This window comes from Clinocottus analis, unplaced genomic scaffold (assembly GCF_023055335.1).
Source record: "Clinocottus analis isolate CAN_PGR_092001 unplaced genomic scaffold, fCliAna1.0.p SCAF_7, whole genome shotgun sequence".
Lineage (NCBI taxonomy): Eukaryota > Metazoa > Chordata > Actinopteri > Perciformes > Cottidae > Clinocottus > Clinocottus analis.
The window spans coordinates 9,912,609-10,054,284 of record NW_027176229.1 but is presented as its reverse complement, the minus strand read 5'-3'; the positions used below and the strand labels follow the sequence as shown (position 1 = coordinate 10,054,284).

The window sequence follows — 141,676 nt, the reverse complement described above, 5'->3', positions numbered from 1 at the left end:
AGATCATTTAAATTGTTTGAATATATATATCACCAAAAAGGCTACTCATCAATAATGTTAACTCGATATTACTAATCTTGTAGGCTCCCTTTAATGCCCTAGTACAATTTAGGTATGTGATACGCTGATGAATAAATACTTACTTTAAACTGTAGTTGTATTAAGGATGATGGGTAAGATATTAATATTCAAACACTAATCAAACTTGGGAGTGTTGTACGAAGGTCTCCTGTTTGTCCGATAACCTTTGAAGGCATCTTATGTCTCGTGTTGTTGTCTGACGCAGCTAGCAAACATTAGCCAGTTTGAATCGGCAAGCGTTAGCTGGCAAACGCCACGTTGTTCTTGAAATTGTAACAAAGCACTTATAACCAAAGCGTCTAAAGAATGAGAAGAGTTACCTTGTTTGTTAACGGGACATCTAAAGATGGCAAGGTTGGTAATAACTCTATAACTCTGTGGGACTGTTCACGTTGGTACTTGGGCCGCAGAATGACCTGCTTTTTCCACTGAACATACGTGTGTCCTCCCAGCTCGAGACTAACGCTAAAAGTACACTGAACATGATACCTATCAACACTATTCAAGTCAACGTTATTCTGCATGACGTTCTTTGATGAACGTAACTGTTCGCTCCTTATAACTGTGACTTATGTTGCTTTAGGCAGGAGTTAATCCCTAACAACCCACTGCTTTTTTTTTTTTTTTAGGTTGTAGCAGTGTACGGGACCTTGTCTGACTTACTATCCGTAGCAAGCAGTAAGTTAGGCATCAAAGCGGCCTCTGTATACAATGGAAAGGGTGGTCTCATAGATGACATTGCTCTTATAAGGTAAGGCCATCATGATCCTAATAACAATGTAGCGTGATTGCATTATTCACACACCAACTTAATCTGAGACTTCTGTGTTTCTGTAACAGAGATGATGACGTGCTGTATGTGTCAGAAGGAGATCCATTTGTTGGTGAGTGCTGTGACATGTCCACTGTCAAGTTGAATATGGCCTCACACACTAATTGTCTTCTTCTCGTTTGTCATATCACAGACCATCAAAATGAACCCAAGGTTACATCTGATCAGCATGGAGCCCACACTGACTGGCTGACCCTTAATATTGGTGGTCGTCCCTTCACCACCACCAGGTATCTTTGTCGTTAATGCTGTCTCTACTAGTAATAAACACAATATAAAATACTTCTGATTGCTATACCACAGTGTGTATTTATATTAGTTGTTTTTCTTTGTGACGATTACATTTTCTTTGTTGAATGTGTCTATCTTGTGTTCAGGAGCACTTTGGTCAGCAAGGAGCCAGAGAGTATGCTTGCTCATATGTTTCGAGAGAAAGGTAAGTAATGGCTAATCAGCCAATTGCCGAACAGAAAACATTTTCCTTTTTGTTTAATATAAAGCATCCTTTCAAACATGTTCTGTGAACCTCTGTGCAGATGTGTGGGGGAACACGCAAGACGAACATGGGGCTTACTTAATTGACCGCAGCCCAGAATACTTTGAACCTATTCTCAACTACTTGAGACACGGTCAGCTCATCATCAATGAAGGCATAAATATACGAGGTGAGCTTTCTGACGAGACCTATCGGAATCAGTCTGAGAAGGGTTACCGGTATTAAATTAAATTTCCTGATCAAATTCGTTCGAAATGTCTTCCAGGTGTCCTCGAGGAGGCTCGGTTCTTTGGAATCGAGCAGCTTGCTGAACAGCTGGAAGTAGCAATCAAGGTAATATGAAGTGTGGAAGGTAAATAGTTGAAATCTGGAAGAGCAAAAACTCCCTCAAATGCATTGTGACTTACAACAACATGCTTCCTTTCAAAACAGAACACACAGCCACCAGAGGACCACTCTCCTATTTCCCGCAAGGAGTTTGTTCGTTTTCTTCTGGCAACCCCCACAAAGTCAGAGCTTCGCTGTCAGGTACAGCTAATTGAAAATGTTTCCATTCACCCCATCATTTCACCGTATCAAGTCAATATTTTACACCATCACTCTCACTGTTTTTAGGGTCTTAATTTCAGTGGTGCGGATCTGTCCCGACTTGATTTGCGCTACATCAATTTTAAGATGGCTAATCTCAGCCGCTGCAACCTGACACATGCCAACCTGTGTTCTTCCAATCTGGAGCGAGCTGATCTTTCTGGAGCCAATCTGGATGTAAGCCTTAAAACTCTTTCCTTGTGGGCACTAAATGATCCTTGTACACATACAGTATCAGCAGACATATGCAAAGGACAGAATGATCTCAAAAACCTAAATGTGTGGAAGCGAACATTTTATTATTCTGTGGACGTTGTGTGTTATTTGTATTAGTTGGCCTTCCTGCTGGTAAACAAAAGTTTGAGTTTTTTTGGTTTTAGCCACTTCGCGCCTACTGCCCCCTCAGTTGTATGGAGGAAGGGCCCTTCTGTTCTTAAACACCTACTCTCACGTTTTAACCTCATTAAAAGAACAATAAGCAGACTGTTTTGTCCTCAGTCTGGTAACATAGTATGAACTTAAAATAACATTATGAATACTCGACCTGTCTTGTCTTTTGAAGGGTGCTAACTTACAAGGGGTGAAGATGCTCTGCTCCAATGCCGAGGGAGCTTCTCTCAGAGGATGCAATTTTGAAGATCCATCTGGACTGAAGGCCAACCTGGAAGGTAATCCATTGCAACTCTTAAGTATATATATATATATATATATATATATATACATATATATATATATATATATATATATATATATATATATATATATATATATATATATATATATATGATTACATGTTTTAATCATCAGGTGCTAACCTGAAAGGAGTTGACATGGAAGGAAGCCAAATGACCGGCGTCAACCTACGTGTTGCCACTCTGAAAAATGCAAAGCTGAAGAACTGCAACCTGCGGGGAGCTACTTTAGCGGGGACTGATCTCGAGGTGAGTTCGGCCATCAGACGGGATTATCTCTGAAAGCACTTATGTTGACCCAGCTGGTAATCTTATTTACAACAACTTTCTAGGGCCAAAAAGGAAAATATGCATCAGCTTCTTCATGTTTTAGCCTGATTTTGCAAGTACATTTACATGTTGGAGAAATTAGTTTGATTTGTAGAAGACTAGCTTTTTTAACCTGAAGTGTGCATGTGATACTTAATATATATATATATATATATATATATATATATATATATATATATATATATATATATATATATATATATATAAATATATATATATATAGTATATAGTATATATTAAATCAAAAGGTTTCACATATTTCCTGTGAAACAATATCCATATCACCATCACCCCAATGTGTAAAACATTTACAATATATATACACTTCTTCAGTTTTAATCCTCTTTTCTTTTTTTCTTTTTTTACTGTTTTGTGTCCCCTGCCTTTTGCAGAATTGTGACCTGTCCGGCTGCGATCTACAAGAAGCCAACCTGAGAGGGTCCAATGTAAAAGGAGCCATTTTTGAGGAGATGCTGACCCCTCTTCACATGTCACAAAGTGTCAGATAACTCAGCACACACACCCTTGTCCAGTGTGGGTCAACAGCTGTCTTCTTTATCGCTCTTTCCTCCAATCACTCTTCCAGTATATTTCCCTACTCTCACTCTTTACCTGTCTGCAGCACAGGTAGTTATATGCACATCCCTGACATTCCACCTATGTTTAGCTTTATATCTTGCACTAGAATTTATTCAGGGTCGTCTATACGTTTGTACGATAGGATGTTTATGTCAGCTGCATATATCACCAAAACAAAGTAATGTTACTTGTGTATGTAGATGTGTCTGGATGCAATCCAACGATTATTCTCCTTTATTGTTCTCCATAATTTATATTCACTTCATATCACTTGACCTGTTAATGTGGGTCAGACTTACATTATCTGTGTGCAGTCAAGTTCAGAGCACTGGGCTTCCCTGAATGCTGCTGTAGCAGAAATAGAAATGGTCACTTACCAATAACTGTGTCATAATATATTCCTGTATAAATATGTAACCTAATTTTGCTGGATTCGACGTATTACAAAGGAAGCAATGCAAGCCAAAGCCATAACGATAGCACAGTGTGAAAGACCGTGAACTATGCACCAGGCTAGTTTTACTCACAGCTTGGGTATGCAATACATTATTTACAGCTGTGAGGTTTCTTTTTCCTATTCTTAATTATTGTTTCTTGAAAAGCTTTCTCTTGTCTTGCGTTCTGTGAATCTACCTCCTTTTTTAATACTGGTGTGTGAGTGAATTGCATGCATTGGACTGCTTATTGTAATGTTTATGTAGGAAACTCGTTATTCTTCAGTTTCCCATTTGGAGAAAACTTGGTGCGCTTTAACAGAATGCCATTTTCACACGTTGATGTTGTCGAAGTAAATTTGCCTGTAAACATGCTCCATGTATACATTTATGTCACTTAATCATGCATTGAACTTATTTGCACAAGGATATGTTAACTTGTATACATGTTACACCAAAAATGTTTGGTGCTTGTAATCTTAATGTAAATCAAATCCAATGTTTCCAAAAGTTCCAAAAATTGCATTATTAGACTAGGTTGTCAAGGATGTCACGTTGCATGTGTGAAGAGCTCAACTTGGGTTTCAATAGGGAAGTTTCTCTAGCTTAGCTCAAAGCTGCTCTAATGCAATACTATTCACTCAGTTCAATAGTAGGTACCCAGCCTGTAAGAATGAAAGATGAAGGCAATCATGTTGTATATTTCACCTTTAGCGTGAAAATCAATGAAAGAGCTATGATTATTTATTTTAATACATCTCACTGAATGCAATATGGGGCAATGGTTGGTTTTGCGTTTCAGACGGGGAGTGGTATAGTTCTTCCTGTCTATGATTATTGCACTCGACCGTGGAAATATATTTCCAGAATGACTGTTATGAATAAATTGCTATGAAAAAGAAAAAACGTCATCTGATTTTTAATCATTTATTGCGTCTCGGTTTTTCAATGAGTTTGTGTTTTGTACGTTCCCAATGTGTCATAAAAGGGCTGAAAATGGTCGTCCCGTGTAGCTCCGGAAATTGCCAATAAGTGTTGCTTAATCCCACTTTGTGACCCCCTGTAGTGAAATTACAGGTTCGATGGAAGAGAAGCGGCATTGGCCTATATAAACCTGAGAAAAATGTGTGCAGCAGGTTTCTCAAAGGAAAGCTGTCAAGAACAATTCAGAGGAGCCTTTCTGCCTCAGGAACAGGCGGTAAGAAACTGACAGTGTTCGGGTGTTAAACTGAAAGTAAATGTTAAAAACATAATATGATTGTACAATTTGTGCAGTCTTTCCTCCATCAGAATGGCTACCAAAACCTTGGCATTGTGTCTGCTGCTGGCGGGGGCGATATTGCCACTGGGCTGCTGTCAGCACTGGTCATATGGACTGAACCCAGGAGGGAAGAGGGATCTGGACGGCGTTTCAGACACACTGGGCAATGTAAGGGTTTTCTAATGATGTGTCACTCTCATGGCTACTCACATATTTCCTCGTCAATGGTTGGCCCTTGTTTGTTTTCGTCCTTTTGCGCATATTCATTGTGATGTTTGCTTTCTTCAACAGCTGATTGATGTGTTTCCACACGTGGACTCACCCTGCACGGTTTTGGGTTGTGGAGAGGAATCACCTCTGGCCAGATTTTACAGATCAAAAGGATTTGTTGTAAGTTTTGCTCATTTGTGATTCAGTTTATTTTTTCTGTTGACAACTATAGTGTCATTATTATCTATTACCTTATGGTTTTGATTAAGTTTTTATTTATTCTCACAAGATTAATCTCTTGTTCTCTTTTAGGGCAGTGTCACCGAGAGGGAAAATGGACACATCGCATACTAAAGATTATGAAATAAATATTATACAAGCATATCATTATTGTTGTGCGTGTTGCTCAACATGATATATTTCCAAATGACAAATGCAAGCTACAGTCCCTTACTTTAAGGTTTCCACTCTCCCTCTAAATGTCTCAATAACTTACTTAAAATAATACTCCCCGATGTCTTGGAGGATTTAAATTCCTTAAATGATTTTTATTTATTTCTCAGCAGTTTTAAACTTCATGAAGAATGATTTACAAAATATACATGCTCCAGTATCTCAAGATGTTGTACGACCTTATGCACAGCGTGTTTTTTGTCAATATAAGCAGGAAAACAAGAATGCATTTAGCATTTAAAGATACTTTATGTTGACAGCATTGGTTTTGCGTTTCAGGGAAGGACATAGTCTTTTGTCAGCTTTCTCAAATGATGACATTGTTATACAGGTGATACATTTTGTTTATATCACAAAACAGTTAGAGAATTGGGCTGCTGGACCTTTGCTTTTAAAGAAGTTAAGATGACGCACAACAGTTAACAACTTTAGGGGTTTTGAAGGCATAATGAGAGAAATAATGTAAGACTTGGCTTCTACATGAATCGCTCACAGCCCTGACTGAGAAACACTCGTCTTCAGTGGAAATTCACAACCAACAAACTGCCGCCATCTGGTTCTTCACACTATAATATCTGTGTTCGGCTGGCGTGGAGAGAACACACACAAGAAGAGACCATGCCAATAACGAGGTAAAGACAGTTAGTGCAAACATGTTATTTACAAAAAATGACCAACTATTGTTTATTTATATTTTCTCTGATGTTTTAACAAATAATTAGTATTTTTCAAACAGTGGTCAACAAGTAAAATTTAAGATAATATAAGTTATAGATATGTTGTTTTTTATTCATCGGTCAATGTCAGTACCTGCTCACAACTCAATAATAGTTGCGTAACTGAGAAATTAGTTAATTGATCAACATACAATAACTTAACAAGCTTTTTCTTCTCTTCTTTATCCTCCTACCTTTAATCCTCCATCTTTCCCTTTTACATCCGTCCTTCATCACCTTCCTCCATCCCTTTCTTATCTATGCTTCCTCAGCTTTATCTTCCTTTCTTTACCTTTCCACCATTTCCATCTTTCTTCTCCCTCCCTTTTCTATCCATGTGCGTCCTTTACTTCGCTATCGGGCATTTCTTTTATTCGTGAAAAGAGAGCGAGGAAGATGAAAGAGAGGAAGCGGAAGATGGGAGTCCCATCCACCTTTCATCTTTCTTTGCATTCCATTTTTTTTTACCTCTCATCCCATCTTTTCTGTCATCTTCTCTGTCATGTACCTCTCCTCCTTTCTCCTTCTTGCACATGCAATTCACTCCTGGATTGCCGCTTGGAGGCTTTTTCCTCCCTTTTGTATTCCTCGGCTTTCTCTCATTTATCCACTTCCTCCCCCTTCAACAATTCACCTCTTCATTTACTTTCTTTTTCTGTACATCTCCACCCTGTTTATCCTTTATCTGCCTCCCTTTATTTCCTCACCCTTTGCATACTTCATCTTACTCCCTCTGCCATCCATTCCACCCGTCCTATCCCTTATTTATTCTTTTGCTTTCCCTATTTTTACCTTCCTCTCCCTCCCTCTTCCACCCACCTTTCCTTCCCATCCATTTTCCTCTTCCTTTCCATAACCATGTGCTCTTCCTCCACATTTCCCTTCCTCAGCTCCACGTAATCTCTCGTCCAGTGTCTTCTCCTTCATCTTACTCTTTTTTTTTTCAATCCACCCAACATCTCCCTCATTCTTCTTCCTGTAAGTGTCCACCCTCTCCATAGTTCAACCTTCACCTATCACGTATCTCTGCCCCTCTTTTTTCATCAGCTTGTCTTTGATCTGTCTCTCTTATCTTCCATCTTCCTCTATTTTACTCTCTCTCTAACCTGCATCCAATCGACTTCATCCTCCTCTTCTTCCCCTCTGCCCTTCCTCTCCTCGACTTTCCTTTCTGTCTTCTTGGACCTTTACTCCATTCTCTGCCCTGTCTTTCTTTTCCTCTCCGACCTTCATATCCTCCATTTTCCTTCCATTTACCACCCACACTTCTTATCCTCCTAATTGCTTTTTTAAAATCTTCCTCCATTACCTTCAGCTATCCATCTAGAAAGGGTTTTGTCTCACCACACTTCCTCTCCATCTTCTTTGTTTTCACTTTCAAAGTTCGACTTCCTCTCCCCACCCTTTCTATCCTTCATGAATGGGATATTTAGGCTCATCTCAATTCCTTCTTCATCCTTAGTATACTTGATCCACTGTTACTCTCCTTCTCTTTTTATTTCCATCGACCTTTCCTCTATGTCATCTTCCTCTCTCTTGTTCATATTTTTGCTCTTTCCCCTCTCAACCCTTCTCATCTTTCATCTTCTCATGCGTCTCCTCTTTTCTCTCTTGCACTTTCTTCTTCTACCTCTCCACCATCTCTAAGTTAAGTCCTTGTTATTCGTCATCTTTCTCCTTTCCTCACCACTTTTCTTTTCCTACATGGATGGCATGGAGATTATTTTTTGCCATCCTTTGCTCAAAACTAATGTCCTTCTTTTCCCTCCCTTTCCTTTCCAGCCTTCCTTGACTTACATTTTCTCTTTCCTTCAATCTTCTTTTCCACTTTCTTTCTCTCATTTCTCCTCACCACCTTTTCAATATGGCCATTTCCCAACCTCTTTGTCTTTATATTCCCACTTCTCCCCCCTTCCTTTATAATTTATATCCACCTTTCCCATGTCAAACTTTCCTTCCCGACATCTTATCTCCCCTCCCCTCTTTTCCATCTTTTATCGCACGTCTTTCTCTCCATCTTACATCCTGTGTTCTCGAACAATCACTCTTCATCTTTTTCCTTTACTTCTCTATCTTTGCTCTCCATCTCTCACCGTCTTCCATCCACAACCATCATCTTTATTTTCATCCTACACTTCCTCTCTCTTCCCTTCCCCTTCATCCTTCAAGGATGGGAGGTTTAGGTCCTATGTTCTCCTGTCTTTTATCTTTTCTAAAAAAGAGAATTGTTATTTAATTTAAAATAATTAATAATTGTGTAACAATCGTGAACACTTAAGTAAAGTAACAAAACTTTACTTTACTCAATTGCGTTAATCTGACTTTTTAACTACGTAACCATATCCATAAAATATCAGACACTCCTTTATATTGCATCCTTATACTTCTTTGGTTTCCTATCTGCTCTTTCCTTCTTTATCTTTTATCATTTACCCATTCACTATTCCTCTTTACCTTCATCCATCTGTGCTTCTTGTGCCTCGACTGTTACAGTTTACACCCTTCTTTGATTTCAATTGTTTACCTCCCATTGCCTTTTCTTCACATTCCTTCCTTTACACATCCACTCTCCCACCCTTAGTCTTCCTCTCTTCATCGTCCTTCCTTTACTTTAGCTTTGTGTTCAGCAACGTGGCCTCCCAGGAAGAAGGCGCTGATCTCTTCTCTGTTTCAAATAAACAACCTAAAATTATAACTTTGAAATGTCTCTGTGTTTCTGACTATGCATCAACATGATTTATACTACAGCCTTCGTTATGATGATTTGATTAATATCTAAAGTAAACATTAGGCAGACATTTGGTACATTATTTCTGTTTTGTAAAGAAAAAACACTATTCAAATTATTTTTATTTTTCAATGTTTTACAAAAGTTCTAAAAGTGGCCATAGTCATGGTTTTCTTAGGCAGCTGTAGCAGGAGCCTCTTGTCTTAATTGTTCACTGTTTGATGTGAAAATGGTCAAAACATGCTGTGTGGCCACAGCTCATACAGTACTGGACCGGACTATAGTACAATTTTATATAGTTGGTCTTGTATTGTAAGTTTATGCTACTTTATACTTTTACTCCACATCATTTAAAATGGGAAAATATTGTACTTTTTACGATACTATATTTATTTGACAGCTATGATAACTAGTTACCTTCAGAATAAGGTTGTCAACGAACAAGTAATAAGCTTGGAAAATATAATGCATTGTTATAGATTAAGCCAACGGTTTTTGGCTTTTGACTCCAATAGAAAATCCTTAGTTTTACAACAATACTTTATTATGTTGAATATTTGGACAATATAATATTTGCTGAGCAGTCGGTTCAATTCTATGGACTGTGATGTATATGAAACAATATCACATAACACAAAAGCTACTAAAATATAATATTTTGAGAGGGCTTGACCCTCGGGTTAGAACCACTGGACTAAACTAATCAGTGTCACCTCGACAAACTACAACATTCAAATTCAGCTAACACATTGATGGCCAATTTTCTGCAGAATGAGTACTTTTTCTTTGATACTTCACGTTATTTTAGCTAATAATATTTCTGTACTTTACTTACCTAGATAAGATGTTGTAAGTGAAGGATCAGAATACTTCTGTGCAACACCAACAAATGTGAATGTGTTTACTTACAGATTTAGGAGAGGCAGAGGAAAAAACATTCATGTGGAAACAGATGACATTTTTCACAGCAGACATTTTGACTTGCAGAAAAAGCACCCGGGGAAACCAATTTAGTTAATGATGGCTCATCATCATGGCTCATTGCTGTCTCAGCAAGCCATGCCAGTGAGCCAGCATGCACAGTACCAGCCCCCAGGGACTAGCTCAACTAAATGGACTGGACAAGTTATTCATACTGATATGTCAAAAAAAGTCTGCTGTGAAAAAAAAGTATTTTGTCAAATTGACCAGACAAATATGCTAAAAGTTCATAATTATTTTTTCTTTATCCAAACATTTCCAACTGGGTAATTTTGACACCAAACAACACATAGGTGAACTGATCAGACTCAATGTTCAGCCACCAGATGGCACCAGAAAACAACACGAGATTTGAAGTTTCTACTTGTTTAGTGTTTTTTTGCCTGTATGATTCATAAAATAATGTACCATAAAATCTAAATTTGCACAACCTCTATGTCCACAGCTGAGATTTCATCTACTTTATTTCCCCAAAGGCTGGATCAGATCCTGCCAATACTTATTGTAATTTATTGCACTTTACTGTGTTTGTTCACCATGATATCATGTGTCTGAAGCCAATTTATTGTATTGTAACAGCCCATCCCTTGCTTGGTTTGTTTCATGCACACTCCACAATCTCCTTTGGATTATAAAACTGCTTATTCACAGTTGGATAAGCAACATGAAAAACACGTGTGTGTTTTTGTGTTTGCCAATAGCGTATGGAATTTAAACAAACTGAAAAAGAAATCGAAGTTCATTCATCATGGAGATTTGAAGGTGAAACAACAGCCTGTAATATCCTGCTGACAAGTGTATAGCGAGGTCTCACTCTTATCTCCAATGGAAAGCTTTTTTCCAAAGTTGTTTAATCTGTTTGTCACTCTGCTGTTACTCAGCGCACACACACACACCCACACACACACACACCCACACACACACACACACACACACACACACACACACACACACACACACACACACAAACACTCTCTCTCTCACACACACACACACACACATAACAGAAAATTACTTCCTTGGGTTTCAGCTACTTTTGTTGGACATGCACCAGACACCATATGGGTAAAGTATTGTTCTTTATTGAAAATGTTTTGATAAGGAATTAATAAACGAAAGTCAATATCAGAGCAGGACACAGCATATTTACTTATGATTAACTGATTTTAATGGTCTTGATTGGTACTGGTATCATCGTGGACAATAACTCTCAGTGCTCGTCTACCTGCCATGTTTAAATCAAACACCATAATAATCTCAGTGCCAAGAGTTAGCTGACTAGATATAGCTACTTTATGTCTAAATATGAGGCTATCAACAGCAGTTAGTTAGCTTGGTTTAGCATGAACACTGGAAATGAAAAGAAATGAACAGCTAGCCTCCCTCTGTACTAAATGATAACAATCATCGGCCTTTATGTTAAGCTGAGAGCGAGTGTGATAGGCCTATAAATCATCTCTTACCTTTAATACTTTATAGTCTGCATGATAGTTATGAAGCCCAGCTAGCTTGATTTTGCGTATAGAGTGTAAGCTGGCAGAAAACATCAACAGAATTTTCCAATTTTACACCCACGTTTCTGTATCTTAAACAAATGAGATAGAGGCTGCTGTGTTGGTTAATGAGTGAACTTTGGAGGTGCTGGTAGGGGGATCTCCAGACAGCTGTCTACTGTTTCCAGTGTTTATGATTACCAATGGCACCTAAAGGTGCTTTTCCTGCATGTAGCAAACTCATAGTAACTGTGCATAATAACCAACTGTGCATGTAATAACCAGCACATAATGTAAGAAAACCAATGTAAGAGTGCATGACATAATACATGGTAAATGGGCCAGTACCTGTATCGTGCTTTTCTAGTCTTCCGACCACTCAAAGCGCATTAACACCACTTGTCTTCACTCACCCATTCACAGCCATTAATACACTGATGGCAGTAAATAAGGTACCACTGATTGAAGGACCACTGCTCACCACTGAACCACAGTCGCCCACAATAACAGTGGATTATTGCATGATGTAAAAAGTTATACAATTATGATTAAATCATTAATTGTCAATTACCAAAAAAATGTTGAATAATGTTATAAATTCAGCACAAGGTGTGTTAATTTGAGAAAAAAAAGTACTCCCTTGTATTCTTGAAGTATATAAGCCTTTTAGTTTTATGACTAAAGTCATAGTTTAAAGCAACTGGACTAGAGGACATTTTCATCAATCAATTTGCCTCTTAGATGTATGACAAAATTCAGAATAACTGCACATTGTGCACAGGGCCCAAACCATGGACTGTAACTTCCAGGTCTGTCATGTTGGTTCCAAAAATACTTTTTTTTTGTAGACTAACATTTGGAAAAAACTAGGAAAATTACTGGATATTTTAGTTTTGTTCTTTTTAGGTAATGTTAAAAAACAACTTCCTATGAAGGACATTTAAATGGCCATTTAAATGTCCTACAAGTTTTACAAAGCACTTATGTCCAAATATAGACTTATTTTTCTTTCCTCACTCATGTGAATGAGCTCGAGACCAAGCGTCTGGGACACAGGGTTAAAATAATTGCCCAGTTCTATGCTCTATTTATTAACCGGCAGTCAAGTCATTTTGGCTTCATGCGCCACTGAGCAACTTATGAATAAGTGGGGCCTCGCCTCCAATGTGCTCACTTCTCTTCATGAATCCATGAAATGTGTACACATAGCAGAAATGCTAGTCCTGAATCTTGTCACACATTCAAGAGGTTCAGTTACTTCAAATTAAGGACATAAACTGTTTTATGCTTTATTAAGACGAGGAGAGCACTAATTATTTAATCAGTACACTAAACATTGAAGGTATTCCCCTATTCAACTATTAATTTGCTTAGTTTATATTATAATCATTGTTCATAATGCATTAACTTAATATATCATGCAGGCACTGTTAAGTTAAGCGCTCATGTTTTTTTAACAGTGTCTTAATTGTTACGTTACATTAGCTTTTACTACATTCAAATGATCACTTGATAGATATTACCTAATGACTTGCTACATGGTAAGTCACGATGACTGCATGTATATTAAAACACTATTACTTTACTGTGACTGCCTTTATAAGCCACTTCAAGTCAAACAGACAGGTATGTGGCATCTGTTGTAAAAAAAAATGTTGTCTTCCTTTTTTTGTCCTCCTTCTTTTCAAGAGAGAGAAATATCAAACTCAGCTGATTCCACTAGAACTGCCTCAGTCTGTCGGTGTTTAATAAAGTGCCCTTAATAGCTCGTTGCCGTGTGTCAGCTTGGAGGATACCCATTGAAACCCCTCAGGAAGCTGTAACCAGGCAACTAAACCAAGCCGTGGTCTACCTCTTTTCTTCTGATCAAAGAAAATGGAGGTCAGATGTAGAGGCCAGGTTCTAAATTGTCAGGGCAAGATTATGGACATGAAACAATGTCTTTGTTTGTCTGTTGTAAAAATCTATCTACCTATGCCCACCTTTCTATACGCTTATTTTATCGTCATATTTTAATTTTGTCGAGTCTGCGCATGCATGCAACCCCAAACCAATTATCAGGAAAAAACTGGCTGACACCAATTAGGGGTTTTCTATTCCTGGCTGTCAAGTCTGCCTGTGTTATGCAAGACACATTTGTGTGAGTGTTGGTGTGTGTGCTCCTAATACAGACGAAACAGACACAATTGAGGCTCAGAAATATCTTCGAGTGTATAATTGAGATTTCTAAAATGTATTCCAAAAGTACAGACCCGCAGGACTGTTTTACCTTGAATTAATCTCGGAGGATAACATGCGTACACCTCAGGTCTGACTCAAGAATGAGCTGACATAATAGTACTGTTATGACAACAAAAACTACATGAATAAACAGGTATAAATAGGAAAGGCTCCCTGATATAAACTCTCCTGTATCTGATGAATGGCAATGTGCCTGATCTAAGCCATGAGGGTAATTCGTTACAAGAGAACAAAGAAGTATTGCCTGAGCTGATCTAAATGTTTGACCCTCAGACGAGCTACCGGTCAGTTTCACTGCGCCCTACAGATGTTAGCATGGATATAACACCATGATTATGATTCCCGAGGCAGCAGCCAACTCCCTTTGACCTTTTCATCTGCCGGAACAAAAAGATGAGTTCCTTCTCACAAGGGGATCCAAAGTGCAACAAGCAGTGACTTTGTCTGACATCGCAGACAAGATTTTTAATGGAAAACATTGTGACGCATTATATACCATATCATAATTCCTTAGCTCAGCATGGAGCAGTATGCATTATACTGTCGATCGTGTGAATACTCTACACCTCGTAACATTCTCATCTTCAGTGTTGGCTGAAAAAGACACACATCAGGGAACAATTGTTTTCGATGAAGCAAACAAGGAAATTGCAACTATTAAAATGGGAACAAGGCAGACCAGGATAAATAATACCCTCTTATTACAGTAGCAAGGCAGGCAAGAACAAGTTTGACAGAATAAATTGAAAAGCTCAAAACAACAGCTTGAGGAAATCTCTCACCAGCTATGTAGTTCATGTTGTTCTTGTGATCTGGAGAGATTGCTTATGAGAATCTCTCTGAATGCAAACGCAGAGAGCCAAGATGCTAATCTTTCTGGAACTGCTCCACTGACAAAGAGAGTCTGGCCACGTGGACTCATCAAGAGTCTTCAACTGAGCTTCATTTTATAACGCCGTAACATGCTCATAGCCCTTTGGCAGTTATTGAGGTAACAATGTAAAACGGCATCTTTTATGTTTCACCCATTTTCAAGTGGAGTACGTCAGCATCTTGGGTCCTTCCATCCAAACTAAATGAACACTTCATTCGGTGGGATTTACAAAGGAAAAACAGGTGAGAGGAAGGAAATGCAAGAAAGGAGAGTGGATTGACAGTCTGTAAAGGTCAGCTCAAGCAAAGGCAGCAGAGGAAGCACACTGTCAATTATGCCGAGAAAGACCTCTGAGAGCTCTCTTATGGGCCACGATGCTCTTGTATAACAGTTTAGGAGGTTGTGTGAAACACTGTCAGTCAAAAACAGGTTTGGCTTTCTGTAAGTCAAAATAACCTGTTCCACCTGACCTGCTGACGTTACCACGAAAGCTAAAAGGCAGCAACAATATTTCCCTCTCCTTTCCTCTCAGTTGATATTCTTCTTTGAAAAAAATTAAAGTACAACTGTTAACAAGCATTTCTCACAGCATGAATAGACAATTTCCACTGATCTCTCCCGCAGTTTTTTACCCTCACCATGCCGTTTAAAATTGAAGGCACCAAAGACAACACTGATTTATTCAACACTACAAGCACATCTAAAATGTGTTGTGAACTCACGAGTCTCCCTGAATAATGCACACAGAGGCAGCACACTGAATTTGACCTTGAAGAGAAACACAAATGTTGCAATATTGTCTGTAAAGAAAATATATTTACCCCTTTGCGCCACATACCACAGCATCGACTCACTTGTATGCACGCTAACGCTATGATCTCTCCACACTGTTACCTAAAGTGGAAATGCCCGGTCTCAGTGAACCATTTCACTGATCTTTTATTTAGTAAAAAGCTGAGAAAGATGTGAATGAACCGACCTCCAAGGTGACAGTGAAAAATCTATTTAGTGTTTAACAGGCACTCAGAAGGCAAGGCAGACATGGCATTCATTGCAACAACAAAAAATGAACAGTCAAATATTGACTCATCAAAAAGATGTTTTAATTCAGTTCAATACCACAAACTTACAACAGGTTTCCCATGAGATATCTGCTATGCTACACAGTGCTCTTTATTCCCCACCACACCATAAACTATAACTGTCACATTGTTTATAGGCCATACATGTATTTAGCAATGTTATATACAGCGGAAGAACCCCACTCTGACAAGGTCCTTTACTGCCTCTTTTATTTAGTTTTATGGCACTTGATATATGGTCGTTGGATGACACATTAGATGAGAAAAAACATCCCAGGCTCACAATACACTGGCGTGCCGACCTTGGCGGACAGTGTGTTTATGTGTTTAGCCAAGGTTCTCCGGAAAAGATCATTTCATCGTTTGTGGTGACTTTAGGTAATAATAAATGCATTAAGATGGTGCTATAGTAAATTGTCTCAGTAAACACCTTGAGACACATTTAATGCACTAATGTTCTCTCCTTCTGTTATGTCATAAGCTACTCAGGCAATAATCATCAACACACCACATTTTACTAAATATCTTCATCAATACTGGCAATATAAAACAGCAAGATTTAAAAGAACATTTGCAGCGCCCCAATTCACTGTCCTTTAAAATGTCTTGGAATTGTCCTTCCATTGCTTACATTTAAAGCAGGTAAAAGTGTGAAAAGCAAACCCTAAACAGCTAATATTCATTAAAACGTAACAATCTGAGTAGATATCAGTGATTAAGAAATAAAAACTTGACAGATGTATACCAAATTATATGCTGTTTCTTCAATCGTATTGGTGCCCACAGCGCGTGGAGCATGAACTATAGTCTACAGAGCTCATCTAAAGTGCCTTCAGTCCAACAACAATACTTAAACTGGTCCAACCTTTGCTCCATTAGTTTGTTATCTACTTCCTCTTACATGTGAGCTCGTACTGATTCGAGGGCATCGTGCCATGCTGGCTAAGTCTCTTAAGTCATCTTTTTATGGACTGCTGTTGTAAGGTTTATAACTTTGTAAACATCAATCCTGCTTTTGGACACAACGAAGCAAGAAAAGCTCCAAAGGATGACACAATGAGGGCTGAAGAGGCCCGAGGAGTCTCTTTGTCTTTCCCTATAACATCTTGGATCTAGGTATTGATGCTGATAGATCCATTGCTTAAGATTGACCCCTTGGTGACCTCTGTGCTGACAGTGGAGAGCGGGACACTCTCATACCGCTCTGTCACCCCCCAGCAGCGACAGCGCAACAGGGTGGACTTGAGCTGTTTCTGGAAGTTGCTGTTAAGGAAACCATAGATGATGGGGTTGACGCAGGTGGAGGCCATGGCCGTGAGGTGGCAGAATGAGAAGATGGCGTCGTGGCCACAGGACGGGATGGCCTCGTGGTTCCAGTCAAACACCGTGTTGAAGACATTGATAGGGAGCCAAGAGAGTGCGAATGCCACCACTATGGAAAATAACATGGCGTTGATCCTCGTGGCGCCTTTGTTTTTCTTCTGAGTGGTGTTCCTGCCACGCTCCACCATGTCCTTCCTCCTTCTGAGGCGCAGGTAGATATGCAGGTAGCAGAGCAAGATGAGGGCGAGAGGAAGAAAGTACTGAAAGATGAGCAGGAAGGTGGTGTAAACTCGTCGTTCTTGAACCGATGGCCACCGCTCCATACAAAAGAGGTGGTCATTGAGTGGGAAGGGCATGCTGACGTTCTGGAAAGGCAAGGCGAGTACGCTGTATGAGAGGAAAGGCACCGAGATTAGGCAGGCCACGATCCAGGTGACAACCACGGCCAAGTAAGACTGCCCCACCATGGGCTTCCATCCAGTCGGGTGGACAATGAGCTGGTAGCGCTCCATGGCGATGAGGACGAGGGAGAAGATGGAGACACTGACTGATATACACTGGATGAAGGGCGTGAGCTTACAGAGGACTTCTCCTAGGATCCAATGGTCCATCAGTGTGTAGATAATAGTGACCGGCAGGCATACGATGCACATGAGGATGTCAGAACAAGACAGGTTGGTGATGAAGATGTTGGTGACGTTGTGCATTTCCTTGTGCCGTGTGATGACAAACACCAGGCAAGAGTTCCCGATGAGACCAACTGCCATAACCGTACTGTACGCGATGATGAGAAACGTGGTGCCACTGACGGAGAGCGAGCAGTCCTCTGTGAAATCCCACGGTATCTCTCTCCACAGGGCTTGGTTGTGATTGGTGTTGTGCTGCTGCTCCATTGTTGTTTCCCTGGGCTCGCTTCAAATGCCAGGTACTAATTATACTAATTTGATGTGTCACACCTGCTACAATTACTTCATGAATAATATTTGCATTTTCTTACAGCTCTGCTTCATCCTTAATATTTGCCGATCTTTATGACAGTCTTCATTCGCTACCTGAAAAATAAAGAGAAAATTAAATGAGTAAGAAAAAGTTTATTTTTAAAGATATGAACTCTTGATATATTGAATCTTTGATATGAACACGTATATGCACGCAGTGCTTACACATGTCTTTTTGGTGTGTTTAGTGGTGCAGTTGAACCTTACAATGGATTCAGTATAACAGAAATATAGCTGTATTAAGGGAATAATTAACATTGGTATGGAGATTTCATGAGGCTGATTTCCGATCTCCTCAAGGACTGCCTATAAGAAGAAATGATGTGCTGATGGTGTACAATCATAAAACAGCACGGATCTAGACTCTGTGGCATCGCTATATGATGGCATACTGATTCAAATTTCCATAAGAATAACATGATGATGACTGCTCCTTCAGAGACAATCACTCCCTCTCTCTGATTTCTCTCCTTTTGACCACGAGAATGTAATCTGTTTCTGTCCATAAAAGCACAGACACCTCTCATTGGCACTGAACATTCACACTAAAGCACATGTGACCCTCACAATCCTCTACAAATTAATGTACTGGAAACGGAAAAGAAATACAATTTTGTTACACCAAGACCAAGCACATCTGATTAGTGTGTGTGGATGTGTATGTACGTGCATATATTTATGTGTGTGTGTGTGTGTGTGTGTGTGTGTGTGTGTGTGTGTGTGTGTGTGTACACGCAATGCAGGGTAAACCAGTACCAATTAACCAATATGTTTTGCCCATTGCTTGATTCCTTAAAAAATGAGTTTTGCAATACAGCTATGCAAACAGAATGAAATCTACAGGATTCAAAGGATTTATCATTTTTAATTGAGCACTCCTTAATGATGACAAATGATGACAGGTAGGGCTTTATTTGTTTGTGGCTGTCTCTATGATGAGTAAAAATGTCCTATGATAATGTGCTGCTGCATCTGTGGTGACTCCAAACAAAGCCAGAGTATTCATAACAAAAGTACAGCAATACTACCGTAATTTGCCAAGATATCATATCCGTGCTGCAGCCTTGATGCTGGTTATTTATGGCAGAATTTAGACACTTACAGTGATGCATTGCTTTATGTTGTGTCTGCAAGAAAAGGATAGTCCAAGGTAAGAACATTTACGACGTACAATAATAATAATAATATTTCAGATGAATATGAATTCATATAATATGAATTATACCGATTATTTGCCGGTTACACAACAAAAATATGAACTGCAATTTTTTTTTTTTTTAAATAAACACATTTTAGCCATGCGATTTGCCTCAAAATGGAGAGTTTTTAAATTGTAAACAAGATATCCAATCTGTCCTTCACATCATCCGGTCACCTCACTAAACCACTTGGACATGATGCACAAGTCTGGATTGTTCATGCACAAACGATCAGAGACTTCACGCACCAGCGGAGGAGAAACGCATGAAGAGATGTAAAGTGAGAGAGATGTACTGTATGTGCGCCCTACCCTCGTCTCTGCAGCTGTCCTGCATCCACTGTCAGCCTGCAGCTGCGTGTCTGCTGTGTCGCGGAGGCTCTCGGCTCCGGACAGGTGGAGGAGACTCCTCTTTGTCCTCCAGTGCACCACCTTGCGCGCTCACTGTCCAGTCCGGTGGTGGTAGGGGGAGAGGAACAGACTTATCACTCATGTCCACACCTAAACGTCCACAAAACCTCCTAAAGGAGAGCAGTCTGGCCAGTAAGTAAAAAGAAAACTAAAGGTACCATCTGAATGGCTACTATATTACAGCACAGGGAATTCCAAAAAGCACCGCGCGTGGTAAGGCTTGAAACTCATTATACCACACCTTCAAGAACCTTCAAAGAAACATGAGACTGAAACACCAGAGCTTTTTTTGTCGTAAAAAAAAACCGAGGCTATATGGGAAAATATCCTTTTTACTTTATCTCTCACACTAAAAGAGTTTTGTCGGCTAGCACCGAATTCCAATTAGCTGTCAAATTAGCCATTGTTTCTTACCGAGATGTTTCTTGCTCCTCGGACTCCCAGCGTTGCTTTGCATCAGGTGAGACACAACAAGAGTTTTTGGTCGAGGAAAAGGTAGGAGGTGTCCTGTCGGGTCCTGATAGGAGTCGAGATATCTCTTAAAGCGACCTTATGCCTCCGACTCTCAGGCAGGGAGAGATGTGATTGGGAACATGTTACATAATACAATCTCCGCGGCTCGCACGCACGTACGCACGCAGGCATGTACACGCGCGATCAGGCACGCGCCCTCACAGGGGCCAATGGGGAAATTGAGTTATTTGATATTTGTACTCATGGTGTGTTTCACCCAAATGTATTAGTAGGCGACATTAGATGATTCATTTAGTCTGTTGTAAAAGAGCATCAGACTCAGCCTCTCATATTGAGGCATATAGCCATATATCCAAAATGAGAAATAGCTGTAATATGTCTGGGATGTGATATTATCTTTGTGCAATGTTTAACATTCCTATAGGCGTTTACTGTGATTGCTATACAATGTCTATATACAGTATCATGACTGGAAAATATATGATTATGTCTTCGTCTTTCCACATGCGGGACCATTTTCAAATCAAGACTGTACAGATTATAATGGGGATGTAGTTAGCTGTGAAAACAAAAACAAAATGCTCTTCAGAGAAATTTACCAATATTTGGTTATGGTTTTAATCCATAAGAAGGTCTGTAGGTAAAAAGCTCTTCTGAATATTATGTGTTTGTTTTATGGATGTCAATTATAGACGACGCATCATATTGTGTTCCCATTTCAAATGAGTTTATTTTGACACCCAAAACACTATGACGCATACGCGACATCTAAAAATAATTCCAAGCCAGAATTTTAAAAACCACACAAGAAACTATTGTAAGAAACGTTTTGTGTTGATTTTGCCAGTCCCTGCGAGTCCCCTTAGAGTTTAAAAGACCTCTGGTTATATTGCAGCAGGTTCTGACAGTCTTCCTTCGTCTGTTCTCCAGTGCCTCCCTTCTGACCAGTGGGCCCAGCTTGGGTCTCCAGCAGTGTGGTGTTTGTTCCCAGAGGGGACCGGTGCAGCAGCCACAGGAGGAGACAGGCTTTTACGCTTACAGACACAGAGCTCTCCTACGGAGCCCCGGCTGCAGGTCGATGGTGGCAGCAACGCCGGATCTGGGTCTGTCCATGCTGGGCCAGTTGCTGCATGACGTCCTGTTGGAGTCTTAGCTGAAGGACTGGCTGGTGAACCTGCATGTGTGGAATCTAACTCACTAACCAATGACCAGCATTAAGAATAATTACACAGAAATCATCTCACTGATGCTTTTTACTTATGCACGTCCTATTTAGGCAACAGTAATACATTTGTGACTGTTTCATAACGATTTAAAAGCTACTCACAGTAACTTTGAACTGAATATTGATAGATACTGACTGCTCTGTCTGTCATTAACCTTGCTGATGTGTACAGTATGGACACTCAAAACTAACCACACAGGTTCTGTGCATCTGCCGTAAGCACCTTTTCATATTTTTTTGACGTCCATACAAACTAAAACATCATCACGATTAGTATCTCTGTCCTGGTCCCTTCGCAGATAACACCTCTAGCTATTTTAGACCTATTCTTTGCACCTCTCTTGCTTGTGCAACAGATTGTTAACGGCTCCTTCACACTTTCCCCACACACTCCTGTTCTGAGTGGAGGCTGCATGAGAGAACAGTAATAGCTGTTTGTCTGAGAGGCAGAACGGTGAAATGACTTGCCACCAACAACAACAGCTCTGTGGGTGTTTACTTGACACAGAGACATGGGTGTCAAGTCACTCAAGACCGTTAATCTATGCACATATCTACAAAGTAGGAATGCTGAAAAAGAACTGGATGAACATTACTGCAGGGCTGGATGTTTGGCCTCAAATGAGCCACTATTCAACGTATTGAGCAAAGAATGTTGTACTCTTCCCTTGTGTAATCTCTTCTACTGTCAATCACATTTAGATTTTTTTTTTCAGCTGGTGTTTTGAGGAAAGAGAGAGAGAGAGAGGAAAACATTTCACAGAATATGTCTAAAATGTCTATCGACAATTGAGCCCTGTGGTGAAATGAAATTGTTTTTTTCTCTTTTGAAAGTGTGTCCACCAGTTTATCTGCGATTGACAAGTGACAAGTTGACGGGCTCGAGGGAGTTCAGCACCAACAAGTGACCTTTGTGCTGTCTGGACAGGAAAGACAACTCTAATAGAAAAAGGGAACATGGTTTCTAAAATGAACATTTCTTTCACAGAGCACACATGCATAAACAAACAAAAAGCAGATGAATTTTGTTCTGTCTTTTGTGATAAGGTAGAAGAAGAACAGATAACATATTCCAAACATTTTAGAAACATTATCTCACTGTCACATTACATATTTGATGGCTCTTTGATCACTTCCCTTTTTTTGGTACACTGTATCAACTGTTTGGACTCCTATCCTGTCCATTTACACAATTCATAATCTAACTCGGTTCAGGGACATGTCCATATTTGGATTCACAGAGAGACCAATCTTACACAAGACATTTGGGAGTGGTTAATTTGGGAACATTTCCAACAGTTTTATATGTCACTGCTCGTGTAAATCAATATGTACCATGCCCTATTGAGAAGGATTGTTCCCATCTCAAGTTTAATAGTATTTGGGGAGCAGTTGTTTCCTCTGTATTTTTAAGCCCATTGCCGTTTTCAGGGTAATTTATTTTGTTGACAAAAAACTTTCACTTTAACACACTTTTAATATCCTCTGCTGTGTGCAGTGAGGCTTCAAAATGAATTTCAACAGCAGCCAGCCAAAACAAAAACCAATAAACGGTGGCTCTCTGTAACTTCCAATTTTGTTCATTTGGGAAAGGAGGTGAAGAAAGAAGGAAGAAACTGTTCCAATACAACAGTATGTTCTGCCTATGACACTTTTGTGAAATCTTTTGTGATGGAAAGAGGGCTCTGAATAATGCTAAAGTAATTCACACATTTAAACCTGGTTCAGGAAACATTACATACTGCGGTGAGTTAAGTCATAAGTCCTTGTTTGAGTTTAGGAAGTATGAAGAAGTTATTCTTTAATTTTGTGCATAAAACATGATGCTCTTCTTTCTCAAATTTGTTGATTTGGGGCAATACAAATTAATTTAACTGAATTGAATTATAGATGCTATGCTGTTTTATGTGAACTGAGGGCTGATAGTTTCTGTTCTAAAAGATAAAGAAATGTGTTTCTGTAATAGTATTGCTATAACATCAGCATGTAAGGTCATTACAGTTGTATCAATAAGGATAAAACACTACCAGAGTTCTTACAGTGAGCAATACACTCAAACATTTCCCAGATTAAGTCATGGATTACAGAGATAAATAGTCATAAATAATGAAGATAAATAATTTAAAAATGTATATCTCACCTATGATGTATGAGGAGATGAGCATGAAAAGATTTACAGTCACTAACTCCATGGGAATGTTATTCCGGGCCAACACTATACAATATAGTGCCAGTCATACGTTATATAAATATAAACATGTCATACAGTGATAAGGATCATAATGCAAACATATTGCTAAACATACAAACTAGTTTCAACAGGACACTTTCTATTTGGTCCTTTGGAGAAGGAGAGATACTGACTGACTGAGTTTTTTATCTCAATATTTTATTGTGATATATGTGAATGTATTATTGATTTATATTTGTATGTGTTGTGCATCGCATAAAATATGCATTCTGTTTGATGTCAATTATATTGTGTATTAGAAAGAAAGAAAAAATCAAACATAAAAATAAAAATATACATGTACAAGTCAATAACTTTAATGTAACTTTTGGCATTCCCCCTGTTTAGGAGCAACATTATTCCAGGATTTTAATGGTGTGAAAAGCCAACAGCGAACCATACTCAATGGCTGTGGTTTAACTTACAAACAATGAAACACAGAAACTGTATTGATCATGTCACTTAATTTTCCCTTCAAACCCTCGGTCAGTGAAACCCTAAATCCATAGCATTGTGTGCATGGAGCTATTGGCTGAGCGGGAGACATTTCCTCCTGCAGTATTGGAGCCCATTACGAGAACCAAGTTGAAGTGATCCTTGACACCATCACTGCAATAGAGTCCTATAAATCCCCCGAGGCTTTAAGTAACCCCAGAAAAGAACAAATGTCACAATGCCATCGGTACTCGTGGACGACGAACAAGCCTCATCGGTTGCACAGATGATATCTGACACAGAAGCTCACCCTCATGCTCCTCTATTTAACTGCGACTTTTGAGAAGGAGTTAGTATCACTGGTGAGTTTTTAAAACAAATTTCATTGGTATACTACATTTAGGAGGTTGATAGTGACAAACCCACGGAATTATCACCCAACTCTGCAGTCCCCCTCAACTCTACAGTGCTTTACCATGTTTATGTATTTCCAAACAGAACAGTTGTTGCATGGATTGAACACCACATTTATCTACATTAATATGTGTCCAAGTCACTACCAAAATGATAATTAGTGTTCTAGTTGTACATTAAAAAGTCTGAAAGGATGAAATGAAGCAAAGTAAATTAAACTGATTTAAATTTTGGCATGTGCTCTTTAATAAATTATGCTTAGTATGATGGAATACACTGATTTAGGGAAAGAAGAAAAGAGCAATAGAGGGAGATAGAGAACTGGTGAGAAGCCTGAGATTGGTGTTTATTAAAACACAATTGCATTAACCGAAAGGTCAAAATAAATCCTGTGTGCATTAGACCTGCTGACCCGCCTCCATTAGTTTATATCAATGTTCTGCATGTCCGTCCTGTTTTCTCAAGCCACATACGTATTCTACTCCAGTCCCATCTGTGCAGCACAGTAAACTCTTTTTTTTTCGCCACACTTTTCCACTGTTCCTCTGTGTCGGCATATGATTCAGGATTTACACTAACGTTGTCACAGCGAATAAGACGGTGGAAGTCACACCCCAAAATAGCCCTCACCCCAATATCAAGAGGTAAGAACAGGATTCAGAGGCAGCATGGACAGCAGGTTGCTATTGATCCAGGGAAGCTTTGCAAAATATGAGTCCAGATCGATTTCACTGACACATGGCAGATATGACCAACCACCCACTCAGGTTATTGGCCACAGTTCAGCTTTATCCCAATGAAAAAAGTCCCATTTTTTTGGCTTCGTTGCAAGTGTTGCAGAAGATGGCAGTTACCAGGGTTACTGTACATGGCTATGTTTCTGAGACACTTATGAAATCTCACAGAAGGTGCACACTGATCACTCTTTGATGAGCATAAAAAATACATATGTAATAATAATAATAGTAAAGTCTAGTTTCATGTCAGGGTAAAACTATAGAGACTTATTATCCAATATTCCATTAGCAGTGTAGGCGACCTGTTTGTGATGCAGACCAAACCTCTCCCTTGAGAACAGCTGTCAAAGCAATCCAGCTGAGCTTTTCGGTGATATCAAGTCTCTGCTTGCAGTCTTGTATAATACTCTCAATGGGAAAGGTTTCCTGTCACGTGTGGGCAATGCAAAAAAAAAAAGTGACGATCCAGCCTGTGTCTTTCTCTACAGGAAGCCATAGAGTTGTGGTCCGAGCACAACTGAACGAAACTGCTTTTTATTTGGCTCTATGTTTTCTTTTTTCTTCTTTATATTAATATGAACTGACATCCTGCCATCCTGTAGAGAAGCACATGCTTACATATTTCAGTAACATTGGTTTGTTTTCTCTGAAGTCCCCTGTGAGGCAGTGAAATCAGCCTCTTGCAAGATCAACGACTCTGTGACCTCAGAGAGAGACAAACCCAAAGAAGAAAAGAAAAACACACATTGCTTGAGCTGACTTGGAAAATGCCATTTTGGTTAAACAATTAATGTCCATATCTTTAAGTTAAATCGTCCAGATTCCTTATTGAATACAGAGTCAAAATTGCATTTCTTTTTCAAACAATCCCATGGTGGCGTGCCTTTGTAATTTTGCACAAAATGATTCATATTTACAACAAAATACATCCAAATCCTGTGGCAGTGTAAATGACCCCCTCCCCATTCACCCCCATCTACCTTTCATCACTTCAGGAGAATTACATGTATGGATCACCCAGTGGCTGCCATACTCGGTTGGCAAGCTTCATCAAACAGCAGTGCTGGAAGATGTTGCGTTGCAGGATTTTGGTGCAGAGGAAAATGAATTGCTCGCCTCACAATCACGGAGCAGCCTCAACAAAATTGCACCTGCCAGGGCTGCACCTCAGTCACTTTACAGCTCTCCATTCAACATATGAATCACAGAGCAGGGACGACTGCTCCATTTTTTAATTTTGACGGGTTGCCTTGCTTACTGGTGACTCTACAGTAGAACTTACAAACTGATTGAAGAAACTATTGTACGTATAGAGGCTGCTCCTTAACACTGCAGCTCTTACATGCAAAGCAGTCTGGATTCAAGTCAAGTGTGCAACAATGATGATACATTTTTTTCTTCTATTTTGTGGCATACTTTGACCTGCCAAATCTCATGTGCCACACTAAAGGAGGTAGTTGGCAACCATCTTATATGGGAAGCTGGTAGAATGAATGGCACCGCTGGAGCTGTACTGTCCCAAAGTAATTAGTTGTATTGTCCTCTGTATTTCTTCTCTTGGCATCCAGTGCAGTATAAGGGAGACATGCTGCAGAGGATGTTTGCTTTTTTTCAGCAACCTGCTGCTCTGGATGATTGTTAAAGCCAATTATACTAACTCCCCTCATCATAGGATGGCTAAAAATTGCACCAAAAGATAATGTCCTTCAGTAAATATTTTCATGAAGGTTGAACATCTTAACAGTGAAGGATTTGTTTAACAGGGATGCTGATTACAGCTCAGGTCAGCTTCAAGTCTTAGGAACTGCTTAAGCTAACGTCCCTTTTTAAAATCTGTTTGTACAGATTGACAGTTAATTCTGTAAATGCCGCCCACTTTGTTTTCATTTCTTTGTCATTTCTTCCTCCTGCGAGAGCCTGTGAGCTCCTCCAGTCTCCTTCCCTGATGAGAGGAGGCGGCCCACTGGTAATATACTGGAATGCTCTACTCAATATGGACAAAACCAGACTCTCTTTGACCTCCAAGAAGGTCCAAAAGAAATTATAGGGGGATTATGTCTCCCTAATTAGCAAGTGAAAATAATTCCTAAATTATGTTTGGCAATTAAAAAGTGAAGTGTGCATGTGTGTTTGTGATATCAACGGTTAAGAAGGTTTGACACTAGAGAACAAAAGTACATAATATTATAATTACAAAATGCCACAATAACAGTAATTAATGAAGATGTATCTTTCTGGTAAACCAGTAAACCATGTGGGTACTATTGGCAAATAAAAATCAAACAATGGACAAATGAAAAGGTAGTATCACTGTCAACATTAGCTTAATTGTCTATGACTGATGGCTGATATATTTTTTTCTATTACTTTCAAAAATAGGTTGTAACTAGGGCTGCGACTAACTATTTTATTGATCAATTCTTAATAAACCTTTTTCTCTAATACCAAGTAAATCATTTGGCCTTTAAATGGCAAAGAATTGCGAAATCGTATTTCACTTGTTTTCAAACGAATACATTTTGTCAAACTAACTTTCCGAAACCTATAGATATTGTCTTTACTGTGGCACATGGAAAACATTAGTAGGAGTTTTAGACTTTCAAAAATTACTTTAACAATTAATTGATAATTTAAATAGTTATTTTCTTATCGGATTACTAATTAAGAAACCAACTTTGGTGTAGTATGAGTATGTAGTATTTAGGTGTGAATGCAGTAAATCAGTGGAAGGAGGTTCTGCAGATTCCATTAGTGGTAAAAAAAAAAGTGGTTTTGGCATTTCTTCAGCCACATGACAAATGTGTCAAGCAAAAAAGTTATGATTTGCTATTTGAAAAGGACATTTCTGTACCCTCGACAAAAAGCCAGGGAGCATTCCCCCTGTGCACTCCCCTGCAATGTATGTAAGACTGAAAAATAAATCAAGTGATGGATTATTTCAACAGTGTTATTGCGAGTGGAAAAATCTCTACTCTCCGTGTCAGGAAATGATATATGCAAATTGAAACTTTAGCGGAAGATGAATGAGATTGTAAAACCTAATATGGAAGCCTCAATTTTTATAAAAGATCATCATGACTGGCTGCCTAAGAAAATCTATCTGGCTACTCATGCAGTTATCAAACAGTGGAAAATCTATCTGGAAAGCGTTTGATCGGATGGAGACCAAATATTGGAGAGGCAAAATAATAAAATCAACAAAAAGTTGCCAAGAACAATAAAGAGTTATGTTTGTCTGGCACAGTTTCAAAGTTCTTCCTATTATTTGATTTTGTTTTTGCATTTAAATACAAAGACATATTGAATATTTGTTTAAATAAACTTGTGATAGAAGTGTTTCCACTGTAACTTTGTATTTGAAAGGTAAACTGTGCCAACAAATGGAGGAAGAAAAATAGGAACATATTGAACTCCATGAAAGTTATAATAATGAAAACATACATCAGTATTCTCTATCATCTATATTGAGGTATCTAAAATAAATGTAAAAATGACAAAGGCCCCTTTCAGATGTTTAATTGTTTATGTGACAATGCGTATGGATTATGTGTCTGGTTCAGGTGGTCCTTAGCCTTACAACTGTTGTGTTGTTGATTGGTCTGTGCAGTGATTAGTAACTGAAGTCAATAAAAAAATGCTAAATTATTCAAATAAAAGATTTTAAAAAAGATTTACCCCAGAAATGTATGAGGTGGTGTTTAAAAAAAAATAGCCCACTAAGATCAGTTAAGTTGGTTAAGATCCAGTGCCACAAAACTGTATCTCTAAATTAAAGAGTAGATGTAATTGGTACTACTTTGGACCTCTGGTTCTGGTGTATTTGTAAGACAGCAGAACTGGTTAAACGTGGCCTTTGAGACATTTGAGCAGGAAACAGCATCCTCTTGTGGACAGAAAGAGTCACAGTATCTAAACACTAAACTAACTACTTATTAAATCCATATGAATGATCAGAAACTAAAATAGAGATGAAACGAATATGATGGCTACTTCTACACACTGTACACACTTAATCATGTTAAAATACTAATTGAAAATGTCACAATACTGCCTTGCAGTGTGGCAGACGTTTCTGATTGGCTCTTTCATTGAAACTGGGCGGGACAAAACAACAGCAACGACCAATACACTGCGAGCTCACCGTCTGACGCCAAAAAGTAAACAGACTTGTTTTGATCTGTCAAAAAATCAGGCGACAGTGCCTATCCTTTAAAAAAAAAAGTAGTCGCTGTCATTGCGAGCAAATTGTCATAGTAAATCGGTTTAACGACGAACACAAAGGTATCTATTTGCAGTCGTTTTGTTCCCGTTACGCGTCTTATCCAGCTGTTTTATAGCGCGTTAAGTTAGCTAGCAGGCTAGCCAGCTGATAGCTGACTAGCATGTTATTCACCGTGTAAACTAAGTCAACATTAGTTGACGGCGTCGTGGCCGCCAGCAGTCGGTCGACGGAAGAGCGTATGCATGTACGATGCACTTTCATGTCCCTTTAATCGCTCCGTGGATTAAACTACGCTTTAAATCGCGTGTTTAACGCGTTACAGATCAGGAACGTCACGCTGACGAGCGGTGACATCTCGAGCCACCCTCACTAACAGACACGGGAAGCACCGATTTAAAGCCGCTGACCTCGCTATCGTTTCTCCTCACGACGTGAGCAGTTGTGGCTTAAATATACAAAAGTTATGTTATTACATAGTTAGAATTGTGGCGCGAGACAGACGATGAAGCCTGAACACCAGCTCTCCTGCATGGCTGAGGAAGGAAAGAGTCCAATGGGAGGCCGCTCCAGCCGCCAGACCTACAAAAGTTCAGCCCATTTCCGCAGCCTGCTGGACGGCCTGCTGGCCCTCAGACAAAGTGGCATCCTGTTTGATGTGGTGCTACTGGTGGAGGGTCGACCAATCCAAGCCCACCGCATCCTTTTGGCAGCCTCTTGCGATTATTTTAGGTAATGCCCACAGCTGATTGCTTTACTTGCTTCCTATTTCTTGCTTCCTTGTCTAGATTTGTGTGTCCTAGTACAAGCAAGAAAGATGCATCCCTTGCTTGTGTTTCCCTTGCTTGTGTTTCCACCCGTGCTGACACCATCCCTTTACTTAGAGGCTTTCACTAGATGTGCTTTGTGCCAGCAGTTAAAGGGAATTACACCTGAGCCTCAGTATAATCACCAAAGATTTGGTTGAAAGCATATGAAGGTTTTGGGACGGGTACAGGCATATTTTTTCAGGAGATTTCTTGGCTCAACATATGCCTTTTCTTTTTGTAGTAATAATAAATAAAGTGGAAACGTGTAAGAGAAAGATAGGTGGACTTTACGCAGCAAAAGTACCTGGCGGAATTGAAACTGCCATTGTGTCCGTGTAATATACATGTAATCATCACTGGGCCACCAGCCATTTAACAATATGTCACTGTTGTCCACTAGGGGGATGTTTGCTGGAGGCCTTCGCGAGACACAACAAAAGGAGATCCCGATTCATGGAGTGTCTTACATGGCCATGAAAAAAATCCTTGACTACATTTACACGTCAGAGATTGAGTTAGACCTGGAGTGTGTGCAGGAAGTTCTGATAGCTGCCACACTAGTCCAGGTAAACTCTTTGTTGTTCAGTTGCTAGACCACATTGTTCATTATTGTGTTTTCTTCAGCTAATCTGTGTCCTTTTGTCATTTTAAAGCTTGAGATTGTCATCAGCTTTTGCTGTGATTTCCTTTTCTCCTGGCTGGACGAGAGCAACATCTTAGAGGTCCATAATCTAGCTGATCTCTACGGACTGCAGCAACTCCATGCCAGGATCTACTCTTACATCCTCAAGAACATCCAGACTTTGTCTCGCACTGATGTGTACCGACAACTGCCCCAGGAAGAAGTATTCAGAGCACTGTGCAGTGAAGAGCTCCAAGTGAACAGTGAGAACGAGGTGTACGAGGCCGCTCTGCACTACCACTTCAGCCCTGAGCAGGTGGAAACTGACCAGGTGTACTTGCAGGTCAGTCCCAAGGTGTGTTTGCATTTTGTTCTCATCTCTTCATCTACATCAGATATACATATGCACTGTATTGTATTGTTAACTTCATTGTTTTACTTTATTTTTACTCACACTTTACTTTGTCAAAGCTTTATCAGCCTGAATTGCAATCAACTCATTTTTAAAAATCTTTTTGACTCAAAGGACAACCTCAAGATGCTTGATGCTGTGCGTTTCTGCCTGATTGAGAAACAAGTGTTGCAGAGACTGTACGGCAGACTGAACCAGTGTCCACTGAAGGACTCGGTGTCAGCTGCTCTGCGGTACCATGAGCAGGAGATCTGGCAGCCCGTCCTGCAAAGTCCTCTCACTCAGCCACGGTCCACCTTCCACTGCATATTGGGCTTTGGGGGGATGTTTACCTCCGGATCCCTCACAGACAACGAGCATTTGTTTCAGGTGTTCCACCCGAGCTGGGGAGAGTGGAGGACTCTCACTGCAGCTAACACCCCCCGGATGTCCAATCAGGGCATCGCTGTGCTCAACAACTTTGTTTATCTAATTGGAGGAGACAAGAACACCAGTGGGTTTCGTGCAGAGACGCGCTGCTGGAGGTGACATCCCATTCTTTAATTTAAGTCATTATTCATTAATCTGTTGACTTATTTTTTTCTCAATTCATTGTTTATTAGAGCTGGAATGATCAGTCAAATAAGTGATGAGTTGATTGATTAATCCACAACTATTTTGATAATCGGATAATAAGGCTTTGTTTCTTGAAGAAGAGAATGTGACCAAAATAAATACTGAGCAGAATGTTTAACAGTTGAAAAATGTGCCAGTGGTTTCTGGTTGACACACTGTAATGACTCCAGTGTGTCTTTGGCATTTATGAACTTCTGTCACATGTTACATATCGTCTGACAGATTTGTAGATACTGGTGTATTTGCCATAAACTAACATTGGCTAACATGCAATATGCCCACCTGATTTGTTGAATTGACTTGACTCTATAGAATGTCTGACAATAGTTTATAATGTTCTCAGAGTGCTTGCTTTGATTCGATTAAATCTGTGATTAAATCCAAAGAAAGTCCGTTTACACAAATGTAAAACAAAGAAAAGAAGCAAATCCTCACATGTTATGAACTGGAACAAGTGAAAGTAAGGCATTTTAGCTTGATAAAGGATTTAATCGATAAGAAAACATGAACAACTCCACTTTGATGGTTTCTCAGATCCAATAAATGTAGTGGTACAACAAAAAGCATGCTCATACTCTTGTTGGTTTATAGATAATTTGATTTGATCTGTACTGTGAGCATAGACTTTCTTTCCCTAACTGTTTTGATACTTGTCCATTTTCCTCCAGGTATGACCCTCGTCACAACAGTTGGTGCTCCATTCAGCCACTGCAGCAGCAGCACGCTGACCATTGTGTTTGTGTGATGGGCGGCTATATTTATGCCATCGGAGGGCGGGACTACAGCAATGAACTGGAGTCAGTGGAGCGCTATAACCCGCACACCAACATGTGGGAGTTTGTATCACCCCTGAAGAGAGAGGTAGGAGAATATTTGAAAGATGAAAACAATTAATGTAATACTGCGACCATCCACATGATGGTGCTACATACCCAGCTAGTATTGTTACTGATGTTTTCCTGTTATATACCAGGTAATTTACCTTACCGAGACCTTCCTTTAATACTGGTCTAACTTTCCTTCCAGGTTTACGCCCACGCTGGAGCAGTGTTGGATGGGAAAATGTATATAACATGCGGGCGCCGAGGAAATGCGTACCTCAGAGAGACCTATTGTTTTGACCCTGTTGCCAATCATTGGGCAGCTTGTGCCGAGGGGCCAGTAGAGCGAGCGTGGCATGGCATGGCGGCTGTTAATGGCCGTGTTTATGTTATTGGTGGAAGCAATGATGAGCGTGGATATCGTCGTGACGTCCTGAAGGTACAATGCTACATGTTATCAGTGTTTATTGTTGCACAATGAAGGCAGTGTCTACACTGGTAAACAATAGTCTCATAGTCTGTCATTCAGTTTAAAATGGTGTTTATGTTTTTCACGTGGACACATAGAGGTGTTCTTGCAGCTTTGGACAGCACTTTCATAAGACAGAGAATAAGTTGTTTCCTTCTTTTTCCCAGGTAGCATGCTTCGACCCTAAAGCCAACTCTTGGTCTTTGCTGACCCCCCTTCATGCGGGACATGGAGAACCCGGCATTACTGTGCTGGACAGTCGCATCTACGTCCTTGGAGGACGCTCTCACGACAAAGGCAACAGGATGAAATACGTTCATGTGTACAACACCGAGGCCGACGAGTGGGAGAATGAGACAGAGTTTAAGGAGCGTGTCTCTGGCCTGGCGGCCTGCGTGGCGCTCATGTCCCCCGCTGTGATCGCCCAGGCCAGGAGCTGGGAGCAGCGCACTAAGGCCTCATGGGAGGAGGTGGAGATGGACAACTCGGAGGACTCCGGTGAGGATTAGAGCTGCTGTGTTGAGCTTAAAGTCTGAACTGAATGTTGGTCTGATCACTGGAGACTGTCATGCACTTTTAATACACAGCATGTTAAAGACACCTGGAGGATATTTTTGGGCAGCATCGTGTCCTCCTTGCACGTTGATTACTTTGAGTGCCTCTGTTGTGGTTCAAGACTGTTGCACACTTTTTAGTTGCTTTTCAAATATCTTAGATAATCACAACCCTGCACATGAATCCCTGCTGAAATACTACTGATCCCTAATTCTTACTTGCAAATTGAATTGTTTATCATAGAGAGAACCTCGACATCTTTAAGTGACATGAAGCAGCAAAGACTACTGGCTATGCAATAGCACAACCGAAGTTCGACAGAGCATCTTCTAAAATCTGGTTAAGACTTCAGAGATACACAAGCCGTAGTTACCTTTCAGATTAGTCGTTAATGTATGGAAATTAAAGACCATTGTTGACTTTTTCAATATAATTTAGCTTTGTTAACATTGTGCCTTGTTTTTGTGGTTTCATCCTAACGTGTGCTGTGAAGTGTATAGTTTCGTGTTATGTATGTTTTAATTCTGTGGATGGATATGAGCCTTTTATTATTATGCCTCTGACGTTACAATTACTTTTTTTAAAACATTGAAATGATTCGTGGTTGTACTTCAGGTTGTAGAGCTCACCAGCTCACAATAAGTTGTCATGTCTGGTTCTGATTTATGAATGTCAAGTCTTGATTTTTTTTGTGATGAAAACCAAATCATTATTGTCAAATTTGTTGGGTCCTCTCATTGATCTTCCATACAGTAGAACTTATTTCATTACTGAATTAAAGAACACACTGAGGAGTGTTTCTACTGTCGTTCTCTCCGCTGAGTGGAGCTTTGCTCTTTGCTTCTGCTTGATGCCTCAGTTCACAGGTATGCTGTTTATTCTAAACATCTGAAAAGGCTTAACGACACACTCCACTGTGAATCCTTTACAGAAAGTCTGTTTTAAAATGTGATGTTTCTATTTCTATAATGAGAGTTAGGAAAAATGAAAATGCAATGTATGAGAACACACGGTCACATAAGAGACATGCAAACATAGTATAATATTCATGGCTTACATTTTGGGAACTAATAAAGAGAGTAATATGTTGTTTTTGTTGTGGGTGCACGTTAGTTTAGCAGATATTTGAAAATTCGTTGACTACTTTTAGTTCAACAAAAAAATGTGTTTTTCTTCTCTAAATTGAGTAACCACTTAAAAAATCATTTAAATTAGTTTCACAAGAGTACATCATTGATAAAGGTTGAGAACCAATGCTCTACAGTCTGTGCAAACAACTGATTATCAAACATAGTAACTGTTAAGAATTAACCAGAAAAGAGACAAATATCAGACACTTAAACAATTAATTATTGGCAATAAATAAAATGAGCTATGGACGCAACGGCATCTGAAACCTACTTTTGATAGTAGAATAAAACATCACCGAATATATATATGTGTGTGTGTGTATATATATATGTATGTATGTTTTTTACTGAGAGTCATGGTTTTTTCTCACTCGGCCTCTCTGGTCCTCGCTGCGAACCTCATATTCAAAGCATTTTGAGCTGAAGGATGCTCCACCGTCCCATCAGTCTTACACACATCCTAAAGGGTCAAAGTTGAAAGGTACGATAGGGGAGAACGGGGTTAGTCGGCACACTTTTCACTCTGCTGTATTTCTCTGACAGAATTTAATAATTTCTTATAATATTATAACCAGCAGCTAAAAAAGGTGATGAGCTCAGCGATACATGTTTTTTTATGTTTACTAAATAGTGTGATACTTAAGTCAAAATAAAATTACCGTTACCGCTGGAGTTAATGTAATGTGTTACTTTCACCGTGCAACAGCACAAGGTAGATTTAGAACGTCCATGTTGCTGTAATAGAAAGTCTCCACTGACGGCTGCCTTTCTTGTTTGAACTGGTTGCTGCCTCATGCCCTTTATTCCGCCCAGTCTCTCCTAGTTCCTCTCCATTTGGCCCTCCACTCCATCAGCTTTATGAAGGCTGACTGCTTCTTTCCTCTCCGAGGCTGTTTCATCTACATCTGTTACCCCCCGCCAGGCCTAAGTGAGTGACCCCCCTCTCTGTTTCACACTGTTGTGCCAGCCCCCACCACGCTGTCTGTTGGGATGTGCTGACACCAGCACTGGACAACCAGGATCAACAATCTGCTGTGTTTATGCGCCTTTTCATTCTGAAGCTACAGTAGCACCTGGGGAATACTTACGACATAATGTCATGCTCTTAACCACGTCAGCGGCCTTTTCTGAGTGCAGGTCGATCTTGTGCTCTTTGCAGGACCATTATCAGACCAATTAAAAGAACCAAATGACCCATTGATGTGGAACTATGCAGATTAAACCCAGTGGAGTTGTTGATGTATGTGTCAAGGGAATCGTACAAAGTGCTTGCTTTGACTCTTCATTCTCCTGCTGTGCAGGGTAGGAGGTCCTCAGCTAGCTTGTCTGACAAAAACAATTGAGAACAAAGAACGGCACCTGAAGAAAAAAAAGGTTTCTTTTCTATTCCTGGACTTTTATTAAGCAGTCACACTTTGTCTTTACCCTACAACACATTTTAGGCTTTGACAGAAGCCCCTGACCAACATGACGTGTAGTGAATGCAACCAGTTTGGCATCAATAAAACACATCACATACAGAATACAGAACATTTTACTGTGATGTGAACGATCAAATAGCATCTGCATAACAAGATCTGGAGGTAGCATTTTGAATAGGACCGGGTGTCCACCAATCTACCCATGTTTTCTGTATTCTTCTATCCAGACAACACAGCTTTCCTGACACATTTAGCCTGATAAGGAAACCAAATTGCCGTTTTGTTTTACTTCTGTCCTTCATATTCACTTATTTTTAAATAGGATTAAAGCAAGTCTGAGCTCTGGAGCAAGGCAGCAGTGACAAACGCTACCTGAAATAATGAGATTGACAAAGTTTTACATCTTTAAATCACAGCTCGGACTACCTTCAATGCCAATAGACACACAATATTAGTATAATATATTACAAACACAATCTAAAAAACACAATGCACATTAATAAAACAATTAAGAATCATGGTCAGGTAGGACAAAAACAGTCAGCATTGATATATTTTTTGTGTTTAAGAAACATATAAAATGTCTAGCTTATGTTTAAGGAGCTAACTAAATGGACTTTCCTCACTTCATTTGTTAAGAAGTATCGAATGAGCAAGATCCAAACTTTTCAGAGATTTGTTTTCAGCTGCCCCACTTGGACATTGCATTAGGTAAAGTGACAACATGATCTAATCTATTGGACTTTAGTTTTGCTTGTTTGTCTATAAACAGAGTATACCCATACAGGATGTTGGGACCAATCCTTCTTGTGTATTATTATGTATGACGACCTTCTCCTCCAGCAGTGCAGGTTACTGTATATATCTATCTAACTGTCAATCTCTCTTTTGTTATCCTCATTAAAATGAGGAAATGAAAGTTGTGCATACTTAAAGCTGGACAAGTCTGCGGTTGGACTAACTGTTCAAGAAGCCTCCAATACAATGAACTGCACTGAGTAAAATCCACACCACACCAGAGATGTTCCCAAAGAATGACACCCCCCCCTTCTCCAGACTTTACAACAGTCATTAGCAGCTCACATCCACCCAGGGCGGATGCGATGGGCCCAGCTTGTCTCTTTTTCAGCTGTGAAAAGGAGCCAAACAACCCCATTTTCATGCTTTTTAAGGCTCATTGAGATGGAGAACGAGAGTCGCGCAATGCTTTATGATGCCGGTGGGTAAACCTCAGCAGGTGAGCTGGAGTCACGGTAATACAATGTCTTTAATGCATGCTGGGCCTGTTGAAACTACAGAGTGGCCCTCGTTAGATCAACAAAGAGAAAATACAAACAAATGCCACCAGAACATGTGATGCTTGTCAGAGCTGACCAGGTATATAGATGTGCACCCGCAAACAAAGACACCTTTACTGTACATTAACTCATGCAGGACATGGATTAGATGAGAATCAAAATTACAGACGGGATCTTTGAAAATTAATGGCTGATACAACCGGTGAAAGTTATCAAACATAAACTAGGTGTCTTCTAAAAAGGATTTTCTATTTTTGTTTAGATAGTAGATGGAACAAATTCACATAAACGAGACATCGAATCACTTTAATTTTTTATTTTCAGATCACATCACAATGTAAAGACGGACACACATTGCACACTTGTTTTTAATCTTCATTTTTTTACAAAAATAATATTTAAACTTGGAGATGAGATGACATACAAAATAAATAGACAATTTTACAATAAATCAATAATACAGCATGGCGTAGCACACTTTGGCTTCAGTCAGCATAACTGGAGTCTGAGTCCTGGCAGTCTGACCAGAAGGCAGCGACGGGCGTCTCCTTCACTTCCTCTCATCTTTCAGTTCATCTCTTGTTGCCGCTGAGCTGCGTCTCGGCATGCAACCTCATAGCTGTGAGCACTGGATCAGCATTCTGGCGGGACGGCGTAGCAGCAGCAGCATCATCGGTTAAAGTCACTCTCAGTCCATTGTCATTGAAGATCCCTTCACCAGCAGGAGTACGAGAACAGCGGGTACTGGCTCCACTCAGCCACGTTGCCATGGTGATAGCCATGGTGCACCGCTTGTGCGGTGTAGTCAGCGGTCAGGTGATGAGGAGGGGGATACTGGGCAGGACCGGGGCCGCTCCACTGTCCAAGGGGCTGCTCGGCGCTGTATGGGCTGTAGATGTGGTGGCTGATCACCCCTGGCTTGCCGGCCTGGGCCATGCTCATGTTGAGGACCCCGGGATAGTCCTGGGGGGCAGCGAGGGGCTGCGGGGCACAAGGCGAGGGGCCAACTTCATGCGTGCGGGGCTTTGAAGGGTCATGATCGGGGACGGTGGCGATATCGGGTACCCTGGACTCGAAGCTGCTGCGTCCTGATCCACTGTTGCTGCTGCCGACGCTGGAGGAGGGAGAAGGAGACTTTCCACACTCGTGGAACCTGAAGAGCAAAAAGAGGGTGGTCGTTGTCTGGTCACCACGTCAACATTGTGCTCCTAATTGTTGCATAACTTGTATTCACCTGTACGGCTGGTAGGAAGCTGGAGCAGGAACAAGCTGCTCTGTGTTGTACATGTCCCTGGGGTCGGCCCCAGTGGGAGATTCAGTCCTGACACGGAGCTCCCTGTCAGCAGCCCACGGGGTGTACCGCTCCTCTTTGACGCCCTCAGCCTCTTTCCTTTTGGGCGGGTCTCCTTCCTCGCCGTCGTAACCCTCATACGGCGACTGGCAGAAATCTGAGAAGACCCAAATTGTTCGGTCAGTCTTGGAGTACAGGACATACAGTGCAAACATCCACAGCAGGACGAGAGTCTGAACTGTACCTGGTGGACTGTCCTCCTCGGAGTCTCTGTTCAAATGGTTTGACATCTTGGATCGTTTCTCCAGGCAGATTGGGTTCTTGTTTGAACGTCTGCAGAGTAACATCAGGTTTATTAAAACGATGCATTACGATCAGTACAATCTACTGCAAATTAAAACTGTAGACGAGCCACACAGGAACTGTTGTAGGGCTCCTCGAGCTTAACATCAGTACCTCCAAGTGACACCCACCTTTTCTTATTAGTGCCTTCATCCCGGAAACCTTTTGCAAATGGGTTGTGATCAATCTTCAGCTTTGTAATCTGTAGATGTAGAAAGTCAAATCAGAAAAAAATTAATAAAAGTAATAATGTGTGAGAGCCTGTCGGTGAATTGAAGGGAGAGAAACTGACCTTGGTGTTCTGGTACGCTGTGACCGCCGTGAAGGAAGTCTCAGGGAAGGTGAAGGTCTGGAAAACACTCCAGCGGACACTGAACAGGTCGTCCGCCTGGACAATGTGGAAGCGTGGGTGGTAGCGATGCATGGAGTGCAAAATGACCTGGAGTGAGGAAGAGGGTGATTCATTCCGACCACTTTTATTGTGCTTTAAACTCCATTTTACGAGTATCTACTTTGCCGGTGCCAAAGCATCCCGACCGTAAGTGTTTACTAGTCCACCAAGTACTTAAATTATCCCAAATCCTGCAAGAACGCAGTGTGCATATCATATGGAAATACATACAGAGTTCTTGTTAAGGCCCGGATTTCAAGTGCTCTCGCTTACATGGCCGTGCTGGTCGAGTGTATTGTTGGTGAGCTTGAGCTTTAGGAAGGAGATGGACTGCTTCATCCAGTGGCTCCCTGGGGCCGGAGATTCCGGGTGGAGGTAAGTCCTGCAGGGAGGCTGGGGCTCCGCTTTTCCTGCCACCTCCCATTTCTCTTTATTCCACTGTAGGACGGAGACAGATAGTCAGTCAGTCTGTCAGAGAGAAAGGTGATTTACAGAAGGAGCTTCATCTGCTGTCTTCCCACAGTGTGAGAGGAGGACAAGTATGAGAGCAGAGGGACTGCTGGCCAGTACCACCCACAGAGATAGGGGTAGTACAGTGGGTTCCCAGCAGGGGATAGAAAAACAGGAAGAGATAGCACCCTTTGATGTACAATGTTAGGACAGGGGGAGGGGTGACGGTTGATAAACTGGGGATGTCTTGTCTGAAGATACTAGTAACCACTGAGGGGCATCTCCAGCCAAAGCCATGGCTGTGCTAAGTCAAGGCTGCTTTTTAATGTTGGAAAGAAAAAGGCCTTTTCTCAACCGAAAATGGCAGACTCATTCACAAGTGAAGGAAAAGTAACGATTGTCTTACTTTGTATCTGAAACCATCTTCAGGGACCATGTCAACCAGTAAGATGTACTTGGCACATGGAATAAGGCTCGACAGATTAATTTTACAGTGTGGAAACATCCTCCTGGAAAACATAGCGTATTAGGAAAAAATGAGCACACGCAGCAACAGAAAACCCTACTTTTCAAACATTTTGCATTCAATGTTATTCTGCTGTCCTCTTACCTGCCCGGTTTGGTGATAATCATCTCTGTTCCTATTTCAGAAAAGGTCTTCCAGAGTTCATGGTCCTCCAGAGTCATCCTAATGTTGCCCTGCAGATAGGCATCGGGGCCAGCACCCATGGAGGAGGGAGAAGGGACGCTGAAGTTTGGTTTTGAATCTAAAAGGGAATAAAAATCGAGCCAGATGCTTCAGAAAATGTGATAGAAGTCAGGTGAAAAAAGGAAGACAAGACAAAAGACAAGACAAGACAGACAACACAGGGAAGACAAAACAACTGAAGACAGCACTGGCTGGGAAAAGGGAGTTTACTAATTGAGAAACCCGGTTTTCGTCCGACGAACATCGGTCAACACTCACCTCTGAGGGACTGCATTGTTTAGATTTAGCAAGAGCACAGCAAGAGCCTGAAAGAGCTTCATGCACTGAGGGCCGGTAAGCAATCCAAGTATCCGTGATATCTTAGTGATTCTTCAGCTCTGCTCTCACTCCTTGATCTCCTTCCTCGCGTGAAAAAAGAGAAATCCAGGCGCTCAGGGAGTCAGAAGGTTAGTCAGTCTTGTTGCAGCAGTTATTTCAGAGATCATGAGTCTTGCTGGGAGTGGTGACCATGACTTTTAAGGAGAGCCTGGGAGTGGGTTGGGTCAAGAGAGCCATTCCCAGGCTTTGAAGTGGCACAATGATGAGTCAGAGCCCTGCTGTGATTGGAGGCTGCTGGAAATCAAAGAGACTTAACAGAGCCTTGATACCGTCCCCACAGGAAGAGGGACGAAGGAATTGCATCTTTATTAACTGCTAAGAGACTTTAAAACCAATATGGACAGACTTCCCTGCTACAGATCGGAGCTCGCAGCGGCACCAGAATCTGTGTAAATATCATTCACACAGACATAACTACACACCAAGATGACATTTAGAGTGTTTGTGCAATGTTGTAAATAACCCAAATATTAGATTCACCAAACCTCATGAAACTGCAAGATAATGGAAGGTGTATTTCATTTGGTTTTGTGTGTACACTAAAGTCTCTATGTTGTTTTTAAAGTTTAACCATTACTCTAACACTAGTTATTGCATACATCATTTTTATTGAAACCAAAATTAGATACAAATAAACAAAACACTTTCTGACATCTTATATACTTTATATTCTTAGCTTTCTCCATAATAGAAAATTACGCTGAGGGTGTAAACCCATAATGGCATAATGATAACATGCAGGCTTTCTGTAGGTAACTTTTACCTGGGGGCGTCCTCTGAAGCCTCTGCAGGCAGAGGTGGTGGTAGGTTGTGTATTGGGTGTCTAGACAAGCCGTGAGCTGATAGATAATCTCATTAGACTAGTTTCCCATGCTAGTTTCTGCATGTGGAGAAAGCCTTGTGTATGGGCAGGCGATTAACAACCAGTTAGCACCACAAGCCCAAGTCAGCCTTGAATGGGTCCGATAATAAAGACTTGCCATAACATTTCATCCTCCCACCACCAACATCCAGGCAAAATCCACACGTGTAATTCTTAGGCCTGTCCCGTGCCATGTTACTGCAGGCAAAACAAATGCTAAACTGCAGGCGTTAGCATGGAGGAACAAAATTAGACCACAATCCCCCCTCTCGTTTCCACTGACATGAAAATTTGAATTGAGGTGACTTTCACATCTCATTCAACCTCTCTTTCTAGCATAGGCCCACCACTTCCACTAACATTTCTTATTGTATTCTCATGTCTGCATGGTGCATACAATGCCTTCTGTAAGCTCAGCTCCCTCACACCTATTCACAAAGGATTTCTGTAACTGTATGGATAACAGTTTAAACAATAAAACCAAATGTAACATACAATCAGGAGTTTGTAAAGCAACGTGTGCAGCATGCAATTGTCCCAGCGTAGCACAGCACTCTGTATTATCAGCAGTTAAGTGAGCACAAAGAGATATTAACTACTAGAAGGTCTTTCCTGTGAAAATATTGATGAGTCTCTTTAAGGCTTCTGTGCATGGTCGATGCAGAATAAAAAGGATAACAACGTTAAGCTTGTAACGATGCACTTAAAGATGCAAAGATCTTTGTATGATCACTTACTCGTGTTATATGTGTTGATGCAGGACCCTCCTAGCCCCCCCCCCCCCACCACTTGAAGAAGTGTGATGTGTTTTTATCCTCTTTATGTGAAACCAGCTGTTGTCAAGGAGTTAGCCAGCTCTTCTCTGGGTCCTGCATGGGGACCCCTTCGACTGTTTCACACAAGAGGAAGACGCTGTGAAAATGAAAGAGATTTTGGCAAAAGGTTCTCTGCACTGCAGCTCCAGCAGCAAAGTGTGTCTGAGCTGAGGTGTACGTTTCAGCAGCGGCAGTGTCGATCCCATTACGTACTGGGTCTGGCGGTGACAGGTGTGACTGGTAAATACCTCGCTGCACTGCCTGGGGATAAAACCAGGGACAGAGAGGCATGACAGGGAGCTCTTTCTTTTGTAACAGCAAGCCTCGGGGCAATTTGGACTGGATGACACATCACGGAGGTCACCTGGGGAGCACTGGAAAAAAATAACCACAAACATTGTGGTATTTGTTTGAGGCCCTAAATATACTGTATGAATGTATACATGTAGCTACTTTATATGATTCTAGAACATATCATGAGGGGTGAGAGGAGGAAACGCTGATCATAGATGTCTTCTGTGATGATAAACAGCGGTTCAAGTGAAGGACCATATTTCATAAATGATTCCACTGAGGCTTTCCTTCCTGCGTCTACTCCTGGATCACCTTTGGCAGCGATGTTCTTCCTTCCAGGTGTCAGTCTTTGACCATTTGCTTTAACTGCACAGATCCCCTTGTGCTCGATAGTTAACAGCTGCCAATATACAGCCAGGGCCCGGGGATCAGACGGCTCTCCAGCAGCCCAATAAAGAGCCCCCGGAGTGGACTGACGAGAAATCTCACACCTTTCACTCACATTAGCCATGCAGCATGCTCTTTTGATGCTTAATTGGCCACTTTGAGGGGTTTGTAGAGATAGCAGCCCCATGGCTGGAGACAACATGATGTCACAGGAGGCCGAACAATTTCACATGGCGAGAGAAATGCAGATTATGATTTAACTTTATCTGCTAAGAGATGCCGTGTTGTGATTAGAAAGGGAGTGTCCTATAATGTTTAGTTTGTGGCACTGCAGAGAACTTTAATCTATACGTATGCATCCAAATAACACCAAAGCAAAACCGATGAGACTAAGGTTCATCAATTTGCCTTGTTTGCAAAGAATATACAAAAAAACACACGCAGGCTTACTGTGAACATGATCGGTTACAATATCATCTCTGGCACCCCTGACTTAACTCCAGAGGGGCCGTGGTCTCACAAGCACCAACGAGGGGCAGGGCAAGCTCACAAGCTCACATTTGGTCCACTACATAAGAAAACAAACCTCAAATCTAGCTTGCCTGGCAAAGGGGGCAAATGACAACTTCACAGCACTTCATAAGAAACTCCTGGAAGTTGCTAATGAAGACTAATGACTTCCCTCGTGTCGGAGACTTCACACCAGAGTGTACAAGCCCTTTGACCACAAAGTCAGTGTGGTCAGCAGGGTGGTCCGCCAGCCACAAGAGTCAGAGAGCCCACAGCTCCACTGGAAGAGGACGGCTTTTCATATTGATTTTAGATTTACAAATGATTTAAAAGCAAGACGTCTTTTACAAATACCTTTCCTTTATTTTACCTCTCCCGTTTAAGGGTTTATTGGGGAGTTTCTCTCCACCTAAATCAAGGACTGGTCATGTTGTACGCTGCACAGATTACAGAGTCCGACGAGGGAAATTTTAGATTTTGGGCTAAAGAAATAAAATTGACTATCCTGCAATAACACATTTTTCAGGTGGTTTCCTAATTATATTATGTTAGCCTGTAGGGTTGTATAGTTGGCAGTTTTAGAAGAAAATTGATCAGCTGCAACGAGCTCAGTCGCACCTGGATGGAACAGGTGTCTCTGTGAGAGTCACTTTCTTTGACTTCTCCAGTGCATTTACACCATCCAACCACTGCTACTGAGTGAGAAGCTGCGGGGAGTGGTGGAAGAGGTGCGGGGGGCGGGGGGGGCGGGGGGGGGTAAACTCGTCCACCATCTCCTGGATCACTGACTACCTCACAGGCAGACCACAGTTTGTCAGAATGGGCCGTGTGCTGTCTGAAACGGTGGTCAGTGATGTTGGAGCCCCACAGGGAACTGTTCTGTCTCCCTTCCTGTTCAGCCCGTACACATATGACTTCCAGTACAACGGGGTCATGCCATCTGCAGAAGTACTCTGGTGACTCTGCAGTGGTCGGGTGTATTAAGGATGGACGGGAGGAGGAGTACAGAGCAGTGGTGAGTGTCTTTGTGGAGTGGGCCGGCGAGAATCACCTGCTTCTGAACGTGAGCAAGACCAGAGAGATGGTGGTCGACTCTAGGAGGAAGACGACAGCTCCGAGACCTCTGAGCGTCCTGGGAGAGGACGTGGACATGGTGGAGGAGTACAAGTACAAGGGTGTCTCCATCGACAGCCGACTGAACTGGAAGCCCAACATCAACGCTGTCTACAAGAAGGGGATGAGTCGACTCTTTTTCCTGAGGAAGCTTCAATCCTTCAACGTGTGCAGCAAGATGCTGGAGATGTTCTATCAGTCGGTTGTGGCCGGTGTCTTATACTTTGCCATTGTCTGCTGGGGGAGCAGCATTGGAGCCGGCGACATCGACAGACTTAACAAACTGGTTAAGAAAGCCGGCTCCATCGTCGGCTGCAAGCAGGAGCATCTGGAACAGCTGGTAGAGAGGAGGACACTGAAGAAACTATTGTCCATATTGGACAACCCGGACCACCCGCTCCACCAGCTCCTGCAGGGTCAGCGGAGTATAAATAATATTATATTATTTATTTTGTGTGTTTAGTTTAGTTTATTTCATTTGATGTCTATGTGGGATGCTGCTACTACGACAAAAAAAAATTCTCCTTGAGGATTAATAAAGTACTTTTCATTCATTTCATTATATTTATGTTTCATTATCAGCCAAAGGAAATCAGGATTGAGCACTTACTGATTCACTTTTAATAACTTCTTTTCAGTCGTTTAGGCCATACGTGCAGTCTGAAAATAAATAGACTGAAGAAATGAGCTGTCACAGTAACTGTCACAATGTTGTGTGTGTGTGTGTGTGTGTGTGTGTGTGTGTGTGTTTCAGTGACCATCACTTTCCACTTTACGGAGTACAGGATGAACATCTTTGGACATCTTCAGTCCCATCACAAGCGTTGTCCCAGCTCGGCTAACACTCACCTGAAGATTTCTTATAAATTAATAAAAAACTAAAAGTTAAAACCAAAGCACATCAAAAGGGTTTTTGGCCTCGTCATTTGTCAATTAAAGGGAAGAAAATTCTTGCCCTTTAACTATTCTATATTTCTTAACTTGTTTGTAGTGTGACGGTTGTCCTTACCGCCTTATGTAATTCTATGTTGCCCTCTTAGCTTAGCTTGGATTTAAATGATCAAATATAATAAAATTAAATCTATTTAGGATGTATGCTTGATGTAGATAGTGGTATTGTCACTCCAGAGCTTTACAGCAGTGAACCAAAGTGGAAGTCCTACAGTCAAATTATAAGTAAACATGTTTCATATGAATTATCAATCTAAATCAAGCTGTTTGGGTAATGTCTTCATTGTTTCATTGCTTCGTTATGTTAGTACAGTATAAGCTGGTAGGAACACTATCATATTCATAATGCATTATAACAATATGTAGTGTCTATGCATTCTGTCCAAATAAAATACATGTAACAACTTTGTGTTCACATGCCATCATGTTTCATTAGTAACTGGTGATATCTGTCAGAAATGAATTTAAACCTCCATTTATATTGGGCACCTATGTTCGAAACTACAAAGTATTACGAATGCTAGCAGTATATGCAAATATCTTTTAGGATGCTGCTCTACTGTACTCACTCGAGGAAGTGATACGTTGAATAACAAGAACAGGAAGAAAGATATGAAATATTAGGAACTGTAACAGTACTTAGACATGTTATACGATAACTTTACTTTCATTCGTCTTATATGTTGAGAGAATTGTTGTTAGTGTTCATTTCAAGCATCAGTAAGCATCGGGTACTCATTGGTTTTATAATCAACTGGAGTTATGGCAGTCACATGTCAAACTGGCCCCTGAGGCCCAAGATGTCTGAGCTCAAACAGACTAAACAAAACCACCGTCTTATCTGATGCACGGACTGTTGATGGTATGTGAAGTAGCACACGGAACAAATATGCGTTTCTCAAATATATTTTTGGTTTGACATCTATAATGCATTCATTCCAGACTTGGAGAACACTTCCCCTCCAGCAGCCGGAGCCATACAATAAACAATTGTACATCTTACATCATAAAATAAACAAAACCAACAAAAAACATAATCCAATTATCTTTTTCCAAGGGTGATAGTTTACAATTATCTTTTTTTTAAAAATGATTCAGGGACAGCTTTCAAGAAACATAAATATGTAATATTTCTTTTTTATATATAGAAAACAATCTGTAAAAAACATTCTGTTGTCTTCCTCTGAGTTCAGCTAGAATTTTGACAAATTTACCAAAATGGTTTCAATGGAAAGGCATCTGTATTAGAAAGTATTTCAATTCCACTGAAATCAGGAAGGACCATGTGAAGCGTCTGTCCAAGGCAAGTCGCTTCCTGAGTTGACTGAAAATAAAGCTTAATACTCAACCCATCAAAGCCAAACACATTAGAGGGTATTTGGATCGTGATATGTACAAAAGCTAATTCATAACAACTGAAACCTCTTTCCGCATCATTCAGATCAGTGCTGGTGACAGGATGTCTTCCTGGTAAGAACCGTTCCTCTTCGCTACAAATGCACACAAAAGGAAAGAAAAATATATCGGACAAAATATTACAAGAATACAAAAATAGCAGTTAAGTGTCAACTGAAAAACATCCCAATTGTTCAGTGTAAACATTTTTAATCTGCTACAAGTTGTGAGGCTCCACAGGTGAACCTCGAATGCAGCCGATTATCCTCATTTCCCCCTTGTGTTCATTGGAATATGTTGTGTGCCAATGCAATGTGTGTTGCAGGTGAAATTGCCATGCCAAAGTGATCAAAGTGGTGGACAGCAGGTACATGCTGCTGAGCAGAGTCCAGACTGAGGCACCTCAGATTGGCAAGTTGTAAGACGAGGATTTAGCTGCAGCTTGGAGATATACTGGGCACACAACATAACAAATAAACACGGAACTGGTTGGCTTTAAAGGCTAAACGTCTTCTGTGCCAGATCCAGTGAACGGTGGAGTGCAGGAGAGCTGGAAACACCGATGTGCAATATGCATAAATGGCACATTACTGACATGCTGCGAGACTAAAGCCATCGACATCCGTCTTACACACCGTCACCTCTCACAGGCCGGGCAGCACGGTGACATGGCAGGTGGTGAGAATACTGCTCTTTTTTTCAGTTTGGTGGGCGCTTTATTCGTAATGCACACGAGGGAGCACATAGCGTCAACAAAGCTGCAGTGACATGTACCACTCCTTTTTAAAGACAGGGGGCACAGAGGTGACGTCAAGTTGCGACAAAAAGCTGTGTTCAGTGTCAGCGTGCACACAAGGCCTTCAGTGGCTCAGATGTCCATGTAGTCGTCCTCTTCGTCCGACTCGCTTTCAAGTGACGACTCCTGGCTGGATGTCTCCTGCACCTCCAGCGCCGGCTGGCTCAGAGTGTCCTTTTTGACTGTGGCCGCAGACTGAGACGACAAGATGACGTTCTGGAGAGGAGCAGATAGCAGGGAACACTGTTGAGTGTTAACCAAAAAAAGTACCGTAGTAAGCTGTAGTAAAAAAATATATAATCAAATTGGACAAAACAAACAATGCATGAATATAGGTACATGAAGAAATCATTCAGAAACATACATAAGTTATTTGAAATACGTACATTTTTGGCTTTTTGCAGTGGGAAATATCTGCGATAGCTTGCGCTATTATGGTCTTCATTTTTTATTGCTTAATGAAACAGGATCATGTAAACAATAATATCCCGCAGCTGCGCATGTTTTTTTTCTGCGTTTATAAAAACAGCTGCATGTGCGATCATGAACAGAAACACACACGTAGAGGCAAACTGCGTACCTTAAGTCTTTGTTTGGTTTCCTCTGAGATGCTGCCTTTAGGGGACAGGAGTGTGGGTGTCGGAGGCGTTACTGTGATTTCTGGTGGGAACTTTGTAATGGAGGAAGGGATGAAAAGCTTTGGCATGTTGTGCGGGACACGGGAGCGGATTCGGCTGGGGTCTGGAAGTTTAGACTGATCATCGCTGGCATACTGCTGCTGGTCTGAAAGAGAAACATAAGAGGGCATTTCTTAAAAGGCCTCTGCTAGAAAATTGTATACTCAAACTAAAAAGAGTGCATCTCTGCTACCACTAGGGCATTTTGAATAATTTTGGTTACAATAAAAGGCTACACGTGAGAGTTTTTGTTCAGATGTGTAAATATCAGTATATATTACTGGTTAAGAGTAAATGAAAATGACACACAATTAAAAGGTTTCAGGTCAGCCAAGAAAAAAAAACACCCTTTAGGATGATTATTTCTTTGAAATGATGCAGCTGTAAGGTCCAACTATAACCAAAATAAAAGCACATTATGGGAACATTATTTCTGCAAAAGTTGACTTTGATCAAGTGAAGCAGAACAAAGTTAAAGAAGTTTCAGTGCAGAGAAAATTCAGATGAGGTTTCCAAAATTTGCATTGGGGCACATTTGTGCACATCTGTAACGTTTGAATTTTCTCATGTACTTAACCATATATTTCACTTGTATATTTCTTATAGTGTTTAATACATCCAAATACAGCAGCTACGATCTACAGTTTTATATAACAATGGCTCAGTCTGGTTTTGTATTGTTAAAATCAGATATTCTATCCTGCTGTGGCTTTTGTTCTCCTGTCCCACCTCTCAGTCAAAGGTTCTGACCTGCGCATGGTTGTGTGGTGCTACATGTGGCGGTTTCCTCCTGGAACCAGGATGCTGCTGACTCTTGGCCTTGGGATACAGTGGCGAGTTTCATCTGCTGGCAAAGGTGCGACTCCTGTTGTCGGTACGCAAGTCCCTCTGAAGGCTCCTCCCGCTCATCTGCGGGCACAAACGATGCACCAACCAAACACCTGTTATAGCTTTATCATCACAGTTTTACAATATTTGTCATTCTCGAGTGATCCGAAGACTCGACAGTCAATATACAAAAGAAAGCACATTTAGTGTCCCCTGTCAGCAGACTTTCTGTGCGAGTCATCGAACGAGTCATACGTAGCGACAAATGACATAACCCCCGATGAAGGATTAACAGCTTCTATGACACAGTGAATACAAGTAGTCTGACGTAGAAAAACGATAAAATCATTTGAAACATTTGGCAGAAAATGAAACTGACAGCAATTTTCTATTTTATGAGGACGTTCGAGTTCCCTTCATTAGACAGCTATTGATGGTAGAACATTTCCTCATGCAGCGCAGCCACACATGAAAACACAAATGATCTAATACTCTTTCAGGCGCTTCCACTAATGAAGTGCCGCAGCGTTGCAAGATGCTAACCTGTGCGTTGACTTGTATCTGTACGTATCGGCACGATCATGCAACTTTGATAACTTGTGGAAATATAAATGGATTAACACAAATTTCTAATTTGCAGCTGCTAGTTATACACACGTTCAGAGAACTGATTTATGATGAAAAAGATGCACGCAATAGCTGGCCACATGACCTTCGAAGAGTTATAAGCTGAATTCACCACTGTGTATGTAATAGGTGTGAACATAGACTGCAATTTGAAAAAGAGACTCATGAAGTTTGCTGGGAAGCAGCATTGTTCGTGGATCTCTTAATTGGGACAGAAAACAGATGAATGCGGCCGCGATGCAGAGCGCTCTGCCTGACAGCTAATTCATAAAAGATTTGCACTTTGGACTTGAGGGGAAGTGTTAATTACAAGCACATAAAAATAGAATTTGCTCAAAATATCATGATGAAATTTAACAAGAAGCAAAAACATGATTCTAGAGAGCAGCCTTACAGTGACTGACTGTCAAGAACGCATCATACATTATCTAAGTATAAAGAAAATGATACCTCCACATAAAGAAACAAGCAACACGTGTGTCAGTTTGTTGCCTGCAAGATGTCTAGAGATAAAGAGTTCACATTAAGCTTTATGTTGAAGTAAAAAGCTCATAAACAATAGTGGAAAATGGGAAGCAAAACAGAAATGAGAGCCAAATGCAGCAGCTCCATTTGATGAGCATTTATCTGAAAGAAAATAAATGAAAGCTGCCTGAACAACAAGAGGATTGACTTTAGCGTCTCCAAATGCTTTTGTACTGCCCTCTAGGCTCTACGGCCTGATACAAAAATCCACTGACTCTTAATATATTCAAAATAATAATCAAAGCTAATGAATACAAAAGGAAAAATACTACCAAATAACACATATTGATGATTCAAGCTCACAGGTTAGGTTGGTATTTTATCAAGAGAATTCAGGCTGAAGACACCGGCTGCAGGAATTGTAGATTAAAAAAAAAAGACAAACCGCGAACCCGACTATTCATTATGAGGATCAGCAATTATTACGCTAAATCACTCTCGAAGTTCAGAAAAAAAACATAACAGTCTTTAAGGGATTGTGAAAGCAATTAAATAACACTGACGAGAGTCTGCTGTTATGTAACACATGTGTGGTCCACAGGCGCACCCTGCTGGTCACATGGAGCAGAGCACTTTCTTCACAAACTGAATTTACAATTTTAAAAAGAGTGGTTTCTCATTAAACTCTCCGGGGCGTCAGAGTCAGAGAGAACGCTATTTTTTTATTAATATGCATGGACATTATATTGTGACCGGAGCAAAGAACCCCTAGAGAGTGGTGTTGGAGAGGCGGCCGCTGTACCTGTGTGTGGTAGGAACGCCATGGCTGCAGCAGGGTGGCAAGCGGCTCTCCTGTGCTGTGGCTGATCGTGGAAGTTAGAGGCTTGAGGTCTGGGCAACTTGCTCAGGGGCTCATACAGCACTTTGGAATGACCCTCCGGGGTGGACAGCGGGTGGCAGGTGGTGTGGCTGAGCAGGACAGGTGTCGACAAGGAGGCGGGGAAGAAGAGGTCTCGGTGGTCCTTGGTGTACTTGGGTGTGGTCGGGGCATCGCCTACAGACTGCTGAGACAGGTGGAGAGCAAGGGGTGACTGAGTTTTAGCTGCAGCTTCAACCCTCCTCTGCTCAGGTAGATTTCTGAGAACTGCACGTCCTTTCCCCTCGTCTGAGACTCAAGAGTTTCAGACAATACCTTTGCACCTTTTCAAACAACACATCAGCGTCATCAGTCTAGGCTCTTTCACATAAGCGGTAATGAAATCCCTCACGGCGTTGCGCTGAGGTCCCCCAGGGGTTCAGTGACTTACTTGTGTGTGCTTGACTGCGTGTTGGGTGCTGGCAAGGAGTTCAGCTCTACATCCCTACATCCCTCAAAGCCACCTTCCCGTGTGTCCTCTTGAGGACCACTTACAAGCGCAAGAGCTGCACAAACAACCTGTGACAACAGCCGCCGCGCTCCCACGGCCGCTGCCATGGCAACACCGAGGAGCACAGTTAAGAGAAATGAACACACCGTCTCTGGTTTTCAATTTAAAACGGATGAAAAAGTTTGGATAACTAGCCTTTATGAACCGTTAATCTCAGCTCTTCACTCTTGGCACAATTGAACAAGCTGAAGAAAGGATGGGATGTCCAGTGTTGGGATACAGGGAACTGGATCGCCTTAATGACGCAGACTTGTGAAAAGAAAAAACGTTTCAGTTTTTTTTTTGCAAAAACTAGGGCCACACGACTGTCATGGCAAGCATGCTTTGACAGATACAGTATGTTTGTACATAATTTGGCAATAACATAGCATGCCATTTTTCTCAGGCTCTCTTCTGGGAGCTTAAGTCAAATTGTGCTCTGAATCACAGCTGTGTGTGATGGCGCTCCCCACGGGATTCACACAGCAGAGCACAGGCAAATCAAACAAACAGCGTAGCCTTCCAAAAGCTCAGACGGATCTTCCAGTTCGACACAGAGCGGCACACAGCAGCTTGGAGCATGCAGCAGCTCCACAACCAGCTTTGATGATTCATCTCTCATGAATTAAACACCACAACAAGAACACCAACAAGTCAGCTGGGCTGTGTGAATAGGAAGAAAAAAAAAAGAGAACATTGCAGCACATAGCATGCAGCCTGTCTGTAGGTGACTCGAGTGTTTGCTGTGTGGTGCGAGTGGGCTGCTGACGGCCAAATGGAGGTCCCACAATGAAAGATGGTTCTGTGCAATTATCCAGATTGGGCATTAAATCAGATTGGAACAGCTGTCGCTGTCGTGTCGAGGTTTGGTCAACTTTCTACCACTTCAATGACCGGCCAGGCAAACATTTTTATGAAATAGCCCGCCCAAACGGGAGGAACGACGCTGGAGAATGCCACAAATCTTCTTGGACGAATAAAACCTCAACATTCTTCTAAGCCTGCTCATATACAACAGGTGAGACTGGATTGTCTAATGAAGTGCTCCATCTAGTCTCTAAAAGAGCGGCACCATGAAAAGCAAAAAAGATCATAAAAACATATGAGTCATTCATTGAGGGACAGAAACAACCTGTGTGATTAGTTTGTGTCCCTTAATAGATGGCTCATATGTTTTCATGATCTTTTTGTTGTTGTAATTTAATCTTTCCGATATGGCATCAAACTAATATGTAAACAATACACTGAGCACAACGCGAACAATTTTTTTCTCGCTCTGCACTATGCGAGCAGATCTCACGCTGCACTTGTGGGCTTGAAGGAATGTGTGGACCTCGAGTTGAGAACTCTTTGGCGCCTCCTCACATTTCCCACCACGTACGCGTGTAATCAAACGCAAACCACGACATGAGCTGCTGTCACAAGCATTACACGTAAACAAACAGCTGTTAGATCAGACTGTAAAAAAAGTGAGTACGCAGCAGAAGCATCTCATCAGCATCTCATCCAGGAAAAACAAGAACACAAACCAGCACATGCAAGGTCACCGTCATCATGACAAGTCACCACGTATACCTGACAAGGTAAATACAATCCCACGTGAAAAAGAAAAAAAAGGTCTAGTCATAGTAAAACATTTGGCACAGACATGAAGTGCATCAAGATATTATAGAGATTTATACAGGTAAAAACAACAACTTAAACCATTTTTTTTACACATTTGAGAAATGAGGCGTGTGCTTCTGTGCCTCGTCTGCACCATTATCTCTGTGTTGTGTCTTTAGGCGTGACAATCAGACGAAACTAACACAAGCAACGAAAAGATTCAAGCAGAAAATAAGATGACGCCATCAGTGAACTAGGAAAACATTTTTTTGTTTTGCCCACAGCTACTTCTTGTAAGCCTGAGGATCGGGGAACATCACCGTGACAACAGGATGTGGGCAGAGAGACCCTTGCCGATTGTGTGGGCAGAAGGAGGGATGAGAGGAAGGGCGAGTCACCGCCACAGGATGGAAGCAGAGCAACTAACAATCCCATGCAGAATACGAGTGCTGAAGACAAAAGCTGAGCTAACTAGTGAAACTCGTTAGATTTACTGCAGTTAGACACATATGTATTTAATGTATTTAGACTATTCAGACATTTTGCATTGTAAATCATATCCCCACTGCAAAAGGCAACAAGCATACCAATGCCCAGTTGAAACCCATAACAAGTTTAGCTTGGCGAGAGAGGCTAAGGGGACAACAGGGATCACACCACGCTTTGGGCTATATTTAGCTCTGGCAGGCTGAGGCAGAATAGACTTGAAGTTATTTATCAGTTGAGCACATTTTTACTACAGATGCTGCAATTGCTATTATGATCTAAATAGCAGACAAGTCAAATTAGCATTCAACAGACTTTGATTGGCAGATGGTTGGGCCGTATAAGAACTCAGAGATAGATGGTTGCTGTTGCTCACTAAAATCCTGCTCATGCACCATACACTCGAATAAAGCCTTAACATCATCACAACCTTATGTAGGAAAAAACAAGTATTTTGCATCAACTTGGATAAAACAGGATAAGATAGAATGTACATTTAGCTTTTCATACAAATGTAAATGACAATATGAGACATGATGCACAAGGGAGACAACTTAAAGGGTTTTGTTTTACCTGTTTTTGAGCAGAAGTGGCCAACTGTATCTGGCAGAACTTCACAGCTTGGTCCAGAGCTACATCCTCATCAACCTGAAAAATGAGACAAAAAAAGGAGACAAGGCAGAACAAAGACATTAGGGCACAGCAATATATGCTTCTGGTTCTAGTCTATTAACAATTTATTTTACTTTTTAGTATTTATTTTACTTTTTAGTACAACCTCATGTGACACTGCTTCACTCGAACGCCTCTCATCTGAAGGCAAGTGTTACCTGTCCTGTGTACACACCATATTAATTACTAACTATGTCTCGAAGGGGTTGCGAAGGGGCAGAAAGTTTCCGGAAAGTTTCCACGGGAATTTTGGTTCAAGAATGTTGGGAATTTTGAAAAAAAAAAAAAAAATGTGGTAAAGTTTTTTTGCAAAAGCATAAAACAGGGAACTTAATGTAGTTGAGAACAAGACTATGTACTCCGAGCTCAGCTAGACCCTGAATGCAGCTGGTTGGGAACATCGTCTGCCAGAAACAAACGTAAACACAAAACGTTCTGTTGTTTTCGAACGTTTTTGTCATCTGTGTTGCGTCTGAACATTTCAGCCAGATGCCTGGCAAGTGTGAGAGCGTTGAGTTGCGTAAAGGCCAAGAGCAATATTGCAGACAGATAGAGATTTCAATTATAGCTGCAACATCATAAAAAAAAATAATAACTGAACTAATTCATTTTTTGGAGCTGTGAACTTAGTTCAAATTTTTCAATTATGAACTATGAACTGAACTAGTTCATGTAGGTCCAGGAAGAAAGCATTTAGACCTGAAAGGATTCAGGGAAAAACACTAAAGAAAGAAATTTGTGTTGGGGGGGGTGGTGATCATACGGAATACACCTTTTTTTATTCAACGTTCATCTTTTCGTTGTTCGATGAAAGAATAAAGTTTGACTCAAAAAATGCCCAAAATGTAATTTTTAAAAGTTGTATTATCAATGTTTGCGTGCATGTCTGCTTACGACAAGGTTAAATTACCCCAAAATGTCCAGTTTATTCCCGTTAATTCCTGTTAATTCTCGTATATTCCTGTGGAAAGTTTTCAAATTTGAATATTCCCGGAATTTTGCAACCCTACTCTACCCTACTCACTAATGCCAAACTAACAACACAGTATTAAATTTATATATCAAGATTCCTTCTGCCTCTGATCATAGCAAATAGCAAAGAAAGGCTCAAATTAAGGGCCAGTGTAGCAAGTGGATGTGTGGGAGTTAGTGAGCTGCACCACAGCCCAACATCGTACACTGAGCAGTAATCTTGTTCACACCGCTGAGATGTTTCTTCCAGCAGCTTGCTGTATGCAGAGGTTCAGGGACCCCCAAAGGAAGGGATTTTTACAGCGGCCTCATTCTAGTTTTCAAATTATTCCAATTGTTAAATGGACTGAGTCAAGCTTCAGTGCATCAGAGAGGACATCCCTCTGCTTTCAATTCATGTCTAGCTCTCTGCGAACCTTCCTTGTCAAACCACAAAACAGTTTGCAGTGATGACATATCCATATCACATAATTATGACTATTAGAATGGAGCAAGTTTCAATAGCAAACATCTCTAGCACATCAACTTAATGTGAAATTATATACTGTATTCTAATGGCGTCTGTCTAGAACACACAATTCATTGAAATGTAATCTCTTAAGAGTGAGCTAAATAAAGTTTAATATCTGACGGCAATATGCGGAAGTAGCAACGCAAACATGGATGCAAACGATGCAAGCTACAGATCAAAACAACCAGAACAACATGCAACTGTGCAAAGCAGCACACCACAAAACCACTGCAGTTTGTTCAAGTAGGTGCAGAAACTGAATATGCTTCTGGAAAACATACAACTCAGTTAGTGACAAGCAACATGTTGTGACTGGTTCTGGCTACTCTCGTTTACGGGTGTGTCTAAGAAAATATTCCCTTTACAGTCTCTTAAAGAGCACAGGAACAAAACAAAAAAAACATAGCTGTAACACAAACACCTAAGAACTCTCCCCTCCTTCCCGTAAACAACAAGAGCAGCTGAAGCGTGCCTGTTTCCTCTGATTTTCTCTTTTCAGCTGTCCCTCGCCTACTAACCTCCCACTCCAGATACAGCTCTCTGGCAGTACACAGCTAATGACATGGACTTCTGTAGGGCAAGCATTGATCTTCAGCTCAATATTGCTATATGCCGATGTGGGCTATTCCGTAACTAAAGCGTCAATGCCATAAAAAGCCCTAAAAGTGAACAACTGAACATTAGCTCTAGAGAGATACAAAGAAACTTCTCGCTACTTTGACACTTCCTATGCAGAAGAAGGTTAACATTATGATTTAATTAATGTCACAAAAGCATAATCATACATCTAGCAGCCCTCTTCTGTTAGAAACTAGTCTTTGACCGTCTTTTTTTTTTTTCTTTCAAAAGGAGCCAAAATTGGCTGACAGACACTAGAAAATTGATATAGCACATTCAAAATGTAGTTGGGAAGGCAGTGAGATTCATCAATTTAACAAGTTTAATTGAAAAGAAATATAACAACAAAGCAGCTCCCCCAGCCTACTTGTTACATCAGGTAAAAAAAAAATACACGGTGGTTACTTTGAGTAACCAACTTGTTTCAGGAGAACAAGGTTGAATTTCGGTTACTGCAAGTAAAAGCAAAACCGCACTATATGAGCTGATTCGTCACAGTATTTAAAAACTGAAAAGGGGAAAGTCCCTCACCTACAACGGCTGTTGTGTTACTAGTTTAGTTAGGCGAGGGGTTTCCCAAGAACAATATATTATAGGTGCATATATCAAGCTTACATGACTTTGCAAAATAACAACGAATGATTGCAGCGCATATACTCAAAAACAATAATGCTCGCTGTGTAAACACACATTTGTACATCTTGATGAAGTTTTACCTGTTTCATAAGCATATACGTCTCTGACATGATCTTTTCAATGCGGGCCAGGTCGTAGGTCATGACTTTCTGGCCTTGCTGCCACACTCTGTAGGCATCGAGCAGCAATGTTTTTCCGGACTCCACATCGTCAAGAAGCTTTCTTTTCCTGTTTGGCCGTCGGAGGAGCCCCTGATCAGTCCCGCTGGCTGCCACAGTCACCTTGGTTGCCGAGGCTTGGAGCTGCTGCTGCCTGGAACTGATACTTAACTCCTCTAAAGACAGCTCTGGTGTCCGGCTGCTGTCAGACACTTTCTGCTGGGACTCCACGACACTCAGGGAGGTTTCAGCCTCCGTTTGGTTGCCCTGAGAGTCTGTGGTAACGGGGGGCCTCCTCCAGAGGCCAGCGTCCAGTTCCATGGGCTCCTCTGGACCTGCTTTGTGTCCCTCACTCCCAGAAGTCTCTACCTTCCCAGGGTAGATTTCCTGAACTTTACTCCCTTTATCTACGGTTAGTGGTGGTGGGGTGTGTTGTGCCTGGGAGGCTTCCTTGGGCCCTGTGTCAGTGACACAGGCTCCCTCTGTGATCCCAGGCTTCTTATGTGGAGCATGTTTGCCGTCCTCTGAACTGGGCCTGTTGGATGCGTCCGTTGTAGTCATCTCCCCCATTGAGGGAACAGGCGCTTTGTGAAGCTGCTCAGACACCTGAAAGAAAACAGAACCAGTCAAAATATGAATTGGGTCCATGCCAGATGTATAAAACGCTAAGCGATCCTCAGCGCTTAGTGACTGTGGAAGTATGTTGTGATTTGTGCTCCCTTACCCTTTTGAGACTGTTCAGATTGTCCTCTAGGACTTTTACAGTTAGGAAGAATGCTCGCTTTGCCAAATCCTGGCGATCAACATCCCGTAAATACTTCCTTTGCAGCAGAGAAAGAAGCAAGAGAGATGTCATGGAACAAATCATAATACATAACAGAAACAACAGTGGCATATCAAGTGGTTACTTACTTTCCCTGGTCAGGGGTTCTCTGTAGCATAAAAGACACTTTTACTAGAGTATCGTGATCCTTGAGCTGAGACAACACCTCCAGCAAGAGGACAATGGAGCGGTTCATATGAGAAGCAAAACTTCCCGGGCGATCAATCTCATCCACTGGAATACGCCAGATGCCCTGAAGGAGACAGAGAGAATAAGAACAATAGTTAAGTTTGACTGAGCTACAAACAATAAACAAATATATTATGTTTACCACAACCACACTTGTTGGTGCGGCCTTAGCTTTAAGAATAGCAAGAATATGATCTTAAACATGCATTAGTTACACATATTAATCCAAACTAATTTGTGAAATTTATAAAGTTATGTTTTTTATGACTGTTCTTTGCTGCTACTCTAGGTTTTTCAAAAGGCCCATAGACTGTATGAGACAATGAAACAATTAACAGGGAGACATAAAAAACTATAAGTAAAATAGAGGAAAACGCATGAGGAATTCATGAGAGTTAAAAGCGGGGCATTCAAACAAGAAAGCCCTAATGAGGGTAGAGAAAGGCTGCAGGAGAGATCTTGCAGACAGGCTGGCCATGTCGGAGGTGGGGATAAAGGGATGGGGGAGGTGGGCAGGGGGCTTTCTCTCTGGGCACACATGATAGGCAGCCTCATTAGTGCTCAGCTCTGTCCAAGCAAAGCAACAGAACAGCAAACTGACTGCCAACAAACACAGATCTCCTTAGCAAAAAGTGTGATGAGGTTTTTTTTGATGGGCAAGTCCACCTTTTCTGTGAGCACATGTCCTCTCAGCAGGTGAAGCGAGCCGAGGTTCTGCACTCTGAAGCTACTGATGCGAGTGCAGATGGTGGCCTAGGCTGTGTAGTCGTATAGCACATGGTGCTGAATGCAGCGTCTGGCCTCAGAAAAAGTGTGCGAGACCAAACAAAGATGACCATATTAGGTTGGAACAAAACAAATGAGATGGCTCTATCAGCGGCTGACGGCAATAGGGAGCACGGTCCTCCTCACAGACAGCTTCAGATTGTCAGGTGACATTTCCAAAAGCCACCGGTGTGGAACAAAGCAGTGAAGAGAGGCAAATAAGACACCTCAAAACAAATCACATTCCTAAGGACGGGCTTAAAGCTTGTTTTTAAAATTGCGCTTGGTACGAGTTTCCACAGATAGTGCGTGAGTTACGAGCATGCACAAAGGTGTTTATGCTCAATAATGCAATGCTCATTGCATTATTCTCTAAAATGCCAAAGGGGGCACGAACAAATTATACTGAAAAGAAGCAAGAAAAAAATGTGTGTTAACAGCAAAACAACATCAACCAACCTCCACAATGCCGAGGAGGAAATGTAATTGACGCTAATCTCATATCTCAGGCTTTTATATAAGCCCTGTTAATATTCTGTTAATTTGATTCATCTGACATGCGTACGGAAATGTGGATATTTAAGACCTCCTGTTTCTATAGCATTTAGAAACTAATTGGCTGCCTTTGTTAAATCCCTAGACCTGTTAATAGTTATTTTATTAGTGAACAATTTGTGACAGTCATGACTGAAAAGCTGAGTGCGTGCTCAGCGAGCACACTACCAAGTGCCACAAGCTGTGGTGAAGTCATTTTCTGACGCCGGTTTCACTGCACCGAGTAAAAACTATGCTCTACAGCCTGCTCACGAGATGGATCTCACTGACAAACTGTCAAATTGGCCATCTAAAACCTAATATAGAAACTCTTCCCAGACAACCCAACTCTTCTCTGTTTACTTTTTTGAATAATCCTGAATCAAATATACTTTCCACTATTAGTTCATAAGGGCTCGGGACTTTGTTTGCAGGCATCTGTTAGGACTCATTTAGAAATACATCTCTCCTGCTCTGATGATATAGGAGCTCTGATGATATAGGAGCCAATTCATTCTAATGAAATGATACCAATTCAGATCTAGTGGTCAACAAAAAGCTTGAGTTGAAGGTTCCAATGGCTGCCTAAACATGAGAAGATGTATTATCATATGCTGCTGATCAGGCAGCGAATAGGAAAGCTCAAATAAGCAAGAATAAGACAAGTATGATGAGGGGGTCGGCTCCACCCATCTCTAATGGAGGAGAGTTCTTCATCAAAGACCCATCCAATCGCAGCAAATCTGTTTAGGGAAAGCAGAGCCATGGCTTTACACAGATTATGCTGTAGCACAACAGCTAAAGCAGATTTGTAAGACTAACTGCAATGATTTTAAGCATCTTTTTTGTGAGAGAACATATGACCATTGCTTGATATCTAGAGCAGCTTTGGCAGATGTGACCAATACATAACGCAAAAATCTGAGAGCGATTAAGATGCATAGCAAACAAGGGTTGGGCAAGGGATACACACATTAGAAAAGCCTTTGGTGCAAATGGTTTAAAAGGGTTTCTCTGTTTAGTTGTAGAGGAGAACAATTCGATAGAAGGCATGTCACACCATTAGGAAATCTTAATTAGTTGCTTATTCATGTATTACAGACAGCAACATACTGTTGCAGGATCAAAAAAGAAAAAGATGGACTAAGTACTTATAGTTCCTCTTCTTACTTGCCTGCTGAACCGGTGATTGGAACTAATCCTCAACCTGTTGTTTTATCAACGTATGTATGTATATGTATATATATATATAACCATGTAAAAACGTAATAACTGCAGGGACACAAAACAAGTGTTATCACTATTTCAACAACCAACTACAACTTTAGACTGCAGGGATTTACAAGAACTATCCAAGATGAATGGTAACCTGCTAATGCTACCTGTATAATTTCTGAACATTTAACATCCTCAGGAGGACATATGCATTATATTTTGCTGATCTGTAACATTCAACAAGAGCATCATTGACATAAGAAGACCACTGCAAGTATATAAAAAACTCTCAGATAACAACACAGGAACTCTGCTCACACAGAAATTAAACACAAACTTCTGCTTGATTTCGTAAAAGTCAGAAGGAAAAAGAGAGAAAGCGACTCACCATCACCAAAGAAAGCTACTCCACTGCGCCTGTGTTAGTGTTCTTTTTGACAGTTTCTTGCTGGCGGTAGCAGCACCAGCAGCGCCTCCACCCTTAAAGAGGCTCACGCTGAGAGAGCAGGAGTGGACTGCATTTGGGTGCTAGGGCAGCAAGAAGAAGAAGGAAGCACAGCTGCACACGGCAAAACAGGAACACAAGAGGAGGAGAAAGGCAGCTGCCTTGGCAGAAGGAAAAACAGCGCTGTAGTCGGGGCCTATAAGCTCAGTATGCCACCGACTCGTTCCTCTCCTGCCTTCAAACCCTGCCATCTCAAAACAAAAACACCCACGCACTCTATCTCCGCTCTCCCCTGACCCCAGCCTGCTGGAGTTCTCTCCCCCTCCTCCCTTTCTTTCTCTCGCACTATACACAGTGTACAGCCAATCCTTATAGGCCTTTGCCAGCCAATCGGATGCAAAACGAGAAAACTCCCGCCCCAATAGTACACACCCACACAAACAGGAGAGAGAGAGAGAGAGAGAGAGAGAGAGAGAGAGAGAGAGAGAGAGAGAGAGAGAGAGAGAGAGAGAGAGAGAGAGAGAGAGGAGAGAGAGAGAGAGAGAGAAATGAGGAAGCAGAATGAGCGCAACAGAGAGATGAGATGAGTAGAGAGAAAAAAGGCCAGGGGGAGGGGTAGAGCGCAAGCAACCTGAAAACAGAGCAGAAGGAAAAGAACAAGAGAATATAAACTGGCCGAAAAATGAATTCAATGCTACCACATCAATGTAGTGAGAGGCATCAAGAGGATGGCACACCAGTAAGGAAAAAGAACCAACGAAACTTGAGTTAAAAAAAATATCAGGTTTGTAAAAGTAAACCCCTTTTTTAAGAAAAAAAGTAACAAGGTTCTCCTAAATGAAGCTCCACCTACAGCACATTGCACAGCTGAGCACACAAATGTTTGAGTCATACATCAAACCGAAGCAAGCAATAACTGTTCCCCAGAAGACTATCCTTACTGAATATAACAAGACACTGAGGCCTCCCTATAAGCAAAGTTACATTCAAGCAGTCAAGTCAAACATGAACACTGTTTCTGAAAAGACAGAATGTGTTCAAAACATGTTCTCCGCAAAGTTGCAAGACCAGAATGTATTTCTGTTTTTCTGAAATGTAGCAACAAGAACACCGAGCTTCTCTGGAGCTTCGGAGTGAGAGAACATGCGAGTGGGTTGAAGAATATGTAAGCAAGATTGAGTGAGTGAGTGTGTTCGAGGGGAAAAAGGGAGGAGGAAACACCGTGCCATAGTGAACACAAAAGGGACTCTTCACAATCTTAGGTCCTGAGCAGCCATTGAAATAATTGCATTACTATATTGCATTAGAATAATTTATCAACAAAGATGACATCGTTACAACACAAGAGGATTTTGCAACTCCATAACAACTCCATAAATAAGTATGAGTTTATCATTCGTTTAAGAGTGAATTGGCCACCTAGAGACCACTGATCCCGACAACCACACCAATAAATTATGCAACACAACCTCATCTGGATCATTTCTAACCAGCAATATATAGGTTACTTTGCAGGCCCCAATTAGTGTAGTCCAGCCAAAGCAAGAGGGGAAAGTAGGGCATCATGACCTACATTATGGATCCCCAACAGTCTCATTGAGGTGCGTACTCAACAGAGTCAACTGTTCTTGACAACAAGATGCGCTATGTTTGAAATGATCAACACCCTTTGTGGCAGCTGTCATGCTGGTCATTAAGACATTTGAGAAATAAATGAAACACATACATTATATCTATCAAACAAAGGCACGGAGATTGACTTGCCGAATGTAAACAGTTTGGAAAAGATGACTAAGAGTTCTGGCTTAAAAACCATGTCTACATGGCAAAAATAGTGTTCTGAACCATGAGCTTCTTTTAGCAATTTACGATTACAAAAAAACTAAACCGCTGTCAGTCTAATGATGCTCATGAAATAAAGTCTGAAAATAGTTATAAACTTTTTGTTAATTTACTAACTACCCAGTATTCATAGACTCTGTAAAAACAGCCGATTTGATCAATATTTAGAAAGGTTTGTATTGTCTTGTGGTAGTGAAGAGAGAGGGCTTCTTTTGAAGGGAACAGTTAAGCGCCAACAGTTGGCATGCCCGGGTGGCAGGTTTGCATCCAGAAGGGGCTCTGTGAGAACCCAGTGGGAGCCGGAGCATTGCAGAACTCTCCTCCAGCTCCACCCTGGCCCACATCGTTCCTACAGTCTGTTATCAAGAGCCTGCTAGAGTCAGCATTTGACTCTCGAGCCCACGCAATCAAATGTCCAAAATAATGTGCACCACCAAAATATTCCCAGTAGACTGACTTGTGTGCGATGTTGACAGAATGCAACATCATACTTGTACTATCGGCTCAGTAACAAAAGTGAGCACATTCAGGCTTTGAAAAATCTCGGAACAAAATCAAAAAAATAATCCAAATATCTGCCCTCACTGAAAAGATATATATCTGCTTCAAGTGAAAAGTGTTAAACAAATTGACATACAGAACAGATGACGGATTCAGTCAGTAATCTGCTTCTCTGGAAGCCGAGGCCTTGTCATTCTGAGAGGCAGATAATTCAACAATCCCCCACTGTTAGTGATTCATATTTAGGGCAGATCTTTGTGCATTCAATTGAATTATATGAATAACGTGTAAAAAGGGTCAACCTCAGAGTAGTTCGCCAATCATTAGCTCACAGCAAACAAGCATGCAGCTCATTAGTCTCAAACGTGAGGACACACTTCAGTGCTTCACTGGTTCTTCCTCTGGGAGTCACCATTAGCTGCGACTGTGCAAGTATGCATTACGATGAAGCCTCAATTTAGACTCAGAAGACAACACATTCAGTATTAAGTATTTTATATTCCAGCACATCGCTGTATGAACAGTGATTCTGTGGATGTAAAACGGGTACTTTGTGTCTATGCAAAATACATAAGATTTGTTTTTAAATATTCCTAAACTACATGTGAAATGATTCTACATATGGACATTGATTCTCGGCTTTCTCAGTTAACCGCTAACCGGGAGACCAAGAAGTAAATGTCTTTAACGATTTATTGATTATTTTTTTAATGCGTCACCACATTCACCCAACAACCTTGGCTTAGCCCTGATGACAATGTTGATTCTGGAATAATACTTTATTGGCAAGAACGTTAAAAGATGCTCTGCTGCTATACCAATTTTGAGGGGGAAAAAAATGCATTCATTTGACTTTAAGTAGAGATTTCCATTGTGTCAGGCACGTGTGAATCTTCATTTCTAATAAAAAATCTTGTATGCAATACTGTCCCTGAAACTGACTTTAAAAATACTTGGTTTACGTCACAAGTCGGCAAAGTAAAATGTTTTCTGTTATTTCTGCCGCACATTAAACAATGTTAATGGGATCTTAACTTAGTTTTGGTGTTCTTATAATGGATTGCCAATATATGCACTGATGACAGGTGTCTTCAAAATGTGTTAAAGCAATTAATGATTTTGTAGATGTGTTCCACTCTTAAACCTTTAGGCTCCATATGTCACACGCCCTCAGATTTACGCCCAGGCAAACCTACTGTTACTCCCCGTTGTATTCTGTACAACAAGGTCGGTGTTGATGTGCAACAGTATCTCTATCTTTAAAATGCCATCGTTGCCACCTTCAAACATGTTAAAAGACATTTCACGCCACTATGAAGTTGCTTTTTAATTGTTTAATTGCTTGACTTTTATTATGATCTATTGTGTGCCGTAGACGCTCAACATCACTGTGATTGAGAGCTTGCTCTCGATAATCTATCAAGATTAAATTGTTTGAATGATGCTGTGGAGAAGAGTTAAAGACATGCTGGTGAAGCGACTTACATTAAACAGGTTGGTCTTGTTTCTTTCACAGAAAAGTCCTTGTGCTGGCATGTGCTTCAGCTGTTGCCATGGGACACTGCTTCCTAGCAACACATCTCGGGCCCACTGTAGGTTCTGTGGCGGGAAATAAATAAATAAATGAAAAGAAGAAAACATAATTTTAAATGCACAGTTCTGTGTACACACGGCAGTATTCCTAATTAGATAACCAAGGGGATACCCCGTCTTCAACAGAAAGGATTGACAGAAGTAATAAACAAGCACATATCTTTGCATCCAGTAATTCATATATTGTAAAAAACAGAAAACTATGCTCATTTGCAATCGGGAAAATGCAGAGTGATGATGACTCACAATTCAGTGCCTACACAAGAGACCTGTTTGAAAAGATAGCAAGCTAACGCCACTTCATGTTATCTTTCACAAACCCAGCAGCATGAAATTGCAGGCTCTCTCTCTTTCAATCTTTGGAGAGGTTGTCCTGAGAACAAAAAGGGGCCTAAACACTTTTAACACTGGCTGTTTCTGGTTGTGAGGGCAGCTAAGCAACCTGTGTCAACAGCATCACATAAACTGACTAACATCCAGTCTTGGCCAGTGTACATTTGTATTCATCCAGTTCTGCTAAAACTCAACAGTGGCAATAACTGAGGCAAAATCTTAGCACCTGTGTAAGCCTCTAAAACGTTATTCTGCATTTAATTGAGCCTCAAGGAAATCATCTTTAATACTTCATTCTAGCTGGAATAATAAATAAAAAAAGCCTACTGTTTCTTCAGTATTAAAGCGAATTATGAAGACATTACCTCAGCGAGCCACAATACACATGATGCTGCACATATATTACTCCAAGGTCAAATGAGCATATTACAAAATAGATAACATTTAAAAGAGCTTGGACCTTTCCATTCCCAATTTATCCTTATAGTAGGGACAAAGGCTAAATAAAAAAAGTTTGACAAATGGAGTGCTGACAGAAGGATTCCACCAGAGGAAAGCTCAACACAACCTCCCTGTGCCAAACTGGCTGAGAGAGCACTGCGCTACCACCCACGCACACCTCTGCCTACAGAGCCTTACAGCCAACACAGGCTGTTTCTGCAACTTGTGTATTACTGCAGAGCTCACAGACCCATCAGAAAGATTCAAGGAAAACCTAAACCCAATAGCTATTGCAGCCCTGATACACATGTCACTTAAATAATCAAATTTAATGTTAATTTGAATTTTAAGGAAATTGCATGGATTATTAGCAAGCCTCATTACATATCATCATTATTGACAGGGGATACTGATTAGAGGTGTATTGCTTAGGTTTAATGTATGACTTGAGAATAAGAATGGACTTGTGCCAACAATTAACAGGGGTGGACTGACCTGATGGGTCTTGCTGTTGGTGTAGAAGAAGGCCAGGCGATAGAGACTCTTGTAGTGCTGAGGGAAGCGGCCAAGGCAGAGAAATAGAGCGCCGACGCACATTTCCACCAGCATTCGTCTCTGATCTCTGGGCTCTGTGGGCAGGGCTTTGGGAACCTCGATCACCTCAGCTGGGGGCTCTGGTTTTTTTTTCCCCTCACTGGCTGGGGTTTGGGAAGCAGCCTGTTGAGAGTGGGGTGGCTTTGGAGGGGTGGATAGGACTGCCAGAGCATGAGAGCAAGGTTCCACAGAGACCTTGGGCTCTGAAGCCTCAGGGAGTGTCACCACCACAGCTTCTACTACTTCCTGGACAACCTTTTCTTCCGCCTGGGTGCCAGAATGTTCTCCATGTGACACTGAATCAGGATATAAATAAAAAACTTTAGGACTTGAGTTTTGCGTGTTGGACCAGTGTTCTGGTTGCTTAATATGGAGCATTTTAACATCAAGACTATCATCTGACTATAGTTTTTGTGCACATTTAAATATGGTACAATGTGATGGCACAGGTAAACGCAGCAAGACAAGAGCTGTCATTTAAGTCCAAGTGTACCTGTGTCCTCAGATGCAAACTGTCCGTCCTTCACAGGGGTCGTCCTTTCTGATGAGGACGAACTGGCTTTCCCAGAAGCAGGTTTGTGGTTGCTGTCTTGTGAGCTGGTGGGATCTGTGAAGGCATCCTGGGTGGAGTTGGAGTCAGAGAGAATCACTACCTCACTGTCCTGACTGCGCTCTGCCAAAACAAAAAAAACATCGTGGGTCATGCCACCAGTTGTATGGCCCCAGATCAAGACAAATTAGTTCAGCCTTTGTGAATATCATAGATACATTTTGTCCGAAAAGTGGGGGTTTACGAACTTCTTTAAAAGAAAATGTATTATACTGTAATTCTCTTTGGGACAATCTGTCATTGGTCAATAAATTAAGATTACAGTATTACAGTATGACTTTCAACCAATTATCCAAAATGTGTTATGGCAAACATTAACAGCATGCTGCGTTTGCCTTTTTAAGCTACAACTATTTTTTTTGAATGCCAAACATTGCCTGGTATAATGTGGGGAAAAATATACATGTACAATTATGAAACAAGAATAGGTGAATGAGCCACAATTAATAACTGATTGTTGCATCCTAAATGACACATTGTTATAAAAAGGAGCGACGGTTTGTTTTTGTAACTGGTCCAAAACCAAAATGCCAGCATTCCTCTTAATTGCCATGTTGTGCAGCCTCAGCAAAAATACAGTCCTTGGCAGGGAGCTCTAACTAACAGAATCAGAGGGGCAATACACTTTTGCTATTTCAGTAAATAATGCACACAGGGGACTTTGGAAAACAGACTCAGTCATGAGTTAACAGCACAGTTAGTATGATACGATAAGGTTTGTGTAAACTGACAACTGTGTGCTCCCACAAGAATGCACTTCATTTTGAATTAAAAACATAGCCTCTTTAAGAGTTTGGTGGGTTTGAAGAGCAGTACCATTCAGGGAAGCCAGCCACATGGAAGACCTGGGCAGGCAGTAATCATGGTCAAACTCTGGTGAGGCTGTTGAAGATATGGGGAGCTGGTTTTAAAATAATATCAAAAGAAATCTGTATCTCTGAATTTATATTTAAAAATCTGCAATTTCCCTCAAAAATAAATAAATTACCTTTCTTGACAACTGAATACAGATTCGATGCCTCTCTCCTTGAAAATGTTGAACCTGATTCAGACACAAATATCTATAAGTGCAGTGCAAGCATTTCTGAAGATCAATATTTTTTCACAGAAACAGAAAAAATAAGGCCTGTGATATCATCCGTGGATACAACCCAGAGCTGCCTAATTAGCAGAGCAGGAAAGACACTCATAGCACACCGTAGTTTTGCCCAAAAGACTATTGGGCACCCAGGGAAAATACTTCAAATTGTGTAAATGAGGAACAGATCATAAAAAGGAGCATTTTTATAGATAATTATTAGATAAAAGATTGTCTGAATCAGGTCCCACACTATTGTCACCTTGCCGTCCTTTAAGCAGGACTCAAGCCAGAACAATTGGACCCATACAAGCAAACATGTGCATGGAGGAGGATTTTCACCTGCAAATAACAGGCTAGCAACATTCTTCTTGGCTTGACATTTTTTTACACTAATTGGCCATCATTGGAAATTATATCCAATTAGTGAAACACAGCAACATATATGAGTCACTAGATTTTGAAATATTGAAAAAGTTTGACTTTTTGTCAAATTGAACCCACACCAAACTTAAATAGGATGTAACCACATGATACACCAGACAATAAAGTGAAGTGTGATAAAGGACTGACTTTGTCCAGTCGTGGAGACATTCACCCCATTAGAACTACATGCATATAAAATGGCAAAGCAGGTGGTAAAAGCAAGCAGGCAAAGAGGTAGCAGGCAGGTAGGTAGGTAGGTAGGAAGGAATCTGGAAAGGGTGACAAAACTGGCAACATGGGCAATATGGCTGCGTTATTTGCACATTCAAGCTAAACATGACACATGGGGAAGGTGAACAGATGTCACGTTTTTGTCAAATGGGAAAAAAGTGTTTTCTCCAAACAGCATTTAGGCTTTTGTTTCACAATACTCTGCACAGAGTAGCAAGTAATACAGAATCTTAACTTGGATTCCTGAAGCCTAAATCCAGGCTGCTTTAATTCAATATGTAAGTATATGACTGTTTTCTGTAAATTCTGAGATGGAAAATACTACTGTAACTCTCAAACTGATTGTCGAACAAAGACAATTACCATTTTAACACTGCAAGTACAAGAGTGTACACACACACACACACGTACACACACAATGTACATCCAACACATCATTCATGCCACTATTAAGTCTATTTTTCAAAAACAGTAATTTTCTATTTTCACATTCAGAAAAGTACAAATCTATGAGGATTGTATAACACTAAAAGCTTTCCTTTATATCTACCATGTCGAAGTCTGTAGTTTTTGCTGATGCAATTTGTATAATATATGTGCTTGTGTGTGGTTGGCTTGCTGGTTTGTTGTGAGTCTCATCTCTCTTAATTTGTTTTGCTGTACTCAAAGGCTTCTTGCAAAACAGATTTTAACGTCAATAATTTACCTGATTAAATACAGTTTCTAATAATAAGGCTTGCTGATAGATATATAAAATCAGTTTATTCAGGACTTGGTTCCTGTTAGTAGTGCTCTGGATTAGAATCAGGAATCTCTGGAAAATGCAAACCACTCCATTTAACCAACATACAGTGAAGCAACAATCAGGATTGTTAAGAATTTGCTGGGATGTCTCCACGATGGTATAGGCTTAATGAAGTTACAAAAAGGCAACAATTATAACATTAGGAGTCAATATGATTTGCAAGAAAACACACACACACACACACACACACACACACACACACACACACACACACACACACACACACACACACACACACACACACACACACACACACACACACACACACACACACACACACGCTTCTTCAGGCATAGCAAATTAGTCAAATAATCAGAAGCCATATTGCCCATTTTACCACATCCCAATCACCCAGTGCATGGGGATCATTGAAACTGAAACCAAAGCCATTAAGCATGGTGATTAGCAATCTGAGCACTCCCCAGTGGGCTTCCTGTCTCAGTGCAGAAAGGGTAAAGAGCCCAACCCCAGAGACAGTGTCTAGGACTGGGACTGTACCATCAGCCTGCTGCTCCTCATTCCGCTGCTGCTGCCACTGCTGCCGTCGGAGTGTTTTGCGTTTGGCGTAATCATGGTCAAACGGCGTGGCCACATAAGGCGGGGATGTCAGACCTGGGGTGGCAGCTGACATGTGGGAGGAGCTAAGGACGTTTCCTATGCAAACTGACGAGCAATTAAAGTCTTCATCCATCATGGAAGGGGGTTTCTCCCTGCAATTAACAAAAACAGCGTTGAGAATTAATGTTCAGGCGTGAGACTGAATGTTTTTTTTGTAATTCCTGCTGGATTATAGTTCTCTGTAACTTACTTTTCAAGGGACCGAGGCATGCTCGGCATGCTCTTCTCTTCCCCCCTAGCAAATGGCCCAGTAGCGGCTTCAACCAGCAAATTAAAAAAGAGCTCGTGTTCCTGATCAGGTACATCCCCCTCTAACAGTTTTAGAGTGGTGGCGCTGAGACGGAAATGCAACTAGAAGAAAGAAGTTGGGAAAAAAATGACTTGTGCACAATGTCTTTAAATGTGAATGCTTTCATACAGTTATCAAACCTAACATAATCAATGTGACACAATGAGAAGCTATACAGGCAACATGTAGTTTACCTCAAGGGCCTCCATGGCCAGGTCAGGAGGATTATGGTAATGTATTTTTCGGGGGTACCTAGCAGCTTCCTCATGCAGATAGTGGGCAGCCTATAAATATAAAGAGGAGAGAGTGTTACCAACCCAACCCAATCCAATCACCTGGCAATACAAATTAACAGGTCAAATGGCAGTAAGGAGTGCACTAAGAAGTAGAAGACAGTCATTCACGTGTTCAAACTGCCCCACTCATTCTCTGCTGACCTCCATGACATTAATCATACAGGTTCATCTGCCTCTAAGGATCTAATCAGAACAACAGAGCGATGACTAACTCCATACATTGTTCTCTCTCGGAAAAAAAACATCTTGCGAGGGCGGAAGCTCAGCGATCTTTGTTTCTGTAGGCGGGTTATGAAACAACTCCTGGGAGAGCAAGAAAAATGTCTGCAATTAACCAAAAGATTATTCCAGTTCTTTTAACTACAGTCATTATTTCCCTGGTTTTTATCATCATCCAAAGCAACTTACCTAAATAAATTAATAAATTATTGCCCATTAAATTGTAGTATGTTTCTCAACAGGGAAAAACACGTCCAGGTTGTTACTGCAAAACTTCAACCTCAAGGAAATTGATTAATTTGGAAATCAGACACTGTATTTTGGTCACATTTTAGAGTGTATTTCGGTGTTTAACGGAAATAACCTTTGAAGCATAAAGAAACCTATCTTTCTATAAGTGTCCTGTGATAAAGCAGTATCCCTAGTAATTATAAAATCAGTAATCAGGATGGTGAGAATAATCAAATGAAAGCAAATGAAATATCCTTTGAAAGATTTTACAGCCAGAGCCTTAATAGAGCAACAAACATAGTCAATCATATCGAGCATACGGCCGAATCGCCGCACTGCCGTTATATGGCAGTTACAGCTGAAAAAATTACCATGGAAGCACAACACCCAACTTTTGCTTCCCCATCAGGTATGCACTGTTGTGGCTGTTTGCACTGTTAGTTGCGAGTTGTAGGCTCAGTCGCTGCCATGGGAGAGTTGTGAGTTCTTCATTATTATTAAACCTGTAACCTGAAATTGTTTACCTTTTTGTAAAGCTGCAGATATTCCACAGGAGGTTGTTTGCGTTTCTCTGCTATCTTCCCGAGCATGTAGTGAATGAGCCACTCTTCTTCGTCACTGTCACCCTCACAACGGGAAGCTCCCTGGAAACACTGAAACGCTGTCGCCAACATGGAGTCTCTTCTTTCTTCCATCTGAAACAACACACAGTGGAGCCTTCATGAGTAATTTAGCTCAAGGCAAAGGATCCATTTACTCCACAACAAATTCATGTGTGGAACGAGCAAGAGTGACAGGATGGATGAGACATCTGTTTAGCGCACATGTGGAAAAACTGAAAAGGGGATTTAACACAAACTGACAGGGAATACATATCACAAGATAACTTTGTTAACGTGTCTCTTACCTGTTTAACCACCTCTGGGGGGAGCTCTTTGCGCCACTGCTTAAGCTGCCTTGAAGCAAATGTGTGCAGCGCATATGAAATGGTGCCGTACTCGATCCACAGAGACAGGTTGGAGCTGTCTATTACCAGGGCCCTCTTAAAGCAGTTGAGCACTGCCTGGGAGTGTTTCCATATCGGAACGTCGCTTTTCAGTTCATTGGAGTTAAGCTTTTCCTGAATACGACTGGCCCTGGCTAAAGCCATACCTGCCCAGGAGTCAAACCTGAGGAAAAATACATGTTTCTAGTGAAGTCATTGCACTTGATGTATTATGGTGAAATGCAAGATGACAAACTTTTATTTAACATTCATTTGCTAACATTTGTAATATAAGCAGATGGTTTGTAATGTGCACAAACATTGACAGTGAAGGGAAATTAGCTACCTGTTGGGACACACACATATGTCATGCATATAGAACTTGATGGCTTTGGACTGCTCCTTGTTCTTGAAATGGTAATCAGCCAGCAGGTAGTAGATCTCATTAATGATCGGAGGGGCGGGAGCACTGCCCTCAGGAAGACACGGGGCCTTAAAGAGATCAAAATTCAATAACGCTTTAATAAATCCAGATTTACAAGAAAGTTAAGAGTGACAAATCAAGAGCAAGTTTTAAAACTTGTTAGGATTTCTGAGTCACTGTTCTTTCTCACATTCAGTGAGGGCCCACCAACTGACCTTTTCTGTCATGCCCTCAATGTAGGCAGCCACTTCGTCCATGGTGAGAATGGGGGTGTCACTTGTGGGGGCGATGCCAGCAAACCTCCTCAGCAGATTGGCCAATTCTGCAGACACCGTGCTGGTCTTGTAGCTGTCAAACTCAGGCAGTGACTTCGGTTTGAAATACTGGAACATGAAGAGGGCATCACACCACAGTAGCTCAACCTGCAAAACAAAGAATGAATCCACAGGAAACATGGGTGTCACAGTCCATTGTATAATACACAGCACCAGAGAAAAGTTGTGGGATCAAGATCTCCCGGCTTGTACTGTGTTTTCATGATTAAAGTCAGAATACAGTCATCTCTATGCACTGATACACAACTGTGGAAATGACACCCACCTGGTGGCTGGACACATGCACTACAAAAATACAAGCGCTTCATCACATTGTCATGTGATATTGACTCAGAGTTTGACATCTTTTAAAATTAGATCAAATCTAGCTATACAGATGCTAGATTAGCTAAACATCTTTGCATTAAGGGTTTCTTGAAAACAGCTTGAAGAGGTGGTGACAGAAGTGGATAAGTGCTGCAGAACCGATTGTGCTTGTATGTTGTTGATCTGAAATACGTTAACATTTTTCACTCAGTGAATTAAAATAAAAGCTTGGCTGCATTGGAGTTTTTTTTTTGCAATTTAGATTACAAAATGTATATTGGTTAAAATAAAAAGGAGCAAGCATGGCTGAGATTAACTTTTGCAGTATGCAACTAAATGAATTAATTTCCGAGCAGCAGTCGCTTCAAGTTCATAAAACTAATAACTAGGGGTGCACAATTATGGCCAAAATGCTAATCACGATTATATTTGATATATTGATTTTAGTGATAAAATGATTTGATTGCACTTTCACAGTTAAATTAACAGAGCACTGCGCTCACTTCTGTGTTTTGCTACATTCCTACTAATGTACAAATCTTTGCAACAAAAGAGGACTAAAAAGAAGGCTAAAAATTAATATACAGTACATTACTCTTCTACTCTGGACTGCAGGCTCACTTTCATGTTAGTTTTGCTGAGGCTGTACGTGGCATGATAACTGAACCATCTTGATTGCACCCTGCTGGCTATCAGTTAAGAAAGTGCTTGATTTAATATGCTGCAGGGCTTTCTGAGCGTAGGACGCATTATTAGATGTAAGTATCACAGTCAATCATGTTCATTTAATTGTGGGAAGCCAAATTCCTGATAGTGATTACTATTTGATGAACTGTGCCACCATCCTCATTACAATATATTAATTCAAAGGCATGACCAGAGAGACAGAGTTAGTGACCTGTGGAGATGAGTGGTCCTCAAGGTAGCGGGCCTTGCTCTTCTTACTGGGGTAGGCGTAGAGACAGAAAAAGCACTGTTCCAAGGCCATCTCCAACTCCTCTTTATAGGGATGAGAGTCATTGATGGAAGAGGCTGTGACCTCTTTTTTCAAAACTTGAACCTATAACAAACATAAAAGTAAAGCTGTCAAACTGTTCAATTTTTACCACAAATGCATTTAGTTTCTTACACAAATAAATAGGTCAGGTCTACATATGATTTTTGTAAACAGTTAAAAGCATAAATGGATAATCAATACAATATTTAAATTAAGAAAGCAAATATGCAAGATGTGCTTTCACATGCAGCTTTGGTCAGAATACAGTACAGGCAGAGAAAAGTCTTCAAACAGACTTACATAGAACTTGAGGAGTGCACCGTCTGAGTTGCAGCACAAGGAGCGCCGGCCAAGATACTCATGGGCTGTATTCAGAAGCATCAGGGACGAGGGCAGCATTGGAGTGTCTGAGGCTTCTGAAAAACACTCGAAAGGGTCATTCGGTGTGACAACTACCATGGCATAAACACCAAGGGGAACCCAGAGGCATGAAAGCAAGAAGTCAACAAACCTTCATCATCCCCTACAGATATATGCTGTCGTAGCATACAGTTAAAAGCAGCCTCCTCATGTTTAATAATGCGATACAAAAGGATCCAAGGCAGAACTGAGAAGAAATAAGGCTCCTTCGGCTCGTCAGAGACGTTCATGCTCAGATCGATCAGCTAAAAAACACAAAAACAGCCACACAATAGATAGATCAGTTTCTTTTTTAAGTGTCACTTTAACAGATGTTTTAGGAAACTAAATAGTTCCTTCGGCTCACTTCTTACCTGAATCAGATTGTTTGCTAGTCGAGCCATACTAGAGAAGTGGGAGACATTGCTTAGGATCTCTGTGTGCTTGATGAAGCAGATTTCGGTGCCATCCAGCAACTTTCCAATAGTACTGACCCACTCCTCCTTACTAGGGGGAGAGTTGTTTGGAGCAGAGTTGAGCTGCTGCAGGGCTTCATTCAGAGCTAACTCGCTGCACTCAAAACATTGCTGGTAATCTTGCAGCTTCAATAGTGCATTCTAGACCAGAGAGAGACAAAATTCAGTGTCAACTGTAACACATTTAATATACATACATATAGGTTCAGTCAATATTGTTGTAGTACTTCCAACCTGTAGTAGCATCAGCTGAGCAGGCCTCTCTGGTGCTGAGCTCACGAACTCCAGAGGTTTACTCCGATTGCCATAATTAAGAGTGGGCTGCAGCAGGCGCACAACAGAGTCAAAGTCTGCAGACTCAAAGAGGCGCTGGATCTCCTCCAAAGACTGACAACGCTCCAGAGACTTCAGCCTCTTGTCGATCTGTCCATGGGGATGGAGACAAATCAAAAAAAAAAAAAAACACAGTCAAAACAGCTAGAAGTTTTTCGTGGTTCTTGCAAAAAAAAAAAAAGATTTATCAAGTATGGACTGGCAACATTTTCAAGTTGTATTAGTCGTGAAAGCATTTAATTTCTAAAACCATAATATTATGTTGGGAATACGGGTTAAGGACACGGACCTCCTCCACAGAGATGGCTGCATCTACACGAAGGTTTGGCAGGCTGATGGTGTAATGTTTTCCTTCAGAGCTCTTTGGTTTGCTTTGCAACAAACCAACACAGACATCATAGCTCTCCAGGGCCAACTCCATGTCTCCCTGACAAAAGACCAAAAAAAAAGTCACATCTGGCTGAGCCGAGTAGGGAAGGGCTTGTATAATCAAAAGTTAAGCAAAAAAAAACAACACAATATAGACTTTACCTGCAGGGCCAAGAATCGGGCTTTGAGCCAGTAGACGCGAACCATGACATCCAGCCAGTCGATCTCAAACAGGTCTCTTTGGGATGACCCCAAGGCCAGAAGTAACAAATCACTTTGGAAGTGCTGCCCAGGGAGTTCAGAGTCAGCTGCATCACTGCTGGGACAAATGCTGCTGCTTCTTCTTGGAGACACTAGACGAGGAAAGATGTACAACAGATTTATGACTTTTTTTTTGTTAAAAACTTAGTCAGTGGTGCTAAATACTGTTTATCTTTAAAATACTGCAGTCCAGTAGTGTAATCAAACAACCATGTTTTGTCCAAATCCAATCAGAAATGATTGGTTAGCTAAGGTACTTACCAGTCTTCCCTTTGTTGTGTATCCATTGCTCCAACTGCAACTCCATGCACGCCAAGCTCATTGCCAACATTTCCTGTAAATGTAGCAGATATAGAATTCATCAGAAGTTTTTGTCAGGGCAAAATATAAATCAAACTTTGATGACAAAATTTAAATAGTATATAGTTATGACCCTTGTTCAAATTCAAGAAGTATGTAGCTATTCCAAAACTGTATCCAGAGTGAGTCTCACCCGTTTAACACAATCTTTATATAAATGACATTTAAATGTAAGTATTTAACTGGTTTTCTTGTCATTTACCCGAATGTGTTGGTTGCTGCAGTCCCGAAGCAGAGGGTTAGGAAGACCACAGCTGTACTTCCTCCAGGTTTGATGGACCTCCAGGACCACAGCAGTCAGCCCCCGAGGCCACTCCACTGTGAACTTCTGACCCACGGCTTTCAGATAGCCCATCATCACATCCAGTAAACCACCATTGGTCATATTATTGAGCAGGAAGTTGTGGACATTCTGTTGCTCTATAGAAGAGAAAGCACAGTTTGTTTATAGGGTTGGGCAAAAATTCATTAAGATGATTTATCGTTTTTCAATGGGAACATATTGTGATGAAAATCATATATTCAGATATAATATGATTGACAATTATTGTCTAAATTGTGTTTAACAAGCACATAGAAGCTAAAATTCCTAAACTGTTATGTCTGGTTGTGTTTGACCACTCAGTTAAATGCTATTCCCACACAGTGTATATAGTGTAACGGTGTATTAGTTAAAAGGGTTTAAATTTTTTTTTTAAATTAAGTTCTTTATAAAATTGAAACACAATAATGTTGTCAAGATTTATTTAACACAGAATATTTTTAAAAATAGGCAAATTGTTAATTATTAATTATATTGCAAGAAGGAATGCTATATCGGGATATCTAGTGATATCATCATTGAGATATAAAATTACCTGTATCATGATAGAAGATTTAGGCCATATTGCCAGCCCTATTTGTTAATATGACAAAACAGCAATATGGCACATCCGTGCATTATAAATACATATCCACAATGCACATACCAGATTCCATGTATTCAACCGAGTCAGTAGGCAGGCAACTCCCATGTAGCGGCTGCATGTCCTCTTTCCTATCGCACTGAGTGTCCGGATTACTCAAACTCTCATCATCATTATCAGGATCAAACTTCTTTAGCCTAAAAAAAACAACAAAAAACAGTTTTTAACCAACAAAACTATAAAGAGTTATTTTTTCATGCATTATATATTTGCCTTAATGTAAAGATACCTGGAAGGCAGGTATTTAAAAAGCAGCTCCTGAAAATCAATCTTCTCCTCCTTCTTGCATTTTGTGTTTCGAACACGTGCCGAGCGCCGCTTGGCTGTCTCCCCACTATCTTCTACAACTCGTTTCCTTTTTGGAGCCTTCTTTACTTTATCGGTTAATGAAACTTCTATTGCTGTCACTGTGAACACACAGTAGGTTAAAAAAATGAAATACATAAAATCGTACAGAATATTAGTTATAGAGTGGCATACGTGCATATAATAACAGAGAAACTCCTCTTTATAAAGAACTTACCAATTGGGGGAGAGGAGGTGGTGACCTCCACAGTGGTCTGGGCTGGAGTAATTTGAGGTTGAGTGCTGGGTTGGGGCAGCACTGCTGGCTCAGGGAGGGCCATTGGCGGCAGAGATGAGCTAGGGCTGCTGCTCAGCACTGTGGTCTGTCCCATACCGACAGGGCTGCTGGGTTGGGGGAGGTTCTGGAGAAAGTTTGGGTCACGGTACTCTGACAAATCAATTCTGCGGCCAAGACTTGGACGAGGTGGCTCACATGTGGTCTGATGTCTGTACATTGCAAGAAGGCTTTCCCCCACCTGCTTCCATCTAAAATACAAGAGTTGATTCATATTAGCTCAACTTGTTTTTAGCAATGACACACACGCACACTTTATTATTATAAAGTACTAATTGGTCTATACTAAGAAAGACAAATAACATAGGATCAAATGTAACAACAAAATGTAAAATAACTCACGAGAGGCAGCGGATGGGCTGAACCAGGACAAGGTCAGGTTTTGGTTCAGAGTGAGAGAGAGCCTGTCTGCGCTTCCGTAACTCCAGTGCCTCCTCCAAGATGGATTTGCTTTCTTCCATCTCCACTTCCACATAGTGAATAGACATATCACTGCAAATGACCCACAGCACAGAAGTTTGTCAGGGATGTGAAAGCATAGTGCTGCAGCTTGAGCATATTCTTAAGAAATGGAGAATTAAAAAAAAAAAGTGAGCTGGCTTCACCATTTTATGAACATCTGCATTGTGTCCCTCTTCAGACAGGGCTGCTCCTTAAATATTTTCTCCTTCAACACCAGGCCTTTAGTGTAACAATGATCCCTCTCTAATGCTTTCGCAATAAAGTATAAACAGCCTGGAAAATGTATACAGATGATAGTTAGTTTTCTTTATATACTTGAAGTTTTGCACTGGTAATGAGAGAGGACATACAGCAAGGAGCTTATGATGATAGATTGCATACAGGTGTAGTCACTGAGGGTGTAGAGAATAGTGATGAGGTTGTCCAGGCAGGGCCAGTGGTCTGGGTTACAGTGCAATCCCTCCTCAAAGGCATGTCGAGCCAGAGGAACGCGCACCAGTCTCACGGCCACCTGACCAATTTTGTACCACATGTTCACGTCAGTGGAATCCAACATAACTGCCTGAGAAAAGAACAGAGCAGATACAGTATATGGTTTGAACACTCACTTATTTACAAAGTAAAAATAAAGCATTGAGGAGCACAAAGCTGTAAAAAAGCCAACAATGATTAAACTGGCACTTGTTTTACCTCTAAATAAAATTCCATAGCAGTCTCCAGATCTTCCCGCAATGCAGCCATAGTAGCCAAGTTTTTAAAAGTAGAATATTTCAACATCAGTCCGGGATGCTTGAGACCCACTTTCTGATCATCAGTGGGCAGGGCCTAAAATAAATAAATAGACAAATAGACAAATAGACAGATAGACAGACAGATAGATAGACAGATAGACAGATAGACAAGATAGATAGATAGATAGATAGATAGATAGATAGATAGATAGATAGATAGATAGATAGATAGATAGATACTTTATTAATCCCCAAGGGGAACTATTAGAGGATATATCAGATTTGGCATCAACACAGTGTAATACATGTTTACTTTAAGACCTAAAGTAATACAAAGGAAAGCATATCAATAGTACAAAACTGAGAACAAATTAGCATATCCAACCAAACAAGAAACTTAACAAGCAAAGACTATTTTAGCATCAGTTCCTGAAATGAATATACAAGTTCAGAGGAAGTAAAAAAACAAAGGACTGCTAAATGTGGTAGAAGTAGCTGACCCATGAATACTGATCAGTATTTAATTGTTCTAATTGTCTGCTAAATGGGAATTATGCTATCATGAAGGTAAATTACAGTATTTTAAAATCAGAAAGCCCTGCCATTCCTGGATACCATGCAGAATTCAGTCATCACCAAAATAAAAAGCAACAAAACAGGGTGTGTTAAAGTGATTTTGTGAGAACATTACGGCATTGCCAGGACTATAGACTGTGATATTTTACCTCTTTGAGCAGTGGAGTTTTGAGGAGCTCATGATATGCCTGGGCAGATTCCACAAACTTGTCATGTTTTTGCAGATCTAAAGCTTTGTGATATAAAGCAAATGCTTCGGCTTCCTGCAGACAGAAATAGAAAAAACATTAGAGAACTTCTTTACAACTCCAGAAGAAAAGAAAAAAACGTCTGCATCAGCGGATAGGCCTAGACTTGCTGATTCATCTGCATATTGTCAGCACCTGAGCCTCTTTTGTCCGACTCTTGCTACTTCTCAAGGGGTCTTGAGACTCATCCGCAGCTGTCGAAGCAGCATTCAGTGCTGCTATGCGAATCTGTGGAATACAAAAAAAGAGGCAGATATATAACCGATGAAGGAGGGTTTGTAACTACTGCTACGAAACAGATACTGAAGATGAACTCATTTAAAGCCTTACCATCGTAATATGTAGCACGCAGACCTTCTAGCTTCACAGCTTTTAACTGTTAATTAGCTCTAAAGAAATGTACGGAAACCAAACAAAGAGAAGTTAAAAGCAGGCAAGACAACAATTCAGCAAAACATATTACGTAAAAAAACATTTAGTTGCCATGACCAGAAAAAAAAAATCACACACAAAGACTTGCTCTCTTTTATTTACCAAATCCAGCCCAGCCCCTACAACGTTTATTCATTTTGAGTAACGAGTGTGCAGTGTATATGCGACAGCTTGTCTGACTGAATAAACCGCAACTCGACAACGAGAAGACCAATGCAACCTGCTGGAGTCGGCCGATATCCCTAGACACCATTTCTAATCGAGAAGGTGTTGAGACCGACTAATTCAGCTGAACCTTAGCATGCTTAGCTTAGCTCTGCTGTGGGAGCTGTAACGTTCACATTGTAAAGCTTCATTGGTAAACTCCACGAGCCAGGTGGTATGTAAGTTATATATAACTCTCTCTCTCTCTCTCTCTCTCTGGCAAACGTAAGCAAATCCAACTGCTAACCGCTACCGTCAGATGGCTGACATTAGCTGACACATTACACGAGCTAACGTTAGCTCACGTTATTGTTTTACCGGGTGTCCATCACTCGCAAAGCTGAGCGACTTACCGTTCATCCCCGTTTCAACTGCAGTTGTATCGTCGCTGCTAACTAACCTACTACAACTAAAACAAATCTAAAAACACTGCTGTCACTTGTGGAAATGTGACACAAACGAGCACAAAGCAAGTTTGTAACTTCATGTATTCTCCATCCTTTGTTATTGTAAACGTTACGAGTGTTTGCGTCACAGCGCGACACCCGCCAATTAGTAAAGTCGTCCCTCATTGGTCAATACGATGGGGGTGTATTTATGTGACCAATCATACGTTACGTTATTGGGTGAAACCACAGTACCAACTACTAAAATGACATATACCACTAAGGTAAACGCTTTGAAATTGCTAATTGCAATATTAAAAAAAACACGATATAGACCTGTACATTTGGTAACACTGAAAACACAGTTACAACATATTAAACAGTACAGATATTAGCCTGTAGTAATGTGTGGAAATACTCTTAACTTATTGAAGCGCCAAAAAAGACACTGTCATGCGTAATGTCACGGCTATTAAAGTACAAAGGGGATGAAGTCGTCAGCCTTCATAAAGGAAAAATATCCATTTGCCTTTTCTGCAGCATTTTCGGAAAGATACGCGTGTTCATGCTGATAAATGAAACCTGTGACATTTAAAAATATTATACATTTATTCAACAGTATGAGCTGAATAAAGGAATAACCAGGCAGTATCAGTGTACTTTGCTATTTACAAGTATTGTCAGCATGACGTGTGACCTGTATGGTATCACGATAACCACGAGAGGGCAAACTTTTAATTTATAAACCAGTACAAATGTGTTGTCTAAGATTTAGGTGTATTTATATAATGGCAGGATTTACCAAGTTTGGTATTTAGCTGATTTGCTTGTAATGACTTACTTTTACATTTAATTTTGATACTTAGATCATAATTATATGTTTAATAATATCCTTTATAACACATCAAACAGATGATGCAAAACAAAGCAAGCTTTTTTCTTCTCTTCCAACCGACAGTATTTTAAGAGAAGTTTCATGGCAGATACATTATGTCTTTGTCAGGATTTATTGAGGCAAATTTTGACAACTTCTGCAGTTTTTAGGAGTAACAGTGTCTACTGTTTTGTCCTCAGTGACCCTCTCTGTTGCAGTGCCTTGTTGCTCCACCACTTATCCCCGCCTCCGCCATCCCCCACACTCATCCTCAGTCACCCCACCCCATATCTCTCCCTTGGCTGAGACTGACTTGCTGGCACCATTATCATTTCCTTCTGTCAGCATGCCTGCAAAAAATAGCTTACGTCACAGTCATTACTGGCTCTATAAAAGCCAGTGTAATGCAGATTCACTGTGCAGTCAACCCAGCTATATTCCCAGACATAGGGCAGGCCGTTTCTCAAGTCATGACTTCCACCAGCATTGGCTCTTACTTCCCTTCTACTTACAAGAGGAGAGTAGTTGTGCGCAATGCAGGATATGCAGCTGGAGGGGGAATAGGATCTAGGTCTGCCTACTCCAGCCACGCTGCCCCAATAACTTCCTATGCATCTTCCCGCAGAAGTTATCCAACACAGAGCCGAGCTTTTTCCAGCTACTCCTCTGTGCTTTCTGCTCCAGTGTCTGCAGCTGTCACCGAGCTTCGCCTTGACCAAGCAGCCCAGGTTAGCTCTGAGTTCAAAGTACTCAGGACCCAGGAGAAGGCTGAGCTGCAGGACCTGAATGACCGTTTCATCAGCTTCATTGAGAGGGTCCATGAACTGGAACAGCAGAACAAGTTGTTGGAGACTGAACTTCTGCTGCTCAGGCAGAGGCACACTGAGCCATCCAACCTTCGGGCCCTGTATGAGCATGAGATCCGCCAGCTCCGTGCTGCTGTAGAAGAGGCCCAGAATGAGAAGCAAGCAGCTCAGAACCACAAGGATGAGATGGAGGATGCCTTTAGTAACATGCAAAAACACTATGAAGATGAAGTCCTTGGCAGAGAGGAATCAGAGGGCAGGCTCATGGATGCCAGGAAGGAAGCAGATGAGGCTGCACTGGGCAGGGCTGAGCTGGAGAAACGAGTTGGGAACGTGCTGGATGAGCTGGCCTTCCGAAAGCGTCTTTGTGAAAGTGAGATTGCAGAGCTGCAGGCCCAAATACAGTACAGCGCAGATGTGTCAGTGGAGATGGAGGTTGCCAAACCTGACCTATCCGCTGCTCTCCGTGACATCCGTGTTCAGTATGAGAAGCTGGCACATCAAAACCGTCAGTCAGCTGAGGAATGGTTCGGCAACAAGGTAAATGTGATGACAGTTGGCACTTCTCGCAAAACAGAGAGCGCACGTAATGCCAAAGACGAGGCATCAGAATACCGCCGGCTTCTCAAAGCCAGGAGTCTGGAGATTGATGCCGGTCGTGGGATGAATCAAGCTCTTGAAAACCAACTGCAGGACGTGGAGGAAAAACAGAGTGCTGAGATCTCTGCCCTGCAGGTGAGTAACAGAAAAAAACTGAAATAAAGGGACAGCCTTGAATTATTTCCATCATAAAATGATTGCAGTAATGCCAGTGGGGCCAGTTATAGACCACATAGTAATACCCTAAAGATTAAGAGACGCATAAGGTTCCACTAACATGTCACTTTTCTCTACAGGATACAATAAGTCAACTGGAGGATGAGTTGAGAGCAAACAAGAATGACATGGCTCACTACTTGAAAGATTATCAGGACCTCTTGAATGTAAAGATGGCCTTGGATATCGAGATTGCGGCCTACAGGTACATGTCTTTTACACTTTACAGTGTTTTTAAATTCTCTTGTAAATCAAATGAATACATCAGCACCAACAATTCTGCATCTCATTTTTTTTACGTCATATCTTGCCTAATTTGTTAGGAAGCTCCTTGAGGGAGAGGAGAGCCGTCTGAGTGTGGCTGGACCAGGGTCCTTCAACGTTTACTCCCACGCCATGTACGCTGCTCCATCCTATGGAAGAACACAGTTCTCCCTGCAGTCTCAGCTGAGCTCTGCAGCTCCGTACCTGATGAGCTCCCGCTTCTATACTTCATCACTCTCCACAGAGGAAACAATATCCGCAAGCCAAGCACAGCAGGCTGAGTCCAGCCCTTCTCACAAAGAGGAGGAGGAAGAGCAGGAGGAGGAGGAGGAAGAGGAGGAGGGGGACAAGGGAGATGTGGGGGAGGAGAGAGAGGAGGTAGAGCAGGAGGAGCAGGAGGAGGAAGCCGAGGAGGAGGAAGAGGACGCAGAGGAAGGTCAGGGAGAAGAGGGGGAGGATGAGAAAGAGGAGGCAGCAGTAGAGGAGGAGGAAAAACAAGATGAGGGAGAAGAAGAAGCAGATGGAGAAGGTTAGTGTGTTTAATTTATATGTGCATATGTGTAGTAGTAAATTCATTCTAACTTGTATCTTCCCTCACATGGTCTTTGAAATGAAGAGGGTGAGGCAGCAGATGGGGAAGAAGATGTTGAGGATGGAGGAGAAGAGATCCCACCTCAAGAAGAGAAGAATGCTGTGCCGAAAGAAGAAGAGGGTGATGAAGTGGGTGAGAAGGAAGAGGAGGAAACTAAAAAACAAGAAGATGTGGAGGCCGAAGAGAAATGTGGAAAAACAACAGATGATAAAGTTAAAATGTAAATGCTTTAAAAATGCCTGCTAGCAGTATAGCTGGATGATGTATTTCCTGGTGCTCTATATGTACAAAGATATATCTCTAATTGAAAGCAAAAATCTCTTGAATATAGAAGACAACATGTGCAACTTGAGTGACCAACAGCATGTGTGCAAACTGTATCAGCAAAGAAATGTAACATTAAAAAAACAAATCAGATAGTATGTAATATGTGTCTGAGATAGAAATTCTGCTTTGAGGAGATTTGTTTGCAACCCTAACACCTCTGTGCTTTAAACTCACCAAGACATGCCTGCAGACTCTCTGTATGTGCAATACCCAGTTTGAAATGCCTTACTCCAAGCCCTCACTTAGTGCTTTAAACCCATGATGTGCTGCATTGAACTCTAATAAAGCCTTGAAGCCTTGTCAACTCAAAACAGGCTTTTCATTTGTAAAGAAGTGTCACAAATGAACATATTAGCAGAAAGTTTTAGTCAATGTCCAAGCGCTCACTTGCACAAGCAAGAATAAATAGATTTACTCGTGAATTTCTTTCAGAATATTCCTTTCTCACCAGAATGCTAATGAAGGTCAATTAATGGAAAAAGAACATAGATGGTAGCCAAAGAGCCCTCGGTTCTATCCATATTGATAAATCAGTCTAAATTCACTTGAGAGGAGGGCGACAGCAAACCAGCAAAGTCAGCAAGTCTGGATTGTTGAAGGTTCTTTCAGCAAAATACACCAGACCCACCTTTGAAATGAAAAATACACAAAAAACAAACAGTATTAGGTTTCTCATTTTTTAACATGACCTGCCAATAAACCTCATTCAATTTCTCTTGACTTTGCTAAACCACATTCTAGGTGAAAAAATCTCAAGTCATCAGGTTGTCTCTGGCCTGATGGGCCTGTAGTCTCTTTGTGATCAGCGAGCTGACACCAGAGCTTTTCCTGCTGCCTCACCCACATCCACATCACTGTCCATAAATCAGGACGCACTGAAACCTTTATGACTCAGCTAGTCTGCTGCACCAAAGAATCTGGCCAAGTGTCAACTCACGCAGGACAGCAGTAGAGAGAGGAGGAGGAGACAGGAGGAGAGTGAGCAATTTCATTATGGAGAGAGGCCGAGGCAGAATTGTGTGGGTGTGTGTGTGTGTGTGTGTGTGTGTGTATGAAGGGGGGGGGGGGGTGATGGGGAGATAGAGAGAAAGAGGAGAAGCAGAAAAATACCTTGCTGCACTAAACCTTGACAGAGGACAGACTGTTTTTACCCAGCAAAAAGGGTGGCGAGACCAGGGGCTTCCTTTAGGCATCTGCAGAGCTGCAATCCCTATCACACAAATACCCCCCCCCCCCCCCCCCCCCTCTGACCCCCCTCCACACGCATACACAGACACAGTTGCTTCTGTTTAGTGTGTGACAGCAGCACACTTTGTAACATTGCATTATCTTATAACTGTAACAATTGCACATAATTCCACATTTTCTAAATGTGGTACGTGTTCTGGACAATCTCGCATGTGTCAAAACAAGGCCCTAAACTGTATTCAATCTCCTCTCCTGTCCTCATTTTCTGAGCTCAATTATCCTTCTCTGTCTGTAAGACCAGCCCCGGCCGAAAGGAGCACTCAATTTAATAACTCGAGAAATTCTACTTGAATTGAATTTGGCTCCACTCCCTCACACGATTCACCACTCAAAGATATAGCAATACTGCAAAGGTTTGCTTATTGATTTAAAAGTACACCAGTGATGCACTACAGGCATGATTTTAATACACAAAGCCCCTGCAGACAAAATACTGAAGTGATAGAGCTCTTTATATATATACTCCCTTAGGTACTCATAATGTATTACTCATGTCATAGCTATGGCTTCAAAAGTATGCGTGTGTGTGTGTGTGTGTTTGTGTGTGTGTGTGTGTGTGTGTGTGTGTGTGTGTGTGTGTGTGTGTGTGTGTGTGTGTTGGCTTGTGGGCACGGTGAGACACAGATCCTCGGAAAATGTAGCACATCAAAGCAAAGCTGTATTATTTTTTTATTACATTTTACCTCTCAGATATTGAGTTTCATCCCCTCTTTCATTTGACATATTTGCGCTGTACGGACTGGTATATAAATCCTATAACTCCCTCTTCCTCTTGTGGGCATCCACTATGTCAGACGAAAGGAGGCCCATCATTGAAGCCCTCTGAGACCTCCCAGATATAAGATGTTTTGATGAAAAACAAGTTGCTGAATGCACAGCAGGACATCTCAGCAGCAGCACTTGTTAAAACTATTAGTATTGTACTGTATGTGTACAGTTAGTTTTCAACATAAATGTTTCTGTTTGACTTCTATAGAGAACCTTTAAAGTCATAACCCATTCTAGACCGTATGATTATACTCGTGGCTTCACAAAATGAAATCACCACACCTAAATACAACTAATGTAAAAAAAAAAACCTTTTCCAAAAACAACAACTCTTTGACATATATACCTAGAATTTAACAGCAGGTTGTCGAAAAAACAAATCATGAAACAAGACAAGGTTTTCCATTTCAACAAATGCATATTGTATTTCAGGAGGATACACAGTACAATGATTGACTGTTTGGACTTAATGTCAGAAATCTCATCTGTTGACCAGGGTGGCATCAACCCTGGTTGTTACTTTTGTACTCACATGAGAACATTTCAGTTCACAACCAAATTGGTGCTGACGACAAATGTTGCACTTTACTCAGAAGTAGGCGCATGCAGTAGAGAAGCATATTTACATTATATCTTTTAATGGATGTATGAAGGGAATAGAATCACGAAGAGTTCGTGATTTTCAGGTTGTTTTGGAAAGATGATACTTTCACCTTGAGAAAAGCGCTTGTCTTCCTGAATGTTTTTATATTTGTACTATATGTGGGTGTGGGCACTCATCTCAGACTGTTCAGGCTCCGGTTCAGACAGTGAGGGTGGTCATACCGCAGTCTGCCTTTTTGGTTGTCAGACAGCCACGCTTTGTCTCCACAAAGAAAAGGGAGTCTGAGATAAGAGTTGTGGCTCCCTCTGCTGATCTCGGAAAATCGCCTAATTAAAAGCTTTGTCAAACAAGCTTTCACATTGGCCTGGAAGACAGCATGCAGAGGCTATTTCATTAAAAATTGTGACTCTCTCACACTAAAAATATGTACTTGGGTTTTCTCTGGTGTGCACATTAAGTTTGCAAATTGCCTTGTGTGCCCACTACAGGGTTAAGGATGCTTCACTGACTCAGATGGAGACAAATATGGATACCTCGGGGCACATCCTTTCTCATGCATCACAACCTGGAAATGAGATGTTCGACTTATAAATGTGCTAATCCTAACATACTTGCGTTAACACTATATATGTCCTGCTGTCGTGTCTGTATTCCTGTAGGCTAAAAGTGAAACCTTTCTGTGCAAAATACCACGCTATCTAACAAGGCTGTACCTTTCTCACGTCAAAGGATATATCACACGCTGAGTAAATGCACAGGCATTCATAAATGTGTGAATATACATAGAAATATGAACAGCTTGCACCATGACACAGTGAGCATGGCGACACAGAATCTGACGTCTGTAACATTTTGTAGAAAAGCTTGGATATTGCTTCACAAAAGGTCAAGAGCAAATCCACTTCTGCCTCAGAATGTTGAGCCCTCGTGCCCAGATAGTGCATTGATCTATCTGCACAACATTGCAGGATCAGGTTATTACCTGAATCTGCTGCCAGACAGCCAGGTAGATGCTGAGGCCCACTTTGCCTTTGGCGTCATGCGGTCCTGGCAGTGGACCCATAAATCCATTATGTCTTTTGTCTGCTTTTGCCTCAGGAATTGAACACTTCAGTGGGGCTACGATCAGTATTTAGAGCCACTCAGCAGTCTCTAAAGGATTGTAGTTCATCATCATAGAAATCACGGTTCCCTGAGTTTAGTCGTGTCTGCCACGGAAGTCAGCCACTGAATAACATTGGAGTCAAGTCCTGTCAAGCTTTATTCAAATAGTTCATTTCATACATATGGATGCATGATGCGCTTTATCTTTTTGCATTCAAAAGAAATAAAACACACAGGCCCATGCACTCAAGCATGTACGCTCACTAGCTAATCAAATGCTAGAGTATAGGAAGGTGGATGGTAAATAGGCAATATCATTTATGTTATTTCAGCTGTCTGTCAAGCTGAATGTTCATTCATAATGTATCTGTTTGTTAAGACACTCAGAGACCCCTAGGCGGACAAAAACAGACACAAACAATAACTTCATCTACAATAACTCCAGTCCACTTGTATCACACCACTTTTTCACTTTCACATGCAAAAAGTGAGAGCAATCAAGTGCACCTGCTTCGATTTACTTTGCACATCTGCACATGTTTTAAAAATTTTTTTTTTTACTAACATTACTAAGATAGAGTTACGAGTGATAACTTAAGTTTCATAGAAGCATATATTCAAAATGCCACGTCACAACAAAATATAACCCATCCTTGAGGTCCTACCAGTGACAGTCTACAGTATGCAATACCACACAGCAGTCAGGTGATGGCAATATTGTATTCCTTTTTGCCGATTTGATTGTTTTTAACATTTACAATAAAAGCTCAATATTTGATGAGAAGTGTGAGAGAATTTTCCATGGGAATGAAGAGAATCAGAGGTGAAAAGGGCATGAGTAGTTTTGAAGTTCTCTCACAACAAATTCCATTAAAGCTCAGCCAGAAATAGGTCACAATAATCATGTGGAACAGTCAAAGCCATAACCTTAGAATTCTACATACAGCTGCAAAATACATTTATAGTACCTGATTTTCAGGATGAGCTTGTCAATGTGTTGGAATCCTTGAGCTTTGGGAGCTTTGTCAAACAAAAGGCCGACACTAAATACATTGGGTTAGAAGAAAAAGGCAAAGTGTGACACATTTATGCTTCTAAGTAACCTTTTGTATTGTGTGGTGAAAAAGGCATCAAATGAAAAAATGTTATTGAATTTTTGAATTGAATTGAATACTTTATTGTCATTGTCAAAAGAGTCATTTTTTTTTAGTGATTAAAGTTTGGCCAGCAAGAAAAGCTCAATGGTATTTTGGAGTTGCCATAATGGACATCACCCTGCCAAATAACAAAAGCATTGGATAGCTGAACATTATTGACAGCACCATTTGGCTGACAGCAACAGCAGAAAACACACGCACACACACGAACACACACGCATGATGGGCAAACAAAAGGCTAAGTGGGCTACCAGATTTCAGTCAGCAGCTGTAAATTAATTCATCTGCAGGGAAAGAGGGTGGTGGGCGTTATGTGTGTTTTTCTGGCCTTGTTGAAATGACATTTAAATTAAAGTCAATATAGCCTCATTGATGGACGTGACAAATGATTTCTATTGTTTTGGTCATACTTCAATTTCCTTCTACGAACCGTTATACTATGCACCGTTTTTACAAATCCAGCTTTATGAGAGTATAACTAGTCCCAGCAGGTTTAGTACATTTTTGCTGACTTTATGTCTCATTTAAACAAGTCAATGTGAGGAGCTGTATGAAGTTTGCCATTCAATCTCATTCCAAATTAAACAATAACCTGCTAATAACTTATTTATGACAGACCAGTGATTTATAACTCATGGTTTCAATTAATTATTCTTCTCTCGATTGTCAAATTGTGGGCCAGTGGTTCTGAAACTGGAGCGCCGAGCACATCAGGAGTCCTTGAAGCAAAGCGAGGGACGGGTCAGCCTCATTATAACGTCCCTGAATTTAATTTACGTTCATTTGAGGATTTATGAGGGATAGTTACAGTTATCGATTGTCTGGCGTCTCGGGCAAATGAAACAGCCTCGCGGACGACGCTCCCGGAGACGAGCCCTTTAATGGGACGAGTGTCCGGGCAGCAGCGTGTTGTTGTTGTTGTGGGGGAAGTTACTTTGGGAAGCTCGTAGTTCACGCCTCTCCTCTCCTCTCCTCTCCTGCCGTGTGCGCCCTCCTCTCCCCTCCCCGTTTACAAGTCATGATGGCGGAACTGTAGACCTCGAGACGAGCAGGAGTGCACCGCCCGTCCTCGTTTGGCATTTGTATATAGTTATTTATTCATTCACTTTTTACGTCTTTTCCCCGAAATGACCCGCTGGATCCCGACTAAAAAAGAGAAGTACGGAGTCGGTAAGTCCTCAAACGTAGCTCCGTGTGTTGTTCTCGTGGAAAGCTCTCCGAGTGAACTCCCAAACAAACTAACTTCAAGGGAACTCTGAAGTTGTGATACAGAAGTTGTTAGATACTTTCGTTGGTGTTGATACACGGCGCGGGCATTGCAACTAAAGCCCATTTGGGGTTTTTCACAAACCTTTTGTGTGTCAACAGAACTCGATATTTGCCTCCCCTGTTGTCCCGGGGACTCTGGACATTTGGTTGAAGAGCAGTGAGACATTACTTGTATAACTGTCCATAATAGGTGGTCGAGGGAAATGGAAAAGAGCCAAGAATTCAATGAGCATACCAGTCATTCTTGTACTTAACCTCGATGAGATGACTCGCGGAAGTTGCAGTGAACTTAAATTAATCCTCATTTTACTGCTGGTAGGTGCCCTAAAGCCCCCGTGAGGAGTCCTGCAGGGCCCCACATGGGAGCCTCTGCTGTGACTGTACTCTGTGTATGTCAGATAACAGCAGCATCTACATTGACACTGCAAATGTCAGTGTCGCTTAGTTACACTTAGTAACTGTCTGTCTTTTGAGGCTATAAAGCACTTGTTTGTGTGTGGTTCTTTTGATCTTCATACAATGGCTTGCAATAAGGTGTGGCTCTGTCCCATTTATATGTGTGTGTGTGTGTGTGTGTTTGTGGGCTCACTCTGCATGCATGTTCTTGCTATCAGGTACTCTTCTACGCCCTCAAGGCAAATCTGCACAACTTCTTTATGCAGTATGATAAATTCCTTTCAGGTTTACAGTAATTGACAGGTTGGCTGGTCATTGGCACTGACTCACCGCTAAATCTGATCTACGGACTCTTTTCCAGACAGTTTCCTGGTGTGCAGCAGAGGATTTAGACAAGAGGAAAACCTTGCATGTGTGGATAGTGAATGTGCCTATTGTGCGTAGTTTTTCTGGGGTATGTGTGAATCAGAGCCCAGGACTGAAAATGCCTTGCTCTAACCTGAATCCTCTCACAACCTTATCTTTAAGGAAAGTGTTGTTTGCTCTGTTGTGACCAAAACATGTTTAAGCCACAAATGCAGGTGGGTATGGATTGCTGTGCTGCATAAACACTACCCACTTGGTTGTGACCTTGTTATAGCAGCTGACGTTGAGGATTTTGTTTTTGTGTTTTATCTTTTTAGATCCCAGTACGGTGTTGAAAAGTGTTGCTCTGTGTGATTAGGTACACTGTGCGATTCTGCTGTCATTCGCCTCTGAAACGGGGCAGGAGTCACTAACACTGTAATCCCTAAAATGCCATCGGACCCTGTACAAGGTCTTATGTTGTTAATCCGATTAGTCAACCTAGGCTTGGCCCAAATACAGGCAGAGTACATTTTGAGATGAAAAAAAAGAGTTGGAAAGTTTCTGATAATATCAATTATATCTCTTTAGCTAATAGGGAAATGTGGATAAAATGGGGCTTAAAGTATCAACACATTTTTAATGGTGAATTTGTGACACCGTCATAGATCGCTTCCTAATTTTTACAACCTGAAGAGAAGCACTGCACTAGAGCCTCAAATGAAGTGTTAAAATCAGCGGGCCAAGAACTTGTTTAGTCTCTGTTTTCACATTATTTGCATCCATAATGACATCCCATGGCTTCATTAGATTTCTGGGCAAGGTCTTCTTTATGAGAGGTCATGTAACTGCGTGCATGAACAAAACCCAGATGGAGCAGGCCATTTTTAATGATAATGTGCATGAAAAAACATTACACATTTCTGGTTAACTGATACCCTCGTCCAATAACAGTATTACTGGAAGTTAAAGCTGAAGTCTACTGATTTTACCCATCACCACTGTTAACAGGTGGTGGAGAACACTGTTGAGGTAAATTTGATCTGGGAGAAAGCTGTGTAAAGGTTTTATGGTCACTCCAGGGAGTCCCGTCACTGAGGTCTGCTGCTGAAGACTACAAATTTGAAAATAAAAACTGATCTCGCGAGTTAGAGAGGGGTGTGGTTAGTGGACCTCTGCGGTCCTCTTCTCTTTGAAGCATGAGCTCTGCTTGAACCTATGCTCAAGGCCACATTATCTGCTGCAAGAATGACACACCCTGAGCTCCGATTGGACTGACGGTAGTTGTGTGGCACCATATTTTGCCAAGAAAGAAGAATAGGTGGAATTAAAAAAAAATATCTCTGGTTCTGCTGCATACATTTTATCCTTTTTTTTCTTCTTTTTTTTTTTTTTTTACTAAACCTGTTTATCATGACAATGGTGTTGGAGTACAGTGGTAAATCGGTGCAGGGCTTTTTAAAGAGCCCTTTGAATTTGAAGATACATGTATAAAAATGCTTAAAATCAATAAAAAAAACAACTAAAAACATTTTTTTAAAAGAAAAGAAAGAAAATCCTCCAATGACTTTGCCAATAAGTTAAATAGCTAAATGTAAGAGGCCTCCTATGTCAACGACAAGCACACTCTGAGTTTATGTGCACTAGTCTCGAGGCATCAGGTATCCATTTCACACTACACACTACACCTGTTAAATATTGGGCACAAAACAAGTTGTGATATCCTAAATCATGCTTGTATGTCCATTTTGTCAATCCGTGCCACAGTGAAGCACAATATATATATATATATATATATATATATATATATATATATATATATATATATATAAACACACACACACACGATTATCATAAGCTTGAAGTTGTTTGCTCTGCAGGTGTAATGTGCTGTGTGGGCGTCTTATCATCAAAACAAATCTAAAGCTGTTGATATTTGCAGCCTCCATAGATTGCAATCAAAACATCCATGTTTGTCATATCTGATTGCTGGCGGTAAGATACGTGTTGACCTTCTTGGTTTTGATGAACTGACCAGATGGCTGGATGGTCAGCCATGACTTTTTAAACTCTGGACCATCATTTCAGAGTAGTTCTTTAGGAACCTGGAGAAAGACATTGCTGCTTTTCTCCTTCAGATAAGGCACTTGTCATTTTCTATGTAGCAGGGTTTGAACCGGAAATTAAAATAGGATGGTCTACTTATATCCCCTTTGTGCAATTAGCTTTAAATTTGAGAGTTAGCTTTCTGATTTATGGATAACCTATAAGGACTTATTAGCTTGAGCACATATTAAGAGTGACAGATAGTCTCTGGCTGTCTAGACAGCAGACGGGAGGCAAAAGGGTTTTTAAAACGTCCTGCCTGAGGGGAACTGGCTCTAAAACAACGTTTAATAGACTTGCTTTCACCTCATGACCAGTTTTACAAGAGATACATCTATCTATCTATCTATCTATCTATCTATCTATCTATCTATCTATCTATCTATCTAGCTATATATTTGTGTGTGTGTGTGTATATATATATATATATATATATATATATATATATATATATATATATATATATATATATATATGATACTCACTAAATAATAGCTTTCTGAAGACAATTTCAATAATTTGAAACTGAAATACTACCCGTTTTTGTTGCAATGATTCTTCTGTTGAGGTAATATGTTTCGCTTTCAGGCTTTACTGTACAAGTGAAACTATAGTTTGTGGTAGTCAGAGACCGTTTGTCCCTGCTACATTTTCTGGCTCTATGATTTCATTTATTTCACGATTAAAAGGCTTTTCCTTCAATCCGAAGCAATCTATATGTTCAAAGAGTGGTTGCTTCTTGCATCATATCGTTTATTTGTGTGTTATCATGTCCATAACTTGGAACAGTTTATGTTTTGCTTTCACACCCAGTTAGTGATGAGAACAAAGCATTCTCATTGAAACGTGTTAACTTTGATGAGCTGCCTGCCAGCAGCTGCTCAAACTGTTCAGCCGTGGTCTTCTTTAATTGTGGGCTAATCCACTTCTATGATAAATCATTTAGAGTGAACCAGCCTGACTTTGATTCAACATTAGTATGCACAATAGCTTCAACCTACACAGATTAAGGCTTTTCTGAAATGCAGCGGCTTCAGGCTGAACAGTTATGGGGAAGATTGTGTCTCAGAGTTGTCCAGATGAGTTGTGCTGCCAAGGCCCAGACTACGGCCTTTAGTGAAGACAGTGGGGCGTCACAATGCGCTCAGCCGGGTGCCTGCCATTGGCATGTTGCCACACTTTGGCCAGGCCACGCTGTGTCTTCACTGTGGCAAGTTGGTGAATGGACCATTGTCGCTCTCGGCATGACGAGAGGCAGATGTCATTTCTCCAGTGCACGTTTCCTTCAATATTCCTCCGGCTTCACAAATAATTTCTTAGTAAAAACACATTTTTTAAGTGTAGGTTCAACACAGTGTGTTTAAACAACACACTGTGTTGACTCCAAAGGCCTGGGCTTTCTGTGCATAATATTGCGAGTTGTTTGGTTAGAAGAGATAACACTGTGATGGGAGGAAAACAGCATTTTGAATTAAGGGGGGGAAAAAAGAAAGTCAGAAAAGTTTGGTATTATTTCTGAACCCATACAGGTTTCAGTATTTCTTTTTCTTTTTTTGGTGACCGGATGAGGGCTGTTACAGAAAGGCGTCATTCATGTGAACGTGTGCAGATGCTATCCTAACATAGCCTGCATGGGTCGAACCTAATATTTTAAGAGCTCCATGAGCTGGTTACACAAACGCAGTCTTAACCTAAAAAAAATGCAAGATTCCCCGTGGAGAGATATCTGCCTGGGCAAATGTGTGTTATGGAGAGCTGGAAAATCTGTCCGTGAGGAGGACGTCATGGAGGAAGAAAGGTAGCCAGCTACATTCAGTGTTTTTTGTCAAGTTTTGGTATTCAGACTGAGGTGCGATAAGCCGAGCCAGTTGGAGCGTGCTGTGAAATCTAGCCTCCAGCAACAAGCATTATCACCATGCAAGTCAGGGCAGAGCTCAGCTCATAGTTCCTCTATCAGACGAAGAGAGTGGCTGCTTGCTATTGTGGCTCTCTCAAGTCAAGGCAAAGACCTTTGCAACAGGGTTGTTTGCCAAGGTTTCTCTCTTGCAACTTGTGTGTGTGTGCGTGTGTGTGTGCGTGTGTGTTTGTGTGCGCGCAGAGATATTCTTGTGTAATCCCTCCCATGAGTGTCCTGGTAATAGTGTTAAAAAACAGAGAGGCAGAGTCGTCTTCAGGAAATCGGTTGAGTTAATAAAAGTGAAGGGAAGGGCTCGCAGGTGAGCCAGTTGGAAGAAACTCAGCCAGCAGATTGTACCTATTGACCAAAGGCCACACCGGTATGATTATTGCAGTAATACACAGGATGTGATGCCATCGCCTTTGGAGCTCTGCTCGTCTTTCTTGTTGGGTTTCTTTTTACTCTGAAGCTACTGCTACAGCCTCAGGGCGTTTATTTCAATTAAGAATCGTCAAAATGCTTTAAAGGTTTGAGTCACACATGCACACTTGTACAGCCTGCTGATTCAAACAGCAGAAAGATGAAGAATAAATCAAAGATCAGGATCCCCTTTGCTTACGTGTCCAAGTTCTGCGACAATGCGGGTGAATTGGTTTCTTTTTCCCGGGGAAGAAACTGAAAACCTCTGATCCAGAACTTGCTCTTTTGTGCAGTGAGTGATTGAATAGGGATTTGGGGTTTTCCTTAAGCCACTGGACCTTAGGTACAATCTCCACAGTAGAACTGTCTGCTTAAGTCTTTCCTTTGTTTGCAGTATTTATTGAATGTTTTGTGTTTTTGTAATAATGACACAGTCCTACTTTGTTTCTCAGCCGTCTACAACTATGAGCCCAGTGGGGAGCAGGAGCTGTGTCTTCAGGTGGGGGACACAGTGCACATACTTGAGAAATTGGAAGGTGAGCAAGTCTGAACACACAACAGGCCCTGACACATCGCTCTTTTACTTCTCGAAAGCAAGCTGCCACAGGAAGTTAAATGAAATGTTGAAGTAACCTGTGCTCGATATACTATGCATAATAATGTAAATTATTCTACAGCAGTGTCCTCCTGACAGGATTTACTGTCATCGCTCCTGTCTCGTCCCCTACCTCTCCCTCACTGTGACATGTTTCTCTGTTATTGATATATCCTCAGGCTGGTATAGGGGCTACAGGCTGCGCAAGAAATCCCAGAAGGTAAGAACATCATTAGCTCTCTTATTATCCTATAACCAATGCTGTGATGTGTATATACTGATCTTTGCCTTATTGTTTCTACAGGGCATTTTCCCATCTACCTACATCCAGTTAAAGCAAGCTACAGTTGAGGGAACAGGGTGAGATTACAAATCAGCAAACACATCCTCATGATGATAATCCACTTTGCTTTTGGTTTAACATAGCAGTGCACTAGTAATTACCATAAGTAAAGATTCAGTAATGCTTTTCTTGGCTGTGTAGGGAAGCCATCCAACTATTTATCAAGTATTAGAAATGCACTTGAGTCTGTCCAAATTATGTGACATGATCTGTGAGCGATGAGCCACTTTTCCAGTGTCTTATTATTCTCTCCTTGTGGCTGGCAGCCAACAGGAAATAATTATTCCAGCGGACTTGCCCCTGGTGCAGGAGCTCGGTGCTACTCTGAGGGAATGGGCGCAGATATGGCAGAATCTGTACGTGGTATGTGTCCCCTATCGGTTTTTCAACTTGTAGCACTCACAAGCCTCCACTAATTCACAATACTTTGACTCATTTTCGTTTTGTTCCAAACCTCTGAAGGATATATAAATGTGTACATCTTTATCTGACAGGCGAACAAGACCACCCTGTTCAGGGGTGTTCAGCAGATGTCCTACAGCCTCATCGAATATCGATCTCAGATACTGTCTGGAACGCTGCCTAAGGATGACCTTGTGGAGCTCAAAAAGAAAGTCACAGCAAAGATTGATTACGGAAACCGGTATGTGGCCTGCTGCCTTTTTGTAGTAAATTGCCTCGTGACGTAGACACCATTGTAAAGTTTTATTTGCTCTGAGATTGTGCCTGTAAACCCAACGGACACTCTTTGATCCTATGTGCCGCTCAGGATTCTGGGATTGGACCTGGTGGTACGAGATGAAGCAGGAAACACACTGGATCCTGACCGGACCAGTACGGTCAGTCTGTTCCGGGCGCACGAGACTGCTTCACGCAGTGTTGATGACAGGATACAAGAAGAGAAGGCATGACTTTGATTTATTTATACGATCAGTCATCATTTTTCCCAAAGTAGCGGTTCATTTCAAATAATATCTGTGTCCATGCAATGCTGCCCGGGGCCTTTTTTTTCTGCAGACGCGGCAACAAAACCTGGAAATGAGGCGCCAGACCCTATTCAGTACGGTACACACCTACAGTCTACTCATGAACCTGAAGAACTTTGTATGCAACATCGGAGAAGATGCTGAGCTCCTCATGTCCCTGTATGACCCCGACCAGTCTGAATTTATCAGGTTTGCTCCTCACTTTTCTGCTAATTCCCCAAATGACCTTTTACTAAGTTCCGCCCCTCAAACGCAGACTTGTCAATCATAGCATAGCATCGGCGAGCTCCAATCAGGGTCAGACAACTATCCAGCTTGTTGCGTTTTGTATAGAAAAGCTCCTGGTTGGGGATGGTTCTGCAGATAGCCCTGGCCTTTGACCCCTCTGCAAAGGGCAAGTGTAAAGACAGAAGGCCTTTATTACAGAATACTTTGATTTTTTATGCAGTGACATTACATGTGTAACTAATACCATTAATAATGGCTGTATTTCTTTTAGCAATGGCAGTTTACCGAACTGTTCATCACCTGTCTGCTTTGAGAAAGGTCTATCGGGCTCAATAGAATATTGCTATTCAACAGATGTGTTCATCTTCAAATGTTCTTGACACTTTTCATATAATCTGCTAAAGCAGATCAAATAATAAAAAGGTCTTTAGATTAGTTCTTTTCTATTTTTCTATTTCTCCTGATGCCTTTCGATAATATGATATCTAACTGTGGTTCCTATTTAAATTCATGCAGTGAGAACTTCCTGGTGCGCTGGGACAGTATGGGGATGCCTAAAGAAATTGAAAAGCTCAACAACCTGCCAGCTCTATTCACGGTAACTGAATCCCAGGCCACCGACTGTATTCCCCCAGTTTCGAATTTGAACAATCCAAACGCTGCCTGGAATCTGTGACAAAGGAGACAATTTGCTCCTGGATCAGTCTTAATTTGCTGAAAGTTTCACTGAATGGCTCATATTCACGGCACATCTTTGAAAATTTGAATACATTTGCCGCCATTATGTGGCTGCTGTTTATATTGATGACACAGGCAGTAGTTCCATCCAAACACTTCATTGTGTTAATCTGCATGTGCGCTACCAGTAATAGTGGTTCTGAATGTGATAAAACCACATTCATTGATGCAAAGAGCTGAAATTTAATCATGAAAATAACCTCCTCAAAGCACAGAAGTCAAGATGCTTTTGACTTAAAAAACATAAAAGGTAAATAAACACATAAAGATGCTGCAAAGTGAAATATTTATGGTTTTATGCTTTTTATTCCTGTAATATTTACCATCTAGTCGGCAGCTCTGGCCATATGAATGCACATCCCTACCACAGGGATACATATAGTTCACTGGCTTTTGTATGTAATGCACCGTATTGCTAAATATGCAGTAATTAATCATCTTTATGGTTGTCCTTTGCATCCAGGACCTGAGCAGCAGTGACTTGATGAGGCCGCGACTCTTCTTAGTGTGTCAGATCATCAGAGTGGGCAGCATGGAGCTCAAAGAGGGCAAGAAGCACACTGGAGGACTAAGGAGACCATTTGGTGTGGCTGGTGAGCTGCTTTTCAAATGGCCTAACATTGATTTACGCAATACAGAAGTCGACACAACAAAATGAACGCCACTCCTTTTTGATGCTAGAGTTGCAGGAATAGTTCTTTGGAGGTGTAAAAATGAAGGATCCATGTGCTAAATTAAATGGGAACACCTGCTTCCTGAACTAGAAAATTCCTCCCGTCTGCCTTGGCAAAGGAGGCGGTGGAAATGGTTTGGCACCCGTCTTTTTGTTTTTGGCCAGATCATTAGTGGATTTGATGAGGAATGGTTTCCTCTGGTTTTCCAACAAATAGACTGAAACCAGAGTTAAAAAGAACGCTTCTCTCAGACGTACAATTTTTCTTAGCCAGGACAAAAAGAATCACTTTCAGAAAAGATCTGGGTGGAATAAACAATGTATAGGTATTTGGAGCTGGAGATCTAGAAGCCTCAATGTGTTTTATGCTCGCTGCCTTGCCGGGCAACAGGTGATGGAGATTTAAAACCATGCTTATCTTCTGTCTTACAGAAGAGATATACAAAGTGAATTCACTTTTAAAACTAGTACATTGCTGTTACTTTTAAATTTACAACAAAAAAAAAACGGTCATACATCTGGTGAATTAGCTTATCTCTGACAACGGTCTGCTGCCTTACTGTGACGCTCTCTTGCCGTTTCAGTGATGGACATTACAGATATCGGCCATGGCAAAACAGACGATGAGGACAAACAGCATTTCATCCCTTTTCAGCAGTGAGTCTTTCTGACGTTGTCACACTTCTTACACTGTTAAAAAAACTCGACCTTGTTGTCACACAAACATGATTGAAAGAAACTGGAACAAGACATGAGTTATATTTGCTTATTGGGTTACATATTTTTCAAGGATGCAATTCAACTATTTTTTCTTCTTTTTCTTTTCAAAGACAGGCTTCAAGGCCAAATTTTCATAGCACTTGCACAATGGGGGTGGTGGGATTTCTAGATGGAAGAGCCCCGAAAATATCTTGACTGATTCTCGACATCTAAACCAAATTTTCTGAACATTTTACCTCCATTTGTCTCTTCTCACCGTGTCACAGTTCACTGTCTCTTCTCAAAGAAGGCAGAGACCAAAATATTTTTGTGGGATAGAATACTTATCAGGGCTCATATATTTTCATGACATTTTTATAACCTGAAAAACAGAGGCCTTATGCATTTTGTATCTTAAGAGCTAACAAACAAATCCGGATCAAAGCAGAGTTTCTGTTTGCACATATTTAATGTTTCCTGAGTAAACGTGACTCACCGTTCCCTCGACATGCAATTCTTTGCATTTTAAGAAATGCTAATCTTCCAAGTGTGTTCACTACAAAAGATAAATTGTACCACAGAAAAACCTGTTGATATCTGTAGCCTTGACAAATATGTGTGCTAATATTTTATTAGCACTGATATTTGCCACTGTTAATCATGTCCTGGATGATCCCAAAGTAATATTAAAAATGTCACGCTTCAGCAAATACATTTTCCAATAAACAAATAAAAAATGTACATTTCTAAGATTGAAAGAACAACAGACCACTTTATTTGACAGCTTTTCTCAGTTGCGAAAGCCCATTTTTTGAAACAATGCTACCACATAAATCCATAAAGTTCAGTACAGCACTTAATTTGTAATTTGCAAAAAGCCGTCAAAATATTTAACTCATGAGTCATAAGTAAATAATATCTTCAGCTGTTTCATCACCACCCCTGAAATGACATGTCGCTTTATCATTTTTATAACCTTTCAATTGTCAAGGGAATTGTGTCATTCCCATTTAGTTTATGTATTTTTTTGATTTACAAACATTAAACTGAATAGTGAGGCTCAATATCCACCACAGCCAACAGAAGGGCATTCATCAAGACTCAAATCAAAGGCCAGTTTCAATACGTTATCTATAGTTTTACCATTTATTTACATAAACCTGCATTTCAGTTATGTAAAATAAAACCATACATATCATATGATATAATTGTACAACAAAGAGGATACATCAGTGCAAGAGGTTCAGACCAATCAGGAACTAATGCTGATGCCTGTCCACAGCATTTAATCTACTAAAGTCTTTCATCATGGTAAAACTAAACGTCCACACAGGCTACATGTAGACAAGTCTCTGTGTCCACTTTTCTGACCAAACCACAATATACAGAGACATATCCTCTCATGTACGAGTGACATATTGACCCTTTTATGATGATTTTCTCGTCTATTTTCAGTAACTGTAGTAAATAAAAGTCAGTATAGACTTGTTTTTTGCGATAGAAACAATAGAAGTCTTGTACTTTCACTCTGTGTTACTTTGCCGTTATGGTTGTCACTTAAAATGAATGGGGTGTGCCAAGGGGAAATAGTGGAGATCCAGAAAGCCTTGCATTCCCTTTGCAGCTCCTCTGTCCATTTGTTTGTCACCTGTCAGACATGCCGGCAGCAGATTTTTCATAAACTTGTCCCAATGTTTTTCTCTCAGGATAGCGATGGAAACCTACATCCGTCAGAGGCAACTCATCATGTCTCCGCTCATCCCGTCTCGAGTCATAGGAGAGAACGAGCCACTCACGGCTGTCTTCAACAAAGTCATCGCGACGCGGGAGGTCAATCACAAAGGCCAGGGTAAAAGGAAGTGCTCACAGACAGTGTGTTCCCCTGTGATATCAGAGGGTCGCTTTAAATTGACCCCTTCTGTTTTAAGGGAAGTAAATGATGTGTGAGAGGTCTACAGGGTGGGTCCTTTGGTGTCTGCCTCATTAAATGTCTTTACATGTTTGCTGGCAGGGCTGTTTGTGACCCTGAAGCTCCTCCCAGGGGACCTTGCCCAAGTCAGGAAGGACTACCCCCACTTTGTTGACCGCAGCACTGCTATCGTGAGGAAAATGGGCTTTCCGGAAATCATCCTCCCAGGTGGATTTAAGTCTTTGTTGCTGGGCATTGCTCTGAATGTTCATTTTAATTGCTTACAAAGCCATGAGAAGGCTTTATGAATTCTCAGCACATCCGCCTGATCATCTGTTGTCCTTCCTCCAGGAATCGTGAGGAATGATATTTACGTAACATTGCTGCAGGGAGAGTTTGACCGTGGTAAAAAGAAGACCCCGAAAAACGTAGAGGTCATACTGAGTGTGTATGATGATGAAGGCAAATCCATGGAGGTAAATTAGACCACTGAACGCATAATTTCCTCTTCATTTATTTCTAATCAAGCCTTATGTGACTAACTGTGCAACCACCCCTTTATAGCAGCTCTTGCAATTCAGCTTTGAATGTTTCACTTGTTAGCCGAGCTAGCGACATTCTCGGTCCACCACTTTGGCCCCATGAAGTTTTGTACAGACATTCATGGCCTCCAGATCATGAATCCATTTGACTTTGGTGATCCCCTGACTTTTCCTCTGGCTTCTCCATGAGTTTGACATTTGTGGTTTAAGGAGAAATGTCTAACATTCATGTGTCTCTTTGACTTACGATGAATCTAGTGATTGTCTGATTTTTTCCTTTGGTGCCATCATCTGGTCAAAATGTTGACTTGTCTTATTCTTTTGGTTACGGCTACCTACCTGCAAAACTAATGACAGGAGAGATGAAGTTTCTATCATGCAAACTAATCTATTTTCTTCTGTTTCGATAGAAAGTGATATTTCCTGGGGCCGGTTATGATGGCATCACAGAGTACAAGTCTGTCATTTACTACCAAGTGAAGCAGCCTTGTTGGAATGAAACGGTGAAGGTAAGCTTATCTTACACGCTTGCAGCTCAGTGCTTTGACCATGATATCATGTTCTCTAGTTGGTTCTTCAATTAATTAATCTTCCAAGAAAGATATTGACACAAGGTTTGCTACTAAAACAAATCAGACAGCATGTCTTCCATATGTATAATCCTGTATTCACATTAATTCTCCTGACTATTCTCTCCTTCCTGCTAGGTGACAATTCCCATTGAAGACGTCTGCCGCTGTCACCTGAGGGTGATGTTTCGACACCGATCCTCCCAGGACTGTGAGTGACTGTCTTATTTGTATGACAAACTCCCACATGCAGTCCTGCCACCATGTTGAATACATCTCCAGTGACTGTCTGTGGCTCAATTCCCATCCCATGCTTCTGTGTATTTGTTAGCAAGGGACAAATCGGAGAAGCCGTTCGGTATGGCCTTCGTCCGGCTCATGAGAAGAGATGGGACCACGCTAAAAGATGGCAGGCATGAGCTCATCGTCTATAAGGTACTGCAGCAGGCAGGGTTGTGGTTTTGCATGAAATTGTATTCACTGCACCTATCTTTTAAAATAAGTATGAGCTTGTTTTGATCTAATTACACAAAAATGGGTGTCTTGAATAGCTGATAGTGGGTAGATGGATTGTGCACAAATCTCTCCTCAATCAATAAATATGAAATTAAATCCCATCGATCAATATGCTTCATGATTCATTCCCCATTTTGTGAATTTCTTAGGTTGATGTGAAAAAGACAGAGGATGCAAAGGTTTACCTCACCTTGCCAGCGACTTGGGCTGAAGTGGAAGAAAAGGAGAAGCAGACAGGGAAGCAGTTCCACCATTCAGGAGTGATTCCTGTGACTAAAGATAGCTTCCAGATCGCAACGCTCACCTGCTCCACTAAACTCACTCAGAACGGTACCGCAGGGAGCCATTTCTCTTTGTCCCAATCTTTCAGCTTCTGAATTTGTGATAATTAAAATATGTCCTGTCACAAGACATCTTTAAGAAATTACAGATTCTACAACAGATAAAAGGGGTGCAGTGCCACCTTAATTTCCTCCCCCGAGATTGCCTTGAAATTAATTAAGCTGATCTTTGTTGTTAAAATATTGCTGCTGTGTGGATGATGATTAATGTTGATCTAATTTGGTTCATATTTGGCTTATAACACAATTTTGTTAACTGCTGTTGTGGTATGTTCATGTTTTTCCAGTGGATTTACTCGGCCTGTTGAACTGGCGGTCCAACCCCGAAGATCTGGACCAGATTCTGCAGAGGCTGATGGAGGTCGAAGGAGGAGAGATTGTCAAAGTGAGTTCTGCTGCACTGAATATGTAATATGCTGCTATATGTTATACATACTGTATGATGACCTTATTATCCACACTTTTCTAACAGCTTTCTGTTTCATGCACAGTTTCTCCAGGACACTCTTGATGCCTTGTTCAACATTATGATGGAGACCTCCGAGAAGGACACCTATGACACTCTGGTGTTTGATGCCTTGGTTAGTTTTTTAAAAAATTTTTGTCGGGCCATAGGGTTAGTGAGTGTTAACTTGTATTATATACAACATGCCATGCAAATTAGATCTTTTCTGGTGTAAAGCCAGATATTTGGATTATAATTTGAAGGGGTCACAAATTAAAAAGTGGTCGAGTAAAAAGTGTGTGGCATTCACTGATATTCAGAATTTGTATGTTCTTTCAATTTGGACTTTGCTCTGATTTGGTTTCCTCTTGTTTATCACCAGGTATTTATAATCACACTTATTGGCGATATCAAATTCCAGCACTTCAATCCGGTCCTTGAAACCTACATCAACAAGCACTTCAGTGCCACTTTGGCTTACATGTGAGTCTCCATTCTATATTTTCCACCTTTGATCGCTTACGCCCCTTCACACTGTATATTTTTAGTGGGCCTTATGCTCTCCTCCTCCACCCACACCAAAATTACCAGCAGACTTTGATGCCTGACTCATTCACTTTCTCAGGAAGCTAACGAAGGTGCTGAACTACTATGTGGGCCACGCCGAGCTGCCCGCTCTATCCGAGAGGCTCTACGCAGCACTCAAAGCCCTCAAGTACCTGTTCAGATTTATTGTACAGTCCCGGGTCCTCTATCTCAGGTATCAGAAGCGTTCCATTCAAAATAATCCACCTTTACCTCTCATGTTACACAGATGACTTCCTTTGATGCAATGTCTGGTCTTGATTCTCAGATTCTATGGGAACAGCGAGGATGGGGATGCTTTCTTCAACTCCATTCGCACCCTTTTCCTGTCTTTCAACACTCTGATGGACAGACCGCTGGACGAGGGAGTGAAGATAAAGGTAAGATGAAGTGTGTGCCCAGAAGCTGTATTTATTTTGTATATTTTGGTATTTTACAACTGAAATGCATGTGGAAACAAGATCATTTGGTAGCTTGAAAATACAAGTTACATGGAGCAGTTCAGTCGTAGCATTGTAAATGACTGCAGGAGTGCAGCTGTGAAAATGTGTTAGGGAGAAGTTATTGAAAGGTTTTACAAATTACCTGTAAAATAAGTGTGGGCTCCCTGTTGGCAGTCACTAAGGTGATGAAAAGTTCTGGTGAAAAGCTTGTTTTACTAGAAAATAAAACACATCCCTGTGCTTCAGTCTGATGAGACCTGCTTCTTTGCTTTTTCAGGGAGCGATATTGAAATACCTCCCCAGCATCATTAATGACATCCAGACTGTGTTTGATCCTGTGGAGCTCAGGTAACTCTCAAGGGGGGGTTCACAGCAGGAAATGATAATTGCCTGACAGTGCAAATTATCATATTTACTTCTGAGTAAGAGCGGCGTTATTCTCAATTCTTACTTCTCTAAAATCAATCTGTCAAACTGTATGTGCTACTCATTAGTACTAGGTGACAATAATGAATATATGTGAAATGTGACAAGCATTCAAATTTTCACAGACGCTCTTTTGGCTTTTTTATTTTGTTCTCTTCTCAGTGTTCTCCTCGCGAAGTTCATTGAGAGCATTCCTGACTCTCAGCTTGTGCGTCAGAAGCTGGGTTGCATGTGTAAAATGGTGGAGAGTGACCTTTTCAGGCAGCCAGGTAGGAGTCCTCGAGGCTTGAAAACCGAGTAATGACATTTCACAGAAGATGCTGTGAAAAAAGTGTTCAGCATCACACCTAAATAGATACAAGTTTGTCAGGTCAGCTCTATTAATAAGAAATGTGCATTGTGATCCAATAAGCACCGTTTTTCCTCTGCCCCGTTGCTGCAGATTGTCGAGATGTGCTGCTGCCACTTGTTACTGACCAGTTGAGTGGGCAGCTGGACGACTACTCTAGTAAACCAGATCATGAGGCCTGTGGCCAACTGCTCAGCACAGTGTTGGACAACTTGGACCGCAAGGATGTGGTGAGGAGTCAGAATTCACCTTCAAACACACTGCATATATTAGTTTATAGGTTCGGAACACACAAATGATAGAAAAAAAAAACATCTAGTCAGCTTGATGTTTTGAGTTGCAGCAGCCAAATTGAGTTTCCTTCACCATCCACCGACTGACGGAGGTAGAGAGCTCAGACTTCTGTGGGGACTTCGGAGTAAGATTGCTGCTGTTGTGCATGAAAAGGAACAGGTTGAGATGATTCGGGCTTCTCTTTAAAGGTTTTCTGGGCCAGTCCAACTGGTAGGAAGCCCCAGGGCAGACCCAGAGCGTGCTGTGGAATTACATATCCCATCTGGGCTGGTTTCGCCAAGTTGTCCCTAATGGAGAAGCTGGAAGACGAAGCTACAGAGAGAATCTGCGCTGCCATGTTTAGACTGCTGCTAAACGGTTTAAAATGAATGAATAGTTGGCCCATCTCTTCATGCTGATAGTTTGTTTCATATGCTTAGTTTGTTAGATCTGTCTCGGTAATTTCTGCGACTACACTGGAGTTTGTGATGCTCACAGAGGTAAAAAACAGAATTAAACAATATATTTTTTCATAAAGAATATCTGTTACTTTGGATAACTCTTATACAAATTCATTTAGTTTCCGACCAGCAGGCCAAAATAAAAATATATTTAGAAAATAAAAGAAGAAAAAAAAGAAAATCCTTACAATTTGGCCCTGGTAGCATGACATGTTTGGCATTTGTACTCGTATGTTTACTGAAACAGTTAATCGAATATCAAAAGCGTCCTATAATAGTTAAACTCTGGTTTGTTCTTCATTCTACTAAAGAAACCCTTTGACTGAATTGAAGGTTGATCATTTTTTTCTAATGTATTTCAAAAATGTAAGCACCGCAAAGTCCATTGTGTTGTAGTGGAGGCGGAAATATCCTAGACTAGCTCAAAACCAATAAAACTGACACCATCCATAAATAAGAGAGAATATGGGTTATTCTTTTTCTCCTTTTTTGTGTGTAATTTGAGTGATTCATTTTGATACTGACAACACTTTGCAGCATGCCTGTGTTGCTTTGTTTCTGCTGGAAATTGTCCCTGAGGCTGTTCTGTCTGTGCAGGGTCCAACCAGAGGGCACGTTCAGCTGATAATGGAGCGGCTCCTTCGTAGGGTTAATCGCACTGTCATCAGCATGGAGCGATCCTCTCCTCTCATTGTAAGACACAACTTTGGTGTTACAGCTGCAACATGTCCTTGACGACTATGTCTATTAATTTACCCATCTTTTAAGACTCATAACACAATATCAATCAATAATACAAATACTCCTCTGCTGCAGGGCCACTATCTTGCCTGCATGACGGCCATCCTGAAGCAAATGGATGACATGCATTACGCCCATTACATCAGCACCTTCAAGACAAGACAGGATATCGTTGTAAGTGTCCCGGTTCCTCCCCCTGTTGGCTACATCTTGTCCTGAAATAGCTCATCAATAACAGACATTAAACCACCCAGGCCACTTACTGCTCCTAAAGGGAATATTGATTATAGGCATTTCATGAATGGATTGGGCTGACATGATGAGGATGTCAGGCGGTGTCCATTATGCAATGGGAGCATGAGTGATGTCTGACATGTGGCAGCGCTGTTTGGATTTGCTTAGTTTGGATAAAGCGACAGTGTGTATACACTTGCAGTAAAGATTTTTCACCTGTGCTGCCCTCAGGACTTCCTCATGGAGACATTCATCATGTTTAAGGACCTCATGGGAGACGTCTTTCCCGCTGACTGGATGATCATGAACCTTGTTCAGATGCAGGTCTTCCTGAGAGCCATCAGCCAGTACTCAGATGTCCTCAACATGTATTTTTTGGATGAGGCACATTTTGTACTCCAGGTGCGTCTTTGTCCTCCCCCACCTGGGTAGAGGTTACATTTCTTATTTAACACAAAATCAAAAGCTAGTGTTATGAGAAGGTAATTATGGTATTAATATTTGAAAACCCTACTCCCCTCCCAGCTGTGGAATAACTACTTTCATTTGACGGTGGCGTTCCTCACCCACAAGACACTGCAGCTGGAATCCTTCTCTCAAGAGAAACGAAATAAGATACTGAACAAGTGAGGTCATTTACAATTCATCAAAAAAGATTATTTAAATGGTGAAAACTTAATTTAACAGTCTTTGATTTAAATTTGCCACAGATATGGAGACATGAGGAAGACTATTGGGTTTAAGATCAGAGATATGTGGTATAATCTCGGTGAGTATTTTGCTCCATCTGATAATGCTGCTATTATCACAGAGTTTGTGGTATTGTTTATTCAGTGGCTGCCGGTAATGCAAGGGGAATAACAAGACAATATTTTGTATTGTCCGGTTTCACAGTGGGTTGTTTTGTTTACCACATTATTAGATTTGTCCTCTGTTTGTTGAGAAATTAAGATGCAACTTATTGCCTTCTCCAATCACACTATATTTCTGTGTGATAATGTTTCGTTGTCCCTTAGGCCCCCACAAAATGAAGTTCATCCCAGCCATGGTCGGGCCCATTCTGGAGGTCACCTTGGTGCCAGAGCCGGAGCTGAGGAAAGCCACCATCCTCATCTTCTTTGATATGATGCAGTGTGAGCACAACTTCAGCCCCGGACGCACGTTTGAAACGGTAAAAAGCTCCCTCGGTAGTTCAGAGCTTCAGTGTTTTGGGTTTAAATTCGACTGAAGCCACTCTCAGCTGAGTAAGACCATATGCGATGTGAAGGACGATGTCTTCTTTTTTTATTCCCCTTTGATGTTTGCAGTTTGAGAATGAACTGATAACAAAATTGGACCAAGAGGTGGAAGGAGGCCGAGGTGATGAGCAGTACAAAGTCCTGCTGGAGAAAACGTGAGGCAGAATATAATTTCTTTTTAACTCCAAGTTGTTTAAAGGGATATTGCAAATGTTTTGAAGTGGGGTTACATGAGATACTTATCCGTAGGCAGTGTATCACCTACAGTAGATGACGACCGGTACAGCTCCAGTTTGGATAGGCTGATGGGACATCTGGCAAGGAAACAATGCAATGCACTGCTGTGGACAGAAGCAGCAGCAAAATGTTCTGACTATCTCAAAAAATTGCAGAAAACATATTTTATTGTGCTCGTCAGGAGGAACGGCTGGCTTTGGAATACTGATAAACGAGAAACAGCCCTTTTCAGCGACATTGTAGCTAAATCGCTTGTTTGTACATGCAGGTTACTGGAACACTGCAGACGACACAGATACCTGTCACAGTCAGGGGAGGAGCTGGCTCTGCTGCTGAGCAGCCTGCTGGAGAAACTCCTGGCTTACCGCACCATCACACATGACGAAAGCCCTGAGCATCGCATGAGCTGCACTGTCAATGTGCTGGTATGCCCAGCGCCTATATTTACAAAAGAGTTACCACTGTTTGTGCATGTGCACAAAGCAGTGATCTGTGTGGTTCTGAAAGAGAAAATGTTTTCAAGAATATGCAATTAAGATGTTTTTCTCTTGTAGAATTTCTACAAAGAAAAAAAGAGGGAAGACATTTACATCCGGTGAGTCAGAAAGACACGGAGCATCTGGTCCCTGGACCAAGGGGCTCACTGTGTCTCACTAATGTGCTCTTGTAACCAGGTACTTGTACAAGCTGCGAGATTTGCACCTGGACTGTGAGAACTACACAGAGGCCTCCTACACTCTGCTCCTACATGCTGAATTATTGGAGGTCTCTGACACATCCATGTCTTTTTTTACCCGATAAAGATCAGATTATTTAATTATCTTTGAGCTATTTAACCCTCGCTTGTACTACGTGCTCCTAAATGTTCACCTGAATGCTAATTTATGGCCATTTGCTTCCCCAGTGGTCTGACAAACCCTGTGCACCTCATCTGATCCCTGGAGATGGGAAGCATGTGTGGACTCAACAGGAGCTGAAAGAGAGGCTAATCCAGGAGATCATATGTTATCTGGACAAGGGCAAGGTTAGTGTGAACTGGTGACAAAGGCTCAGATTGCCATAGAGGCTGGCATTGTGAAACTGGTGGGGAAGTTATTTCAGCTCCGTTGTGGCGAGGTGGGGGTTTCATGATAGACAGCCGCGGGAGCCAGATGGCAAAGTGTAGCTTGTGCTCCTGTGTTGTTTTGTATTTGTTTTATGTCTCCTTTTAAGTGAGGGAAGTGCATGTCTTTGCAGATGTGGGAGAAGGCCATTGAGCTGGGCAAGCAGTTGGCCAAGATGCATGAGAGCCACATCTTTGACTTCATGGAGCTGAGCCAGCTGCTGGTAAATAGATGCACGAACAAACAAATGCTCCTAAAAACTCTGAAAAAGGATGTTGTATACACTAATATAAAAACAATCTCAAATGATTGTATTAGTAATATACCTCATTAAGATTTTTGAAAATTATTCTGATGAGTAGATACTAATTGTGTTCCACTTTGTACAACACAAAGTGCCCTTTGTTGAGATGTGTCAACCTGTTTACCCATGGGTCAACCAAAATTGTGACTGCTAATTTGATTTATTATAAACAATCTCCATCAAATATATCTGTCTTTAGTCTGATGGGGCTCCAATAATATTTTCTCATAATTACTGAAAAAAGACATTAACCACACATGTTTTTTTGAAAATGTTATTGGAATCCATTTATTATTAATGTGTTTTGTCACCACTAACCGACTATTTACAACACACTGTGTATTCATTCCAGTCTTAACATCTTCTTTGTCCTCTCCCACAGAAAAAGCAAGCCCAGTTCTATGAAAATATAATGCATGCAATGCGGCCACAGCCAGAGTACTTTGCTGTGGGATATTATGGCCTTGGTTTCCCGTCTTTCCTCAGGGTGAGTAAATGATTACCGATTTATTACCAATAAATAAAGACTTGCATGGTGCTCACGTAACGATCTGGCTTTTTGAAACATGTCATGTGCAATAATGTCGATAAAGCTGATTGGCTTTTTGATGAAACAAGAAAAAAATACAGTCCTGTCACTGTGCTGTATACGCACACTTTTCATTAATTACAGAAAATAAGCTTGATTGTAATTCTCGCTTTTGATTGCGTTTCAATGTTCTGCTACAGAACAAGATGTTCATCTACCGAGGCAAAGAATACGAGTGGCTTGAAGACTTCAGCTTAAAGCTGCTCTCTCAGTTCCCCAACGCAGTACGGATGACCAGCACAGCGCCCCCTGGAGATGACATCAGCAACTCCCTTGGACAGTGTATCCTTATACAAATATTATTAGCCACACAAAAGCTATTTGTTTATCAAGCTATGTTCACAATATAGCTTAAGGGAATGCAGTGAGATTGACATTTTTGATCTTAAGTGCAGCACCTCAACAACTATTGGATCAATTGTCATACATTTTAAACACACATTTGTGTCCAAAATACCTACCTGGAACTTTTCATCTTGTGACATTACCAGATCTGTATGTGTTTTATCTTTGAAATCTTGGAAAGATGATAACATTCTCATCATCCTTTAGCTGTATTTTGTGGGTAACTGGCAAATGTTTGAATGCTAAAATGCTACATTAAATGGTGAACATGGCAAACGTTAAACCTGCTAAACATAAACGTGTTAATATTTTTTATTGCGAGCATGTTTTGAAGTCAGCATTATTTGTGGCTCTGCACTAAGTAAAGAGTGACAGAGCTGCTAGACACTAGATATATTTGACAATTACAGATTCAAAACCATAATCTTTGTTTGCTTCTCCACACTATTCCTGGTCGTGTCCTTAGCTGAACTTCACAGACATCCAGTGCTTTACTGTCAAGCCGGTTCTCACCGTGCCGCACCAGTTTAAAGACAAAGGGGTTCCAGAGCAGATATTAAAGTGCGCAACGGAACACTTAAAGGCTGATTTATCTTCTCGTGAATATCTTGGGATTTATAGTGCTCTGGTCAAACTGCTATCACTGCTGTCCTTCCCTGTTCTTTTTCAGCTATTACAGAACCAATGAAGTGGACCAGTTCAAGTATTCCAGGCCCTTCAGGAAAGGTGAAAAGGATCCAGACAACGAATTTGCAGTGAGCATTCTTTACATTTATTAAATGTAAATGATGTAAATGATAATACAAAAGTTTAAACAATCCTGTATCTGTTCATACCTCATTCTAAAGATTAAAAAAGGCATTAAAATGTCACCTTTTAATATTTTATTGGTATTTATTCTGCCCTACAGACCATGTGGATCGAGAGAACCACATACATTACAGCCTATCGCTTCCCGGGGATCCTGAAATGGTTTGAAGTCAAATCTGTCTCAGTAGTAAGAAGCCAACTTGACGATCAAACTTCGTTGTTTCTTGTTGTTAAAAAATGAATAGGATCCTTTATATGATTTATTATTCTCCTAATGTGCAGGAGGAGATTAGTCCTTTGGCGAACGCCATCGAAACCATGGAGAATGCCAATGAAAAGCTGAGTAACCTCGTGCAACAGCAGGCCTGCGATCGCTCACTGTCCATCAACCCACTGTCCATGATGCTCAGCGGCATTGTTGACCCTGCAGTCATGGGCGGCTTCTCCAACTATGAGAAGGTTTGACTCTTTTTGTTAAACAAGACAATTTTTTTGGTTTAAATAAATACAGACAAGTCAGACACACACTATGTAAGAGGACAGAGGCCCCAAAGATGTGCCACGGTCTGACTACTTAGACATGAGCCATTTGCTAAGTCAGGTTCAGATTCTGTGCACAGTTCGCAAGTAATTAATTTGGGAAAAAATAAAATCATTGAAAAAAAATGAATACACTAATAACCGATCATACAACTGTAAAATGTGTAAATCATGTTTTCTTTAACAGGCCTTCTGGCTGGCCTCAAGCCTGTTTTGAGCTACAAAGTTTTATTCATATGGGAACCGCAGTGACCTCTTTGTCATGCTGTGGAAACCTGTTCATTGTTGCTTGCAGCTGAATGCGAGTGAGTTTGTTTCAAAAGCGACCCAATTGTCATCCTCTTCAGGCATTCTTCATAGACACCTACATCCAAGAGCACCCGGAGGATCACGAGCGCATTGACATCCTTAAACAGCTAATCGCCCTGCAGGTAAATCCTTCCGCCATAATTGTCATTGACACTGGCCTCAAAGCTAAACATGTTTTGGAATACTTAAGTGCCCGTCTTCCCCTCTAGATCCCTCTCTTGGCAGATGGGATTCGCATCCACGGGGAGAAGGCGACTGAGCAGCTGAAGCCCTTGCACAACCGTCTGGTTACTTGCTTTCAAGACCTTCGGGAGAAAGTGGAGAAGCATTACGGCGTCATAACCTTGGTGCGTTGCCAGCCGCAAACTCAATTTATTGTTAGAGGGTGCCAACTTAAGCTATTGGCCCTATTGCCTTCCTATCAAACGCTTCTTATTCAAAGCAGAGTGTACGTAATATTAGCGCAGGACCATAAATCTTCCTTGAGCCAGTCCATTGCAACCCAAGTTTTGTCATTGTGCTCCTCCTCCTCTGCCAAGATTCCCCGATGATGCTTAATCCCATTTGTGTGTCTCAGCCCTGCTCTCTCACTGAGAGGAAGAAGAGTCGCGTGGGCTCCGCAGTGATGCCCTACATCATGTCCTCCACCTTGCGTCGCATGTCTACGGTCTCAACCATCTCCAACTCCTCCTCAGGCCTCTCCAGCGGCTCCGCATCCTCAGATGGACCGTCCTGCATTCCTTCCCAAGAGTCAGTCGCCTGCATCCTCTCCTTGCTTCCTGCTCCCTTTGTCTATCTTTCCCCTTGTTATTGTGCTGCCATCACAACAGAGAGTGGTTTCTATAAATGCTGATTTTTGTCTTTGCTCAAATCAAAATGACTTTATGATTGTATATCTCTCTGCATCTTTCTCCACCCCCGATTATTCACAAACAGTTCCTTGTTTTCTCCTCCCAGCGATCGCAGGGCCTCAGTTTTGTCCCGCTTTGAGGATGACAACAGGATTGCGAGAAAGAACAGAAAGGAATGGAGCGTCAGCAAATCCCAGGTCCTACTAGAGAGGCAGTCAGATGCAGATGAGGTAAGGCATGTCCAGGTGTTTTATTTATATATATATATATATATATATATATATATATATATATATATATATATATATATATATATATATATATATATATGTATATATATATATATATATATATGTGTATATATATATATATATATATATATATATATATATGTATATATATATATATATGTATATATATATATATGTATATATATATATATACATATATATATATATATATATATATATATGTATATATACATATATATATATATATATATGTATATATATATATATACATATATATATGTATATATATATATATATATATGTATATATATATATATATATATATATATATATATATATATATATATATATATATATATATATATATATATATATATATGTGCGTGAGTGTGTGTGTGTATGTATATATGTTCTGCTATTTTCATTTCCGTGACAACACACTTCCCCTCAGGTGATTATATTTGCTATTCACAAGACCATATTATATTAATATTGAGTGTCTGTTACTCACTTGGGAATTGGGAGTAGTAACATTATGCTTATTGTACAAGGAAACCTATATCTTTGCTTTCCTGCGTTTACTCCAGACTCCTCCCGGGAAACAACAGAGACCCAAGAGTTTACAATTAGGGGACCGACGGCTCACCCTCTCCTTGTTCCAAGGTGCTTCATCCCAGCTCAGCTTGTCCAACCCTCTCAGCCCGCTGCCGGCCTCTCCACAAACACCTCACACACCACGGAGCTCCAGTATGTAGCAGAAACGGCAATCCTCTGACAAACACTGCACTGCATGCCATCATTTTAGTTTCACTTAAAAATATGCCTTGCACACAGAAAAGGAAGAATACCTTGCAGACTAACTTTGCGTAGGCACAGTTTGGTCTATAGCCCTAATCAGGTCACACACACACACACACACACACACACACACACACACACACACACACACACACACACGCATATTCACAGAAGCATGCGGTCTGAAATGCGTTTCTTTCTTCAATCCTGTGGTAGGTTATTCATCGCTTCTCAGTGACAATGATGTCAATACCATAGACACCCCAGGGACACCCCCACCCATGCCTCCGAAGAAACACCCGCACGAGATTGACAACTTCGGGTTCTCTTCAGAGGTACATCTGCTTAGAGAAAATCGCATCCCCTTACTAATGCATATTTAATGACGTGTAAACGTTAAAATATTCTGTTTTTATTATTTTTATTTGAAGTCCTAGAATGAACTCTCTTCTCTCTTTCCCCACAGTTCACTCCTCCGCTACCAATGAAAATTGAGAGCAAGCCTCCTCCTCCACCTCCGAAAACTCGGAAGTCGATGCTACCCACATATGATCACACCCCCCACTAAGGCTACATCCACACACAAGCTTTAAAGTGTCACTAATTCTCTGATAGTGCTGTGATAAAAGTGCAGCTTCATTTTTTGGCATTGTGGAAACGCCACAGTGAGGCACAGATGCAGGACAAATGCAAGATTTGCAGCGGGAAAAACAACTTTGTGATCCAACTCACTAATAACTCCGAGCAGTTCTTTGTTCTCAAGTTTTTAGCTGATGTTTTGTTTTCAAGCCACAAGGAAGATTATATTGTAAGTGGGGTTATTGTTATAAGACGGTACTACTGTGTAAAAATGGATATATGATTTGGGTACACAAGGCCGGCACATCCTTGGATTCAGTGTGCTTTTTAAGAGTTAATGAAACACAATAAAAGTCAGTATGTTGTACAGACTTTAATCACTCGCAGGGAAAACAAATGACCAATGCTGCAATGTAATATTTAGCTTATATATGCTGGAGTAACACTGGATGACTTCTTTTCCCCCAAGCTGTTTACCGTCATTCCATATTTTAACAAGCGAAAGCTGCATTAGATACTTGTCAGACTTGATCAAGCACAGGGAATACAATGTACAGAATGTAACGTTAGTTTGATATGTAGTTATTTTGTGTGTAAAACTATGATCAAACCAATTTTCCCAAACCACAATGTTTTCGAGACACTGGATGGCATTCATGAATGTGTTGAAGATTATGCATTTGTTTTGATGTTTATTATGACCTGAATACTGTAACTGATGCTTCCAAACTGCATCACGATGATGTTGGTGTTCAGTGGAAGTCCGTTTTTCCTTCAGGGATAGCTCGACATTTTGGGAAATACGCTCGCTTGTCGAGAGTTAGATGAGAAGATCGATAGACTCTCACGTCTTTCTGGTACACATGTAGCTGGAGCACACGCAGCACACAGCGGGGAGCAGAGAGCCTGACTGCATAAAGGTAACCAAGTCTGCCAAACCGGAAGTGAAGCTTAACATGTGATGTTGTATTGTTTATTGCAATACGTTTCCAGTCTTTATGCTAAGTTAAGGCTATTTATTTACCGTATCAGTCTTCTCATCTTATTCCTGGCAAGAAAGTAAATAAGTGCGCTTCACAAAATGTCAAACGATTCCTCAAAAGAATGCTAAACGCTGTATGGCGCAAGCACAAGTGCCTTTGAATTTCACTTTAGTTTGGTATTTTAGGACTTGATTTGCAGATTTCCTTTTTGATTAATTCATTATAGAAATTTAAATTATTGCTACTCATTCATTTTAAATATTCCCATTGTTCTACACATACAGAGATGTGTTTTTATGCAGCTTCAATCCAGTCTAATTTCAACATACTGCACTTGAAGTTTTATAAAAAGGCGCAATACAATTTATGTGCAGACAGTGATAAAACTATGCATGTAAACTTGTTTGAAAAATGATCAAATGTCAGTATTTTATTTTTAGATCTTAAATTGTTTCACAAGGGATTCACTTTTTTGTACGGTACACATTTCTTGACAACAAGCATCAACAAAGGTTTATACAAACAATGCCTCAAGCGATATATAATCTTTTTTATGAACAAGCTGTTGTTGACTGAACAAAAATAAAGAATTATTAAAAAGCCACACATTCTTGGTTACATTGATTGTTTTAGAAATGCATCTTCATCTTTCCACCAGTCCTGTCAACACAGTGGATATAGGTTACTCTCTGTGTCATCTAGTAAACTGGTGTGAACTATAGTCATTTATGCATTTTCAAATAAACCAGAGTTGGTGGAGGAAAATGAAGCCTCTTTAGCTTGCACTGATGCAGAAGATAAAACGGCATCATCTGGGGAGGCCGTCTGCAGAGAGGAGTTCATGAGCTGTTTATGAGAGTTAAGTGATGGGTTCTGGTTTTTCTAATCTGGATTGCTAATGGCCCCTTCCTTCCTGTCAGATATTGAAGTATGGGATATCACTCTCCCTGCAAATCTTAGGAGCAACAAGCATTTGAAGGGACGTTCACGCATTCAAAGAGAGCAACGTTGCAAGCTACCAGGTTTGACTGGATGCACAGGAACATCTCCATGGAAACAATCTCCATACTGTAAACATGTTTACAGCTTCATGCTTCACAGAACCTGAGGACATCAACGCCACAGACCCGTCCTTTTCATGTACATCGCAGGTGTCTTTTCAGCCTCCACTCAACTGACAATACGGCAAGGACACATAGTGCGTCTTTGAGTTGTATAGCAGACACACAGACACACACACACACACACACACACACGCACACACGCACACGCACAACCATACTTCCCATTACCATGAGACTCAAAGGAAAGCAGTTGGAAAGTTATTTTTCCCAGGCAAAAACTGTTGTGCTATTTTATATTTCTCGACTCCACTGCAAGTCAGGAGGAAATATACTTACTATATGTGTCAGCTATATAAAACAGCGAGAGTGATTCTTTTAGATTTAGATTTTAAATATAAAAATCTACTGCTATAGAATTAAATACTCTGTTTGCGAATAAACCAGTGGTTTCTAACATTTTTAGTTTGTGACCCCATATAATCAGTCAGATGTGTTTGAGGAGTTAGCAGTTCCACCAAAGAGACATTTTCCTTCTAAAATTCTCACATACTTTCATTTAAATTCTTATTTGCCCTAAATCTGACCTAAAGAGGTCAGATTTGTTTTTTTTAGTGTTTTGAACTCATATACCTTCTGTGTAGGTGGAGCTAGTTAAACTTGCAAATTACACTTGTTCCACCTCGACTAGTACAGTAAAATGATGCTTAAATATGGATATTTACTATTCAGTAATGTCACAGGGAAATTAAAAGTTACACTTGTTGTATATCTGGCTTGAGATTTGGTTATTTGACCTAAATCACATGCAGCCCCAATTATTGAAGTATGAAACTGAATACAAACCTTAATATCCTCTTGAAGAAAAGGATTTAAATACTTTTTCCACTGCCATTTCCCGAGCAAGTATTCAGATAGAGAATAATAGGATTGTATTGTATAACATTGCATCCATATTAGCCAGTATGTTATCATAATGTACTGTTTTTGCCCCTGTTGTGCCAACCCAAGTGCCTCCAGCAGAGAGAGCAGGAAGCCAAGGCCTTGGTACAACTCAACTCCCCTTCATCAAAGGAAGACCCTTTTTTATTTTGTCCATTTAGCTGCAGGAGGCCTCTCAATCTTCTTTGTGGAGTGGGATTAGCTGCACTATTGTATCTCTGCTTTGAACCTCAATTGGTGATGCCAGGGGGGCGAGAACTAATGCAGCATTGCAAAGAGGTCTGCTGCCTTTTCAAAAGAAAAAAACTATTTACACAGGGTGGGTTGGCTTGGCACGAGTGCACTTTTCAGGGACGCCCAGCTTCACACCCACAAACAAGTTTGCAGTTACACACAATCACACATGAAGAGTACAGCCGTGCACATTTCTGTTGAGGACCGAACTATCGAACTAGAAACTATCTGCAACCTGGCTCAGGTCAAACTATTAAAACCTCTGTGATGAAAACAGAAAGAATTCAGGCTGTGCAAGCTTTCTTGTTTTATTAATATGCTCTGTACTCTCACCACAGTCCCATGTATTTTTTAACATTTTTAGATGGGTGCAGAGTTACATCATGTCCAGGCAACCACGCTTGGGGATCTATTTTACAGGCCTGACCATTATTTGTTCTACTAAAATATTAATATTCATAGATACAGTCTGATGAGCGTGTGATTTAGAAGGAAAGCTGGTTACCTGGCCGCTGCGTTCTGTGCTTCACTTGAACAGCTCTACCCTGCTGCTCTAAGGCTAACACAGCTAAACTACCTGATTCATGTAAGACATTTGCAGGACATTAGTCATTTCTGTAATTGCTATCACAAAAGACAAAAGAATAAGTTACTTCAAAGCTTTAAATAAGTTCAGACTATAATTGGTTTTAACACAAGATAGCTTCTCAGGTTTTAACATTAGCAGTAGTGCTGGGTTTGGCCTCGTGTTCATGCAACTTGAGACAAGATAAACACGGATATTCATCCAGGCCGATGTTGAACTCATGTATCAGAGCTTTCCAGAAGGTTTTTTTTCCGTAGATCAGCACCATGGCGGTGACTGTCGTGTAGATAGACGTGAAGAAGAACGTGAGCGTGATGATGTTCGCGTGGTTCACCGATATCTCGTAGTTGACGTACAGGTCTATCACGAGGAAGAGGATAAAGACGGCCACTAGAGATAAAGCCATCTGGATCACCCTCATCTGGGAGCCCAGCTTTGGCCCATGGGCTCCGTTGGTGCTGGCTTTCATGTGGCGGAGGTGGATTGCCAAGTGGATTGAGATGGAGATGCAACATTTAACCATGAGCATGCCTGGCAGTACATCAGCGAGGAGCAGATACATGGCTTCGTAGACTTTGCCAGAGACGGTGTCGGGCATTAAAACCCCACAGTCTTTGTTCGTGCTGGTGTCGTTGCCAGAGTGAAAGACCACCAGCATCGGCATGCAGGTGCCCAAGCCGCAAAAAGGGATGAGAAACACAGCTAAGCTCACGTGTTTGAGGATGGCAGCCTGGATCTGTGTGTAGCAGTGATTTGGTGTGTTCACCAGCTTGGTGCTGTAGTAAAAAGTGAGAAAGCTTGTGTCCCACATGATGGTGAACTTGAGGCTGTAGATTAAAAGCAGCATGATAGTGTAGGGCATCTCGGCGATGTGGCACCTACTGTCCACTTCATCCATGGTCATCCAGAAGTAACAGACCAGCTGGTGAGCCACGCTGGCTAACGACAGAGCCAGGATGATGGTTTCACTGGGACTCCACTTCTTTTTCTGCCTGTAGTTCCACAGACTCATCAAACAGATGTAAACATTAAAGAAGACTGTCATGACGGCCAACAGACCTGTCAATCCCCAGAGGGACAATTTATTTGCCCCATACATTATGATATTCTTTTATCACAAACACATCTGCAATCTTTATGAGAATGACTTATGTGGCACTCAGCAGTGTGTGTGGGGCTCTGAAGTGTTTTGCTTTGTTCAAGCGGATGACAAGAAGATAAATAATTATACACACATACTCCAAACCAGAGGATTCTTCATTTCACTTTGGTGATGTGGCCTGGGGAAAATATTTACACATTTAGTTTCTGAAATACAAATGATCTAAACAGGCTCAATTAAAATATGTATTCCTAATCTCTATTATGCTTAATAATAATAATAATACATGTAAAATCTACAATTTGGGTGGCTACAAAACAAAGTGAAGTGTAACTGAGGTAAGAAGGTTAGAACAATTAGAGTTTAGGAAACATCCATTTTTACCTCAAACGAAGGTCCCATGGGTTGGATGAGGCTTTTCATCCCTTTTGAATCCTACTCAATTGTTCTGCTTACACTCTCTGTGCCTGCTTGTCATCACGATACATTGTCTGACTCAATATGACTGCAATAAAAGAATCCTTTGTGTTTATTTTGTCTATCCCCAGCTTGAAGTAGTTTGCGCAATGTTCTCAGCAAGTTAAAATCCTTGGATGTATGTGTTCCTTGACTGGGAAATATATATATATATATCAGCATTGGATATGATTTGCATCAGTTACGACCGCAGGTAGTGGTGACCGTGTATTTACATTGACGCAGGGTGTTCAGGATATGTGCTCACTATCTGGGGACTTTACTGTATGTCAATCAATGCAGCATGACAGCTCAGCCAATCCACAGACCACACTCTACCGGACTCTGCAGGCAAATGGTTATTCCTGCGGCTCGGCCATTTATTTACATACACCAAACCACACACACACACACACACACACACAGACACACACACAGGCACATGCGCGCGCACACACACCAACCCACACCTATTTACCTGATAAGGAAAGCAAATCACCTGTGAATCACCATCAGGAGCCTTTCGAATGCACCACCATATCCCTGTAGTTTGTACAGTCAACTTATCTAAATCTAAATTGTAATAACTAGTTGTTTTCATACCAAACAATCCTAGATGATCCAAAGCCAAATTCCAAAGACAGACGCTGCTTTTTTGCACAAAAGCTGAAAAAGATAATTTTTATGAAGAATCTCTTTAAATCTAGACGTAAAAGAACACTTGGCAGTGGGGAATTAATTACTCTGCCAAAACTGTGAGAAGTTCTGCCCTCTAAGAAACGTATTATTATTAAAGGATGAAATGATCTACGTGAGATTGCCAGGCAAGTATTTGTAATACATTATTGTATCTATTTCCCCAGCTCATGCTTATCAAAGCACACACCTGTGTTCACACATTAAAATGCTTTTGTAGACAGAAAACTGATTCTTCTCATGGTTATGCATTTATTTACTAATTTGAATGCAGTAATCGGAAAGATGAAGACATGGTTTTCAATGTGTCTCCATGTAAAGCAAACAAATGACAAAGGCAAACACTGCAGAGGCACGTTGCACAGTAAACATGTTGTGTGTGCTGTGGGAGCTGCTTGTCAACTTCTCAAGAAAAGTTCATCTCAAAGAGAGCTTGTCTCAAAATGGGGCTGAAGAGACGGTGCTGACTCTGGTTTCTGAGCGTGGCTGCAGGTTAACGCTCCAAATACTAGCTCTTTGAGCATTAACTAGTTCAAAGCCAAATATGGGGGAGAAACATACAATACATAGAAGTCAGTTTTGTAGCGCTTTGTTCTGCAAATGAAAACAATTGCAGGAGGCCAAATGTAAAACAAACGTACTTCAGTCATGAGTAGCTCATAGTTTGAATCTAAATTTATACATAACAGCCCTTGGCCCTATTGTAGTTCAGGCGAACAAGCAGATATCAGGCTAAATTAACACCACTTGTTTATTCTAATCCAGCTACTTTAGTTCCTTAAAAAGCAGTTTGAAGATTGATTTGCAATTCAGTTATCTTGGGCAGCAGTGCACTCTTAATCTGAAATGAAGGCTGAATTAGTTGGGAGTTGAACCTGTGAGCTGCATTTATATGGTTGGCAGCGGGCTGATAACATTGTATAATAATGACATTGACATTGTATAACTAATAACATTGTGGTTACACATGGTAAGTGTGTTGAGAACCAATTGTTGCATTAATAATCTCAGTTTACTGTGTTCCTGGTGTAATTGTGTTCTACGTTTGTGCTCCACAATGTTTCCCTTTCATGACTGTTAAACATTCTACGAGTGATGTTGGTGCATCGTCCGCATTGTCTACCAGGGTGATCATAAGCCTGTGTTGAAAAGCAAATCGCCACAATATTTTTCTTAACCAGCTTTAATTGCACAATTTTCAGCAAAGTGAGTTCTGCAGTTTAACATTTAATACATTTTAATGTTTGAATGAAAAGATCCTTTATTTAACATACAATTAAATACCATATATTCTGTCTGCATGACCTCAAGAGGTACTTGTGTCTGCAGCCATAGAACACACACACACACACACACACACACACACACACACACACACACACACACACACACACACACACACACACACACACACACACACACACACACACACACACAGTTGAGATAATTAAGGCAGCTTTGAAGAACCCAAAAATCCAGACTCATGTCAAGTCATCAACATTGTAATCTGGACGACTTTGTTATCTGCGTAAGAAGAAGCGGCTCTAAAAATAATAAGTCTGCAATGAGTGAAAACAGACAGAATGTTTGTATATCCATGTTAATCCACCAATTCTGGATTTTAAGTCTGAGTTTTGCACCATCTTCTTTTACAATGCATTCCCAATTAAGTTTCAATTAAACTGCACCTCTGACCATATAGCTAATTTATTGTTATATAGTTATAATCTATTCTGCATGTAAAAACAAAATGTCCATTCATTCCAGTCTTTTTTTCTCCAAGAGATGGTTACATCCTGGCAGTGGGAGGTGTGTTTTAAATGTTGTTTTATTGTGCTGTGTCAACCCTGATATCATAGCAATAAAAAATAGACCCACGACGCACATATCTGGCTGCTCAGTGATCCCTGAATAAGATTTAGATAATACTCTCCTCATCAATGTCTCAGATAAAAATGTTTAATTGTCCACATATTAAAAAAATATAATACATTGTTTGAAAAAAAAGGCACCAGTAAAAAATACATCTTTTGATGTATACATACAGTTTTAGCAAAATCTGTGTAACAATGAAAAGTGATGTGCAGTGGCGCTCCAGTGCAATATGAAAGTCCCCCAGTTGTACTTTTGTTTTGAACAAGGGCTCACCCCGAAGATCTAATTCCCGCCACATTATTCTTCAGTTAAATATATTGAATTTAACTTTTTGTCATATACATACTTAACATTATTTACAATTTAATATTTTTTACTTAAAGTAAAAAATCTTACCTCAAAAAGGCATAGTTTTATACTAAAAATAAAAAAAAGTCTATCAGGTATTTGAATTGTAGTTACACAGCGAATCCAAATTGATGGTCGTATTTGAGGGAAGGACGGCCTCCCCCTGCACTACTTGGCTGTGATTTGCCGTTACCCTCGCTATTGTAGATGGGACTGGGGCCTGATTCCCTGACACTGGGCAGGCTTTTCCTTACAGAGCTGTAGAGCACCCCAGGGTGGGTGCGGTACGCCATCACTGAGCGTAAACTGGAGGTTCTGCTGTTCTGTCTGCTGGCGGGTCTGCTCTCCGGGGCCTGGGCGTCCTCCCTGAGAAAACAAGTCACCGGGGTCTAATGTCTCCATCACGTTCCTCAGATTTTAGACAATATTTCATGGATGTTTCAAATTGTTTCCAGCTCCGGTACAATACCTTATTTCATTTGCGACCTCTTTCTGATAGCGACGCTTATGGCAGCAGCAGATCAGGAGCCAGATGAGAAGCAAGAGGAGCAGCAGCAGCAAGAGAGCACCAATCACTGCCCCAGCGATGACACCTGCCTTATTGGTAGCTGCAAAAGAGGACATGGTGTTTTCAGGTCAGACAAGTGCAGCTATATGACAGCTGTAACAAGAGGCTGCATGTCATTTTATAACTTTCATGCAGCAAATACTGGAAATCATGCAATAGAACAAAATGTGTCCTTCAATATGCAAGAGTATTAAGTAGGCCTACTTAAGAGTAAAGTTAGTCAATGACTTACGGTTGTATGCATTCAGTGAATATTTACACTGTCCTCTGCCGACAGCATTTTGTGCCTCACACACGTAACTTCCAATGTTGCTGTCTGTATGGTTCTTTATCAAAAGCTCCCCGGTCTGTGGGTCTTAATGGAAAAAGAGAATGCTCAGTACAAGTGTGTTATACAAGTACAGCATCATAAAATCAATACAGGAAAGCCTTTTTGTCTGGATATGTCCTCACCTTGGGTTGCAGTGGATGGTATTGCACCTCCGCTCTCTCTCCTCCATTTGTAACTGAGAGGTGTGGATCCCTGATAGGATCTGCAGCGGAGGGAGACTGGGCCACCTTTCTCCTCTCCGCCTTCAACCCAACACTTTGGCACTGATGGGGGAACTGGCGAAAGACAGAAATGAATAAACACTCAATGCTTGGATTAGAGGTGAGAAAGCGGAGAGCAATGTGAGGTATGGCTAAAGAGGTGGCTAAAAAGACATGAAGAGAAACTAGAGAGCCTCCACATTCCTCATGTATGAGAGTAGCAGTTGAAATGAAGGGTGGGGAGGGTGGAGACAACAAACAGGTAAAACTAGTAAAGAAAAACTCCTCCTCACCCATCACCACCAGAGTGACTTTTCTCATGTCAACACCCGGCGCCTTCTTAACTTTACACTGGTAAGTGCCTGTGTCTGAGGTTTTCACGCCAGAGAATGAGATGGAAGCGTCTCCCTGCTTGGGGTCCCCGGTGAATTTGAGCCTTTTGGAGACCCCGTAGTCGCCATAGTGGTGCATTAAGCCCCCTGTATATGATAAGATCTGAAATGCAAAGATGGGTTTAAGTGACAACACTTCTTCAAAAGCAGGTTTTCCCAATAACAAGGCACAAAGGTAAAAACAAATCCTACACTCCTGTATGTTTAATAAATATTCTACTGTAGTAAATGGTCCAAACTCCCAGACAGGTTTTACTTTCCTCTCAGTTCTCAAACACGTACCAGTTGGTCTTTCTGTGTCATGTCTGGGCTGACGTTGGACCACTCAATGTCCAGCTCTCCCGTGTCTTGAACGCCGGGGGTATAGGTGCATCCCAGGTTGACCGTCTCCCCCAGGGCCTTTTGAATGGTCTGTGGCCCTGATGACGTCACCTCCATTGCCTCCGTCACATCTGATGGGTCAGAAAAACTCACATCAGATAGTGTTCTACACATGCCAAAAGACATGCATGTAATTGACACCAAAAAATGATCTCTCCCTCAACTGCATATACATTTTCCCAATTTAAGCTCTGGGCTTGTGCTTGTAAACAGTCTCAGAGTGGAGTAGGTGCTGATCTGAGGCTAATTGGCATTTTAAGGCAAACTGAGGAGGAATAGAAGTAAAAATTGTAAAAATTGAAATATATACGTACATGATGATTAAAACTGAACCCACTTGAAAAATGTACTTGACAAGCAGCAGTTAAAAGCTGTCTCTAGGTTGAAAGACACCCTGCTTACTCATTGTTTACGGCCATCATGGATTATAATGATTGCTAATAGCTTGGTGTTTGTAGAAATAACTCAATGCTGATTATTATTAAGTTGCAGTGTGTTTCAACGGATCCAATCGATCTTGGTAATGTTGTCATTCAACTTCTCAGACATCTGGAGCAAATTTATTTTTACCATCTAGGTAATTAACCTTCACTAAATGTCTTAATGGACCATGTTCATAAATAAAACAAGCCTTTCTTTGGAGACCAATAAAATCCAATTTTCTGAAAGCACTTCAATGCCACAAAGCAAACTATGTCAGAGGTATTTATGAAAGTATGTAAATGGAGGTTCTTGTGAAGGGAGTCTGAAAAAAGCTCAAGTTAGTCAGTCAAATGTTTGTACTGCGAAAGTCCTCTTAGGCAAATTATTGGATCTACGGGAAATGTGTTTTCCATGTGGAGAAGCAGTCACTAAGCTTGACACAAAAAGCTGCAAATATTCCAATATGCAATTTTCTTGGGCCTTGAAGTGCTCGGAGTTTGGCACGTGCTGATTCATGTACATTTTCCATCTGCTGCAGACATTTAATTTAACTTGTGCTTTTATGTTGTCTGTGTATCAAAACAAAATGAAGCCCAAGACTAATTCCTCCACTAGGGACGATGACGTCTGTGTGTTTCTTTACAAACATCAGTTTCACAGGAGTTCATATAACAAGGAGCTATGAATGTTATGTAGGGTGCCCGTCAGCCTTCTACATTGTATGTACACGGTCCATTGATTGTCTTTAATCCAATTCACTGGGTGGTATTGCTGTCGTATCTTCAGCAGAGAGCAGGCCAGACTGGCCAGTGTATTGTGTGATTCACAGCCCAGACAGAAAAAACATCAGTTCTGTATCATGTCAATTCTGCTCTGAATCCCTAAGCCTTCTCATAAAAAGGGCTGTCAGTGTATTTGCTTTGGCCTTGCTTATCTGAAACCTAAAAGACATTACTGAGATATAAAATTAGACTCACCTTTCTTCAGCTGAATTGTGAGAAGAAACAGCACAGCCACCTTTAGCCTCACGCTTGTGGATACAGGCTCCATTATTCACCTGAAAGCAAGTGCAACATGAAGTGAAGAATGTTGAGTATATATTTCCTGTGACTATCTACTTTGAAGTTTTTTTTGGTCTTTAATCTAATTCCATGGACGGGGAAACGATCTCTGTCATCTAGCTCTCTAACACAGCTGTTTGTCTTAACTCTAACATGTCCGTTGGAGTGGAACATTTACGGCTCTTGATTTGCTTCCCTTTTTTAGAGCAGGTGAGGTCTAGAACAAATATGAATATCAATGAAAACAGGTAAGCTCAAACAAATAGAGAAAAACAAAGAAGCTCTGACTTAGGCTTACCTTAAAGTTTAGGAATAATCCAAAGTAAAAGTATGTCCTTGGTGACCTGTCAGCCCTTCAGTACTGGTAGAGCTGGCTTATTTTCTTCTCAGGTGAAACTCAGTAGCAGTAACTATGGCCACACCCTCTCTGTCCATAGTGCACCTGTTGGCCACTCCCGGAGTCTGGAACTTGAAAACCTCCTTCAAAAGGGTTATATGTTAGGGAACTGCTTGTTGTGAGTTGTAAATGTTTAACAAAATTTAAAACCAAATAGGAAATAGAAGATCTGATTTGGATTTGTTTTTGTCTTACGTGCAGCAGTTTATGATAGAGATGAATTAGATGAGTTTTGCTGCGCTGCATTGTTTTGATGTTAAACATATATATTGTCTGTCACTTCACAATGCATATCATGATTATCTGTGTGTTAAGATAATTACATTTTGGTATGTAGTTTGAACAGTGACGTACCTTCTTTTATGGGCTGTTCTAGTTCCTCCGACACTTCCCTGACACACCCTCCTGGCACACCCGAGAAAACAGACCGACTGACAGACGGTAAACAAAGAGCTGTATGTTGATTTGTACCTCATTGTCAAGATGGTGACTGAGCTGCAAACTGTAGTGCAATGGTTTCACCTTTCAGTCAGTACAACCTTTATTAGATGATCAAGCTTGTCACCGAAACCACAAATAGTTGGATCCATACAGATCAAGGTGTCACAAAAGGTGAGAGTGTATAGTAGGTGATTTGAGTATGGAGCATGCCATTTGCCATGAGGAAACCTAAGTGCCGGGTTGATGTGATCCTGCCAATAATTAATTAATGTTCATTAAAGAGACGAACAAATTAGTAACACTTAGTAAGAAACAAGATCAGAGAGTACATTTGAAAGCAGCACCACAACCTCTTGTGTTCCACGCTGTGAACCTGGGCTTCATGCGGCGTGCATGAGTGACATCACATCTATGAATCTGTCCTCGAATATGTTCATGAATAATCCTGCAAATGTCAGGGTGTGTGTGAAACTATGCGGTGAGCTGCTATACCAGCAGGTGGTTAATTGCCCCACTTGTTCCCCCCCAAGGTTTTAAGACAAGTTTTTGGCACCGGAGCACTGCACTGAACAGACTGTATGACAGGACAAGACAAGATCAAACAGACAGCACTGGGACAAAAGACCACCATGAAGACTGCAGGAGAGAGCGCGTGAACACGCATGCTGCATACGCTTGTGACCTCCATGACACAGCAGCCTTTTTGACACCTTAATTATCCCACTAAACTTGGTTGAGGTGAGGTAGACAAACTCCTGCCTTGTCTTTGCAGCCAAGATTTGACTCTAACCCCATCTATCTTCCCAGATTTGGCAAAGGTACCCTAATCAGACCACGGGGTAGCAAACAAACCACATTGACAGATGTCCAAATTACAAGTAAACAGCTGAGCAGAGGAGGCAAACAAATGACCAAAGCAGGGCGGGGAGAGGCTATGGAAAGGCTTGCCAGCAGCCATACTGAAATAGCACGGCAGCGTGAGTCACGGTGTGTCAATGTCAGGCAGCCGGTTGGGCACATATATTCATCTTTTTAAGGTGGAACGCCACTGGGACAGGGATGGCGCTTCTGGCAGAGGGAGGCAGTCACTCAGCCCCTCAAAGAGCTACGTGAGTGGAATCCAGCCAGCACAATCTGGCCCACACACTATATTCATGACCCCCTGAATCTCTGCAATTAAATGTCCACTCTGACAGTGAAATGGATTTGTTGTCTTCTTTACAACAATCAGTTGTTATTCACAGTTACCCATCACAAACATACCTGAATGGTTGCAATAATGAGTCAGTGGTGCCGCTGCATTGCCAGTTAAAGGTGTTGTGTTGGTTTTATTCGGAAACTGGTGTGATTACTCCCGCTCTCCGATCAGAGTGCTTTTTTTCCTCCTCCTGCTGTGTATGTTGAAAAATGCAAGGATTCCTCCCAGGTCTTGTGATTATTTTCCCGGTAAATAGCCCACTAAGGAAAGGGTACAGCTACCATCAAAGTCTGCGTGAGTGATGGTGGACACAACAGGACAAAATCCCAATGGTTTCCAACTTTAATAGTGTTAATGATTTTGAAATCAGTTCAGCAAGAAACAGCATGAATTTAATATATGTTTTGCATCTACATCATTAAACAAGGAAATAAAATAAGGGCAATGAGGGCAAATGATCCTGAAAACATCCCACTCAACCTAGGCTGAAATCTGAGAATGGTGAGCTGGGTTGCACTTAAAATAAGCACCAGTTTTTGTTCCCGTAAATCACTTCCACTGTGAATCTCTGTCCGCAAAAAGGCACAATTATGATCAGCAAAGAGTCCATCTATGTTTGCCAAAACCTTATCCTGCCCGTGCAGACAAAACCCTTCCTGTGGTAAACCCACATGAACAAGAAAAAGCTCTGAAGGTCCTGCTTCATTTACAGTAGACCGCTCTGCGGGCCCGTTTCAACTTTCAACCTCTGAACATGAAAAGGCAGGGCTTTATGAGAAATTCTGCATATAAAACGCAAAAGTAAATGGGAATTTATTGTATATTTACTACTCCATCCCACCCTCGGTTCACATGCCCACCCACTTATACCCCCGCACATACACAGCATTCAGCAGCATGAGCATAGACGGTGGACCCCGTAATCCAATAAGTTGTGCTTCTTGTGCTAAACCTAGTGAAGTCTGGCACACAGAGAGAGAGAGTCCACGGAGACGAGCGGCCCCTTAAGCTTCGCTTGCAGGAGTGGGATAGAAAACAGTTTTCTCTGCAAAAGGAATTCAGATCTATCTTCCCTCTCTGCTTCCACGACAGATCATATTCCCCACACACATTGGGAAATTATAACATAATGATCTATATCAATGCTGACTTTTCTATTAAAAAAAACAAATTAAGAGAAATATTCTTGGAAAAACAGCCTTGTTCACCAACTGTGTTATGGAAAAAGGTGGTGATGAAAATGAGCACAATGTTATGCTTTATTGTCTGTGTCCTCAGTCAATAAAAAACACACACACACAAGAAATTAATTTGGAGAAAATGATTCCTGCGGAATAGAAACTCAGTAGAATGGATTTAAGTACATGCTTGGCCATGCTTTGATAGCAACACAATAATTCATAGACTGACGGCAATTATTGTCAACACACCAACAATAGTTTGCAATAGAATTTGCATTCTTTTGATGCCGTTTGTCCTTGTGGTCCATTACGGCCACAGGTGAGTGAACTTGACTTTGTTGCGGTCAGGCAGTCATCGTTCATTCAAGGCAAAAATAAAAACATGACACTCTTGCAAAAACAAACTGTCTAACAAAGCTTCTACACAAGCACTCCTGTTATTATACAAGATGGGACGACGCCCCATCCACTGTTGGCATTTACACACTTAATTGCTCTCACCTTAAATGTATCCCAAATGTTAAAAGAACAGTTAAACATTTTGAAAGTATATTAGTTATCAAAAACAACAAGTAACATGGTCACTTGGCTGAAGCACAACAAAAGGACAGTTTATCACCTTGTTGACCTGTTAATCAACATGAATATAAATACATCTAATCTGTAATATACTGTGTGTTGATGATATGTTAATGATAACACAATTTGGAATATCTAGTTTACCGAACCAGATGAGTCGCCACTGGGAACTTCTGTTATGATTTCATTTTGTTATGAATTTCCTGTGACAACACCATGCCATGTTACAACAGTAAGATGACCAGCTTATCCCAGAGCGGTGAGGAGAACCGATATAATTTCACCGTTATGTCACATAAGAGTCGTTGTTTTTAAGGCTGCTGTGGAAGAAAGTCCCATTATTTTTAATCCTTCACGCTGCACGTTTTATTACAAAGGTTGGCAGATATTTCATCACATGTAGGCACAAAGTACAAGCGGCAGGTTGTCCGCAGGAAGGTAAATAACAACGTAACAGATTCTGAGCACCTTTTCGTAAATGCATCAGATCAATAAAGTTCATGTGGCTAACATGTTGGCAAATACATGTGCGTTACACATGTATTTGCCAACACAAATACATGTACAGAACAACAACCATTTGGGGAATCTAAGTCCAATATTCTTGTCTACGTTCTTGCTTGGTGCTGAGTAGGTGACACCGAGTCGGTTTTAGATGGATGCAGCTGTAAACAGGTTAAGTGGTGATACTGAACTGAGGTCCTGGGCCATTAAACCAAAACAATGGTTTTGCTGGCAACTGCAGAATCGAGGGATAGTCCTCTGTTGGTTTATCATTACGGGCAACCATTCACATTACACAGTCATTTGAGCCATTGTTAACATAAAAAATATTGATTAGAACGACTTTAAGTCATTGTCAACCCTAATCTGATCCTGACTTAAACTTTGCAAGCCTGTTAGGAAGCAAGAGCAAGTGAGAAGACATCAAATATAGACTTCACATGATTATCTGAAGGGCTAAAACCTCACACACACACACACACACACACACACACACACACACACACTCACTCACACACACCATTAATCCAGATAAATGGATGGTGTGGGTGGCTCTGAATAGAGCTGCCCATTCGAACTGGAAGAAAAAAAAAGAGTTTTGACACGAGTCAAGTGTGATGGAGAGAAAGACGTCGGATAGGAATGCTAAATTCTTTTTTTCATTTGTGATTTTGCACTGAACCGGAAACTCTGACCAGAGACGCCCTTGCTTTGCTCCACTCGAGACCCACAGATGCCGAATATCACACAGTTTACTGAGGATTAGATGGGCAGGATTACACAATCTGGGCTGTTTTTCTCCATGGTTCAGATGAATAGTTAGAAACAATGCTGCAGTTTTTATAAAATAGGTGACACCAGCAACATAACAGTCCTTTAGTTTGCACAAAAGGGTCTTAATACCTGTAATTAAATAATCATGTATTTTTCATAATATACACTTACACCCAGTTGTTATTTGAAGAGTCGAATTTTCATAGATGTTTCCTGCTCCATGTCTTTCTTGTCATTTACATTAGGATATAGATTCTCATCTACACCAGAGCTCATATTTCCCCCGGCCAGGCACGTTGGATGAAAAAAAAGAAGCTTTGTGTGTCTTGGATTTGGTCATGAGTCAAGATTCAACACCAGGCTTTGAGAGGAACATTTGGTCTCATTTGTTATGTTGCGGTTGAAGCACTGCTGTATCCAGAGTGTTTACGTGTGATAAGGTGCGTTATGCTCGAGCAGTTACATGGGTCAATCCTCATCAAGATGTTTAATGAGTGTTTTAATGACTCGCTGCGCAAATGAGCTGAGCGTATAAGGTTATAGACTTGAGGAGATGACCAGTTGTTTGAACGTGCAAAGTGTCATCTTATTTATGAATCTTATATTTTTCATGCTTATTTACAGTAATATAGACATGATGCATTACACATTCATCCTAAAGGGAGACAGACGTGTTGCGCGTTGAATACAAGCACAGTCTCTGTCAATGTGCCACTCAGTAATATTCAAATTATTTACTTGAATAAATGTATTGTGGGTAAACATGTTGTTTAATCAAGACTTTATAGACAGAAGATTTCTCCAACGTGCTATATTTTTTTGTTTAAATATCGGCGGCTTTGAAAGGAGGATTCATATTTGTATTATTCTGTTATGATAAACCTGGGAATTGTAGTTTAAGGGGATCTTACATTAACAGTCCTGCAATGGGGAATTATAAGGTTTTCTTTTACTTGTTTTATTAAAATGTACATTTGTGACCCTTTTGTTAAGATTGATGTCTTAAGTAGGAAAACAATATGCTTTGGACTGAGATCCACAGTCAAGCCAGGGAGGTTATAAAGTATTGAGTGACAATAACACATTAGTCGTTGTGGTGTTTCAATGGGAATTGTTGACAAAACATACATATTAAATATCAGCAGTCTCATCCTTTAATGTTTTAAGAAATATACTGCTGTAAATATGCAGATCAGTTAGCAGTTACTAAGATATGAATTTATTACATGAGCATGTTTTATTTATCCGTATGCAGGATTAGTAATTCAAGTTCAAGTACAGACCAGCATGCTAAAAAATGACTGTAATAATTTAAACAACTCCAGACTCCATTACTTGTCCTTTAGGTTAGTGCCACAGAAATGTCAAACACACAACGAAAATGACAATAAATAAAAAATAAAACACTGTTGCTTAGTCATTTTAACTTGCGTGTTGCTCTGGCATGCATGCATTGAATAAAGAAGATAAATAAATAAAATCAGTTTAAAATGTTAAAATGTCTTTCTAGTCTAACCAAGCAAACCAATTTGCTGTGACAACACTCATTGCACATGACTACACAAGTTATCATACCATTATAGAGATGACTGCATGAAGGACAGAGTGCATGAATATTACAGTGATGCATTTCTTTATAAAAATGCATATTGCATAAGTTATGAAAATTGAAATCACGCTAATTGTGCAGTGCAAAAATAAAATAATTTAATACACCCGTGGTGAATGGTGTTAACAATAGTATTATTTCAAGAGCAATCAGGACACTAAAGACAACAATACAATTCTCATCAGCTAACTGCTTCTTCATTGGTTCACTATTTCTAGCCGCAGTAATCACCTGCTCACGGTGATCCACAGACACTAACTTCTGTCTCTGAGAAGCACATTGCCAAATGTGTTGGAGTCAAAGCCCTATTTATAAATGTCATGAGTTATGGATTAGACCGTGGAGTTAACGAGCAATCATTACCTCAGCTTATTGGTGTGTTATTGAACCAAATGTAAATGCAGCATTGAGTTGTGGAGCAATGTCTTCTATAGAAGTAGCTTTTCTCACTCTGGCTCGTTGTTTTGAAGAAAAAAAAACCAGGGCTATCACTGTTGTCAAACCGCCGCAGGCTCTCTCATATGTAACTTTAAAACAGATTATAATTCAAAGCCTGTTCTGCGTTCAGATAAAAGGTTGAAAAACAAAAAGAAGTGGCCTTTTAAATCAGCTGTGAGGAGGCATGTCTGTAACAGCAATAGTGATGAATGGTGATTGTGAGTCACACAGAGGACCTCAATCATTCATCATTATAAGATTCCTCAACTGAAATGATTTGTCATCTCGTGAGAGTTTTACTGCCCCGTTGGCAAACGTGAGCAATGCAATTTGTTGCATCTTTTTGGGGCAGAAGCTATGACCAAGAGATTTGATTCTTTAGCCCCAAAACATGTCACATGATAAAACAGCATTTTAAAGACACTCCTTTCAAATGTGATATACATCCACTTCTGCTGATGAAGCTTTGCTTTAATTAGGAAACAAGCTATGCTGAAAATGTGCTTCTATTATTTATGCGACAGTGTCAACTGTGTCCGGCTGATGCTCTTTGGCTTGCCATTGAAGACCATTGATGCAGAGATTACTCAACACCACTTTACAAACAACTGAAGAAAAATCTTCCGCACAGAAATCAGAGCGAACCCTTCAGGGAAAATCCAAGCTGCTGTAGGGTTCAGTCAAACCTCAGTGATCCGACATCCATCAGCCGCCCATTCATTCCTGTGTAACTTGTTTTCCCCCCTGCCCCTTTAACAACATTCACTATGGAGTCTCTGTGGTAATAAAGATGGTTTTGGTGCTTTTTATCTTTATTAGGGTGTTTCAAAAACACCGTGGCACTGTATGCCCCTGCTGCTCTAATGCTGCGATCATTCATGCAGTAGCAGAGGAGCCACAGCATTGAGCCGGAGGGACGTCTGTCAGAAGGAGTCCCTGCTCAGAAAAATCTTAATAAGAGCTATATTTTACAGCCATTTATAATGGCAGTGCTTGTGCTTCTGCTGTTACATGCAGTATGTTCAAAACATTTACAGATTGGGATTTGTGTGCATGTGTGTGAAGGCTACCAAGGCTATATTTTCACAGAACCGAATGACTTTTTACCTCTAAAGTCGATTCTCCATGGATACAGCACGACAGGTCAGACAGAAAACAACAATATGACAAGGTGCACTGCTTATAAATCTTATACATTTAATTGTTGTTGGCTTTTGGTTGATTTCCCCAGTGTGGAAAGCCGAGCAGTTGAAAAATCAGGGGAAATAAATCCGAGAAACAATGAAACATCTCCAAAGAAAGCATTATATTACTGTTTCATCATATAACACTATATTACTGTTACATCATACAGTGTGCACATACAGCACTGTTAGAGCCAAGATCACTTCATCTAAGTTCTAAATCTATGGCCACAAGATATACAACTGGGATTTAAGGCTCTAAATGTAGCAGCCATTGTGTCAAAGGGAAGTAAAAATGCAGCTATAAAGGTCAAGCTGTTAACTGCTTTTATGTTGCAAATGATTTTCTGATGTTAAGTAAACGAAAGCTTCTCTGGGATCACTTAATATGGATGAGAAAGTAACTCGTGAAATATATCACACTAGATGTTTGGAGCAACCTTTTCACTTCTGGTTTGTGCGTCGTACAATATCGCTGAAAGCATTCGACTGTAATGGAAAGCTATATTGCTGTGAAAACACTTGAATGCTGGAATCATTTCAGGGGCACAAATCACAACTGTAATAAAGATACTGACCAGACACGTCCACACAATGAATCATTTCGTTGACTGATGGAACTTTCTACCGCTCACTGCATTAAAAAAAACGCAGAGCAATTTCTCTTTGAGTAGTAACATCCTGTGCATGTCCACATTTCAACTGAGTAATGGATTGGAAAGTGAAAATGTACTAGGTCATTCTGATCACCACCAAAACTTTAGCACCAAAGAATTAGCAAGGCCGTTTTCTCGTCCTCTGAGGGTCCACTGGGACACGTGACAAAAGCATTAGCATTCAAATTAATTTTACAGGTGACATGCGCTGCACAAAAGGTGGGGTAACATAGAAATCCTGTTTTGGAGTGCAGGAGGCAGGTTAACTTTTCTCTGAAACTGTGCCAACTGTCTTTGAATACTTTCACACATCAATGACTCTATTTTCCGCTGACGCTAATCATTTGAATTTGACTGCCAAAACTCATTATTTTGACTAGCTGGCTTAAAGGTACCACATGTTGGATACTTAAATTCATATTTGAGTCGATGTAATGCTACTGGTTGAATTGAAGAACGAAAGAAAGAAAGACAGAATGAAAGAGTGATTCTTTTCTGTCTTGTGAGCTTTTTTTGTTCAATTTCAAACCTCTTTGGCCTGATCATCCTTGAAAAATCCCTTGCAGTGGATGGGAGTGCAAACGCAGTAGGGAGTACAATAGTGAAATATGCACATGGAAAGGAGCTATGAGCATTCGTAGAACATTAGCACAATTGATTTGCTGACAGCTATTTCTCAAAATATCTTTGCTTCAAGGACTTCTGTTCTCTAAAGATGAAGCTACAGCCTGAAAGAGTAAAACGCTGGCCTGGCTCTGTCCAAAGGTAACACTGTGTCACTTATTACTCTCTGGTTGGTTTGGTTCGAAGTAGAAGTCCTGCGGTGTTGTCCTAACATTGAGGTTACCAGGCAACCAACAGAGACTTCAGGAAGTTATTGTTCCCGGCTACATAAGTACATAAACTTCAACTTCTTGTTTTTACAATTTTGTTTTTGCATGGACGAGACTGTTTCCAGTCTGTATGCTAAGCTAAGCGAACCTGCTAACTGGACAGACAAGAGAGTGACCTTGATCTGCTCATCTAGCCACCTGCAAGAAAGCGAATACGCTTATTTACCAACACGTTGAAGGAATAGTTTCGAAGACTTTTCTCATAAATGGAAATCAGGCAACCAGATGAAAAGAAAACATGTCTTCAGGGTATATTGACTTTTTTTTACCTTTTAAATCTCCAGCTCAATCTTTGGCAATGATGAGCAGAATGTCGCACGCATGTTACAGAGAAAAGATCCCCAGTAAGAGATGTAAATCAAAATGTCCTGCCTGCCAGTGAGGGCAAGTTCCCCTCACAGTGAACGTTCACAGGAAGCACAAACTGTATTTCTGGATGTTGCAGGCAAGATTTTACTGATTCTGTTTTTGGCCTTGCTCATCCGCTTGGAGTACCGTATGATTTCATCGATTAACTCCAAAATACCTTTTTCATTTCTTGGAACATAGTATAACAATGCATAAATATAACTACACAAAATCTGAAAAACCAAGTCAATAATGTGCACTCCCGCAATTCTTCATTCAAACAAACATTCTCAATAATGATCCGCGAGATGCTGATCACAGCTCTCTATTCTCCTCTGAGCTACACAACACCAAAAGATTTCAAAACACAAGGAATTGCTTTTCATCAGTCACTATGTGACAAATCAAACACTAATTACAATATCTGCCAACATTGGATCAACAAATCATTTGTTGTGCACACATTACACATTTTGTATGCCTTCACATATTTTCCCATTGGCCCTCGAGAGAAATTCATCATATATGCAAGTGCTAGAAACTAAATATATGGATATAAATTCTGTTGGCAGCGAACCTCCATGCCTGCCTGGGGGCCAAAGAAAGCCTGAGTCATGTTTCAAAAGTAAATTGTGGGAGATCATAAATCCTTATCTGAACCACCTTTGACCAGTCAAACTTTACTCCTCACTATGTGTGAACCAGCTAAAGAAACTTCAAAACAGGTATGAAAGGATAACTGACAGCTGTGAGAGAAGCACTGTGGTGAGCAATAGATGATTGTTTTTCTTACACAGGAAGAAAAACACCTTTTTTTAAAGCTCTCACAAACTCGCAGCAGCACTGCTTCAGCCTTCATGCACATATGTGCCCTGGTGGGGGTTACATTTCTTTCCTCACAGAGAGAAAGCTGGGGGAGAAAAGTAACAAGGCAGCATGAAAAGGGAGGAGGGGACGGGGAGAAGACAGACCAAAAGGGTGATATGATAATAGCAAAACCGCCTTGACCCATAACACCCACCGTCCCTCAGTAGCCTGCCTCTATTCTCCGTTTCTTTTAGGAGCAATAATTCAGAACTGACAGAGAATATATGGTTATATAAAAAAATATTCCTTTTTTGTTTTTTGGCTTTACTGGACTGGCATACCTTTTCGTCTCATGTAAAAGCAAAGAATGCCATCGCCTTATTGGGCTCCATCTGCATTAAAAGCTAACCTGTGAATGAGAAAATCAAGAGAATACCTATACACTTATTTATATTAGAGGCTAGTTCGAGATGGGTAACCCAGATATAATTAAATACTGGTGTCAATACCAGGAGAGGATGGAAAAGAGAGGCAGAAAAAGAGAAATGTGATGAAATATATGTCAGCTCCCTTCGCATGCAGCAGCAAATCCAATAAATTGTATAACATTTAGAGCACAATGCATGGATTTAGAGACAGAGGGGTTTTTTTCTCTGTATGATGCACCAGTCGTCGATATTCTCATCACACACAATTTTTCATCAATTGTCGAGTCAGTCTTTTAATTGTACAGTCATTATCACATAGAATGGCTAGTCCCTATTGTGTTATGTCTTTACACAAACAATGCAGAATCATAATGATAGGAATAATCAATACAAAAATCTTTATGAAAATCAACATTGTTACTTCTGACACATCAAGGACCTGACACGTTTTTTTTTACAGCTTGGAAAACATCAGTCCTGAGATTAGACTTGAATATAGTTTGTTCAGCATGTGCCGCAATGACTGCAATGCAACTTTATCATCAATTAGAACGGATCAATTAATGAGAGAGAAGAGCATCTTGTAGTCAGGAGATTGGTTTCATGCAAAAGATCTCAGGACGCTCACTCTACGATTGTTTCCCCACATATAGTGGCCGTGCTACTTCTATAGTTGCTGCAGTGATATGCCAAATGCAACAGTTTAACTAGACAAACAGTATATTGTGAGAATAAGGTGCAACCCTTCCAAACAGAAGTCAGTAAACCAGGAGACTATCGGATCATCCCCTTACACACTCACACAGAGACACTCAAAGATGCACACATACATCCTGCTTTACAAGATACATAATACAAATCAAAACTATCAAGTAAAAAGTGTCTTTGTTGGTTTGTATGTCCTATGGCAATATAGTTTGACTCAGAATGAGGTCAGTCTCTCCACAAGGCTCACTGGTGGTCCAGGCAGTCGATTAGATCGTACACAGCTAACCTGGCTGACCACACCACTGTTCTTGTGTCAGTCAGGGTGATAATTAGCTCAAAACATATTCCCATCTTATTTTCCTGTGCACATAATGATATACGAAGCCCCCAAGTATTACCTTCAGTGTCCAGAATCTTTCATCTCACATTAGAGATAAGAGCACTTACTCTTGTGGAAAGACCATTTACCTCTGCTTAGCAATTGCACTTTTAGTCTTGTAAGGTAGAATTGACAGCTCAGACCTCACATTCGATGGATCCTGATATGGTGCATGTGCACGGCCTCGTCTCATTCACCAAAGAGTCCATTGTCTCGGAGTTGGAATGGTAGCTCAGATAGTACTCTTGCAGCTGAGAGTTAAGGTCCTGCT

General features: G+C 40.9%; 10 protein-coding genes and 1 pseudogene across 26 annotated transcripts; 5 read left to right on the top strand and 6 right to left on the bottom strand.

Annotated features, from left to right (window-relative positions):
* The first annotated feature begins 294 nt into the window (after positions 1-294).
* Positions 295-4,926, top strand: kctd9a (potassium channel tetramerization domain containing 9a). Its single transcript, XM_068605173.1, has 12 exons — positions 295-435; positions 711-832; positions 922-965; positions 1,047-1,143; positions 1,291-1,349; positions 1,450-1,578; positions 1,675-1,742; positions 1,842-1,937; positions 2,025-2,174; positions 2,560-2,665; positions 2,805-2,938; positions 3,412-4,926. The coding sequence occupies exons 1-12, from the start codon at positions 388-390 to the stop codon at positions 3,526-3,528; spliced, it is 1,170 nt and encodes a 389-aa protein (XP_068461274.1). The 5' UTR covers positions 295-387; the 3' UTR covers positions 3,529-4,926.
* A 273-nt stretch (positions 4,927-5,199) lies between these two features.
* Positions 5,200-5,882, top strand: LOC137778898 (progonadoliberin-1-like). Its single transcript, XM_068566258.1, has 4 exons — positions 5,200-5,230; positions 5,323-5,461; positions 5,585-5,683; positions 5,816-5,882. Exons 2-4 carry the CDS (start codon positions 5,324-5,326, stop codon positions 5,855-5,857), a joined length of 279 nt encoding a protein of 92 aa, XP_068422359.1. The 5' UTR covers positions 5,200-5,230; position 5,323; the 3' UTR covers positions 5,858-5,882.
* Positions 5,883-16,085: 10,203 nt separating this feature from the next.
* Positions 16,086-20,560, bottom strand: npy8br (neuropeptide Y receptor Y8b). Of its 4 annotated transcripts, XM_068566886.1 has the most exons (4): positions 20,416-20,560; positions 19,903-20,034; positions 19,495-19,519; positions 16,086-18,446 (listed from the first exon to the last, which is right to left on the bottom strand). In XM_068566886.1, exon 4 carries the CDS (start codon positions 18,285-18,287, stop codon positions 17,184-17,186), a length of 1,104 nt encoding a protein of 367 aa, XP_068422987.1. In that variant the 5' UTR covers positions 18,288-18,446; positions 19,495-19,519; positions 19,903-20,034; positions 20,416-20,560; the 3' UTR covers positions 16,086-17,183. The 4 variants fall into 4 exon arrangements, with proteins under 4 accessions (XP_068422987.1, XP_068422986.1, XP_068422989.1 ...); XM_068566885.1 differs by lacking the exon at positions 19,495-19,519; XM_068566888.1 differs by lacking the exons at positions 19,495-19,519; positions 19,903-20,034.
* Positions 20,561-29,674: 9,114 nt separating this feature from the next.
* Positions 29,675-41,104, top strand: klhl22 (kelch-like family member 22). Of its 3 annotated transcripts, none has more exons than XM_068566450.1 (8): positions 29,675-30,467; positions 30,945-31,110; positions 31,198-31,509; positions 31,693-32,102; positions 32,862-33,054; positions 33,220-33,453; positions 33,651-33,981; positions 41,012-41,104. In XM_068566450.1, exons 1-8 carry the CDS (start codon positions 30,241-30,243, stop codon positions 41,068-41,070), a joined length of 1,932 nt encoding a protein of 643 aa, XP_068422551.1. In that variant the 5' UTR covers positions 29,675-30,240; the 3' UTR covers positions 41,071-41,104. The 3 variants fall into 3 exon arrangements, with proteins under 3 accessions (XP_068422551.1, XP_068422549.1, XP_068422552.1); XM_068566448.1 differs by having other exon boundaries at positions 31,198-31,521; XM_068566451.1 differs by lacking the exon at positions 41,012-41,104 and having other exon boundaries at positions 31,198-31,521; positions 33,651-35,453.
* On the bottom strand, positions 38,585-41,397 carry tbx16 (T-box transcription factor 16). The gene is made up of 7 exons (XM_068566452.1): positions 41,329-41,397; positions 40,185-40,349; positions 39,813-39,959; positions 39,652-39,722; positions 39,423-39,511; positions 39,122-39,335; positions 38,585-39,040 (listed from the first exon to the last, which is right to left on the bottom strand). Exons 2-7 carry the CDS (start codon positions 40,248-40,250, stop codon positions 38,602-38,604), a joined length of 1,026 nt encoding a protein of 341 aa, XP_068422553.1. The 5' UTR covers positions 40,251-40,349; positions 41,329-41,397; the 3' UTR covers positions 38,585-38,601.
* A 5,873-nt stretch (positions 41,398-47,270) lies between these two features.
* cabin1 (calcineurin binding protein 1) lies at positions 47,271-82,338 on the bottom strand. Of its 11 annotated transcripts, none has more exons than XM_068566917.1 (40): positions 82,167-82,338; positions 81,508-81,566; positions 81,313-81,405; positions 81,079-81,192; positions 80,313-80,447; positions 80,004-80,184; positions 79,766-79,895; positions 79,503-79,652; positions 79,044-79,351; positions 78,750-78,927; positions 78,524-78,657; positions 77,758-77,975; positions 77,457-77,529; positions 77,097-77,287; positions 76,855-76,992; positions 76,467-76,655; positions 76,131-76,373; positions 75,869-76,022; positions 75,658-75,773; positions 75,259-75,420; positions 73,935-74,141; positions 73,642-73,787; positions 73,218-73,479; positions 72,835-73,005; positions 71,759-71,848; positions 71,466-71,626; positions 71,156-71,367; positions 69,106-69,159; positions 68,934-68,999; positions 68,001-68,180; positions 67,409-67,803; positions 66,032-66,145; positions 59,145-59,308; positions 58,957-59,053; positions 58,155-58,838; positions 55,239-55,313; positions 51,971-52,232; positions 49,999-50,157; positions 49,152-49,354; positions 47,271-48,814 (listed from the first exon to the last, which is right to left on the bottom strand). In XM_068566917.1, the coding sequence occupies exons 2-40, from the start codon at positions 81,508-81,510 to the stop codon at positions 48,644-48,646; spliced, it is 6,783 nt and encodes a 2,260-aa protein (XP_068423018.1). In that variant the 5' UTR covers positions 81,511-81,566; positions 82,167-82,338; the 3' UTR covers positions 47,271-48,643. The 11 variants fall into 11 exon arrangements, with proteins under 11 accessions (XP_068423018.1, XP_068423020.1, XP_068423019.1 ...); XM_068566919.1 differs by having other exon boundaries at positions 47,271-48,787; XM_068566918.1 differs by having other exon boundaries at positions 51,971-52,229.
* Positions 81,720-86,288, top strand: LOC137779293 (neurofilament light polypeptide-like). The gene is made up of 5 exons (XM_068566929.1): positions 81,720-81,988; positions 83,274-84,614; positions 84,776-84,900; positions 85,019-85,488; positions 85,576-86,288. The coding sequence occupies exons 2-5, from the start codon at positions 83,478-83,480 to the stop codon at positions 85,773-85,775; spliced, it is 1,932 nt and encodes a 643-aa protein (XP_068423030.1). The 5' UTR covers positions 81,720-81,988; positions 83,274-83,477; the 3' UTR covers positions 85,776-86,288.
* A 5,466-nt stretch (positions 86,289-91,754) lies between these two features.
* On the top strand, positions 91,755-118,822 carry dock5 (dedicator of cytokinesis 5). 2 transcript variants are annotated; one of them, XM_068604794.1, is made up of 51 exons: positions 91,755-91,929; positions 97,645-97,728; positions 97,967-98,007; positions 98,092-98,147; positions 98,397-98,493; positions 98,625-98,773; positions 98,900-99,035; positions 99,148-99,305; positions 99,861-99,942; positions 100,546-100,675; positions 101,340-101,412; positions 103,161-103,303; positions 103,466-103,591; positions 103,715-103,839; positions 104,316-104,414; positions 104,613-104,685; positions 104,806-104,909; positions 105,140-105,320; positions 105,619-105,716; positions 105,823-105,912; positions 106,159-106,259; positions 106,402-106,536; positions 106,630-106,741; positions 107,082-107,152; positions 107,393-107,499; positions 107,673-107,809; positions 108,911-109,006; positions 109,130-109,228; positions 109,520-109,690; positions 109,814-109,914; positions 109,999-110,057; positions 110,305-110,459; positions 110,596-110,681; positions 111,032-111,188; positions 111,318-111,358; positions 111,438-111,528; positions 111,668-111,787; positions 112,000-112,089; positions 112,553-112,657; positions 112,900-113,041; positions 113,584-113,665; positions 113,775-113,859; positions 114,015-114,101; positions 114,197-114,373; positions 114,802-114,885; positions 114,973-115,110; positions 115,341-115,513; positions 115,721-115,844; positions 116,453-116,528; positions 116,880-116,998; positions 117,130-118,822. In XM_068604794.1, the coding sequence occupies exons 1-51, from the start codon at positions 91,887-91,889 to the stop codon at positions 117,229-117,231; spliced, it is 5,511 nt and encodes a 1,836-aa protein (XP_068460895.1). In that variant the 5' UTR covers positions 91,755-91,886; the 3' UTR covers positions 117,232-118,822. The 2 variants fall into 2 exon arrangements, with proteins under 2 accessions (XP_068460895.1, XP_068460894.1); XM_068604793.1 differs by having other exon boundaries at positions 116,453-116,612.
* A 2,347-nt stretch (positions 118,823-121,169) lies between these two features.
* tas2r202 (taste receptor, type 2, member 202) lies at positions 121,170-122,147 on the bottom strand. Its single transcript, XM_068604982.1, has one exon. The coding sequence runs from the start codon at positions 122,145-122,147 to the stop codon at positions 121,170-121,172; it is 978 nt and encodes a 325-aa protein (XP_068461083.1).
* Positions 122,148-124,944: 2,797 nt separating this feature from the next.
* On the bottom strand, positions 124,945-129,379 carry vsig8b (V-set and immunoglobulin domain containing 8b). Its single transcript, XM_068566455.1, has 8 exons — positions 129,180-129,379; positions 128,798-128,877; positions 127,299-127,468; positions 126,918-127,119; positions 126,547-126,699; positions 126,326-126,448; positions 125,995-126,133; positions 124,945-125,891 (listed from the first exon to the last, which is right to left on the bottom strand). Exons 2-8 carry the CDS (start codon positions 128,868-128,870, stop codon positions 125,636-125,638), a joined length of 1,116 nt encoding a protein of 371 aa, XP_068422556.1. The 5' UTR covers positions 128,871-128,877; positions 129,180-129,379; the 3' UTR covers positions 124,945-125,635.
* Positions 129,380-140,626: 11,247 nt separating this feature from the next.
* Positions 140,627-141,676, bottom strand: part of LOC137805179 (leucine-rich repeat transmembrane neuronal protein 4 pseudogene) — a 2,982-nt pseudogene continuing 1,932 nt past the window's right edge.

Bases quoted from the DNA above. Each gene is read 5' to 3' on its own strand.
- kctd9a (XM_068605173.1), top strand. From the start codon at position 388: ATGAGAAGAGTTACCTTGTTTGTTAACGGGACATCTAAAGATGGCAAG. The intron at 1,144-1,290 runs GTATCTTTGTCG...TCTTGTGTTCAG, and splicing joins CGTCCCTTCACCACCACCAG to GAGCACTTTGGTCAGCAAGG. The intron at 1,938-2,024 runs GTACAGCTAATT...CACTGTTTTTAG, and splicing joins AGTCAGAGCTTCGCTGTCAG to GGTCTTAATTTCAGTGGTGC.
- LOC137778898 (XM_068566258.1), top strand. From the start codon at position 5,324: ATGGCTACCAAAACCTTGGCATTGTGTCTGCTGCTGGCGGGGGCGATA. The intron at 5,462-5,584 runs GTAAGGGTTTTC...TTTCTTCAACAG, and splicing joins TTTCAGACACACTGGGCAAT to CTGATTGATGTGTTTCCACA. The intron at 5,684-5,815 runs GTAAGTTTTGCT...GTTCTCTTTTAG, and splicing joins ACAGATCAAAAGGATTTGTT to GGCAGTGTCACCGAGAGGGA.
- npy8br (XM_068566886.1), bottom strand. From the start codon at position 18,287: ATGGAGCAGCAGCACAACACCAATCACAACCAAGCCCTGTGGAGAGAG.
- klhl22 (XM_068566448.1), top strand. From the start codon at position 30,241: ATGAAGCCTGAACACCAGCTCTCCTGCATGGCTGAGGAAGGAAAGAGT. The intron at 32,103-32,861 runs GTGACATCCCAT...ATTTTCCTCCAG, and splicing joins GCAGAGACGCGCTGCTGGAG to GTATGACCCTCGTCACAACA. The intron at 33,982-41,011 runs GTGAGGATTAGA...TTCCTATTTCAG, and splicing joins GGACAACTCGGAGGACTCCG to AAAAGGTCTTCCAGAGTTCA.
- tbx16 (XM_068566452.1), bottom strand. From the start codon at position 40,250: ATGAAGCAGTCCATCTCCTTCCTAAAGCTCAAGCTCACCAACAATACA. The intron at 39,723-39,812 runs GTCAGTTTCTCT...CTACATCTACAG, and splicing joins CAGCGTACCAGAACACCAAG to ATTACAAAGCTGAAGATTGA. The intron at 39,512-39,651 runs GTGGGTGTCACT...GTTACTCTGCAG, and splicing joins GAAGGCACTAATAAGAAAAG to ACGTTCAAACAAGAACCCAA.
- cabin1 (XM_068566917.1), bottom strand. The intron at 77,530-77,757 runs GTAAATGACAAG...CTACATTTACAG, and splicing joins GCAGCAACCAACACATTCGG to GAAATGTTGGCAATGAGCTT. The intron at 71,368-71,465 runs GTAAGTTACAGA...TGTTAATTGCAG, and splicing joins ATGCCTCGGTCCCTTGAAAA to GGAGAAACCCCCTTCCATGA.
- LOC137779293 (XM_068566929.1), top strand. From the start codon at position 83,478: ATGCAGATTCACTGTGCAGTCAACCCAGCTATATTCCCAGACATAGGG. The intron at 84,615-84,775 runs GTGAGTAACAGA...TTTTCTCTACAG, and splicing joins CTGAGATCTCTGCCCTGCAG to GATACAATAAGTCAACTGGA. The intron at 84,901-85,018 runs GTACATGTCTTT...CTAATTTGTTAG, and splicing joins ATCGAGATTGCGGCCTACAG to GAAGCTCCTTGAGGGAGAGG.
- dock5 (XM_068604793.1), top strand. From the start codon at position 91,887: ATGACCCGCTGGATCCCGACTAAAAAAGAGAAGTACGGAGTCG. The intron at 91,930-97,644 runs GTAAGTCCTCAA...TTTGTTTCTCAG, and splicing joins AAAAGAGAAGTACGGAGTCG to CCGTCTACAACTATGAGCCC. The intron at 112,090-112,552 runs GTAAATAGATGC...CCTCTCCCACAG, and splicing joins TGGAGCTGAGCCAGCTGCTG to AAAAAGCAAGCCCAGTTCTA.
- tas2r202 (XM_068604982.1), bottom strand. From the start codon at position 122,147: ATGTATGGGGCAAATAAATTGTCCCTCTGGGGATTGACAGGTCTGTTG.
- vsig8b (XM_068566455.1), bottom strand. From the start codon at position 128,870: ATGGAGCCTGTATCCACAAGCGTGAGGCTAAAGGTGGCTGTGCTGTTT. The intron at 126,700-126,917 runs GTGAGGAGGAGT...GTCTTTCGCCAG, and splicing joins AGTCACTCTGGTGGTGATGG to TTCCCCCATCAGTGCCAAAG. The intron at 125,892-125,994 runs GTATTGTACCGG...TTGTTTTCTCAG, and splicing joins GAGGTCGCAAATGAAATAAG to GGAGGACGCCCAGGCCCCGG.